The following is a 144,179-nucleotide window of genomic DNA, read 5'->3' on the forward strand; positions in this document are numbered from 1 at the left end:
GAGAGAATGCGATGGTTACTAATCTCCCAGTTGGTGCAAAACTTACAACCACAAACTAACCAACAAGTGCACCGCGTCGTACCAAGTAATACCTCAGTTGAGTGAGGGTCGATCCCACGAGGATTGATGGATCAAGCAACAATAATTGAGTGATTGCTTAGTCAGACAAATAGAAAATAATGTTTGAGTGTTCAAAAGTATTAAACTGTAATTTAGAGAATTAGAAAGCAAGCAATAAATTAAGGTGAAAACAATATGAAGAAGGCAGTTAAGGCTTCAGAGTTATCTATTTTCCGGATTGACTTTTCTTATTAATTTATTTTAATCATGCAAGATTTAATTCATGGCAAACTATATGTGATAAGACCCTAATTCCATAGACCTTTCTAGTCTCCTCTAATTCTCATCAACTGCCAATTCTTTGGTCAATTAATTTCAATGAGAGGGTGAAATTCAATTCTAGTTTATATGCCACAGGAATCCTAATTATCAAAATATAAGAGGATTATATGTCACGTATCCCGTTAAATCCAGATAATTAGAAGTTAGGAGAAATTGTTTTCAAGCTGTTGTACAAGTAAAGAGCTTTTCCAAGTTATACAAGAATTCAATTAAAAAGAGGGTCATACTTCCGTTCCACCCAAATTCATAAGATAAAGAACGAAAATAAGTCTTGAAATATAAATCAAAACATGAATTAAAATAGAAAAATAATAGTATCAATCCATACAATAGATAGAGCTCCTAACCTTAATAGTGTAGGTTTAGTTGCTCATGATTCAGAGAGAAAATAAAGATTCAGGTAAACTGTAAAGTGCGGAATGTAAATAGAATAGAATAATATTATCTTTTATATCTAATCCTAATTAATTTAAAATCTAATTTCTAAAATTAAAATAATACCTTTTCCTATTTTAAAATTTAAATTTAAATCAGAATTAATTAAATAATTCGCGCCTTGTAACGTGGGGACCATTTGGCTTCACTGGATCCGTGCCTAACTTGGCAGGGAGCTATGCCTTACTTGAGTGCCAAAATGGGCCCAGAAATCGCCCCCAGTGTTTTCTGTGTTTTCTGCATGTGGTGCATGTCACGCGTACACGTCAGTCACGCGTACGCGTCGATGGTCTTCTTCGGGGGTCACGCGTACGCTCAGGTATGCACATGCATCGTTGTGCAAATCTCCAAATCACGCGTGCGCGTTAGGTATGCGCATGCGTCACTATGCAACTTTCCAAATTACACGCACGCGCCAGGTACGCGCATGCGTCGCTCCTCGCTGGTCATCTCCTTTAATTCTTGTGCTCCAAATCCAGCCAAATGCTACCTAAAATAAACAGAATTGCACAAGACTCAAAGTAGCATCCGTAGTGGCTAAAAGATAATTAATTCTTGATTAAACTCAAATATTTAAATGAAAACTCACTTGGAAAAGATAGGAAAGATGCTCACTGGTGGACGAAATTGTGATACAAGAGTTCCAGGCACTGTTAGAGAAGCTCACAACTCCATTCAACTTAACCAGTAAGTGTACTGGGTCATCCAAGTAATACCATATGTGAGTAAGGGTCGATCCCACAGAGATTGTTGGTATGAAGCAAGCTATGGTCACCTTGTAAATCTCAGTTAGGCAGATTAAATGTTTATGGATTTCGAAAATTAATAATAAATAAAAAATAAAAAAGAGATAGAAATACTTATGTAAATCAATAGTGGGAATTTCAGATAGGCGTATGGAGATGATGTGCTCCTCTCGAATCTCTACCTTCTTCTTACATTCATCCAATCATTCTTATTCCTTTCCATGGCAAGCTGTATGTAGGGCATCACCATCATCAATGGCTACTTTTAATCCTCTTGGAAAAATGGTCCTATGCGCTGTCACTGCATGGCTAATCGTCTGGAGGCATCACCCATGTTGATAGCTACATCCCATCCTCTTAGTGAAAATGGTCCAAATGCTCTGTCACAGCACGGCTAATCATCTGTCGGTTCTCAATCAGGTTAGAGTAGAATCCCTTGATTCTTTTGCGTTTGTCATCACGCCCAGCCTTCAGGAGTTTGAAGCTCGTCACAGTCATTCAATACCGGAATCCTACTCGGAATACCACAGACAAGGTTAGACTTTCCGGATTCCCAAGATCCTACTCAGAATACCACAGACAAGGTTAGACTTTCCGGATTCCCATGAATGCCGCCATCTATCTAGCTTATACCACGAAGATTCTGTTGGGGAATCTAAGAGATATGCGCCCGACCTAAAGTAGAACGGAAGTGGTTGTCAGTCACGCGCGTTCATAGGTGAGAATGATGATGAGTGTCACGGATCATCACATTCATCAAAGTGTTGTGCAACGTATATCTTGGAATAAGAATAAAAGAGAATTGAATATAAAGTAATGGGAATTGTATTGAAACTTGAGGTACAGCAGAGCTCCACACCCTTAATCTATGGTGTGCAGAAACTCCACCGTTGAAAATACATAAGTGAAAGGTTCAGGCATGGCCGAATGGCCAGCCCCCTAAAACGTGCTCAATGGCCTCCTAAGATGATGAATAAAACAAGACTGAGACCAAAGATGAAACGTGGTCAAAAAAGACGACTAATACACTAGTAAAAAGTTTAATTTATACTAAACTAGCTTCTAGGGTTTACATGAGTAAGTAATTGATGCATAAATTCACTTCCGGGGCCCACTTGGTGTATGTTTGGGCTGAGCTTGATCTATCCACGAGCTGAGGCTTCTCTTGGAGTTGAACTCCAAGTTATGACGTGTTTTGGGCGTTCAACTCCGGATCATGACGTGTTTCTGGCGTTTAACTCCAGACAGCAGCATGTACTTGGCGTTCAACGCCAGGTTACGTCATCAATTTCCGAATAAAGTATGGACTATTATATATTACTGGAAAGCTCTGGATGTCTACTTTCCAAAGCCGTTGAGAGCGCGCCAATTGAAGTTTTGTAGCTCCAGAAAATCCATTTTGAGTGCAGGGAGGTCAGATTCCAACAGCATCAGCAGTCCTTTTGTCAGCCTTTTTTAGAATTTTGCTCAAGTCTCTCAATTTCAGCCAGAAATTACCTAAAATCACAGAAAAACACACAAACTCATAGTAAAGTCCAGAAATGTGAATTTAACATAAAAACTAATGAAAACATCCCTAAAAGTAGCTTGAACTTACTAAAAACTACCTAAAAACAATGCCAAAAAGCGTATAAATTATCCACTCATCACAACACCAAACTTAAATTGTTGCTTGTCCCCAAGCAACTGAAAATCAAATAGGATAAAAAGAAGAGAATATACTAGAAATTCTGAATATCAATGAATATTAATTCTAATTAGATGAGCGGGACTTGTAGCTTTTTGCTTCTAAACAGTTTTGGCATCTCACTTTTTCCTTTGAAGTTTAGAATGATTGGCTTCTCTAGGAACTTAGAATGTCAGATAGTGTTATTGACTTTCCTAGTTAAGCATGTTGAATCTTGAACACAGCTACTTATGAGTCTTGGCCGTGGCCCTAAGCATTTTGTTTTCCAGTATTACCACCGGATACACAAATGCCACAGACACATGACTGGGTGAACCTTTTCAGATTGTGACTCAGCTTTGCTAGAGTCCCCAGTTAGAGGTGTCCAGAGCTCTTAAGCACACTCTTTTGCTTTGGATCACAACTTTAACCACTCAGTCTCAAGCTTTTCACTTGGACCTTCATGACACAAGCACATGGTTAGGGACAGCTTGATTTAGCCGCTTAGGCCTGGATTTTATTTCCTTGGGCCCTCCTATCCATTGATGCTCAAAGCCTTGGATCTTTTTTACCCTTGCCTTTTGGTTTTAAGGGCTATTGGCTTTTTCTGCTTGCTTTTTCTTTTTCTTTCTATTTTTTCGCCATTTTTTTTCGCAAGCCTTTGCTTTTTTCACTGCTTTTTCTTGCTTCAAGAATCAATTTCATGATTTTTCAGATCATCAATAACATTTCTCTTTGTTCATCATTCTTTCAAGAGCCAACAATTTTAACATTCATAAACAACAAGATCAAAAATATGCACTGTTCAAGCATTTATTCAGAAAACAAAAAGTATTGTCACCACATCAATATAATTAAATTAAATTCAATGATAAATTCGAAATTCATGTACTTCTTGTTCTTTTGAATTAAAACATTTTTCATTTAAGAGAGGTGAAGGGTTAATGGATTTTATTCATAGCTTTAAGACATGGTTACTACATACTAATGATCATGAAGTAGAGACACAAAATATAGATAGACATGAAGGATAAAAACCGAAAAATCAGAGAAATAAGAACAAGGAATGAGTCCACCTTAGTGAGGGTGGCGCCTTTTGAAGGTCCAATGGTGCTTTTTGAGCTCCTCTATGTCTCTTCCTTGCTTCTGTTGAATGATTCCTAGTAATTTTGGTGCTCCTATCGTTAGTTGCTCCCAATAATTGTGTGGAGGACAATTTATTCCCTGAGGTATCTCAAGGATCTCTTGATTTGCAGTCAAATGTTCTACGACTGAGCTATAAACCCTTTACATGAGTCTTTCCATCTCCCATGACTCAGAGGTGGAAGCTTTTGTCTTCCCTTTTTTTCTTTTCTTCTTTTTCTTTTTTTTCTTTTTTTTTGAATGTCTTTGGCCTTAGGTGCCATCAATGGTTATGGAAAAACAAAAAGATATGCTTTTACCACACCAAACTTAGAAAATTGCTCACCCTCGAGCAAGAGAAGAAAGAAAAGATGAAGAATAAGAAGAAGATATGGAAAAGATGGAGGGATATGTGTATTCGGCTATATGGGTGGGATTGGGTGGGAAAGAGATTTTGAATGTTGAAGGTAGGTGGGGTGTTTGGGAAAGAGTGGATGGATGTGAGTGGTGAATGGAAAACAGAAGGGATGACCATGAATGGAGAGAGATAGGGCGAGGTAGGTGGGGATCCTGTGAGGTCCACAGATCCTGAGGTGTCAAGGAATTCCATCCCTACACCAAATAGGCATGTAAAATGCCTTTGCACACCATTCTGGTGTTTAAACGCCGAGTGGTGCACATTCTGGGCGTTCAACACCCATATGTAACATGTTTCTGGCGTTGAACGCCAGTTTCATGCTTGTTACTGGCGTTCAGCGCCATCTTTTCCTCTAGGCACATTCCTGGCGTTCAAACGTCAGAATGTTGCTTGGTTCGGGCGTTCAGCGCCAGATTCATGCTCTGTTCTGGCGTTGAACGCCAGCCAGATGCACCTTACTGGCGTTGAACGCCAGCCTGTGCTTCCTCCAGGGTATGATTTTTTTCTTTTACTGTTTTTGATTCTGTTTTTAATTTTTATTATTTTTTCGTGACTCCTCATGATCATGTACCTAATAAAACACAAAATAACAATAAAATAAAATAAAATGAAAATTAGATAAATAAAATTGGGTTGCCTCCCAACAAGCGCTTCTTTAATGTCAATAGCTTGACAGTGGCTCTCATGGAGCCTCAGAGGTGATCAGGTCAATGTTGTATAGTCCCAACACCAAACTTAGAGTCTGGATATGGGGTCTTAACATTAAACTTAGAGTTTGGTTGTGGCCTCACAACACCAAACTTAGAGTTTGACTGTGGGGGCTCTTCTTGACTCTGAACTGAGAGAAGCTCTTCATGCTTACTCTCTTTTGTCACAGAGGGATGGCCATGTGCCTTAAACACAAGGTAGTTCCTATTCAATTGAAGGACTAATTCTCCTCTGTTGACATCTATCATAGCTCCTGCTGTAGCTAGGAAAGGTCTTCCAAGGATGATGCATTCATCCTCTTCCTTCCTAGTGTCTAAGATTATGAAATCAGTAGGGATGTAAAGGCCTTCAACCTTTACTAACACGTCCTCTACTATTCCATAAGCTTGTCTCAATGACTTGTCTGCCAATTGTAATGAGAACAAGGCAGGTTGTACCTCAATGATCCCCAGCTTCTCCATTACAGAGAGTGGCATAAGATTTATCCCTGAACCTAGATCACATAGAGCCTTTCCAAAGGTCATGGTGCCTATGGTACAAGGTATTAAGAACTTGCTAGGATCTTGTCTCTTTTGAGGTAAAATTTTCTGAATCCAGGTATCTAGTTCATTAATGAGCAAGAGAGGTTCACTTTTCCAAGTCTCATTACCAAACAACTTGGCATTCAGCTTCATGATAGCTCCTAAATATTGAGCAACTTGCTCTCCAGTCACATCTTCATCCTCTTCAGAGGAAGAATAGTCTTCAGAGCTCATGAATGGCAGAAGGAGATTTAATGGAATCTCTATGGTCTCTGTATGAGCCTCAGATTCCTTTGGATCCTTAATAGGAAACTCCTTCTTGCTTGAGGGACGTCCCAGGAGGTCTTCCTCACTAGGATTTTCGTTCTCCTCCTCCCTTGTGCATTTGGCCATATTGATTATATCAATGGCCTTGCACTCTCTCTTTGGATTCTCTTCTGTATTGCTTGGGAGAATACTGGGAGGAGTTTCACTGACTTTCTTACTCAGCTGGCCCACTTGTGCCTCTAGATTTCTGATAGAGGATCTTGTTTCACTCATGAAACTGAAAGTGGTTTTTGACAGATCAGAGACTAGATTGGCTAAATTAGAAGTGTTTTGTTCAGAATTCTCTGTCTGTTGCTGAGAAGATGATGGAAAAGGCTTGCTATTGTTTAGCCTATTGCGTCCACCATTGTTAAAGCCTTGTTGAGGATTTTGTTGATCCCTCCATGAGAAATTTGGATGATTTCTCCATGATGGATTATAGGTGTTTCCATAAGGTTCACCCATGTAATTAACCTCTGCCATGGCAGGGTTCTCAGGATCATAGGCTTCTTCAGAAGCTGCCTCTTTAGTACTGTTAGATGCATGTTGCCATCCATTCAGACTTTGAGAGATCATGTTGACCTGTTGAGTCAACACTTTGTTCTGAGCCAATATAGCATTCAGAGCATCAATTTCAAGAACTCCTTCCTTCTGAGGTATCCCATTATTCACGGAAATCCTCTCAGAAGTGTACATGAATTGGTTGTTTGCAACCATGTCAATGAGTTCTTGAGCCTCTTCAGGCGTTTTCTTTAGGTGAATAGATCCACCTGCAGAATGATCCAATGACATTTTCGAAAATTCAGATAGACCATAATAGAATATATCTAATATGGTCCATTCTGAAAACATGTCAGATGGACATCTTTTGGTCAGCTGCTTGTATCTTTCCCAAGCTTCATAGAGGGATTCACCATCTTTTTGTTTGAAGGTTTGAACATCCACTCTCAGCTTGCTCAGCTTTTGAGGAGGAAAGAATTTATCCAAGAAGGCTGTGACCAGCTTATCCTAGGAGTCCAGGCTATCCTTGGGTTGTGAATCCAACCATATTCTAGCTCTGTCTCTTACAGCAAAAGGGAAAAGCATGAGTCTGTAGACTTCAGGATCAACTCCATTCGTCTTTACAGTCTCACAAATCTGCAAGAACTCAGTTAAAAACTGGTAAGGATCTTCAGATGGAAGTCCATAAAACTTGCAGTTTTGTTGCATTAAGGCAACTAGCTGAGGTTTCAGCTCAAAATTGTTGGCTCCAATGGCAGGAATGGAGATGCTTCTTCCATCAAACTTGGACATTGGCTTTGTGAAGTCACTAAGCATTCTCCTTGCATTATTATTATTTTCGGCTGCCATCTCCTTCTCTTGTTCTAATATTTCTGAAAGGTTACCTTTAGATTGTTGTAACTTAGCTTCTCTTAATTTTCTCTTTAGAGTCTTTTCAGGTTCTGGATCAATTTCAACAAGAGTGCCTTTATCCTTGTTCCTGTTCATATGAAAGAGAAGAAAACAAGAAAAGAAAGAGGAATCCTCTATGTCACAGTATAGAGATTCCTTTATGTTAGTAGAAAAAGAAGGGGATAGAAGAAAGAAAAGTGAAGAATCCAAACACAAGGGATAGATTGAGTTCGGATTTTTAGATGAAGAGAGGTGAAGAGAAGTGTTAGTAAATAATTAATTAAATAGAATAAGAAAAGAGATGAAGAATTTTGAAAATAATTTTGAAAAGGTGTTAGTAATTTTTGAAAATTAGAGATAAGATAAGATTAAAATTAAAATTTAAAACAAAAAGAATTTTTGAAAAAGAGATGAGATATTTTCGAAAATTAGAGAGGGAAAAGTAGTTAGGTGGTTTTGAAAAAGATAAGAAACAAACAAAAAGTCAAAGAGTTAGTTGAAAAAGATATTAAAATCAAATTTGAAAAAGATAAGAAGATAAGAAGTTAGATAAGATATTTTGAAATCAAATTTTGAAAAAGATAAAATTTTTGAAAAAGATAAGATAAAAGATAAAAAGATTTAATTTTTAAAATGACTTAACTAACAAGAAACTACAAGATAAGATTCTAGAACTTAAAGATTGAACCTTTCTTAACAAGAAAGTAACAAACTTCAAATTTTTGAACCAATCACATTAATTGTTAGCAAATCTTCAAATCACGCGTGCGCGTTAGGTATGCTCATGCGTCGATATGAAACTTTCCAAATTACGCGCACGCGCCAGGTACGCGCATGCGTCGCTCCTCGCTGGTCATCTCCTTTAATTCTTGTGCTCCAAATCCAGCCAAATGCTACCTAAAATAAACAGAATTGCACAAGACTCAAAGTAGCATCCGTAGTGGCTAAAAGATAATTAATTCTTGATTAAACTCAAATATTTAAATGAAAATTCACTTGGAAAAGATAGGAAAGATGCTCACTGGTGGACGAAATTTTGATACAAGAGTTCCAGGCGCTGTTAGAGAAGCTCACAACTCCGTTCAACTTAACCAGCAAGTGTACTGGGTCATCCAAGTAATACCTTACGTGAGTAAGGGTCGATCCCACAGAGATTGTTGGTATGAAGAAAGCTATGGTCACCTTGTAAATCTCAGTTAGGTAGATTAAATGTTTATGGATTTCGAAAATTAATAATAAATAAAAAATAAAAAGAGATAGAAATACTTATGTAAATCAATAGTGGGAATTTCAGATAGGCGTATGGAGTTGATGTGCTCCTCTCGAATCTCTACTTTCTTCTTACATTCATTCAATCCTTCTTATTCCTTTCCATGGCAAGCTGTATGTAGGGCATCACCATCATCAATGGCTACTTTTAATCCTCTCGGGAAAATGGTCCTATGCGCTGTCACTGCACGGCTAATCGTCTGGAGGCATCACCCTTGTTGATAGCTACATCCCATCCTCTCAGTGAAAATGGTCCAAATGCTCTGTCACAGCACGGGTAATCATCTGTCGGTTCTCAATCAGGTTGGAGTAGAATCCCTTGATTCTTTTGCGTTTGTCATCATGCCCAGCCTTCAGGAGTTTGAAGCTCATCACAGTCATTCAATACCGGAATCCTATTCGGAATACCACAGACAAGGTTAGACTTTCCGGATTCCCAGGATCCTACTCAGAATACCACAGACAAGGTTAGACTTTCCGGATCCCCATGAATGCCGCCATCTATCTAGCTTATACCACGAAGATTCTGTTGGGGAATCTAAGAGATATGCGCCCGGCCTAAAGTAGAACGGAAGTGGTTGTCAGTCACTCGCGTTCATAGGTGAGAATGATGATGAGTGTCATGAATCATCACATTCATCAAAGTGTTGTGCAATGTATATCTTAGAATAAGAATAAAAGAGAATTGAATATAAAGTAATGGGAATTGTATTGAAACTTGAGGTACAGCAGAGCTCCACACCCTTAATCTATGGTGTGCAGAAACTCCACCGTTGAAAATACATAAGTGAAAGGTTCAGGCATGGCCGAATGGCCAGCCCCCTAAAACGTGCTCAATGGCCTCCTAAGATGAAGAATAAAACAAGACTGAGACCAAAGATGAAACGTGGTCAAAAAAGACGACTAATACACTAGTAAAAAGTCTTATTTATACTAAACTAGCTACTAGGGTTTACACGAGTAAGTAATTGATGCATAAATCCACTTCCGGGGCCCACTTGGTGTATGTTTGGGCTGAGATTGATCTATCCACGAGCTGAGGCTTCTCTTGGAGTTGAACTCCAAGTTATGACGTGTTTTGGGCGTTCAACTCCGGATCATGACGTGTTTCTGGCGTTTAACTCCAGACAGCAGCATGTACTTGGCGTTCAACGCCAAGTTACATCGTCAATTTCCGAATAAAATATGGACTATTATATATTGCTGGAAAGCTCTAGATGTCTACTTTCCAAAGCCGTTGAGAGCGCGCCAATTGGAGTTCTGTAGCTCCAGAAAATCCATTTTGAGTGCAAGGAGGTCAGATTCCAACAGCATCAGCAGTCCTTTTGTCAGCCTTTTTCAGAGTTTTGCTCAAGTCCCTCAATTTCAGCCAGAAATTACCTGAAATCACAGAAAAACACACGAACTCATAGTAAAGTCCAGAAATATGAATTTAACATAAAAACTAATGAAAACATCCCTAAAAGTAGCTTGAACTTACTAAAAACTACCTAAAAACAATGCCAAAAAGCGTATAAATTATCCGCTCATCACTCACGCATCACAACACCAAACTTGAATTGTTGCTTGTCCTCAAGCAACCAAAATAAGTGCATGATTAAGATGTGAATTTGCATGAGAAGTGAGAGTTTAGTCATGCTCAAGTCTCTTCTTAAAATGGGGTTTATTCATTGTAATTTTGAACAGTATTGGCATCTCACTCTCTTTTGAATCAGAGGAGCGTCAGTGTCATTCAGAATTAGAATCCAAATCATATTATGATTTCTCTGATCTTTATACTCCAGTTTAATCCTTGAACACAGCAAAATTTTCTTTAATTTATTTTTCTTTGGTGCTTTGCACCTTGAGTCTAGCCGTGACTTTAAATGTTTTGTCTCAAGGGTTACTTGACACAGAAACACCACAAGAACTTAACTGGGAAACTTCCTTTAAGTTCTGATTTTTCTTTTAGTTACTCCCAGACAGTGGTGCTCAAAGCCTTTGGCATACTCTGTTAAACGCACTTGGTCTCGACTCTTAGTGTTCTGTCTCAAGGATTACTTGACACAATCACACCACAAGCATATGACTAAGGAAATAACTCTTTGAGCTTTTAATCATGTCTGACCTCCCTAGTCATTGATGCTCAGAGCCTTGGACCTTACTTCTATAGTTTTTTTTTTTTTTGCTGTTTCTTTTACTTCAAGGATTAAATTTTTGTTTATTTCAGAGAAATGATAATAGTTCTCTAAATTCCTGTTCCTTATACATCAACATCATTTGATTCAAATTCAACTATGCACTGTTCATATCATGCATTCAGAATTACAAATAATACCACCACATTTAAGTAAATAAGACTACTCTTAAAATTAAACTCAGTTTCTCAAGCAATACATCACTTCTTTTTCTTTTGAATTCAAGCTTAGTGAGCAATACAAGAGGCAATTTTTTTTACTAAAAGTACTAAAGATCATGCAAGCAATCAAAGCAACAGAAAACAGAAGACAACAAAATAAGAACGGAAGAGAAATAGAATAAAAGGAACTCAACCACCTCAGTTATGCTGGTGGTCATCTCATTCCTTCATGAAGAACATTTATCTCCCTTTGGTGCTAAATAAAAAAGCCATAAGCAAAGCGTCAACACAAAACTTAAAGGTTTGCTTGTCCTCAAGCAAAGAAGATCTGAAAACAGAGAGGGACATAAAAGCAATTAGTATGATAAAAGAAGAATAAAACGGGAAACGAACAAGAGAAAATTAGGATTTAGGAGGAGAGAGAAGAAAATAGGGTGGCGCGCTGGGTAAGTGATGTGGCGTGATCGACGCGTACGTGTATAGCACGCATACGCGTGGTTCGCATAAAGTTCAAGCGACGCGTAAGCGTCTAGGACGCGTCCGCGTGCTTTCAGTTTGAGCGAATTGTGTGAAGACAGCCCCGCGCACGCACAACTCTCGGGTTGATGCGCATGAGGCCTAGATAGATAGACGACACGTGCGCATCAGGTACGTGCACGCGTAGATGGGGACAAATAAAGAATGATGCGCACGCGTCAGGCACGCATACGCGTGATGGAGATTGTGCGTTTAGAACAATTCCAGCCCCAAGCCATCACAACTCGCTACCCAAACACCTGTTTACGCCGATTTCCAGGGTCACGCGTACGCGTCAGGTACGCTTACGCGTGGTTTGGCAAATGCGCAAGTGACGTGCACGCGTCGTGGATGTGTGCGCATGGTCTTGCTTGTGCGGAAGGCACGCTTCCAGCACCACTCCGGCCTATCTCTCGGGTATGTTTTAATCTCTTTTTTTTTGAAATATTTTTCTATGTGTTCAGTTCCTGTTCTAAAATTGTTGCATGATCAGATAAACTCAATAAAAATTAAATAAATAAGAAAACTACTACTACAAAAATAACTAAGGATACGAAATTATCGGGTTGCCTCCCGACAAGCGCTTCTTTAACGTCACTAGCTTGACGGTCAGTTATGCTAATTCAGCAGATGAGCATACCTCTAGCGATCGATCTCGCCTCCAAGATAGTGCTTCAACATCTGGCCATTCACTATAAATTTCCTGTCAGAATTCTCTTCCTGTATTTCCACATGACCATATGGTGAAGCTCTGGTAACTACAAACGGTCTTGACAACCAAGATTTCAGCTTTCAAGGAAAGAGTTTGAGCCTTGAATTATACAAAAGCACTCTCTGTCCTAGCTCAAAGACTCTGATGGCGATCTTCTTGACATGCAATAACTTGGTTCTCTCCTTATAGAGCTTGGCATTCTCAAAGGCTGAGTATCTGAATTCATCAAGCCCATTCAACTGAATCATTCACTTAATTCATGCAGCTTCTGAATCAAGATTTAGATACCTGATTGCCCAGTAAGCTTTATGCTCCAGCTCAACTGGCAAGTGACAGGCTTTTTGTCATAGACCAACTGGTAAGGGTACATGCCAATGGGAGTCTTGTACGTTGTCCAGTATGCCCAGAGAGCATCATCAAGCTTCCTAGACCAGTCCTTTCTTAAAACATTGACGAACTTCTCTAGAATCCTCTTGAGTTCCCTATTGGAAACTTCAACTTGTCCGCTTATCTGAGGATGATAGGGGGTTGCCACTTTATGATGGACTCCATATCTCTGCAAAAGAGAGTCCAGCTGTCTATTACAGAAGTGGCTTCCTCCATCACTAATGAGTGTCCTTGGGATACCAAACCAGCTAAAGATATATCTCTGAAGAAAACTCATTACCACCTTGGCATCATTGGTAGGTAGAGCCACGGCTTCCACCCACTTAGAGACATAGTCAACCACCACTAGAATATAGTTGTTTGAATGTGAGGGTGGAAAAGGTCCTATGAAATCAATACCCCACACATCAAACAACTCAACCTCAAGAATCCCCTGCTGTGGCATTTCATGGTTGGCAAGGAGATTCGTGGCTTTTTCACATCTGTCACAGTGCTTCACGAATGCTCTTGCATACCTGAACAGAGTTGGCCAGTAAAACCCGCTCTAAAGGACCTTTGTAGCTGTCCTTTCACCACCAAAGTGGCCTCCATAATCAGAACCATGACAATGCCAAAGAATCTGCTGCTTTTCCTCATCTGGAACACATCTCCGGATGATACCATCTGAACACCTTTTAAAAAGGTATGGTTCCTCCCAAATGTAGTACTTTGCATCAGTCAATAGCTTCTTTACTTGTTGCCTACTATACTCCTTTAGAATGAAGTTCATAACTTTGTAGTTTATAATGTCTGCAAACCATGGAGCCTGCTGAATGAGGAACAAATAATCATCTGGAAATGTCTCAATCACAGCTGTGGGTGGTTGTACTCCTGCTTCAGGCTCAATTCTGGAGAGATGGTCAGCTACTTGATTTTCTGACCTTTTCCTGTCTTTTATTTCAGTATCAAACTCTTGAAGGAGCAACACCCATCTGATTAATCTTGGTTTAGAATCCTATTTGGTTAGAAGGTACTTCAAAGCAGCATGATTAGTATAAACAATAACCTTAGAACCAATTAAATAGGACCTAAACTTATCAACAGCATACACAATAGCTAGTAATTCTTTTTCTATAGTTGTGTAGTTCTTTTGGGCATCATTTAACGCATGGCTAGCATAGTAAATGACATGTATAAGCTTACCATGCCTCTGTCCTAAAATAGCTCCTATAGCAAAGTCACTAGCATCACACATTAATTCAAATGGTAGATCCCAGTCAGGGGGAGCTATAATGGGAGCAGAGGTAAGATTTGCTTTCAGAGTTTCAAAAGCATGCAGAGATTCAGAATCAAAGACAAAAGGAACATCAACAACCAACAGGTTGCTCAATGGTTTAGCAATTTTAGAAAAGTTCTTTATAAATCTCCTATAAAATCCTGTATGACCCAAGAAACTCCTGACTACCTTAACATTAGCTGGTGGTGGTAATTTTTCAATTATCTCCACCTTTGCTCTATCAACCTCAATCCCCTTACTTGAAATCTGGAGTCCAAGAACAATGCCTTCTGTAACCATAAAATGGCATTTTTCCCAATTTAAAACAAGGTTTGATTCTTAACACCGTTTCAAGACCAGAGATAAATGCTTAAGACATGACTCAAAAGAATTACCAAAAAAAAAATCATCCATAAATACCTCAATGAATTTTTCAACCATATCAGAAAAAATTGAAAGCATACACCTCTGAAAAGTTGTTGGAGAATTACAGAGTCCAAATGGCATTCTACTATAGGCAAACACTCCAAAGGGGCATGTGAATGCTGTCTACTCTTGATCTTAAGGGTCCACTGCAATTTGATTATATCCAAAATACCCATCTACAAAATGATAAAAAGCATGACCAGCTAACATCTCAAGCATCTAATCAATGAAAGGCAGGGGGAAGTGATCCTTCCTTGTAGCAGTGTTGAGCCTCCTGTAGTCTATACACATTCTCCAACCTGTGACTGTCCTTGTAGGAATAAGCTCATTCTTTTCATTTTTGATCACTGTCATCCCTCCTTTCTTGGGAACTACCTGCACAGGACTTACCCAAGGACTCTCAAAAATAGGATAAATAATACATGCTTCCCATAATTTTATTATCTCTTTTTGGACCACCTCTTTCATAGTTGGATTGAGTCTCCTTTGTGGTTGCACAACTGGTTTAGCATCATCTTTCAGAAGGATCTTGTGCATACACTTGGTTGCACTAATCCCCTTCAAATCACCAATGGTCTACCCAAGAGCTGTTTTATGGCTCCTGAGCACTGAAATAAACCCTTTTCTTGAAAATAAAAGGTTTCATATGTCGAAATAGAATCCTCAAGCGAGGAATCTGATTTTGAATTTCCTGAAGTTGATTTGGATGAATTAAAGAAAGATCCACCTTATGTTTGTTCTTTGCTTAGGAAAATCACAAGTGTTGACAAATCTAATGATACAAAATATAAGAGTGGAAAGAAGTACAGCTTCGATATTTCAAAATCAGATAAGATATTTGATGTGTTGCTTAGAGATAAACAATTGGTTTTGCCGGAAGGCAAGAAATTACTTTCGATAAAAGATTTAAAGGGAAAACCTTATTGTAAATTTCATCAAGCAACTAGCCATTTGACTAATAATTGTGTCTATTTCAGAGACTTGATTCAAGAAGCGATTATGAAGGAGAGATTGAAGTTCGACGATGGCAAATAAAGATATGAAGGTTGATTCTGATCCTTTCAATGCTAGTGCAAATTTTGCAGAGCCTTACTTAGGTATCAACATGGTTGGTTTTACTTATGAATTTGATACTACCTTGGGGGATTTCGAAACCTATGTTTGAGCAATGTATCCAGGAGTTGGTGAAAGACTGTTAGAGCTTCTGATGCAGTAGAAATTAAAGGATTGAGATGTATCTTTGTCTTTTCGGTGTAATGCTGTGTTTGATGCCAGCGCTACGGCAATATTTGAGAACGAAAGAATGAAAACAAATTAGCTTATAAGGAAGAACAAATTTGTCAGAGACAACCTCCGCAACGACAAGAGGGACAAAGTTTTGGAGTTTTCCAAAGGAATTTTTCCTCTTCGATGAGTTGTTTGCAAGCCTTAGGTGTGTGATGAGCGGATAATTTGTACACTTTTTGGCATTGTTTTTAGTATGTTTTTAGTAGTTTTAGTTGAGTTCTTAGTATATTTTTATTAGTTTTTAGTTAAAATTCACTTTTCTGGACTTTACTATGAGTTTGTGTGTTTTTCTGTGATTTCAGGTATTTTCTGGCTGAAATTGAGGGACCTGAGCAAAAATCTGATTCAGAGACTGAAAAGGACTGCAGATGCTGTTGGATTCTGACCTCCCTGCACTCGAAGTGGATTTTCTGGAGCTACAGAAGCCCAATTGGCGCGCTCTCAACGGCTTTGGAAAGTAGACATCCTGGGCTTTCCAGCAATATATAATAGTCCATACTTTGCCCAAGATTTGATGGCCCAAACTGGCGTTCAAAGTCACCTACAGAAATTCCAGCGTTAAACGCCGGAACTGGCACCAAAATGGGAGTTAAACGCCCAAACTGGCATAAAAGCTGGCGTTTAACTCCAAGAAGAGTCTCTACACGAAAATGCTTCATTGCTCAGCCCAAGCACACACCAAGTGGGCCCGGAAGTGGATTTTTATGTCATTTACTCATCTTTGTACACCTTAGGCTACTAGTTTTCTATAAGTAGGACCTTTTACTATTGTATTTTCATCTTGGTTCTTCTGGTTCCCTCTCTGGGGCCGAAACCAATGATCACTTTTGTTCTTATGTATTTTCAACGGTGGAGTTTCTACACACCATATATTAAGGTGTGGAGCTCTGCTGTACCTCGAGTATTAATGCAATTACTATTGTTCTTCTATTCAATTCCGCTTGTTCTTGTTCTAAGATATCACTTGTTCTTCAACTTGATGAATGTGATGATCCGTGACACTCATCATCATTCTCACCCATGAACAAGGTGACTGACAACCACTTCTGTTCTACAAGCAACCAAGGCTCTAGTGAATATCTCTTGGATTCTTTAATCGGAATCTTCGTGGTATAGGCAAGAATTGATGGCAGCATTCAAGAGAATCCGGAAGGTCTAACCTTGTCTGTGGTATTCTGAGTAGGATTCAATGACTGAATGACTGTGACGTGCTTCAAACCTGTAACCTACTGGGCGTTAGTGACAGACGCAAAAGAATCACTGGATTCTATTTCGGTAGGGGAGGGAACCACACCGGTGATTGGCAGCACTGTGACAGAGTGTGTGCATTAGCTTTCACTGCGAGGATGGGAGGTAGCTGCTGACAACAGTGAAACCTTACACGAGCTTGCCATGGAAAGGAGTAAGAAGGATTGGATGAAGACAGTAGGAAAGCAGAGAGACGGAAGGGAAGGCATCTTCATTCGCTTATCTGAAGCTCTCACCAATGATATACATAAGTATCTCTATCTTTATCTTTATGTTTTATTCATCATCTATACCCATTTGAGTCTGCCTGACTAAGATTTACAAGGTGACCATAGCTTGCTTCATACCACCAATCTCCGTGGGATCGACCCTTACTCGCGTAAGGTTTATTACTTGGACGACCCAGTGCACTTGCTGGTTAGTTGTGCGAAGTTGTAGTGATCACAATTTCGTGCACCAAGTTTTTGGCGCCGTTGCCGGGGATTGTTCTTGTGTATGGACAACTGACGGTTCATCTTGTTGCTTAGATTAGGTATTTTTCTTCAGAGTTCTTAAGAATGAATTCTAGTGTTTCAAGGTGATGTTCTTATCATCACCAAAGCTGATTGATCATCATCAATTTAGCTCTTGAATGCAATGTCCTGCTGAAGCTTAGCTAGCTATGTCTAATTCCTTTAGACTAAAGCTTTAGACTAACATTGCATGATTCCTGGAATTCTCATTAAGAATTTTGATATCTTTATTTTCTTTTACACTTAATTTTCGAAAAAAGCAAAAAAAAAAAAATTTTACAAAATCATAAAATCCAAAAATATTTCTTGTTTGAGTCTAGTGTCTCATCTTAAATTTAGTGTCAATTGCATGTTTTTGTTACATTTTTCGAATCCATGCATGTGTCTTAAAGATCTTCAAGTAATTCTTGATGATTTCTTACTCTGATCTTTGAATTCTCTTGACTTGAGTGTTTATGTGTCTCATATGCATTCTCATTAGTGTCAGTAGTATACAAACTGCTAAGTTTGGTGTCTTGCATGCATTGTTATTTGATTTTATTTGCATTTTGATTATTCCTTATTATTAAAAATCCAAAAATATTTTTAATTTGTGTCTTTTCAAGTCAATAATACAAAGAATTGAAGATTCAGAACATACTGCAGAGGAATCACACAGAAAAAGCTGGGCATTCAAAAATGCCCAGTGAAGAAGACAGACTGGCGTTTAAACGCCAGCCAGGGTGCCTGGCTGGGCGTTTAACGCCCAAAAGGGTAGTAGTTTGGGCGTTAAACGCCAGAATGTGCACCATTCTGGGCGTTTAACGCCAGGATGGCACAAGGGGGAAGATTTTGTTTTCAAATCAATTTTTTTTCAAGTTTTCAAAGTTTTTCAAAATCAAATCTTTTTCAAATCATATCTTTTCAATCAAATGTTTTCAAAATCAATTTCTTTCCTTTTTCAAAGATACTTACTGACAATTAATGATTTGATTGAACATTTTTTGCCTTTTCTGTTGAGAAAGGTTTTATGTTTGAATCATATCTTTTCTTGTTAGGCAAGTCATTAATTTTTAAAATCATATCTTTTAAAATTGTTTTCAAATCATATCTTTTAAAATTGTTTTCAAATTATATCTTTTCAATCATATCTTCTCAATCACATCTTTTTCAAAATAAGTTTTCAATCAAATCTTTTTAATTTCTAATTTCAAAATCTTTTTCAAAAATCACTTGATTTCTTTTCCATTTTCATTTTCGAAAATTAAGTAATGTTTTTCAAAAATGTTTTCAAAATTTTTCACTTAATTTTCGAAAATTACTTCCCTCCTTCTCACATCTTTCTATTTATGGACTAACACTATCCCTTAAGGCAAAATTCGAACTCTATCTTCTTTGTTAAGTTCGAATTTTCCACTTCTGTCTTCTACTCTTCTTTTCCTCTGACACCTAAAGGAATCTCTATACTGTGACATAGAGGATTCCACATTTTCTTGTTCTCTTCTCTATCTTATGAGCAGGAGCAAGGACAAAGGCATTCTTGTTGAGGCTGATCCGGAACCTGAAAGGACCTTGAAGAGAAAGCTAAGAGAAGCCAAAGCACAACTCTCTTTAGAGCACCTGACCGAATTCTTCAAGGAAGAAGAACACATGGCAGCCGAAAACAACAACAACGCCAACAATGCAAGGAAGGTGCTGGGTGACTCTACTGCACCTACTCCCGACTTCTATGGGAGAAGCATCTCTATCCCTGCCATTGGAGCAAACAACTTTGAGCTTAAGCCTCAATTAGTTTCTCTAATGCAACAGAATTGCAAGTTCCATGGACTTCCATTGGAAGATCCTCATCAGTTTTTAGCTGAGTTCTTGCAAATCTGTGACACAGTCAAGACTAATGGGGTTGACCCTGAGGTCTACAGACTGATGCTATTCCCTTTTGTTGTAAAAGACAGAGCTAGGACATGGTTGGACTCACAACCTAAAGAAAGCCTGGACTCTTGGGAAAAGCTAGTCAATGCCTTCTTGGCAAAGTTCTTTCCACCTCAAAAATTGAGTAAGCTTAGAGTGGAAGTCCAAACCTTCAGACAGAAGGATGGAGAATCCCTCTATGAAGCTTGGGAAAGATACAAACAATTAATCAAAAAATGTCCTTCAGACATGCTTTCTGAATGGAGCATCATAGGTATTTTCTATGATGGTCTCTCTGAACTGTCCAAGATGTCCTTGGATAGCTCTGCTGGAGGCTCTCTTCATTTGAAGAAGACGCCTACTGAAGCTCAAGAGCTGATTGAAATGGTTGCAAATAACCAATTCATGTACACTTCTGAAAGGAATCCTGTGAACAATGGGACTAGTCAGAAGAAAGGAGTTCTTGAGATTGACACTCTGAATGCCATTTTGGCTCAGAACAAAATATTGACTCAACAAGTCAATATGATTTCTCAAAGTCTGTCTGGAATGCAAAATGCACCAAGCAGTACTAAGGAAGCTTCATCTGAGGAAGAAGCTTATGATCCTGAGAACCCTTCAATAGAAGAGGTGAATTACATGGGAGAACCCTATGGAAACACCTATAATTCTTCATGGAGAAATCACCCAAATTTCTCATGGAAGAATCAAGATAGACCTCAACAAGGTTTCAACAACAATAATGGTGGAAGAAACAGGTTTGGCAATAGCAAGCCTTTCCCATCATCTTCTCAGCAACAGACAGAGAGTTCTAAGCAGAATACCTCTGACTTAGCAACTATGGTCTCTGATCTAATTAAGACCACTCAAAGTTTCATGACTGAAACTAGATCGTCCATTAGGAATTTGGAAGGACAAGTGGGTCAGCTGAGCAAGAAAATTACTGAACTTCCTCCAAGCACTCTCCCAAGCAATACTGAAGAAAATCCAAAAGGGGAGTGCAAGGCCATCAATATGGCCGAATTCTGGGAGGAAGAAGAGGCAGTGAACGCCACTGAGGAAGACCTCAATGGACGTCCACTGACCTCCACTGAGTTCCCCAATGAGGAACCTTGGGAATCTGAGGCTCAAACTGAGACCATAGAGATCCCATTAGACTTACTTCTGCCATTCATGAGCTCTGATGAGTATTCCTCCTCTGAAGAGGACGAGTATGTCACTGAGGAGCAAGTTGCTAAATACCTTGGAGCAATCATGAAGCTGAATGACAAGTTATTTGGAAATGAGACTTGGGAGGATGAACCCCCTCTGCTCACCAAAGAACTGGATGACTTGTCTAGGCAGCAATTGCCTCAAAAGAGGCAGGATCCTGGGAAGTTTTCTATACCTTGTACCATTGGCACCATGACCTTCAAGAAGGCCTTGTGTGACTTAGGGTCAAGTGTGAACCTCATGCCCCTCTCTGTAATGGAGAAATTAGGGATCTTTGAGGTGCAAGCTGCAAAAATCTCACTAGAGATGGCAGACAACTCAAGAAAACAAGCCTATGGACTTGTAGAGGATGTTCTGGTTAAAGTTGAAGACCATTACATTCCTACTGATTTCATAGTCCTAGAGACTGGGAAATGCATGGATGAATCCATCATCCTTGGCAGACCCTTCCTAGCCACAGCAAAGGCTGTGATTGATGTTGATAGAGGAGAGTTGATCATTCAAGTGAATGAAGAATCCTTGGTGTTTAAGGCCCAAGGATATCCCTCTGTCACCATGGAGAGGAAGCATGAAGAGCTTCTCTTAAAACAGAGCCAGACAGTGCCCCCACAGTCAAACTCTAAGTTTGGTGTTGGGAGGCCACAACCAAACTCTAAGTTTGGTGTTGAACCCCCACATTCAAACTCTAAGTTTGGTGTTGGGAGGGTCCAACACGGTTCTGAGCACTTCTGAGGCTCCATGAGAGTCCTCTGTCAAGCTAATGACATTAAAGAAGCGCTTGTTGGGAGGCAACCCAATGTTTTATAATTAATTATTTTCTTTTGTTATTTTATCTTTTTTTTGTAGGTTGATGATCATAAGAAGTCACAAAAACAATGAAAAAAGCAAAAACAGAATGAAAAACAGGAAGAAAAACAGCACACCCTGGAGGAAGATGCTGCTGGCGTTTAAACGCCAGTCAGCCTAGCAGTTGGGCGTTTAACGCCCAGTCTGGCACCCATCTGGGCGTTTAACGCCAGAAAGGGGCACCAGACTGGCGTTAAACGCCAGTAAAGGGCAAGAACCTGGCGTTAAACGCCAGGAATGGGCACCAGCCCGGCGTTTAACGCCAGAAATGGCTCAAAACGTGATTTTGAGTGCCATTTGGTGCAGGGATGACTTTTCCTTGACACCTAAGGATCTGTGGACCCCACAGGATCCCCACCAAACCCTACCACTCTCTCTTCTTCTTCACCCATTCACCAATCACCTCTACCAATCTCCCTCTCCTCCATTTCTTCTTCTTCTACTCTCTTTTTTCTTCTTTTGCTCGAGGACGAGCAAACCTTTTAAGTTTGGTGTGGTAAAAGCATTACTTTTTGTTTTTCCATAACCATTTATGGCATCCAAAGCCGGTTCAACTGAGAAGGCATGACCTCAAGCCCATCACTAAGAAAAAAAAAAAAGAAAAAAAAGATGGAGCAAAGAAGAGACCCCTCTCATCATGAGATCCCTGAGATACCTCAAGGGATGCACTTTCCTCCACAAGACTATTGGGAGCAACTAAACACCTCCCTAGGAGAATTGAGTTCCAACATGGGACAACTAAGGGTGGAGCATCAAGAACACTCCATCATCCTTCATGAGATTAGAGAAGATCAAAGAATCATGAGGGAGGAGCAACAAAAACAAGGAAGAGACATTGAGGAGCTCAAGCACTCCATAGGATCTTCAAGAGCAAGAAAGAGCCGCCATCACTAAGGTGGACCCGTTCCTTGATTTCCTTGTTATTTATTCTTCTGTTTTTCGAATTTTATGCTTATGTTTATCCATGTTTGTGTCTTGTGATCATTAGTGTCTTAGTGTCTATGCCAAAAAGTTATATGAATCCATCACCTTTCTTAAATGAAAACTGTTTTTATCACAAAAGAACAAGAAGTACAGGATTTCGAATTCATCTTTAAAACTAGCTTAATTAGTTTGATGTGGTGGCAATACTTTTTGTTTTCTGAATGTATGCTTGAACAGTGCATATGTCTTTTGAATTTGTTGTTCATGAATGTTAAAATTGTTGGCTCTTGAAAGAATGATGAAAAAGGAGACATGTTACTGAGGATCTGAAAAATCATAAAAATGATTCTTGAAGCAAGAAAAAGCAGTGAATACAAAAAAAAGGGGAAGGAAACGAAAAAAAAAAAAAGAGAGAAGGAAATAGAGTTGTGATCCAAGGCAAATAAGAGTGTGCTTAAGAACCCTGGACACCTCTAATTGGGGACTTTAGCAAAGCTGAGTCACAATCTGAAAAGGTTCACCCAATTATGTGTCTGTGGCATGTATGTATCCGGTGGTAATACTGGAAGACAGAGTGCTTTGGGCCACGGCCAAGACTTAATAAGTAGCTATGTTCAAAAATCATCATACTTAACTAGGAGAATCAATAACACTATCTGGATTCTGAGTTCCTAAAGAAGCCAATCATTCTGAATTTCAAAGGATAAAGTGAGATGCCAAAACTGTTCGGAGGCAAAAAGCTACTAGTCCCGCTCATCTAATTTGGAGCTTAGTTTCATTGATAATTTGGAGTCTATAGTATATTCTCTTCTTTTTATCTTATTTGATTTTCAGTTGCTTGAGGACAAGCAACGATTTAAGTTTGGTGTTGTGATGAGCGGATAATTTGTACACTTTTTGGCATTGTTTTTAGTATGTTTTTAGTAGTTTTAGTTGAGTTCTTAGTATATTTTTATTAGTTTTTAGTTAAAATTCACTTTTCTGGACTTTACTATGAGTTTGTGTGTTTTTCTGTGATTTCAGGTATTTTCTGGCTGAAATTGAGGGACCTGAGCAAAAATCTGATTCAGAGACTGAAAAGGACTGCAGATGCTGTTGGATTCTGACCTCCCTGCACTCGAAGTGGATTTTCTGGAGCTACAGAAGCCCAATTGGCGCGCTCTCAACGGCTTTGGAAAGTAGACATCCTGGGCTTTCCAGCAATATATAATAGTCCATACTTTGCCCAAGATTTGATGGCCCAAACCGGCGTTCAAAGTCACCTACAGAAATTCCAGCGTTAAACGCCGGAACTGGCACCAAAATGGGAGTTAAACGCCCAAACTGGCATAAAAGCTGGCGTTTAACTCCAAGAAGAGTCTCTACACGAAAATGCTTCATTGCTCAGCCCAAGCACACACCAAGTGGGCCCGGAAGTGGATTTTTATGTCATTTACTCATCTTTGTACACCTTAGGCTACTAGTTTTCTATAAGTAGGACCTTTTACTATTGTATTTTCATCTTGGTTCTTCTGGTTCCCTCTCTGGGGCCGAAACCAATGATCACTTTTGTTCTTATGTATTTTCAACGGTGGAGTTTCTACACACCATATATTAAGGTGTGGAGCTCTGCTGTACCTCGAGTATTAATGCAATTACTATTGTTCTTCTATTCAATTCCGCTTGTTCTTGTTCTAAGATATCACTTGTTCTTCAACTTGATGAATATGATGATCCGTGACACTCATCATCATTCTCACCCATGAACAAGGTGACTGACAACCACTTCTGTTCTACAAGCAACCAAGGCTCTAGTGAATATCTCTTGGATTCTTTAATCGGAATCTTCGTGGTATAGGCAAGAATTGATGGCAGCATTCAAGAGAATCCGGAAGGTCTAACCTTGTCTGTGGTATTCTGAGTAGGATTCAATGACTGAATGACTGTGACGTGCTTCAAACCTGTAACCTACTGGGCGTTAGTGACAGACGCAAAAGAATCACTGGATTCTATTCCGGTAGGGGAGGGAACCACATCGGTGATTGGCAGCACTGTGACAGAGTGTGTGCATTAGCTTTCACTGCGAGGATGGGAGGTAGCTGCTGACAACAGTGAAACCCTACACGAGCTTGCCATGGAAAGGAGTAAGAAGGATTGGATGAAGACAGTAGGAAAGCAGAGAGACGGAAGGGAAGGCATCTTCATTCGCTTATCTGAAGCTCTCACCAATGATATACATAAGTATCTCTATCTTTATCTTTATGTTTTATTCATCATCTATACCCATTTGAGTCTGCCTGACTAAGATTTACAAGGTGACCATAGCTTGCTTCATACCACCAATCTCCGTGGGATCGACCCTTACTCGCGTAAGGTTTATTACTTGGACGACCCAGTGCACTTGCTGGTTAGTTGTGCGAAGTTGTAGTGATCACAATTTCGTGCACCAGTGTGCAATGGATAAGAAATTGTCAAGAGTTTTGCAATCGAGATGCACAGTATAGGCGTAATCCTCAAAAGGGTCATCGAGGTTTCAATCGAGGTCTTTATCCATATCCTCGAGGAAGAGCTAGAGAAAATTAAGGTAGTAGATATGGACGACAGATAGTGCAAAAGGAACCATTGAATTCCAAAGACAAGGGAGCAACCCCTTCCGTTCATTCTCGAATAGTTTTTCCGTCTGATGCAGAAACTATTCCCAAAAGGATTCCTTTACCAGCTAAATTCATAAAATGCAAGGTTGTTGCTGTAGCCCCAGTAGATGACAAAGAAAAGGACGCTGACTTGGATGATGAATACTTTGATGAAGGAGATGAGAAAATGGTGAGCACTATCTTGATTATACTGATTGAGTACTTGGGGAATATGAAGGGAATCCAAATGAGGATTATGATGTGGAAGATGAAGAGGCTTTTCCTTTTATTCATTCAGAGGACAAATTGGGATGCTTTAAAAGGCCAATTGAAAAGCAAAATTCACACCTTTGACCTTTGCACATTACTACTTATATGAGTGGTATTTGTGTTAACAAAGTTTTGGTCGATAGAGGGGCAACAATTAGTTTGTCACTAGAATAGATGTTGATCAAATTAGGAAAGCATTCTGATGACTTGATCCCTAGTAATATTTCAATGACTGATTACAGCAGTATGTCGACCCCTGCAAAAGGGTTGGTGACTCTCCAAGTACAAGTGGGGTTTTCATGTCGAAACATTATCTTTGTGGTGGTATCTTCAAAAGCTAGTTATAATGCGTTGCTTGGAAGAGATTGGATCCATGGCGTTGGGGCTGTACCTTCGACCGTGCATCAGAGCATTCTTCTTTGGACTGATGAAGGAAAATCTGAAGTGATAAAAGAAGAGTCGAGCCTTTATGTGGAGCAGATGCATGCCAATTTTAAGGTGTATAATGAAAAATTGAAACCTCTTAATGTCGACAGAGTGCTTAATCCTTATAAATGTAAAGGCTATTTTCTGACTTCAGAAGGACTTAATGTGATGCTTCGTCAGCCAAAGCTTAATTTCCCTCCTATTGGGTGGGAATAGTTGTTCTTGAAAGACAATAATTCGAGAATATTTTGTCATGGCCAAAGAACAAGATGTCTCGAATTATTTAGTTTCTTTAGAAAATTATTTCAGTAATTTTAATTCTGTAGAAAGATTTTCTTTTGCTAGAAGTGAGTCTTCTGATGAAGTTGAATTACATAGGAATTTCAATTTAGTTTTTTCAATTCCTAGTACAAATTCGATTTCGCAAGTCAAATTTTGGCGCAACTTACGTACTACATGTATTTTCATTCCCAGTATTAGTGTTATTAACCAGTCTTGTGTCGATGTATCTCAAAGTTTTTGTATTGAAAAGGATTCGATTGCTGATTTGGTTGATAATAAAGTTTATTTTTTCTCACCTGACTCAATAGACTTTTCTCTCGATTGTATTTATGATTTGGAGCCTTTGGGTTTCGAAAAATATTCAGTTAATGTTGATAATATCGAAAGAGATTTTGAGTCTCAAGACCTTCTTGAGGAAATCAGCTTAGGATCTGATGATGATGTTAGACCCACTTATATTTGCAATAATATCGACGAGCAATTTCGAGCAAATTTGATCAATCTTTTAGCTAAGTACAAAAATTGTTTCGTTTGGGATTATGAGGAGATACCTGGGCTGGATCTCTCTCTGGTAGAACATCAATTGGCATTAAAACCACTTTCTCAACCAGTTAAACAAGCACCTTGACGTTTTGCTCCTGAGTTCAATCTTAAGATTAAAGAAGAAATTGAAAGATTGATTAAAGCAAAATTTATTCAAACAATATGTTATGTTGGCTGGGTATCGAATATTGTGTCAGTGATAAAAAGAATGGAAAGTTACATGTTTGTATTGATTTTTGGGATCTAAATAATGCTACTCCTAAATATGAGTATTTTATGCATGTAGCAGACATGTTAGTCGATTCTGCAGTAGGCAACGAAATTTTGAGTTTCATGGATGATTATTTTAGGTATAAACAAATTTTTATAGCAAAGGATGATGTGTCAAATACTGTTTTTCAATGTCTTGGGGCTTTGGGAACTTATGAATGGGTGATGATGCCTTTTGGTTTGAAGAATGCCGGGGCGACGTATTAACGTGCGATGAATACTATCTTCCATGAATTTATTTGAAATTTTATGGAAGTATATATCAATTATGTGATGGCTAAATCAAACTCGATAGACCAGCATCTCGATCATTTATGTCAAGCATGCGAAACAATGCGCCAGGATGGATTAAAGATGAATCCTTTGAATGTGCACTCAGAGTACCTGTAGGAAATTTTTTGGAATTCGTAGTTCAAAAGAAAGGAATTGCTATTGATCAAAATAAAGCTAGGACAATCTTGGAGTTACCACCACCAACGTCGAAGAAAGAGGTGCAGTCTTTCTTGGGAAAGATTAATTTTCTACGATGCTTTATTTCTAATCTTTTTGGTCATACGCATGTTTTTTTATCTTTAATCAAGCTCAAAGATGAGTCCCAATATGTGTAGATAGAGGAACAAAGGTGTTTGAATCAATCAAATACTACTTGTCGAAAGCACCAATAATGGCAACTGTTCATCCTCATGAGCCATTAAAATTATACGTTGCAGCATCGACAAATATTATTAGGTGCATGTTAGCTCAAGACGATGAGGAAGAACATGAAAGGGCAATTTATTATTTGAGTCGAGTATCGAGACAAGATATTCTCCGATTGAAAAGTTATGTATGTCTCTTTATTATGTTTGCACAAAGTTGAAATGTTGTATGGTTGCAAAAACTACGAAGATGATTGCTCAGACGGATTTGATAAAGTATATGTTATCTTATCCCATATTACAAGGTCGATTAGGCAAGTGGATGCTTGCTTTAACAGAATTTGATTTGCAGTATATGCTAACTAAGGCTGTTAAAGATCAGGTCATTGCGAATTTTCTAGTTGATGAATTGAATAATCCCAATGACCAGGTGGAAAACATTATCGAGGTGAATTCTAAATTTTAGAAATTTTACTTTGATGGTTTGAAGCATAAAGATGGTGCTGGAGTTGGTATTTTGATTATATCCTCAGAAGGTGTCCCATCAGAATTTTCGTTTGAATTAAAATACCCATCCTCAAATAATATAGCTGGAAGCTTTGATATTGGGATTAGAGATTTTGATTGATAAAGGGACATTAGATGTCCAGATTTTAAGAGATTCTCAGTTGGTTTTAAAACAATCATCAAAAGAATTGAAATGTAATAATGAAAAGTTACAAAAGTATTTATCGATAGCATGGGAGTTATTAGTATCCTTTCAAAGAGTATCATTGATTCATATCCCAAGAATTCGAAATGAAGTTGCCAATGAGTTAGCTCATATTGCATCAAAATATAAGATTATTCTTGAGACTTTAGAAAAATTGGCAAAGGTACAACAAATCTTTGTGCCTACTGAAGAAAGGGAAGTTTTAGTTATAGACAACTGGGATGATGATGATTGGAGAAAGCCATTTGCAGAATATTTGAAAAACCTTAATATTCAAGTCGATCGAAAGAATAAGTTAAAAGAAATGAATTTTGTATTGATGAGTGACGAGTTATATAAAAAAGCCATTGAAGGAAATCTCATGAGATGTTTAAGTCAATCTAAAAAAATTATTGCTTTAGGGGAAGCTCATATGGACATATGTGGTGCTCACCAAGCTAGAGAAAGAATGAAATGGATACTTCGGCACGATCAAGTGTATTGGCCATCTACGGTCAAAGATTGCATTGACTATGCAAAAGCAAGTTAAGAATGTTAGAACCATGGAGTAGTACAACAAATTCCCACATTTGAGTTGTATTCGATTATAAAACCTTAGCTGTTTAGAGGATGGGATTTGGATTTGATTGGAATGATTCGCCCTCCTTTGTCAAAGAATCATAAATTTATTCTAGTGGCCATCGATTATTTTACAAAATGGGTTGAAGCTGTTCCTTTAGTGGAAGTAGGCCAAAATGAAATTATTGATTTTATAGAACATATAATTCATCGATTTGAAATTTCTCAAACATTGAGTTCTGATCAAAGTACCATGTTTACTGGCCAATGTGTTAGAAATTTTGCCATATCAATAAATATAACCATGGTGACTTCGACCCCATATTATGCACAAGCAAATAATTAAGTTGAGGCTGCAAATGAAATTTTAATTAATTTGATTAAAAAATAAATTGGTCAGAGACCTTGAACTTGGCATGAAACTTTAAGCGAAGTATTATGGGCTTATCAAAATTCACCTAGAGGATCGACGGATACATCTCCTTATAATTGGTCTATGGCCATGATATAGTTTTACTTTTAGAAATTAATCTCAATACCATGAGAGTAATGAGACAGGGTGAATTGTTAATTGATTAGTTGAATAATTTGGACAATGAACGTATTTTGGCACTCGAAAATCTGATTCATCAAAAGGAGAATGTTGCTTGTATTTATAATCGACGAGTAAAATAAAAGTGCTTCCAAGTAGGTGAATTAGTTCATAAAGTTATATTATCAATTGAAAGAAAGTCAAGATTCTACGGTAATTGGGAAGGCCCTTTCCAGGTAATTGACTTATATTCTGGGAATGCATACTGCATTAAGAATACCGATTTCGACGTCAAAGTTAAATCAATAAATGGGAAATATTTAAAACGATATCGATGTTCGGAGAATAATGTTTAATATATGGAAAGAAACAGAAATAATCTAAGGAAAGCTTTAGAAGTACTATTTTTTTTTAAACAACATTTTAAATCTTCAAAGATAAGGCTCTAATAATTCTTCTAGCTTGAATCAAAAACGCACTCTTTCTTCGTCATAAGAAAAATAAACCATGATCTCATCGTGCTCTTTGATTTTCAATCTCTCATATTTTCTCCTGATTTTAGCTTGTCTGTTTTCTATTCCACAATGGTCTCGAAAGAGATCTTGCTTCTTCTTTTGTACTTTAAAATAGGGCCTGTCCAACAAAGCTTCTTCCTCACAAATTTGGGCAAATTCTTTTTCGAGCTCTTCCCTGTGTTGTGCTAAACGATCTCGAGTGTTGGCAGTGTGGGCAACATTAACTTCATATTCCTTAAAATCTTTTTGTATTGAGTTGTAGAAAGTATCAAGCTTAGTGGATTCTTCTTCGATGGCGGCTATCCCTTTCTTCACTTCATCCATCTTGTTTTGAGAGATGGAGAGATTTTTGGTAATCTTTTTGAATTATTTCATCACTCTGAAAAAATTGAGTGAGACTTGATATTCGAGGGTGCACATAAAATGTTAGAGAGGATAGCGTTCAAGTCATCTCGATTTACCCACTCGTTGATGGTGTGTGTTAGAAGGCTAAGAAGGGAAAACAATCTTTTGATAGCTTGAGGAGTCAATTTTTTTTGGGATATTTTGTTTTGATAATTCTTCCATGGTTGGAATCAAAGTCTGCATCTCCATTTTATGAGTAATTTTGGACATGACAACAAGGAGCTCAGTTAAATCAGCATCTGTGGACTGAAAACAGTAGCTGAAGGCCCTTTTTTGATCTCAAGATCATGTTGTGAAGATTGCCCAGGTTGATTGATTAAATATGATGAGATTTTGATCCCTAAAATAAGTTGATGAGAAAGAGATGCTTTCTTTTTAGTATCTTTTGCAAATGGGCTAGTTTCTTTCGAAGGAGAAGGTTGATGGTAAGATCGACATCAATTGAAGGAGAAGAAGGGGAATCATTCAAAAGTTACATTGGTGGAGATTTTTCTGTAATCAAATTCGTCGGGATGTGTTCCTCGATGATTGGCGGATCGATGTTTTCAACAGGAGCAGTGGCCTCTTTAGTTATTTGTTGATTGGGTTGCTGAAACTCTTGATTGGTTGATAGGTAATTGGTGCACAAAATTGTGATCATCAACAATAGCGCCAATAGACTTGGTGCTCTCAAACGTGAATCACACTTTGTCACAACTTCGCACAACTAACCAGCAAGTGCACTGGGTCGTCCAAGTAATACCTTACGTGAGTAAGGGTCGATCCCACGGAGATTGTTGGTATGAAGCAAGCTATGGTCATCTTGTAAATCTCAGTTAGGCGGATTCAAATAGTTATAATGGTTTTTGAAAACAAATACTAAATAAAGCATAAAGTAAAGATAGAGATACTTATGTAAATCATTGGTGAGAATTTCAGATAAGTGTATGGAGATGCTTGTCCCTTCTGAATCTCTCCTTTCCTACTGCTTTCATCCAATCCTTCTTACTCCTTTCCATGGCAAGCTGTATGTAGGGCATCACCGTTGTCAATGGCTACATCCCATCCTCTCAGTGAAAATGCTCCAAATGCTCTGTCACATCACAGCTAATCATCTGTTGGTTCTCGATCATGTCGGAATAGAATCCATTGATTCTTTTGCATTTGTCATCACGCCCAACAATCACGAGTTTGAAGCTCGTCACAGCCATTCAATCCCTGAATCCTACTTGGAATACCACAGACAAGGTTTAGACTTTCCAGATCCTCAAGAGTGGCCGCCAAAGGGTTCTAGCTTATACCACGAAGATTCTGGTTAGGGAATCCAAGAGATACTCGCTCGTTCAAAGGTAGAACGGAAGTGGTTGTCAATCACGCATTCATAGGTGAGAATCATGATGAGAGTCACGGATCATCACATTCATCATGTTGAAGTGCAGCGAATATCTTAGAATAAGAATAAGCCAAATTGAATAAAAGATAGTAGTACTTTTCATTAAAACTCGAGGTACAGCAGAGCTCCACACCTTAATCTATGGTGTGTAGAAACTCTACCGTTGAAAATACATAAGTGATCAAGGTTCAGGCATGGCCGAATGGCCATCCCCCAAAGTCTAAGAACTAAACGTCCAAAGATAGATGCTAAGATAAAAGACGAAACCAAGATGTCTAATACAATAGTAAAGTGTCCTATTTATACTAGACTAGCTACTACGGTTTACAAAAATAAGTAATTGATGCAGAAATCCACTTCTGGGGCCCACTTGGTGTGTATTTGGGCTGAGCTTGAGCTTTGTACGTGCAGAGGCTTCTTTTGGAGTTAAACGCCAAGTTGTAACGTGTTTTTGGCGTATAACTCTGGTTTGTGACGTGTTTCTGGCGTTTGACTCTAGAATGCAGCATGGAACTGGCATTGAACGCCAGTTTACATCATCTAATCTCGAATAAAGTATAGACTATTATATATTTCTGGAAAGCTCTAGATGTCTACTTTCCAACGCCGTTGAGAGTGCGCCATTTGGAGTTCTGTAGCTCCAGAAAATTCATTTCGAGTGTAGAGAGGTCAGAATCCAACAACATCAGTAGTCCTTTGTCAGCCTTCTATCAAAGTTTTGCTCAGGTCCCTCAATTTCAACCAGAAAATACCTGAAATCACAGAAAAACACACAAACTCATAGTAAAGTCCAGAAATGTGAATTTAGCATAAAAACCAATGAAAACATCCCTAAAAGTAGCTAGATCCTACTAAAAATACCTAAAAATAATGCCAAAAAGCGTATAAATTATCTGCTCATCACAACACCAAATTTAAATTGTTGCTTGTCCCCAAGCAACTGAAAATAAAATAGGATAAAAAGAAGAGAATATACTATAAATCCCAAAATATCAATGAATATTAGTTATAATTAGATGAGCGGAACTTGTAGCTTTTTGCTTCTGAACAGTTTTGGCATCTCACTTTTTCCTTTGAAGTTTAGAATGATTGGCATCTATAGGAACTCAGACTTTTGGATAGTGTTATTGATTCTCCTAGTTAATTATGTTGATTCTTGAACACAGCTACTTTTATGAGTCTTTACCGTGGCCCTAAGCACTTTGTTTGCCAGTATTACCATCGGATACATAAATGCCACAGACACATGACTGGGTGAAACTTTTCAGATTGTGACTCAGCTTTGCTAAAGTCCCCAGTTAGAGGTGTCCAAAGCTCTTAAGCACACTCTTTTTGCTTTGGATCACAACTTTAACCACTCAGTCTCAAGCTTTTCACTTGGACCTGCATGCCACAAGCACATGGTTAGGGACAGCTTGATATAGCCGCTTAGGCCTGGATTTTATTTCCTTGGGCCCTCCTATCCATTGATGCTCAAAGCCTTGTATCCTTTTTACCCTTGCCTTTTGGTTTTAAGGGCTATTTTTTTTCTGCTTGCTTTTTTTTCTTTCTATTTTTTTCGCAAGCTTTTGCTATTCACTGCTTTTTCTTGCTTCAAGAATCAAATTTATGATTTTTCAGATTATCAATAACATTTCTCTTTGTTCATCATTCTTTCAAGAGCCAACAATTTTAACATTCATAAACAACAAGATCAAAAATATGCACTGTTCAAGCATTCATTCAGAAAACAAAAAGTATTGTCACCATATAAATATAATTAAACTAAGTTCAAGGATAAATTCGAAACTCATGTACTTCTTGTTCTTTTGTATTAAAAACATTTTTCATTTAAGAAAGGTGAAGGATTCATGGAATTATTCATAGCCTTAAGACATAGACACTAGACACTAATGATCATGTAGTAAAGACTCAAAACATAGACAAACATAGAGCATAAAAATGAAAAACAGAGATATAAGAACAAGGAAGTTAAGGAATGAGTCCACTTTAGTGATGGTGGCGCCTTTTTCTTGAAGGACCAATGGTGTCCTTGAGCTCCTCTATGTCTTTTCCTTGCCACTGTTGCTTGATCCTTAGTGATTTTGGTGCTCCTATCCTTAGTTGCTCCAAATAATTGTGTGGAGGAAAATGTATCCCCTGAGGTACCTCAGGGATATCTTGATGACGGGATTCCTCATGCTCTTGTTGAGGTCCATGAGTGGGCTCTCTTGATGTGCAGTCAAATGCTCTATTACTGAGCTATGGACCCTTGAGATGAATCTCTCCATCTCCCATGACTCGGAGGTGGAAGCTTTTGTCTTCCCTTTCCTCTTTCTAGAGGTTTCTTTGGCCTTAGGTGCCATAAATGGTTACGAAAAAATAAAAAAGCTATGCTTTTACCACACCAAACTTAGAATGTTGCTTGTCCTCGAGCAAAAGAAGAAAGAATAGATGAAGAAGAAGAAGATATGGAGGAGAGGGAGAGAGATGTATATTCAGCCAAGGGGGATAAGAGAGGGTTGTGTTGTGTGAAAATGAAGGATGGAGGGGTTTATAAAGTGGAGGGAGAGGGAATGGGGTTCGGTCATTTAGGGTGGGTTTGGGTGGGAAAGAGATTTTGAATTTGAAGGTTGGTGGGGTTTATGGGGAAGAGTGGATGAATGTGAAGGTGAGTTGAGGTAGGTGGGGATCCTGTGGGGTCTACAGATCCTGAGGTGTTAAGGATTTATCATCCCTACACCAATTAGGCATGTAAAACGCCCTCTGCATGCAATCCTAGCGTTTCACGCCAGATTGATGCTTGTTTCTGGTGTTAAACGCCAGCTCTATGCTTGTTTTGGGCATTCAACGCCAGTCTTCATCATGTTTCTGGCGTTTAATGCCAGCTTTCCTGAGGGTGTAATCTTGGCGTGTAAACGCTAGACTACTGCTTGTTTCTGGCGTTCAACGCCAGATTCATGCTCTGTTCTGGCGTTGAACGTCAGCCAGATGCTCCTTACTGGCGTTTAAACGCCAGTAAGCTCTTCCTCCAAGATTTGATATTTCTTCTGCTGTTTTTTATTCTATTTTTAATTTTAGTATTTGTTTTGTGACTCCACATGATCATGAACCTAATAAAACATAAAAGAACAATAAAAATATAGATAAATAAAAATTGGGTTGCCTCCCAATAAACGCTTCTTTAATGTCAATAGCTTGACAGTGAGCTCTTATGGAGCTTCACAGGTGATCAGGTCAATGTTGTAGACTCCCAACACCAGACTTAGAGTTTGGATGTGGGGGTTTCTCAACACCAAACTTAGAGTTTGGTACACCAAACTTAGGGTTTGGGTGTGGCCTCCCAACACCAAACTTAGAGTTTGATTGTGGGGGCTCTGTTTGACTTTGTATTGAGAGAAGCTTTTCATGCTTCTTCTCCATGGTTGCAGAGGAAGATCCTTGAGCTTTAAATACCAGGTAGTCCGTTTTCAATTGAAGGACTAGCTCTCCTCTGTCAACATCAATCACATCTCCTGCTGTGGCTAAGAAGGATCTTCCAAGAATGATGGATTCATTCTCATCCTTCCTAGTGTCTAAGATTATGAAATTAGCAGGGATGTAAAGGCCTTTAACCTTTACTATCACGTCCTCTACCAATCCATAAGCTTCTCTTATTGACTTGTCTGCCATCTCTAATGAGAAAATAGCAGCTTGTACCTCAAAGATTCCCCGTTTCTCCATTACAGAGAGTGGCATAAGATTTATACCTGACCCCAGGTCACACAGAGCCTTTTCAAAGATCATGGTGCCTATGGTACAGGGTATTAAGAATTTACCAAGATCTTGTTTCTTTTGAGGTAAAGTTTGCTGAACCCATGTATCTAGTTCACTAGTGAGCACGGGAGGTTCATCTTCCCAAGTCTCAGGACCAAACAACTTGGCATTCAGCTTCATAATAGCTCCTAGATATTGAGCAACTTGCTCTCTAGTTATATCTTCATCCAAGAATAGTTCTCAGAGCTCATGAATGGCAGAAGGAAGTTCAATGGAATCTTTATGGTCTCTATATGAGCCTCAGATTCCTTTAGGTCCTTAATAGGGAAGTCCTTCTTGTCTGGGAGATGTCCCATGAGGTCTTCCTCATTGGGATTCACGTCATCTCCTTCCTCTCTAGGTTCGACCATGTTGATTATGTCAATGGCCTTGCACTCTCTTTTTGGATTCTCTTCAGTATTGCCTGGGAGAGTACTAGGAGGAGTTTCAGTGACTTTCTTACTCAGCTGGCCCACTTGTGCCTCCAAATTTCTGATAGATGACCTTGTTTCAGTCATGAAACTTAAAGTGGCCTTAGACAGATCAGAGACTTTGTTTGCTAAGTTAGAGGTGCTCTGCTCAGAATTCTCTGTCTGTTGCTGAGAAGATGATGGAAAAGGCTTGCTATTGCTGAACCTATTTCTTCCACCATTATTAAAGCCTTGTTGAGGCTTTTATTGATCCTTCCATGAGAAATTTGGATGATTTCTCCATGATGAATTATAGCTGTTTTCATCAGGTTCACCCATGTAATTTACCTCTGCCATTGCAGGGTTCTCAGGATCATAGGCGTCTTCTTCAAAAGATGCCTCTTTAGTACTGTTGGATGCATTTTGCCATCCATTCAGACTTTGAGAAATCATGTTGACTTGCTGAGTTAACATTTTATTCTGAGCCAATATGGCATTCAGAGCATCTATTTCAAGAACTCCCTTCTTCTGAGGCGTCCCATTATTCACGGAATTCCTCTCAGAAGTGTACATGAACTGGTTATTTGCAACCATGTCAATAAGTTCTTGAGCTTCTACAGGCGTTTTCTTAAGGTAAATGGATCCACCTACAGAATGGTCCAAGCTTCATAGAGGGATTCACCATCTTTTTGTTTGAAGGTTTGAACATCCACTCTAAGCTTGCTCAGCTTTTGAGGAGGAAAGAACTTAGCCAAAAAGGCCGTGACCAGCTTATCCCAAGAGTCCAGGCTATCTTTAGGTTGAGAGTCCAACCATGTTCTAGCTCTGTCTCTTACAGCAAAAGGGAAAAGCATGAGCCTGTAGACTTTAGGATCTACTCCATTAGTCTTAATAGTCTCACAGATCTACAATAATTCAGTTAAAAACTGATAGGGATCTTCTGATGGAAGTCCATGGAACTTGTAGTTCTGTTGCATTAGAGCAACTAGTTGAGGTTTCAGCTCAAAATTGTTTGCTCCAATGGCAGGGATTGAGATGCTTCTTCCATAAAACTTGGAAGTAGGTGTAGTATAATCACCAAGCATCCTCCTTGCATTATTATTTTCGGCTGCCATTTCCTCTTCCTTTTCGAAAATTTATGTAAGGTTGTCTCTGGATTGTTGTAATTTAGCTTCTCTTAGTTTTCTCTTCAGAGTCCTTTCAGGTTCAGGATCTGCTTCAACAAGAATATTCTTGTCTTTGCTCCTGCTCATATGAAAAAGAAGGGAACAAAAAATAATAATAGGGATCCTCTTTACCACAGTAGAGAGATTCCTTTATGTTAGTAGAAGAAGAAGAGAGTAGAAGAAGGAAAAGAGGAAAATTCGAACTCAGAGAGGAAGAGGGAGTTCGAATTTTAAGATGAAGAGAAGTGTTAGTAAATGAATAAATAAATAGAAAGAGATGAGAGAGAGATAATTTCAAAAATTAATTTGAAAAAAGGGTTAGTGATTTTTGAAAATTAAGATAAGAAATAAAATTAAAATTAAAATTTGAAACAATTAGCTAATTAAGAAAATTTTGAAAAAGAGGGAGGTAATTTTTGAAAATGAGAAAGAGAAGTAGTTAGATGGTTTTGAAAAAGATAAGAAATAGTAAAACAAACAACAAGTTAGTTAGTTAGTTGAAAAAGATTTAAAAATCAATTTTGAAAAGATAAGAAGTTAGAAAAGATTTTGAAATCAAAATTTTTTTGAAAAAGATATTATTTGAAAAGATATGATTAAAAAGATATAGTTGAAATTTATTTTGAAAAATATTTTATTTTTAAAATTAAAATTGATTACTTAACTAACAAGAAACTAAAAGATATGATTCTAGAATTTAAAGATTGAACCTTTCTTAACAAGAAAGTAACAAACTTCAAATTTTTGAATCAATCACATTAATTGATAGTAAAGTCTTTGAAAATCATGAAATAAAGATAAGAAAAATATTTTGAAAATCAAAATTGAAAATTTTCAAAAATAAATAAAAAATGAAAAAGATTTGATTTTTGAAAAAGTTTTGAAAAGATAAGATTTTTTTTAAATTGAAAATTTGACTTGACTTATGAGAAATAGCTAAGCTTTAAAAAGTTTTGACTGAGTCAACTCAAATTTTTGAATTTTTTGAGAGAAATAAGGAAAATATATTTTTTATTTTTTTGAATTTTTAATGATGAGAGAGAAAAACACAAATATGACCCAAAACATGAAAATTTGACTTGACTTATGAGAAATAGCTAAGCTTTAAAAAGTTTTGACTAAGTCAACTCAAATTTTTGAATTTTTTGAGAGAAATAAGGAAAAGATATTTTTTATTTTTTTGAATTTTTAATGATGAGAGAGAAAAACACAAATATGACCCAAAACATGAAAATTTTGGATCAAAACACATGATGCATGCAAAAACACTATGAATGTCAAAATGAACACCAAGAACACTTTGAATGTCAAGATGAACATCAAGACTTATTTTTAAAAAATATTCAAGAAAGAAAACATGCAAGACACCAAACTTATAAATTTTTAATGCTTAGACACTATGAATGCAAAAATGCATATGAAAAACAACAAAAGACACAAAACAAGAAAACATAAAGATCAAACAAGAGGACTTATCAAGAACAACTTGAAGATCATGAAGAACACCATGCATGAAATTTTTGAAAAAAATGCAAAAATTTTTAAAACATGCAATTGACACCAAACTTAAAAATTGACACTAGACTCAAACAAGAAACACAACATATTTTTTTATTTTTATGATTTTATTATTTTTTTGTATTTTTATTATTTTTTTCGAAAATAATTTTTGGAAAAACGAAAACAAATAAAAAATTTTTGAAAGATTTTTGAAAACTTTTTCAAAAGAAAATTACCTAATCTGAGCAACAAGATGAACCGTCAGTTGTCCAAACTCGAACAATCCCTGGCAACGGTGCCAAAAACTTGGTGCACGAAATTGTGATCATCAACAATGGCGCCAATAGACTTGGTGCTCTCAAACGTGGATCACACTTTGTCATAACTTTGCACAACTAACCAGCAAGTACACCGGATCGTCCAAGTAATACCTTACGTGAGTAAGGGTCGATCCCACGGAGATTGTTGGTATGAAGCAAGCTATGGTCATCTTGTAAATCTCAGTTAGGCGGATTCAAATAGTTATAATGGTTTTCAAAAATAAATACTAAATAAAGCATAAAGTAAAGATAGAGATACTTATGTAAATCATTGGTGAGAATTTCAGATAAGTGTATGGAGATGCTTATCCCTTCTGAATCTTTGCTTTCCTACTGCTTTCATCCAATCCTTCTTACTCCTTTCCATGGCAAGCTGTATGTAGGGCATCACCGTTATCAATGGCTACATCCCATCCTCTCAGTGAAAATGGTCCAAATGCTCTGTCACAGCACGGCTAATCATCTGTCGGTTCTCGATCATGTCGGAATAGAATCCATTGATTCTTTTGCGTTTGTCATCATGCCCAACAATCGTGAGTTTGAAGCTCGTCACAGCCATTCAATCCCTAAATCCTACTCGAAATACCACAAACAAGGTTTAGACTTTTCGGATCCTCAAGAGTGGCCGCCAAAGGGTTCTAGCTTATACCACGAAGATTCTGGTTAGGGAATCCAAGAGATACTCGCTCGTTATAAGGTAGAACGAAAGTGGTTGTCAATCACGCGTTCATAGGTGAGAATGATAATGAGTGTCACGGATCATCACATTCATCATGTTGAAGTGCAGCGAATATTTTAGAATAAGAATAAGCTGAATTGAATAAAAGATAGTAGTACTTTGCATTAAAACTCGAGGTACAGTAGAGCTCCACACTTAATTTATGGTGTGTAGAAACTCCACCGTTGAAAATACATAAGTGATCAAGGTTCAGGCATGGCCGAATGGCCAGCCCCCAAAGTCTAAGAATTAAACGTCCAAAGATGGATGCTAAGATAAAAGACAAAACCAAGATGTCTAATACAATAGTAAAATGTCCTATTTATACTAGACTAGCTACTAGAGTTTACAGAAAGAAGTAATTGATGCAGAAATCCACTTCCAGGGCCCACTTGGTGTGTGCTTGGGCTGAGCTTGATCTTTGCACGTGCAGAGGCTTCTTTTGGAGTTAAACGCCAAGTTGTAACGTGTTTTTGGCGTTTAACTCTGGTTTGTGACGTGTTTCTGGCGTTTGACTCCAGAATGCAGCATGGAACTGGCGTTAAACGCCAGTTTGTGTCATCTAATCTCAAATAAAGTATGGACTATTATATATTGCTGGAAAGCTCTGAATGTCTACTTTCCAACGCCATTGAGAGCGCGCCATTTAGAATTCTGAAGCTCCAAAAAATCGATTTCGAGTTTAGGAAGGTCAGAATCCAACAACATCAGCAGTCTTTTGTCAGCCTTCTATCAGAGTTTTGCTCAGGTCCCTCAATTTCAACCAGAAAATACCTGAAATCATAGAAAAACACACAAACTCATAGTAAAGTCCAGCAATGTGAATTTAGCATAAAAACCAATGAAAACATCCCTAAAAGTAGCTAGCTCCTACTAAAAACTACCTAAAAACAATGCCAAAAAGCGTATAAATTATCCGCTCATCAGTAATGCGAGATCACATTATCACTGGAGGATGAACTTGAATAATGCTTTCTTTTCTTGTCAAAAACTGCTTTTGCCACAGAGGTGGAAGGATGTTGTTGAAGGGGTGCATCTACCTTCTCCTATTATAGTAATAATAAGTAAAATAAAAGATTCAAAGAACTAATCTATAATATTGATGTCATGTTAGTTATGAATGTACCTCAATAGTTGTATCAGGTTTAGAATTTTGGGAGTGAGTAGATTTTTTTGATAAGCTACTCGATTCAGAACTGCTGGAAACAGAAGAAGAGTCACTCGAATAAGAATATGCTTGCTTTGGTGAAGGTTTAGCCCTTCTATAAGAAGATTCTTCACTGGAAGACTATTTCTATAATAAAGGAAAAGGGGTGTAAAATAAGAATTTTTTAAAAAAATAAAAAAGGTGAGAAACTTAACAAAGTTTTACCCTTTTTGCCGTCACAGTCTTGGTGGAAGTTTTTTGCACCTTTCATTTATGTTGTCTCATTGTCTCCACTTTTCTTTTTGAAGATTTTTGAGGAAGTACCTCAGAGGGATCAGGAAAGGTTTTTATTCCTTTCTTCATGATATGATCCAAAGAACAATCATATCGAGAGTAATAGTTATTCCACCATTTGATGAAGAACTTGGTAACAAAGTCACTATGAAGAAAAGTTAGGGGAGAATAATGAATTCGATTTTTATCACTGAGATCGAGACATTTTTTGATATCTTCTTTCAATTTGAGGGTAACATGACAAAGACCTAGGAGTTTTCTTGGAAAAGGAGCTAAAAGAGCTTGTGAAAAATTCAGTTGTCCAGTCATATAGTGAGGAGCATGAAAGGTTACTTTGAATTGTTCCTTTTTGTATTGAGGTATGCCTATTGGGAAGATCTGGATAGTAAGAACGTTAGACCCAGTCACGTTATTCGAAATATGGCAAGTCCCAATTTCGAAAATCTTTGCACGAGTGAAATTGCGAGAATGCTTCCTAAAAAAGTTCGTCAATCGAATGTGCATTTTCGAAATCTGGTTGCAGGGTGACTAGTTGAAACCCCTCAATCAAATGTGTTTTTCGAAGATGGTATTGAGCCAAAGCTGAAGTAGCCAAAGGGCCCCTTACACTAATCGAGGTTCTTTTCCAAAGACTCTCGATCATTTGCCCCAGTTTGTCATACAGATTACACATGAGTAATTTTGCTATGTTAAATTTTTGTCCCTCATGGAGCAAAGCAGCCAAGGGGAAGAACAATTTCTGCATCGAGACACTTCTCGAACAATAAACAATCGCATTTTGCCAGTAGTACAAAAATGCTACACACTCATCATCTTCAGTGACATGAGTATTTTCTTTCCTCTTATTGTGTTTAATAAACTCCCCATGAGAGTTTTTTTCGATGATAATGTATTGTCGATTAGGCTTCATTTCGAATGTGGCAACAGGGTTGTCCATCGGTAGTCCAATAATGGCGGCCACATCGAAGAGTGTAGGGCCAACCATACGACACGGAAGGTAAAAGTTGTTGGTAGTTCTATTCCAGAAACAAAGTGCAGCGCCGATCTTCCAATGATACGTAGTTGGTGTGAATGAGAATGTCGAAGGAGATTGTGAATATTTTGTAACCTCTGGGTTTCACCTTTTGCAGATATAACCCTTTATACTAAGAGAGAAAGTTGGCATTTTTGAAAGAGATTTTAGGGTTGTTTCAAAAAGGTTTTTTACCATCAATAAAAGGTGCTATGAAAAGGTCTTTTGTTTAATGAGTAGATTTTCTCCTTCAGCACTAGGAAAATGATGGGCAGTTTTTTCGGCTTGTTCCAGAGAGTGCAAAGGGCTAACGAAAGCAGTAAGTGCCGCCTTCTACAGTAAACAGGAAGAGAATTTTCTTGTTATTTGCTGTGTTACCTTGGTTTTCAATAACAATGTTTCCTGTTTGGGATAACACCTTTAAATCATATTGTACAAAAGTATCAATCATGATTTATTTGCCTTTATCTTTGGTTGATGAGGTTTCTGTAGCTTTGGATGAGGCCGTTGATCACAAAGGAATATAATAAAAAAAAGATAGATGAGGCTGAAGACAGAACAATTACTAGAAAGAATAAGGAGAAGAGTAAAAAGAAGAACTAGAAAGTAGAAAGTTAATATTACTGCTTGTTGAGAAGGTGTTGCCAAAGAGAATAGTAGGAGGTAAGTAGAGTCTTTTCTTTTGTGGTTTCTTTTTTTAAATTTGAAAAAAGGAATCTTTTTTGAGAAGGTGAAATTGAAGGAGAGAAGTGATAATTAATGGGAAACGTGCTATAGTGGGCGTAATTATTGAATTTCTGGAGACATGAGTAGTTAATGAGCCTCGCATGATTTAATTAATTAATTATGGTATTTAAAGGATATTTTAAGATAGGATTAAGCATTTCATCTCCAGTTTGATTTCGAATAGACGCGTTAATTTTAAGGGGCCAATTTGTTAGTCAAGATAAAATAAGCTTTGAGGTATTAAGGCCAGGGCTTGACTAGTATATTCGAAGGACATAGGGCTTATCGATAAAAGGACTTATCGATGAGAGAGATAGGTTCGATCTACAAGACTTATCAAAAGAAGAGAGGTTATCAAAAGGGAAGAAATTTGACAAGTGAATAGATTGATGGCCGTTATTAACATAATTCAAAGCGCGGAAAGGTTATCTAAGAATTAATGCACACGGAAAATACATTAGGATTTGATTAGTCAATGAGTCTTATAAATAGTTGAAGATTGGAAGGAACAAAGGTTGGAATTCAGTTTTCAAAAAATACTCTCACACACTCATATCCCAATGAATTTCTGAGTTTGCCAAGAGTTTTATTTTCTGTAGAATTTCATCCATGTCCTTTACTTTTCTTTTAAATTTTTTGTAAACTTTTTCTTCTTGTAAATTTATCTTTTCAGCAAAGTTGTTCTTTTCATTTTCTTTAGAGTTTTTGAACTCTATATTTGATTTCAAAGTCCTTCGATCTTGTCGAAGATAGTTTATCATTTTCTTTAAGTCAAAAGTCATTTTTTCAGCCATTTTAAAATTTGAAGTTATCTTTCTTTATATTTCAGATTTTCTTTTGTCATTTTAATAAAGTAAAAAAGGATCTTTGATGTATTTTCGAAAATTAGTACCGATAAGAGTAGGTTTTGTTCCCAAATCATTAAATATCGAACCAACTCAAATTTGTGAAAAATCTACATAACAATAGTATTGGTGGATTCATGAGGATAAAAAGGAGAAGGCTTTTTAGTATCAAAATGGGTAATATCAATAAGAAGTCGTGTTATGCTATTGACATTTTGATTAATTCTATGGAAATATACCCTCTTGAAATCAATTCATTAATAATTAAGTACTAAGCAACTCATTGCTTCGTAATTTCTGGATTTAAAGAATTAATCTAAAATTTGAAATAAAATCAAGATATCATATTTTGATAGTAGAATTATAACAACTGAGATATTGGACAAAAAAAAAATTAAATCTGATTATAAGTTGTAAAGCAATAAAAATATATATAGATAAAAATAAAGGATAAAAAAAAGATATATCAATAATATAAAATTTAAATATGTAAAGATCTCGGAAATTATTTTTTATATGGAGAAGTGGTTGGTGTTTTGGGAGATTATTGGGAAGTGGGGTGATTTACCGTGGGGTGGAGGTAGCAGCCACCACGCAGGGGGCGTGCTGGCCAAGCAGCCAAGCCGCGTGTCATCACCGGAGAACCACGCAGGGGGCGTGCTGAGGCCGCGTGTCATCGCCCAAGCACCACGCAGGGGGCGTGGTGAGGCCGCGTGTCATCGCCCAAGCACCACGCCGGGGGCGTGGTGACTTGGCAGCCATGCAAAAAGCTGACACCACGGGGGGCGTGGTGGAGGTGGCAGCGCAGATTTCCAAGGCGGTCTTCCATGCAGGAGACAATCTCCACTCCGGGAACCAACAAGCAAAGAAAGGGGGCTCTATATAAGGAGCCTCTTGGTCATTGTATAGGTAATATTGTTTGAGTGTAGGAGAAGGTTGCTGAAGAGAGAGTGTGTTAAAGACTACAAGAGAGATTAAGGATCAAGAAAGAGAAGAAGGAAGGTTGTAGTGGAAAAAAGAGGAACATTGGAAAATAGGAGGAAAAAATTTTTTTGTCTTTATTTTAAAAGATGGTTCGTAATTACTGTGCTCCGAAAGAACATATTATAAATTATTTGGATCATCCAATTTATGTAAGTTGGTACATTATATCTTTATTGTATTATAGTTTTCTGTTTTTTTTATTTAATATAGTAACGTATATATATATTTTTTTTATTTTGAGATTAATTTTATGTTATAAAAAAACTATAATATAATAAACTGTATATTATGTAATGTAATAAAAATTTTATAATAAAATATATATTTTTTACAATAAAATATTAAAATGCTATAGTAAAATAAATATATGTTCTGTTAATAAACAAAAAAATGTATGTTGCAAAAAAGTAGAAAAATATTAGTTTTTCATGCATGAGTAAAAAAAAATCGCTCATTTATATCAATTTAAAAATATAATAATAATAATAATAATAATAATAATAATAATATACAAATAGTAACAATATAATATAATATATACATATATATTTACGGTTTGCATACTAATAAATATATGCATAAATTTTTTAAGTAGTAAAAATTTTGAATTTTTTAACATAAATATGCGTATGTTAATTAATAAATAATATTATAAAAAATTAAAAAATAAATATTATAATAAATAAAGAATTTAAATTTTTAAAAAATAAATAAATAAATGGATAAGCTATGTTGAATATTTTAATAAATAAGATATTAAAATAAATATGTGAATGTTTATTAATATATTTATAAGGATTATTATTTAAATAATATAACAGATATCTTTGTTGATGCAGCCTAACCGGAATTTGTTGGTGCGTAAACTGGATCCGCCATAGACGTGGAATCCGACAGTGAAGAACTACTTACGCGCCACGGGATTCTACCATGTGTCTAGAATTGGAGTCATAAGAGGATTTCACCCCATGTTAGCGGCTCTGGTTGAAAGGTGGAGGCCTGAAACTCACACCTTTGTATTGCCGATCGGTGAGGTTACAGTGACATTAGAGGATGTGGCTCATATATTCGGACTACCCATTGATGGAGAGGCTGTCAATGGATAGACAGATAGTAGTGGCGAGTTCGTTCAAAGTCAGGGCATAGAGATATTCGGTCGTGAGCCATCAGTCAGTGGTAATGCGAAGTCTTATATAAAGCTTGGATGGGTTCGACGTATTAGAGACGCAGAGCAGTTGGACACTGACGAGTCTATCAGGAGATCCGTCAGATGTCATATCTTCTGTTTGTTAGGGTCGACCTTATTCACAGACAAGTCGACTGCATATGCCCATGCGAAATATCTACCGTTGCTTCTGATTTCGAGCGGATCCATACTTATAGTTAGGTGTCAGCTTGTCTCGCACATCTTTATAGAGCACTATGCCGTGCATCACGATATGATACAAAGGAGATGGATGGCCCTCTAAATCTCTTGTTTGTTTGGGCATGGGAGCGAATGCCGTGTCTTGCTCCCGTACCGAGACAAACGCTTCCACCGGCCGAGATACCAGTTGCCATGAGGTAATAAGACTTATTTTAGTTATGTGTTATATTCATGATGCATATATGACATATGATGACTTATTTAATTTTTTTCCATTAACAATGTTTCAGGTGGAGTCATTCGAAACGGACCACAGCATGGTCATCGAAGACCGTGGAGACATTCAGGCATGATATAGATTACATGCAAGAGGTAAGTAGTTATGGCTCTTCTAATCCGTTTTTTGAACCATTATTATTAGGGTTCTAATACACCAGTAATACTGTGGCAGTTTGAGTGGTGGCCGTATGACGGGTTGATCGTCCCCAACGACTTGCATCCCCATCTTGAGGTGTGTGACATCGTTGCTCCGTTGTTGTCGTTCGAGTGTGTTGAGTGGCACCCTGCGAACCGAGTGATGCGTCAGTTTGGATATGTACAACCTCCTCCGGGGATACCAAGGGATATTCCAGTTGACCATCATTGCATCGTTCTACGCGGAGTGCAGCTTCATGACTGGACAGTTTTGCGTGGGCCATAGATAGTGGAGTGGGCCAACAGGCGACAGAGCCGACTACGAGACCTGCACCCCCTACCGACCTGGGATTTTTTACCGACGGTTGAGTACCGGGATTGGTACATGCGCTCCTACGGACATCTGTTGAGATTGACAGGGTACATTCCTCATCATCCACAGCCACCTGCCCCACAGCCACCTCCCCCTCAGCCACCTCAGCATGCAGTGTTTGAGCCGTTTCCTTATTATATACCACAGCCACTGGCCTACAGTCATGGTAGCCATCACACTCAGCAGTCCCAGCACAGCCACCACTCTCAGCAGTCCCAGCACAGCCACCACTCTCAGCAGTCCCAGCATAGCCACCACTCTCAGCATCCTGATCCCATACTTACCATTCCTTCCGGTCATGATTGGTTTGACTTCTCCAGGGATGAACCCGGAGATCAGCTACAACAGGATTGGATTGACGCTGGTTTAGGTGGCTGGTCAGATTTTAGTAGTATCCCTTCACTATCAGTGCCGGCTGATCCACGTAGGGCATCAGTAGATATGGGACATGCTTTGCGGGTTCGTACTTCTGACCACACGTTAGAGAGTGCGTCATGTGATAGTAGTTTTAGTTAGCGTCAGCGGGGATACGCAGTTGTTGACACGTTCATCCCCGGTCCATCTGCTCCAGCTGAGGCAGGCGGGTCGGCCGCTCCGACAGAGGCAGGCGGGTCGGCTGCTGACGAACGGCTTTTTGACGGTTTAGAATTTCACTAAGGAAATCTCGTTGTAAAGTATAGTTTCTAAACCAAGCAATAATCCTTTCATACAAAAATTTGTTTGTCACAAGTACAAACCCCTAAAATCTATAAACCGAAGTATTTAAACCTCGGGTCGTTCTCCCTAGGATTTACAATAAAGTGTCTTGTTATTGGTTGTGAGTTATAATTGGGGTTTTTAAGATTTTAGACAAGAAATATAAATGGCAAAGAAAATAAACTAACAACTAGCAAAGCTCTTGGCAAGATATGAGAACTAGAAGTCCTATCCTAGTTATCCTCCTCAATTGTGATGGCAAATTGTCCATTGCTCCTACTTAGTCAACCTCTAACCATGGAGGAAAGTCAAGTGGATGAATCAATTTGATTCCTCAAGTCCTAATCAACTCCTAAAGGAATGACTAGCTTTAGAGGCATTCAAATCAATTAGCAACTTCTAATTCTCAATCAACAAAAGGATTAGATAACTCAAGAGTCACTAATTACTCTACCTAGGCCAAGAGAAACAAAACCTACACTAAAACCCATCCAAGCATTTCATCAAACACTTGGAAGGCATAAAAGAAAAGCATAGTAGATTGATAACAAGAATAGAATATAACTACAATTATTGCAAAGCATTAACAACAAGCAAGGAAATCACAACTATCATGAATTATCTCAAATTGCATTATTGGAAGAAAACAAAGGAACAACAATATATCCAAAAACAAAGTGAAGAACTACAATTATCAAAGCACATAACTAGGAAGAGAGAGATGAGAAGATTAAGAATTGATAAAAGAAAATTGAATCAAAGCATGAATTAAATCTAGATCTAAGAAGAAAGATTATCCTAAACCTAATCCTAATCCTAGAGAGAAGTGAGAGTTTCTCTCTCTAGAAACTACTCCTAAAACTAACTATCTATCTAATGGTCCCCCTAATTAGTCTATGGGTGTGAATGTGTATCAATCCCCTTCAATCCTTGGCTCTTATATGCATTTTGGCGCCAAAGTTGGTTGCTGAAACCTTCCAAAATCGCCAGGCACGTGTTACATTAATGAAGTCATGTGCCATCATCGGCGCGTGGGCGCACGGTACGCGTGCGCGTCCTTGTCCTGTTTCGCAATGTGCGCGCGAGCGCCTTGTGCGCGCGAGCGCCTTGTGCGCGTGCGCGTGCTTGGCCTGGATCAATTCTTTGGCTTTTTGTGCTTCTCTCCACTTGTATGCTTCCTTTCTTGCTTCCTTTGAACCATGCCTAGCCTATTTCAATCCTGAAATTACTAGCAAACACATCAAGGCATCTTATGGAATCAAGGAGAAACTAGAATTCATCAAAATAAGGTTTAAAAGCATGTTTTTACACTTAAGCACAAATATGGGAGAGACAACAAAACCATGCTAATTCATAGGCTAAATGTGACAAGAGGCTATCAAGATGCTCTAAATTCAATACAAAACAAACCGTCAAATTGGGGTTTGTCAACCTCCCCACACTTAAACCTTAGCATGTCCTCATGCTAAAATAGGAAGGAACTAAGGGTTATGACATTTATTGAATGCAACTAAACTATATGAGTCCTATCTAAATGCAACTACCTAAAGTAAATGCAAATGCTTAATTCAAACATATCAAATTGTCAATAGAGCATGTGTAAGCACAAGGCTAGGTAATAGGAATTAATTCCAAACCACAATTGTATTGAATTGTCAAAAAAGAATTTAAACTTGCAAGGATATAGATAATATGGGTGAATACATGTGATTGAACTTTTGAACCCTCACCGGATATGTGTATCCGCTCTATTCACTCAAGTGTTTAAGGGTCAATTCACTCAATTCTCTTCTAATCAAGCTTTCCAAAATTTGATTTTCTTCTAGCAATCAACACTTATTCAATGCATGCATACATTCATCATGAGGTCTTTCTTTTAGGTTGTAATGGGGTTAGGGTCAAGGTAGGATCATTTATGGTTAAGTGTACTAGGATTTGAATCTTTGATTAGCATAGACTTCCCCACCTAACTATATAATGACCTATACAAGTTCGAACTATTCTAACTACCCATTCTTCACTTTTTCTTACATATTCATGCATCCTTATTTGATTCATAACACTTATGCATTGATTCTCTTTTATTGAACTCACTTTGGGGCATTTTATCCCCTCTTTATTATTTTTTTCCTTTTCTTCTTTTTTCTCTTCTTTTTTTTTCTTTCTTTTTCTATTCTCTCTTTTTTTTTTCTTTTTGTTTCTTTTTTTCTTTTGTCAAACTATATACAAGAACATCAATGCATAAGGTCTATTCATTTGATCAATACATGAGTATGTACCCAATTCCTAAACATGAAAGTGTACTACCCCTTTTATCCCATCCAATGTTCCCACGCCTCACCAACTTTGAATAATAAACACTCTCACTAGCCTAGGCTAATTAAAGATCCAAACAAGGACTTTTATTGGTTTTTCGCCTTGGCTTGTAATGTGCTAAATTGAGAATAAGTTGGTTAAACATAGGCTCAAAATTGGTTAACAATGGAGAGTAAAAGGTTGGCTATTTGGGTAAGTGGCTAATGAAACAATGGCCTCAATCATATAAATGCATGAATACAAGAAATAATTGGATATATAGAATCAAACAAATCAAGGATTACAATCATAGAAAGAGAACAATTTCACACAAGAATGGAAAATAAGTGGTTATAAAATGTAACCACATCAATAGGCTCAAGTCTCACAACCTTGTGTTCTTAGTTCAATACATGCTTCACAAAGTATGAAATTCAAGAAAGTTTACCAAAATTTTCTTTCAATCAATTGGGTTGATGCCCTATATTTAAACTTCTTGGAAACTTTCAATGTTTGACTAGGCATTGTTGTGATTGAAAAATTCAAAAATTTTCTTAGTTCACCCTTTCCTTTTTCACTTAAAACCAATATATTATGCAAAAAGGGTAACTAAATATTTGCAATCCAAAGTATGATTTCTAATCACAACTACAAACTAAAAACAAAGACAAACAAAATGTATAACGAAAAATAAAAATCCAACTAAAAGTACGGAATCTATCATCCAAAACATCTAAAAATATCCAAAAGCATCAAAATATCTAAAATCCAAAATAAGCAATAAAAGTGTCTAAAGCGAACTAGAAATGCATCAAAATATATACAAAAATGTGCAAAATAGGATAACTAGGCTGAAAAGTTCACCGGTTCCCAAATAATGCTACCGGTGCCCTCCCCACACTTAAAACCAAGCATCGTCCTCGATGCTAAACCGGAGGATCAGTGGGAGGTACAACGATAGGCTCTGGCTCGGGCTGTGGGACCGGCTCCTCCTGAGTCTGCGGTGGCTCTGTAATGTCAGGGGCATCCTGCTGAATCGGTGCCTCCGCCCCCTCCTCCTGATGATCCTGCTCATCGGAGGCTGGAGAATCGGGAAGCGGAGGTAGCTCAGCACCCAAAGAGATCAGTGCCTGGTCCATCCGATCCAAACGGCGTCTGACATGGCGTCTCTCACGCTCTAAGAACCGGAAAAGACGCTGGACCAGGAGATAAGTAGGCTCAGGTGCTGCTGGCGGCTCTGTAGATGATGAAAGAGCTGCAGCGGTAGAGGATGATGGGGCAGCTGTAGGGGCTGATGGTGAAGGTGTCCCCATGACAGCTCTAGCCCGAGAGCGGCGTCTAGCAGGTGGCCTCTCATGCACCCAACCACCCCAGGGGATAGTAACCTCCCTGTCATCAGCATCAGGGGGCGGTGGTCGCACATCATCGTCCAGCCATGGGACCTCAGCTAGGGCCGCCATACTCGTGACCAATGTAGGAAATGGGAGTAGGCCACGAATATGCGCCCGCCACATACACTGTCGGATAAGTCTAGGGAAAGAGATCTCCTTCCCCTCCATAACACACCCAATCAGCAAAAGCATCTCTATAGGAATCTCAGAGAAGTGGGTGGTGGGTAGGACGTAGCAAGCGAATATCATCTGCCAAGTCTTGGCCTCCCGAGTCAGATGAGTAAAGAGCATCCCTTTCGGCTTGGTATTGTTCGCATCCATAACCCATGTGGCATCTGGTAACCCAATAACACTCCTGAGTGCCTCATAATCAAAAGTCATGCTGTGTATGGCTAACTCAGCCTGCTGATGGGCACACAGCTCATCTGGGACATGCCGGCACTGTAGCGCCTCCTCAATCGTAGTCTCAGTAATCATAATCTCTCTACCCCTCACCTGAACCGAATCCAATGTCGGACGGAAGAAGTTGCAGTAGAATTCCTTCACCCAAGATACATTGATATCCCCCAAATCCCGGTCAACAAAGTCAATACCCAACTCAAGGATCCGCCCGGTAATAGACCGTCTCACATCATTAGGTAGAAGTAACTTCTTCTCAATGTTTAGCTTTGTAGTTCGATATCTAGAAAACCGGAGCTCACAGTATAGGTTGGGGAATTTGTCCGGGTTGGTGGAAGGCAATAACTGGTTTTCTTTTTCCTCATCATTCAATGGGTTCTTGGCATAATGCTTGTATATGGAAGGAATGGAGGGGGTAGAGTGTTTTCTCTTCTTGGAGGCAGTGGCTATGGCTTTGCCTTTATCCGACATCCTGAAAAATATGATAGAATATATAAGACATTTAGCATGTAACAAAGAAGGCATGTTCAGGATACAATTATCAAAGAACAATCATGATGTTGCAGTGAATATGCAAAAGTGAACAAGTAAACCAAGAAAGCAAGCTTCATTAAAATTCGCAACTCATATTCAAAAGGCAATAATATCATCATATTTTTGAAAGAATTGTTAAAGGTGAACGGAAGTTAGACGGTTAAAGAAATTAGTGAGTTAGAAAAGTGGATTAGTGATATGATGATATTTATGCGCAATGAAAAGAAAAGATATGGTTCATGTTCACAATGATTGTGCAAATCCGGGAAGTCAAAAGGAAATAGAAAGGTGCCCAAATTTGAAATAAAGCTCAAAATGAAACAAATTTCCTTGAAAATTGGGCAGCATTCCGGCTTAAAATTAGACGTTCCCGGATAGCAAATTAGCACAATTAGCATAGAAGACAACATCAATTAGGCAAAGTGACAGTGGTATAGCATTCAGGCAACATGAAATGCACAAAATCATTCCAAAAATCAGCATACACCATCCAAATAAGCAAACAGCAGTTATGCACGAACGGAGCACTTATCAGGCCTAGAATCCTCTATCCAGCCCTAGCTACCTAACCGCAATTATTTCTATCTAACCTAACATACAAAGTTCTAAGTCTAACTAACTAACATGCAATTATAATGATTAACAGAAACGAATAATAAAGAAAAGAAAAAAAACAGAAAAAGATAACAGAAATGGAGCAGGAACCTGGGAGCAGAGAAGAACTAAGAATGGAAAGGAAACTGGGGGGAAATAGGGGCAGCAGTCGCGCCGCCGTGAACGGCGGCGGTTATGGCAGAATAGAGGCGGCGGTAGTTGCCAGTGCTGTGAAGGTGAGAGACGGGGCAGAGAGCGGATGAGAGAGTGAGTGGAGGAGAGAGAGGAGATGAGGTGAGTGAAGAAAGGAGAGGGAGAGTCGCCGACGGTGATGAAGGTGTGGCGGCGGAGATGGTGGCGCGGTGGTGGGGGTTTGGCCGAGAGGAGTGACTGTGGTGGTTGGTGTTTGAGCGAGGGTGGGTGGCGAGAGAGAGAGAATGTGGGCGATTGGAGTGATGGCAAGGGAAGGGGTTGGCCGTGCGGTGGTGGGCGGCGGAGCAGCGGCGGTTATGGAGATTGAGAGGAGGAAGAAGAAGATGGAGGTTGGGGGAAAAGGGTTGCGCGACTGCGCAGTGTGCTACGCGTGCTATGGTTATCCCTTATTTTGAATCTACGCGCCTGCGCCACTTGCGCGTCCGCGTCGCTTGAGGAAACTTGGGACCTACGCGTGCGCGTACGGCGCGCTTAAACGTGGATGAGCAAAATGGGAAAGGACGCGTGCGCGTACGGTGCGCGCACGCGTGCAAGGAGTTGGGCTGGGGGCTTAGAGTTGGCCCAACTCAGGCCTAACTCTCTGGAGTTTGGCCTGGAAGTCGCGCAATCAGATCGGCGCGCACGCAGAGTGTACGCGTCCGCGCGCAGTGAGAGAAATTGGAGGTCCACGCGTGAGCGTGCAGTGCGCTCTAGCGTGGGTGGCAGAATAGGTATGGGTGCGTGCGCGTACAGTGCGCGCACGCGTACATTATATTGGGCCTGAGGCTTAGAATGGGCTTGAGGCACGCCCAACTCTCAGGTCCGTGGCCTAGATTGGTGGCAGCACGCACAGGACGCGCGCGCAGCAGGTGCGCGTCCGCGTGGATTGTGTTGGGCTCAAGGCATGATGTTTGCCCAAGGGAGGCCCAACTCTCGGAAGTGTGGCTCGTGATGCATCCACACAGGGACGCGTGCGCGTACATGGTGCGCGCGCGTCCACCCCCTTTTTTTTTTTTTGATGTCAGAAAATAAATTGCTGGATGCTCCCCTTAGGCTTCACAACTCTTATTCACTCAACTATCATACAATTCACAAAAATACAATTTTTGATATTATTCATCTACTACTAAATACAACATGCATGTGACTAAGCTAACAATTAAGTTGTACAAACAAATTGTATGGAACATCTACCTACAATGGTAACTCAAATCACTTATTAAGTAAATGTAAAAGATTGGAAAGAGTTTACCATGGTGGGGTGTCTCCCACCTAGCACTTTTAGTTTAAGTCCTTAAGTTGGACATTTTGAGATGCTTGTTGTCATGGTGGCTTATGTTTGTATTCCTCCTTGAATCTCCAAGGATCCATGCTCCTCAATTGGTTGACAAAATTTCCAACCATTTTTATTAAGCTTGGGCCGAGTTCTACCCAAAATACGAGTTCCCATATTTGGTCTTCACATCGCGAACCGGGATCCCATATCTTATTTTCGCATCCATCCGTTAGTTGAGTTCCATGATTTTGTCGGATGGGTGGTTGACATAAATGTGGTGGGCACACAAAATTCTCCTTACTCCACCAATGCTTCCTTCTAGATCCATATAAGGTGATCTTTGTCCCAACATCATCCCTATACCTTGAGGTCTTGACCTTAATGAGCTTAACACCTACTTTCCAACCACTACACAACTCATTCTTACTTTTAATTCCACAAAGAGTTCTAAGTTGACCATCATTTTCAATCAAACCATATTTAAGTGAGAAATTAAAGCTTAGGGATAAGAATTTTACCCACTTGAATGTTGTTTTGGATGGTAACTTGGGAAGGGAGGCTTCCCCACACTTAGACAATGCAAGGTCCACTTCCTTGTGCTCTTCGTTGATTGTTTCCACCTCTTCACAAGCTTCTTCAATTTCAACCTTTTTCCCTTTGTTACATGGCGTGGCGTTGACATATTGTTTAATGGGAGGTGATTCAACTTTAGATAGGAATTCATTGATGAATGAGTTCATCTCTTGATCAACCTCTTCATATTCTTCAATTTCAATATAGACCATGCCATTTTCGTTATCCTTGGGAGGTTGTGCACACTCTTTTATAGTTTCAACTTCGTGTCCAATGGGAGAGGATTCCATTGTAGAGAGGAATTCATCCATGATTGAATCCATCTCTTGATAAGCTTCTTCCAAGTCTTCAATGATGATATGCCTTGGAGGTTGCGCACCCTCCTCAACATCAATATTAAGCTTCTTGGGAAAATGCTCCATGATGCTACATTCCCATGGACTTTCAACGTCTCCTAAATCTTCAACCACTTCTTCCTTTTCTTCAATAACCATAGGCTCCTCCAATTGCTCTAATACAAAATAGCCTCCCTCATTTTCCACCGGGTTTTTCAATCTCTCCTTCATGCTATGATCTTCAATGGATTCTTCACATGTGGCCACGGAAGCACCTTGAGTGTTCAAAAATTTGTAGGATAAGGTGGACACTACCTTGGTCAAGTTAGTCATAAACTCTAGGGTGTTCCTTTGCATATCCGCTTGTCCTTGAAGTAGCAAGGTAAGAGAGTCATCTATTGGGGCTTGGGGTGGATAAGAGGGTTCATTATTTTGGAGAGAGGGTTTATAGTAGGAAGGTGGTTCTTCTTGGTAAGGGTATGGAGATGGTGTGCATTGAGGTGGTTCTTGGGAGTAATCTTGATAAGGTTGTGGTGGTTCTAAGGGTTCTCGCTCATAATGGTCATAAGAATATGGCATGAATGATTGGTCATATGGTGGATATGGATCATAGGAGGGTGCTTGATGTGGAAAGGCTTGTGAGTATGGTTGAGGTTCATGTTGAGGATGAGATTCATAGGCACATGATGGTGGTTGTTGAGTGTCACAAGAAGAGTCATCATAGCCATTAAATTGACATGCATTAGGATGGAAATTATACCTATAAGTATCCGGAGGTTGTTGCCAATAGGGGTGATCAATTCCTTGAGGCTCCTCTCATCTTTGATGGTTCCATCCATAATGAGTGTCATTATTGAGGTGCACATTTCCTACAACAAAATTAGAACCAAACTCAAAGCCAAAGTGAGAATTCATAGTGAGAGAACAAAATAAAACTAACAAAAATTAAGAAACAAACAAAAGATAAACCTATTCACAATATTCACATATGTACAATAACCAATAACATAACACCATTGCAATTCCCCGGCAACGGCGCCATTTTGACGAACGGATTTTTGACGGTTTAGAATTTCACTAAGGAAATCTCGTTGTAAAGTATAGTTTCTAAACCAAGCAATAATCCTTTCATACAAAAATTTGTTTGTCACAAGTACAAACCCCTAAAATCTATAAACCGAAGTATTTAAACCTCGGGTCGTTCTCCCTAGGATTTACAATAAAGTGTCTTGTTATTGGTTGTGAGTTATAATTGGGGTTTTTAAGATTTTAGACAAGAAATATAAATGGCAAAGAAAATAAACTAACAACTAGCAAAGCTCTTGGCAAGATATGAGAACTAGAAGTCCTATCCTAGTTATCCTCCTCAATTGTGATGGCAAATTGTCCATTGCTCCCACTTAGTCAACCTCTAACCATGGAGGAAAGTCAAGTGGATGAATCAATTTGATTCCTCAAGTCCTAATCAACTCCTAAAGGAATGACTAGCTTTAGAGGCATTCAAATCAATTAGCAACTTCTAATTCTCAATCAACAAAAGGATTAGATAACTCAAGAGTCACTAATTACTCTACCTAGGCCAAGAGAAACAAAACCTACACTAAAACCCATCCAAGCATTTCATCAAACACTTGGAAGGCATAAAAGAAAAGCATAGTAGATTGATAACAAGAATAGAATATAACTACAATTATTGCAAAGCATTAACAACAACAAGCAAGGAAATCACAACTATCATGAATTACCTCAAATTGCATTATTGGAAGAAAACAAAGGAACAACAATATATCCAAAAACAAAGTGAAGAACTACAATTATCAAAGCACATAACTAGGAAGAGAGAGATGAGAAGATTAAGAATTGATAAAAGAAAATTGAATCAAAGCATGAATTAAATCTAGATCTAAGAAGAAAGATTATCCTAAACCTAATCCTAATCCTAGAGAGAAGTGAGAGTTTCTCTCTCTAGAAACTACTCCTAAAACTAACTATCTATCTAATGGTCCCCCTAATTAGTCTATGGGTGTGAATGTGTATCAATCCCCTTCAATCCTTGGCTCTTATATGCATTTTGGCGCCAAAGTTGGTTGCTGAAACCTTCCAAAATCGCCAGGCACGTGTTACATTAATGAAGTCATGTGCCATCATCGGCGCGTGGGCGCACGGTACGCGTGCGCGTCCTTGTCCTGTTTCGCAATGTGCGCGCGAGCGCCTTGTGCGCGTGCGCGTGCTTGGCCTGGATCAATTCTTTGGCTTTTTGTGCTTCTCTCCACTTGTATACTTCCTTTCTTGCTTCCTTTGAACCATGCCTAGCCTATTTCAATCCTGAAATTACTAGCAAACACATCAAGGCATCTTATGGAATCAAGGAGAAACTAGAATTCATCAAAATAAGGTTTAAAAGCATGTTTTTACACTTAAGCACAAATATGGGAGAGACAACAAAACCATGCTAATTCATAGACTAAATGTGACAAGAGGCTATCAAGATGCTCTAAATTCAATACAAAACAAACCGTCAAATTGGGGTTTGTCAGCTGCTCCGACAGAGGCAGGCGGGTCGGCCGTTCCGACAGATGCAGGAGGGTCAGTTCGAGGTCACCCATATGACCTACGGACGGAGCGAAATCCACCTGATAGGTATACTCCATCGCGGTTAGGGACGGGCATTATGCGTAAGGGACTGCACTGGTTCGTTGGAAAGAAGTGAGCTTTGGTCGTTAACTTAATGTAAATCGTGTTTAATGTTTGTTTAATTAACTTATGTAATCAGTTGATGTTTGTTTGTTTAACATATGTAATCAGTTAATGTTTATTTTGTGTACATATGTAAATCGGGTTTAATGTTTGTTCAATTAACTTATGTAATTCGTTGATGTTTGTTTTGTTAACATATGTAGGTCGTGTTTAATGTTTGTTTTGTTAACTTATGTAATCAGTTAATGACACTGTTAAGCGACGATTTTTATATCAATGGATAGACTTCAATGAAAAATACAAACACGTCTTATTTTAAAATCATCGACTAACAAAATACAAATAAAAAATACAACCATGACAATATTAAACTACGAAGCAGCACCACTCGGTCCAGCACGCTGAGGACACCTACTCCGACTATGACCCTGAGCACCACAGAGACGGCATATCTGAGGACCACGCATGTCACGTGAGTCCGTTTCATTCAATTATCGGGTCAGTTTGGGCCTGCCTTTAGACGTTCGCCTCTGCGCGGGATTAGCGACCAATGTGGGTCCCTCATAAGGGGGCCATGTATCAGGATCACCTAATGGTGTGAACTCAAACTTATATACTTTACGAACCTCTGTCATCTTGTACACATCATGCACATACAACTGCCAATCGAGACGCTGGTTAGCACAGCAAGCAATAACATGGCGACATGGTATTCGTTCAACCTGAAAGTGCCCACAATCACACGTCCGTCGTGCAAGATCAACAACTAGCACCTTTCCAGTAGTCATTTTGCGCACCTCAAACACCTCATTTCGTCTATCAAAGCGGTGCACAACTATATTCCCAGCCTGTTGCATTCTTGCTTCTATCCGCTGTTGCGCAAATGCGGAGTACGTATATCCAGCACGCTTGCGTTCGTGAGTCTCGACACTCTTCCGCGTAAAAAGTTCATTTAACCTATAATATGTTGCTCGGACCAGCGCCAACACAGGTAGATTACGGGCACCCTTCAAGACTGGGTTAATGCACTCGACAAGGTTCGTTGTCATATGGCCCCATCGATGTCCTTTGTCGAATGCCAATACCCAATGTCCGAGTCCAATGGCATCGCACCACCTGGCATATGCCTCACCTCGCTCTTCCAACCTCTTATAGTTGATATTGTACTCCTCCACCGTTCTTGAATACCCTATGTTGACAACAACCTTTTGCAAGTGAGGGACTTTGAATGCCCTTAAGAAGTTACTGCCGATGTGTCTTATACAAAACATCCACCATGCTCTTGGAGGTTGCCAGTCGCCACCGGAACGATTTACTGCTGCCCGTATTGACTCATGTCGGTCTGAGATCATACCCACGCCATCTTTTCTAACAACATACATTCGCAGATTCCTGAGAAAGAAGTGCCACGCATCAGCTGTCTCCCCTTCCACCAAGGCAAAGGCGATAGGCACAATATTATGGTTCCCATCTTGTGCAACAGCGACTAGAAGTGTACATTTGTATTTTCCGTATAGGTGTGTGCCGTCAACCTGAACCAGGGGCTTGTAATGCCTGAATGCCCTAATGCATGGATTGAAACTCCAAAATACACGATGAAGTATTTTTACACCTTGCGCCTCCTCAATCCCGTTGTACAGTGGTCGTGTTTCTATTTGGACAACTGAACCAGGCATCTTCTGCACCATGATCGGTAGCCACCATGGCAAGGCTTGGTAAGAATCCTCCCAACCACCGAAAACGTTGGCTATGGACTTCTGCTTTGCCAACCAAGCCTTTCGGTAACTAATGGTATAGTTGAACCTTGACTGGACTTCCGCAATTATAGATTTCACCTTGATGGACGGGTCCGTCTCTACCAATGGCCTTATAGCATCAGCAACTGTATCTGAGTCCAACTTCGAATGATCTTGTGAAATTGTTCCGATCGTGCACGTGTGGCTACCGTTGTATCTTCGTATCTCCCAACAACCTTTTTTCCGCATCAAGCTAGCTCGGATAAGCCAGTCACATCCGCGCCCGTACATCTTGCATTTTGCATAGAACGTCTGTGGCTCAGACTCATACAGCTCATAGTCAACTCCTTTACCAATAGTGAAACTTCTAATTGCTGCGACGACCGACTTTCTAGAACTGTATTCCATTCCAATCCGGAACTCCCCGTCCTCACCATTGGCAACGCCTATGTCAACAAAATTAAAAAATAGTAAAAAAAATTCAAGTTAAAATATAAAATACTATCTTTACTAACATTTTAAGAATATTCAACTATTTTACCGAGATTGACCGGTTTTCATCGGTTCATTTCCGATTTCACCAATTCATACTGGTTCGTTTCCTTATTCGGTTTTAATATTTGGTTCACCAATTTTCCGGTCGAACCGGCCGATTCAGTCTGGTCCGGTCTGGTTAAGACAACACTGTTTTTTACTCAATCGAACGTATAAACTAACAAAAAATTATTATTTAGTGACCACGTACCTATGTTTGTATATTCTGGAAACTCGTGGGCATGCATGGCCTCGAGATCCAACTCACGCATAAAAGGTGGAACGTCCATCGGTTGACTGCTCGACGGACCCACCACTACATTATCTGCTGCTGCCTCAACTCCCACATTACCATCCTCATCTTCGTCGCCGGCCTCATAAGTGGCTTCGAAATCATCTTCGCTGTCACTATTCATTCCTTGGTACACTGCATCTCTATCATCATGTATATCTATATCATTCTGAACCGCCACTGCCTCTACAGTTTCAAAATCAACGTACACCTCAATCTGTGGGTGTCGCATCTGAGTCTGCTGGTGAATTTGAAACATCTTCTGCATACTCGCTTCATCAGTGATCGGCATGGCATCAAACTGTATTAGACCACCAAAAACCACAACCGGATTTCGGTACAGAATTCTGCTCACTCTCATTAACGTACCATTCTCCATGCTTTGACAGAGGCCGTTCTGCAGCTCCATTAATGTCATCGTGCAGGGAACCACAAACGAAAACGGATTCTGGCACACAAACCTCACTCCCTCATGAGTATTACGTATTATCTCCCCGTTGCGATACACCACCAAATTTGCAGTTCCCTCCATTACACCACCTCAAAGAATCCTCACAACACACTCAAATCTCACTCACTATGGAAAACACTCTCGAGCTCTTCTTTATATAGAGCAGTGCTGCCTGTCTCAACCAATCACGCTTTGACACGTGTCAGAACGCCCCTGCGTGCTGACTCATCACGCCCCCCACGTGCTGCACTTCCTGGCCAATCACTCGTCGCCACGTCAGCACGCCCCCCACGTGCTGACTCACCACGCCCCTTGCGTGCTGCCACGTGCTGCAACGACATTCCGCCACGTCAGCACGCCCCCTGCGTGCTGACTCAGCACGCCCCCTGCGTGCTGCTTACGTGGCTCAACCAGAGCGTGCCACCTAGCCTCCACGCCCCCTGCGTGTTGAAGGCACCACGCCCCCTGCGTGTTGAAGGCACCACGCCCCCTGCGTGTTACCCTTTCATCTGACACGTCCATCTATTTGTAATACACACAATAAGTCTATTTTCTCCCAATACACCAAAATATTTCCCATATTTTAATTAATGAATCTAAAGATCTTATGGTTATCTCATAAAAAGAGGAAGTGTAATAAAAAATCAACATTAACTAAGTTATATATATATATATATATATATATATATATATATATATATATATATATATATAATTTGAAATTGTATTTGTGAGGCTTCATTGTAGAATTTCAGGACTAATCATCAATCAGAAGCGTACCTAAGATTTATTTGATGGAAAATTCTTTAGATTTCTTTTACCAAAAAAATTTGACTTTGGACAATAATTAGCTGAATACAAATAAAAAATTCCTAAAGAATATCGAAAATTTTGGTTACATATTTGTTTCAAACATCAACCCTTCTCTCTAGCTTAATCGATATTGAATTAATTGAACGAACTTCTAATACGTTAATTGTTAATCGATATTGAATCAATTGAATGAACTTTTAATACGATAAATATTGAAGAATCTTGCTACAACTTTCTTATGTAAGCTTTTAACACTAAGATTACAAAGTTAAGGACGATTGTTTTTTTAAAAAATAGCATGCATCCTATGAAGTCACCACAACCACATTGTCATCAGTTTATGGATTAGAAAGAATTTCTGTATCAATTGCATCTGGACATCCTAATTGACCTTCAAATAAATACACAAGAAAAATCAGACAAACACTGTTTTTTTGGGCCATGTGACTAGTTGGTAATAAATAAGTGTTAAGCACGCCATGCCTTAGGTTCATTTTTGCCGTACGTCATAATAGACTATGTCGTCATGAACCTAATGCTCCAACCTCCAAAATCCCGCATGCATGGACTGCGATTTAGATCTTGGCAGGATTCGTTGCCATCAGAGAGTGGTTGAGTAGGGTATATACAGTAAAGAGTATAGGAAGGAAAAGTCACTATAAGAAGAACTGAAGGATAAGATTATAGGTGAATACTATGCTATCTAACACATTGTATCTAAATTATTAAAAAAATAATATTTAATAAATTTTAAATAATTTATTTTTTATTTTAAATATTTTATTTTTTATTTTAAAAAATAAATTAAACAATTTACGCACCACAACAAAAATACTATAAAATTTACCAAAATTATAATAGTGCATTTTGTCTCTCCTACTTTTTTCGACAATACGCAAGGTCCACTGGCAGATTTATCTAATTTTAATCCCGCTAATCAACTAATTTCCTAGTCTATTGACTTGGCTCGAATGAGTTAAGCGTTTCAGCATTTTTCTTTTTTCAAATTCGAATCCAAATTCTTTATACTAAATGCGTTCTCATTAAAAAAAATAACTTTTTTATACTAACTTCTCATATAAAGACTTTTTTTTTCCTCCAAGATGATAATTAAAATATGAGTAATATTATAGGTCAAGCACAATTTATTTTGTTTAGACAGTAGTTAACCAATTAAAAATATAGTATTGTAATGCACTAATGCTGAACTACATGTGTTAGGTTGCTGACAAAAAATACTAACTAATAATATCAATTAAGATTGCTGGTACTCAAACTTCCTTCTTAAAATATTATACTTATTAGTTATTATGTTAAGCATTCAAATTATTTAATAATTTTTAATTATTATTTTTACATAAAAATATTTTAACGTGTATAGTCGGTTCATTTTTTTTGATATAGCAGTAGTGTGTGTTGTGCATGGATGTAGAGAGTATGAATGTTAGATATGAGTGTGGGACATAATATATTCTGAAACAATGAAAAAAAAATCAGACTATCTGATTTTTTTGTTAAAAAAATTTTACCTTTTATTCCGACAGTCCAATTTGTATATTCTAAATTTTTTTAATTATTTAAACACAAATCGGAGGGTCCAATTTTTGTAAAAAAAATCGGACGGTCTGATTTTTGCTTCTAACATTATAATTACGTAAAATATTCATACACTCCAAACTTGCATCCTACACCATTTTTCTCTCCATAACTAGAATAAAAAGTGTGTATAGTCAGTATATATATTGTAATAATTTTTTTTCATTGGTGAACATATATTGTAATAATTTAAATCTTTTGTAATAATATTTTTGTTACTTTAAGGACAGATTAATTCGCATTTTGTCAAGCTAAAAAGCTCACTACAATATTTTGGGGGTGACCATAGAGTACTTATGGTCACGGTTTTTTTAAAAAAAGTGGCCTAAAAGGGTCTATGGTTACGGTTTTGAGGGGTGACCTAAAGGGGTCTATGGTCACGGTTTTTTGGAGTGACCAAAAAGGGTCTATGGTCATGATTTTTTAAAAAAGGGTGACCTAAAGGGTCTATGGTCACGGTTTTTTGGGTGACCTAAAGGGGTCTATGGTCACGGTTTTGGGGGTGACCTAAAATGGTCTATAGTCACGGTTTTTCGCAGTGACCAAAAGACATCTATGGTCACGGTTTTTTGGGGTGACCAAAAAGGGTTTATGGTCACGGTTTTTTAAAAAAGGATGACCTAAAGGAGTCTATGGTCACGGTTTTTTTGGGGTGACCTAAAGGGGGTGACCTAAAGGGGTCTATGGTCACGGTTTTAGAGGTGACCTAAAATGGTTTATGGTCACAGTTTTTCACTGTGACCAAAAGACATCTATGGTCACGGTTTTTTAAAGAAGGGTGACCTAAATGGGTCTATGGTCACGGTTATTTGGAGTGACCTAAAGGGGTCTATGGTCACAGTTTTGGGAGTGACCTAAAATGGTCTATGGTCACGGTTTTTCACCGTGACCAAAAGACATCTATGGTCACAGTTTTATGGGGTGACCAAAAAGAGTCTATGGTCACGGTTTTACGAAAGGGTGATGGGTCTATTGTCACGGTTTTTCACTGTGACCAAAAGATATCTATGGTCACGGTTTTTTGGGGTGACCAAAAAGATTCTATGGTCACGGTTTTACGAAAGAATGACCTAAAGGGGTCTATGGTCACGGTTTTAGAGAGTAACCTTAAATGGTCTATAGTCACGGTTTTTTGGAGTGACCATAGAATATGGTTTTTGAAAATATTTTGTTTAAAGACCCCCTCCCCCAATGACTTAGGTCTTGACTACGAAAATATTGATGCATGTCCTAATGACTGCATGCTATATCGAAATGAGTACATAAATGACTCAGTTTGCCATATCTGTGGAGAGTCTCGATATAATCAGGCTCCTACTACGGACGGCAACGAAGATGACTTTGCGCTTCCGAATAAAGTTCATAAGGTTGCTGCAAAAACCTTAAGATACTTTCCCTTAATACCAAGGCTTAAAAAGCTTTTTATGTGCCCAAATACAACAGAGGCGTTGAGGTGGCATGATGACCAGCGTTTGAAAGACGATTGCATAAGGCACCCTGCTGATGGCGAAGCATGGAAGAAGTTGGACAGTCGGTACCCAAACTTTTCAAAAGAACTTCGCAATTTGAGGTTTGGTTTGGCAAGTGACAGTTTTAATCCTTTTCGAACTATGAATGTGTCACATAGCACATGGCCAGTTGTCTTAATGGTGTACAACTTTCTCCCTTGGATGTCCATGAAGTCAGAATATTGCATGCTTTCTTTACTCATACCTGGACCTTGTTCACCAGGAAATAATATTGATGTTTTTTTGCAACCATTGATCGAAGAGCTAAGGGAGCTATGGGTGTCAGGGATAGATACATATGATTCTTTTAAAAATGAAACTTTTCAAATGCATGCCGCACTTCGTTGGACAATCAATGATTTTCCAGCATATGCGATGCTATCCGGTTGGAGTACCAAAGGGAAGTTGGCTTGCCCTTATTGTAAAAATGACACTTCTTTTTGTTATTTGAAATATAGCCAAAAGACAGTTTACATGGACCATAGAAGATTTTTGCCAGTTGATCATGCATGGAGGTCTAACAAGAGATCTTTTAATGGAAAAAACAGAATTCAGTGATCCACCACGAATGTTAACAGGTGAAGAGGTTCTAGATATGCTAAAGTCAGTAGATAATGTTTTTGGCAAGACGCAAAACAAAAGTAAAGGCCAATGAAAAAAATGATCAATCTTTTTTGAGTTACCATATTGGCATCATTGTATGATCAGGCACAACATTGATTTTATGCATATCAAAAAAAACATAGTCGATAGTATAGTTGGTACCTTATTGGATATTCCTGGAAATACAAAGGATCATGCAAAGGCTCGTTATGATCTTAAGGAGATGGGCATTCGAAAGAATCTTCACCCAATAAATACGAAAGATGGCAAAAGAACTAAACTTGCTAGAGCATACTACTCCATGACCAAAGGGGAAAAATCCATTTTTTGTGGTGTTTGAAGAAAACAAAATTGCCTGATGGAAGTGCTTCAAACATTTCTCGTTGTGTACAACAAGAAGAGAGAAAGCTTTATGGTTATAAGACTCACGATGCTCACTTCATGTTGCATTACCTGTTGCAAATACCAATCAAGAGCATTCTTCCAGATCATGTTGCTGTTCCTCTAGTTCACTTGTGTTCATTTTTTCGTCGATTGTGTCAAAAGGAAATCTCTTTAGAAGAGATTAATGGTTTGGAGTCAGAAATTGTAGAGACTTTGTGCCAGTTGGAGAGGATTTTTCCCCCTACCTTTTTTGATATAATGGTTCATTTGCCAATTCATTTAGCTAATGAAGTCAGGTTAGGTGGTCCCGTCCAGTTTCGATGGATGTATCCGATTGAGAGATACATGTGCACACTAAAAGGGTATGTTCGTAATAGAAGTCGTCCAGAAGGATCAATTGCAGAGGGTTATTTGGCTGAAGAGTGTTTAACTTTTTGTTCAAGATATTTGCATGAGGGAGTGAAAACAAGATTCAACAAAATATCTTGGAATAATGATGAAGGTATTTCAACCAAAGATCCTGATTCAAATTTGTTCACAAACAAGGGTAGTCTGTTGGGTGAAAAAAAAGGGCAGCTAATCATTTTGGACGAGAAGTCACTCCGTCAAGCTAATGCATATGTATTGAACAATTGCATTAATGTTGAGCCTTACATTAGGTAAATTTTCACCTCTAATTTGTTCTATTCCTTAGACTAATTTTGGTAGCATTATACAATAATATGCATCCCTTATAGAGAACATGGTGATCAACAAAAGCAAGACAAGCAGAAGCGAAAGTGGAACGTTATTAAAGATCAGAATGAAGACTTTATAGAATGGTTCACAGGACATGCCATGAAAGATGATGTTCCTAGTTGGATACGACAGTTGTCTAAGGGTCCAAATAAAGTTTCAAAATCATTTTCTGCTTATGTTGTCAATGGGTACAGATTTCATACTAAGCGGCGAGAAGTGATGCGAAAAATGCAAAATAGTGGTGTCACTATGGTGGCTGAAACTACAAGCTTTGCTAGTGTTGAAGACAAAAAACCAATCAAGGCCAATATAAGATATTATGGTAGAATCATGGATATTGTTGAGCTAGACTATTATAGTCAATTTAAAGTTGTGTTATTTAAGTGTGAGTGGTTTATAGTTGAGGAAGATAATTATGGTTTGACATATGTCCATTTTAACAAAAGATGTTACCAAGACGAACCATTTGTGTTGGCAAGCGAAGCACACTAGTACTTTTATGTGAAAGATCCATATATTCCCTAAAAGCATTATGTGATGAAAACTATTCCAAGAGACTTGTTTAATAATGGTGTCCAATTATAGTTTGACCCTAACATAATAGAGCCACATGAATCTGTAAATAGTCCGATACCCTTAAGTGATATTGGTGAGGTAGACTTGGTTAGACCGGGTGTGCAACCTACTATTGTTGATGTGACACCGAACAAGATCAAATTTAAAGACAAAGAAATAGAGTCTGATGAGTTTGACAGTGATGCTGAAATCTAGTAACTATAATGTGTTGGATTAACTCGATGCTTTATTTGACCTCTATTGTTGTTGCAATTGAAATATGTTGATATCTTATTTTTCTTTCCTTTTGCATTGATGTATGTTGACTCTTTATTTTGACCTCCCTTATTGTAATTGGATTATGTTGAAACTCTCTTTGAGATCTTTTTTTTTTTTGCAATTGGATTAACTCGATGCTTTATTTGACCTCTCTTGTTGCAATTGAAATATGTTGATATTTTATTTTCCTTTCCTTTTGCACTGATGTATGTTGACTCTTTATTTTGACCCCCCTTGTTGTAATTGGATTATGTTGAAACTCTCTTTGAGATCTTTTTTTTTGCAATTGGATTAACTCGATGCTTTATTTGACCTCTCTTGTTGCAATTGAAATATGTTGATATTTTATTTTCCTTTCCTTTTGCATTGATGTATGTTGACTCTTTATTTTGACCTCCCTTGTTGTAATTGGATTATGTTGAAACTCTCTTTGAGAGCTTTTTTTTGCAATTGAATTAAGTCGATGCATTATTTGACCTCTCTTTTTTGGATACAGGATGAATAATGAAAGAAATCCTAAAAAAAGGTTAAGGACCCCATCACAAATAGAGTCACAAAGAAGTCCCTTGAAGATGAGGAGTCCAGTCAAAAATTCAGGAAAAATTCAATTCACGAGTGCTTATGCACTACTAAAACAATTTCAAATTAAAAGAGAACATATTTTAGCTGTATATGGGGATAGTAGCAAACATGAGACAAGGAAAAAGGACAACATGTCAACAAAGAAGGTGACAAGAGTTGACGATGAAGGGCAAAGCAAAATGCCAAACAAGAAGATAACAAACAACAAAGACAAGTCAATCAATGAAGGTGAGGGTCAAATTAAGATGCCAACGGAGAAATCCAATGTACATGAAGGTCAAAGTGGGAAAAAGCCAACTAGAAAGAAGGTGCCAATGAAGAAATCAAAGGTGGAAGATGAAAAAGCGATGATGAACACCAATGGCGGTGATGGTCAAAGCAAGAAGCCGACTGATAAGAAATTACCAATGAAGAAATCAAATGAAGAGGATGCCAACGAAGAAGAACACAAGCTTGAGTCTCTTATCCCAGCTATGACTTTAAATGAATTCTTCGAAAAATATGGGATATCATTGGATGAAAATGATGAAGAATATAAATATAATTATGATGATCAAAATCTAAGTGTTGGGGATAGTAGTGACAGTCAACACGGTAATGCTTTTATCCATAGTTTTAATAGCAAATAGTGAAAGACACCAACCTAGCTCTTTTATTTAGTCTACTCTTTTATTCATTAGATTAGTATTCTTGTTAATATTCTCTAGTAATGACATTGGAAATAGGTACCAAAAAGAAAAGAGTTCGTGGTCCCACCCAACTGAAGCATATTCATGCTATGGAGACACAGATAGAGTTAACATGGTACAACGGCAAACCCATAGGCCCAACAAAGACACAGGTTCAATTGTTTAGTCGGTTCTTGGGTACACTTGCAAGAAACTCTAATTTGGTCACGTTATTATATACTAATTGGCAAGCTGTGTCCAATGAGACTAAAACTTCAATGTTAGATTATGCAAAGGTGAGTAGATCATTCCTCTTTTTAAATTGTTTACAAAATAGGCTTAGCACGTATGGTAAAATAACTTAATTCGTTGTTTCTTCATAGTCTAAATATAACATTCCTAGTGATGCTGAGCCTTGGGTGATAGATACCATTGGAGAGTCATGGAAGCAATTTAAGAAACGGATAAAAAAATATCATTATACACCGTATAGCTCATTCAGAGAGATGATGAAAAATCGTCCAATGACTGTACCTGCACTGCACTTTTGAAAATTAGTTCAGTTTTGGAGTCTTGATATCAGCAAAGTAAGTTATTTTCATAACTTTGTTGGCTTTAATGATGGTATCATGTATTTAACTAACTCTATGTATTTTTACATTGCAACAAAATATAGGTTATTTCTGACAAAAATCGTGAAAACAGATCCAAGCAAAAATGGAATCATTGAATGGGTCCAGTTAGTTTTGAATTAGTATACGCTGAATTGGTATTTTCTTGTCCTTCACATTTAAGTATTTTTGCATCTTTCCACTTATATGTGTTAACTTAGTCACATGTTGGTGGTTTCTTTGTAGCGTACAAAGAAGGAGGACAATGAAGATCCATCACAAGTTGAGATATTTGTTGTAACTCGTACGAATAAAAAAGGAGAGACTGATTCGGGAACACAAGAGACAATTGTGAGTTGTCTAGTTTCTTAGAAAAGTACACCAAACAAGAAATGTGTTAGCTATTTTTTATTTTGAATCATTTGGGTGCATGAACTTATTTCTTTCCCATTTTTGTGTAATAGGATCATCTTCAAAATTTGAAACAAGCAGGATACAGTGATGATGAAGCAGTTCAAACAGTTTTTGGAAAGGAGAAAAGTGGTAGAGTTCGTTTCTATGGTCGATCAGTCACAAAATTCTCTCTTAAAAAGGATAAGCAAATCTGACAAATGCAAAAACAACATACTATAGTTATTTCAACTATGGAGAAAAATCAAAATAACTTAACTTCCAAGTTGGATGGTTTAACAAACTTGATTAAAACATTGTTGCAATAAGTCAATCCTTGTATGAGTGCAGAACAAGTGCAAGTAATGATAGAAGCTGCCCAACAATCTCCGCTTGACGCGAGTAGTGCACCAAATGATGCGCGGCGAAGCATTCCTCCTTCACTTGGATCGAACCATGTATCAAAGGATATGGAAGTAAGTACTGTTCATAATTAGCAGTTAAATTAATAGTATGCTTTTGATAAATGATATATCATGGATTTGAGTTATATTTAAGATTTTAGGATTGTGAATCATGTATACTTATATGTGGAAATTGGCTGTAAAACTGAAATACATATTCAAGACAAGACTAGGCCTTTCATAGTGAAAACAATTGCTTGGCCTTTCAATTTGTGATGTATGTGGATGTCTCACTGATCATGTGTTTTTTTTATCTTCCCCCTGTATTAACAATAGAAATGAGTTATTTTCTATTATTTATTTATTTTGATCAATGAAGAAACTCAATGAGTTACTGCAGCAAGTATAACTTGCAAAGTTCCAAAAGCAAGCAACTAAATAAACATAGTTTATCTTATAGCTTTATTTTGTTGTATATGTACTACATCATCACAAGCATTTTTGCTCTGTTCTAACATGTTTATTTTTTTTGCTAGCAGGAAGACATGATGTGATGAAGAAAATATATTCCAAATTAAATATGACATAGGATGGGGCTTACAATGACCTTTGTTATCTAAATACAATATTTTGATGTGTTTTAGCTATTTTTTGAAAAGAGACTTTACTCCGTATTATATGTAATTGGATAAATTACACTCTATTTTGATTTGTGTTGTTTAGATTAGAAATTAAACATATCTAGCTTATAATGAAATTTTTTATGATTTAGATTTCTTGAATTTCTTACTTTTAGATTTATTTTGTGATTACCATCTTTCGTGATGTGATTATACTTTAAAAAAAATTAAATCTCATAAAATATGCAGGTTATAATCACCATTTTAAAATACATTTTAAAATAGGGTGACCATAGATAATCTATGGTCACGGCCAAAATCGTGACCATAGATAAGGCTATGGTCACGGTTTTAAAGAAGGGTGACCATAGAGGCTATGGTTACGGTGAAAACCATGATCATAGATTAGGCTATGGTCACGGTTTTTAGGAGGGGTGACCATAGAGGCTATAGTCACAGCCAAAACCGTGACCATAGATAAGGCTATGATAATAATTTTAAGGAAGGGTGACCATAGAGGCTATGGTCACGGTTTTAAGGTGGGGGTGACCATAGAGGCTATGGTCACGGCAAAAACCGTGACCATAGATAAGGCTATGGTCACGGTTTTAAGGTGGGGTGACCATAGATAAAGCTATGGTCACGATTTTAAGGAAGGGTGACCATAGAGGCTATGGTCACGGTGAAAAACTGTGACCATAGATAAGGCTATGGTCACGGTTTTAAGGAGGGGTGACTATAGAGGCTATGGTCACGGTAAAAACTGTGATCATAGAGGCTATGGTCACGATTTTTGCCGTGACCATAGATTAACCTATGGTCACGGTTAAAAACTATGGCCTAAAGTGTCAGAATTTAAAAATTGTAACCGTGACCATAGATAAAAAAAACCGTGATCATAGACCTATGGCCATGCCAGAATAGGCCACAGTAAAAAACTGTGACCATAGGTCCAAAATCGTGACCATAGATATATGGTCACTCTTTTCACTAGCTATGGTCACGGTTTTTTACCGTGACCATAGGCCTTTTTTTTGTAGTGGCTGTCAAGTTGGTAGCATTAAACTAATAATAGCACTTGCTGCTTTGTTGGGTTCTTAAAAAGTTAACTACTTTTCAATGATTATAAACATGATGGAATACTTTTTTATTTTAAAAGTTTGTGTTTTTCACATTTAATAAATAATTCTAAAAATAAAGACACTTTTACTTAGGTTCTCAAAAAATCAATTAGTATAGTTAGGTTATGACATTTAATTTGGTGCAGGTTTATTAGGTTATGACTATGGATTATATATTCTCATAACATTACTTATATTAAAAGTAGTAGATGAAATGTAAGAATTTTTTAGAATTACTTATATTTCAACAACTTATCCTTATGTAAGGTTTTTTTTCTTTTAGTTTAAAATGTGAGTACACATATTTTTTATTTTTTATCTATTTTTTAATTTGACTTGTATTAAATTTACTTTTTTTTGGGTAATAAGAATTAGAGTCTAAATATTTTTTTATAAAATTATTCATCTAAAAAAGTTATTAAACCAATAATGGGCTTGCTTGGGTAAATGATACGTGGTCAAGAGGATACTTTGGTCATTTTAGAGCTAAGGAGTAGAATGGTAATCTCGTTATGTTCAAAGATTTGAATACTAGAAGAATTATACCATGCTGGTATTGGACATCAAGAAGACCAAGAGTCCGTCACAAAAACAATGGTGCTGAAATAGCGACAATTCATAAGACTTATTGGGCTAACAGTCTTTTTTAAGTCTAGTGGAAGACACAAATTTAATTTAATTTTTGAAATTATTAGACCTATATTTTAGTTTTCTTTGTTGTTTAGTTTGTTAAAAGATTTCTTTAGTTCTGATTTACTTAGTAGTTTTTTAAAAATTTTAAATTTAAATCAGATCTAATCTAATATAATAAGATCAAATCTGATTTAAATTAGTTGTCATATCTTTAGGATTTTAAATTTAAATCAAATCTGATCTAATCTAATAAGATCAAATCTAATTTAAATTAGTTATCTTATCTTTAGAAGATTTAAGTTAAGCTATCTTATTTTATCTTTTAGTTAGTTTGTTAGGGGCCTATTTAAACATCTTTTGTGAGACCATTTACACAACTTTTGATGAATACAATTTTCAGTTGCTTTATGCATTTTTAGTGTGATTAAGTGAGATGAGTGATTTGCTTCACTTGTTGGATAAAGAAGATTGAAGGATCCAACACTAAAGTAATTCTGTGTGCTAGTCTCTTCAATTTTCAGTCCTTTGATCTAGGTTGTCAATTCATTAACAATCGTCAAGTTCTCATTACCTTGTCCAAAGTATGCAATTAGTTATATTTCATCCTTTTCATCCATATTAATGCGTCCATAATTGATCAGTGAATCTGCAAAATCTTAAAAAATTGACATAAAAACACTAGGAATTTTATAGTTAAATATATGAGAAATTAAAGACTCATTAGAATTCAATGATACTAAGCACTCTTTTCTAAACTAGAACTTTTTAGATCTCTCTCACAAGTGTGTTTATTGCTCTCAATTTCTTTGTCGCACATTGACTCCTTTATCTCACTATTCTTATCTTTTCTCTCAAAATTCTCGCTTTCAATTAAACATTAATCATTTTCACTGAAACACGCACTCACTCTCTTTCTCTATTTCTTTTCTCTCTTGATTTGTAAATTCCTCACATTCCAAGGACCCACTTGATAAATTTTGTACTTTTGGATTCTCCAAGTACACATCAGCTTCTACAGCATACTCAACAAATTCTTCTGTCACTAGCTTGGAAGAAGAATGAGAAATAGGCTTAAAAAAATATTCTTCTTATGTCGATCTATAATAGTCTTTCTTATCTACTCCAACTCAATGGCAACATTGACTAAATTGTCCATGGTTGTGCAATGGTAAAGTTTGAAATTATATGCAATGTCTTTATTTAGTCCAATAAGAAAGCGTCTCATAAGAACATCAGGACACTTTGTAATATTAGCCTTAGTTCCCAAAGATATCAACTCCTTGTGGTACTTCATTACTGATTTTGAACCTTGTTTCAACTGACAAAACTGTCCAAGAAACTTATTATGGTATGATGATGGCAAAAATTGATTCCTCATGATTTTCTTCATCTTCTCTTAAGATTGAATTGGTAATTTTTTAATCCATCTTCTATTTTGTCTAACTCAGCCCATTAGACAAGGGCATAATTTGGAAATTCTACAGCTGCTAGTCTTACCTTTTTTACCTCAGAGTAGTTGTGATACTGAAATAGGAGCTCCACCTTCCGTTCCCATTTTAGGTAAGCCTCAGGGTCACTTCGGCCTTTAAATTCTGGGATATGCATTTTGATAGCATTGGGGTTATTATCAATATTTTCCGATTGTCTATGATTGCATTGACGTAAAAAGTCAGTTGTAGATCGGGGGTCTTTTCATCATTAACCATCACTTAAGAACCTGTGAAAGAAAAGACCTCACAGCACTCTTCTCACGTGTATCGCTTAGAATAGTACACTCGTGTTTACACTCAATATCTGGCTTTTACCCTTTGTTGAGCTCACCACTCTTGCCTTTTTCTACTCATGTATTGTTTTAACAAGTTACAATTTAGAATATAAGAAATTGAGACATTAAATTAAGGTAATTTGAATGCTAGAGATGTTCAACTTGACAAGAAGATAACCAAAGTATGTGATAAAGGAAGGAAAATAATAAGTGATACTAAGATAGCAGAAACTAAAAAAATTGAACCCTAATTAGAACCCAAAGAAAATTTGGAAAACTAAAACAAAGTTGAAAAAAATGATTGATCCTTTTTTTGTGTAGCAAATGCTCAGACACAAAAATTTAAAGATGAATTTTTATTTTTTTTTATGTTTTTTCAGACCTTGACTTTAAGATATAATAATTGCAGAAATAAAACTAAATAAAAAATTTTGTTTTTTTTTACTCTAAAGTAAATTTACAGAAATTGAAGAGAAAAATAAAGAGACTAAGCAAGAACACTAAAACGTGCAGATAAATAAAAATTTACCTATGACCTGTAACTGATAACAGATGATAAGAAGTTATTAAGGGTTTAGGAAGTTTAATAAAGACGAAGCATTAAAGTCCCAACAGAAGGGTTGGAGGGGGATAAGAATAAGAATGACATAAAAAGACACGGCAAAAATATAAAATGATAGATAAGGAGTTTTCCTACTAGACCTCTAAGAAACCTGTTCTTAGCAACCTAGGTCACCAAAAGGGATTTTCTACTAGACCTTCAAAGAACATGTCCTTGACAACCAAGATCAAAGGGCTGAAAATTGAAAAGACTATAACACATAATTATCTTAGTGATAGATCCTTCAATCTTCTTCATGCAACAAGAGAAGCAAATCACTCACCTCACTTAATCACACTAAAAAAACGTGCATAAAGCAACTGAAAATTTTACTCATCTAAAGTTGTGTAAATTGTCTCACGAAAGGTGTTTAGATAGGCCCTTAACAAACTAACTAAAAGATAAGATAATATAACTTAATTTAAATATTCTAAAGATAAGATAACTAATTTAAATTAGATTTGATCTTATTGGATTAGATCATATTTAATTTAAAATTCTAAAGATATGATAACTAACTTAAATCAGATTTGATCTCATTAGATTAGATCAGATTTGATTTAAATTTAAAATTTCTAAAAATACTACTAAACAAATCAGAACTAAATGAAATTTTTTAACAAATCTAAACAACAAAGAAAACTAAAATATAGGCCTAATAATTTTAAAAATTAAATTAAATTTGTGTCTTCCACTAGACTTAACTCAATGGGCCTTATGATTTGTCACGATTTCAGCACCACTATTTTTTAGATGGACTCTTGGTCTTCTTGATGTCAAGATTGGGATGGTATAAATTTTCTAGTATTCAAATCTTTGAATATGACGAGATTACCATTCTGCCCCTTAACTCTAAAATGAAGAAAATACCCTCTGAAATTTCTAAGAAAAAATATTTTTTGAGTTATCTTTTTTTAAAATATCTTATAGAAAAGTAAAAATATTTTATGTTTGGATATTTCATGCAAAAAGATCTTTTTAGTTATTAGTTATGTTTGAATATAACAATATAAAATAATTTTTTTGTTTATTTATTATGTAAAAAATATTTTTTTTAAGAAAAAAATATGTTTTAAAAAAGATGTAAATTGTAGCTTTTCAATTTTTTATTTTTTTAATATTTTTACTTTTACTACTAGAAATTTTTAATTATGCTAAAAAAAATTTTTAATCAACTTAATGGTTTCAAACAAGCACATAAAGAAGAACATACATAACTAGGCCACGTCTCTGGTGGCTAGTGGTGGTCATCTGTTGACCGTCGAATGAGAAGATGACAAGTGGTATTATTGTTAGTTAGATTAATCTTTATTTAAGTGATTAACCACTGTAATTCTTATCTCTTTTACCGGGAGATATTAGTGGAAATAGCTATCTATTAGCAAAGGTATGAATGTCAACGGGTGCAATGGGTATCGGCTGGCGGCCGTAGAAAATGTGCTAGGTTCACGGCAGATGCCATTCGAGAAAATGAGCTCAAAAGTTGATAAGCATTGGTTAATTTTGTATTGATGGTGTTGGCATTGTTCGCCAGAGGTATGGTAAAACGCGAAGCGCTGATTTTGAAGTTATTAGTGTGTTTAACGGTGCAGATGGGACTAAGGCCGCGCTGGTACTTGCGGCAAGGATGTTTAATAGTGTCATTCATTGTAGGACCGACGTGTTGTAGTTAGCCAAGTGTGCTTCAACCTCCGGAATAAAAGGTGGAAACTTGGATGTGGCGCTCCTCCCTTGCCGATTGCCGATGTATGAATAGAACACCATTTGCTCTTACTAGAACGCTCCACCCACACTTTCGAAGACACTCTCAACAAACACTATTGGTATCATCTTCTCCTCCACACTGCCACCAAGTTGCTACTAGAAAAGAAGGTCCCCCTGCTGCAATAGGCTTATGAACAACACAAAAGAAGCATAATTCATTTTTCCAAATCAAATACTAAACAAAAAATTAATTTCTTTTAAACTTTTTTTGGTGAAAATTTTGTTAATTCAATTTTAACCATGAAAACATATATTTATCATGTTTCATTAACAATTTTATCTTTATTGACATTGTTAGATTGAGGGTTAACTGACCTCTAACTCTCCAGATGTCAGGCACCTATTGGTTCAGGGAGCTTAGCCATTGTAGCCACTATACCTTAATGGCCACTGAGGGGTGGTAGCATGTATTCTATCCATTGGTACCCAACCCTATCCAAACTGATCAGGTGTGGTTGTCAACCCGATCTACTGCGGGTAGAGTTAAGTGCGTTGCGGATTTGAGTGAGGGTTGAGTCTCAATGCTACCTGAACAACCCGCACCCTATATATGTATATATTATAAAAATATGTTATACATAGATATTGAATCAAGGATCTCTCTCGTAGTGCAAAAAGTCTTTATCATTGAGCCAATAAGATCATCAATTGATAATTTAACAATTTTGTTTATGTATAAACTATTTCTATTTTAGTGATATATTAATACAACATTATATCACAATATTTTATTTGTGTTTGTGTAATTAATTTAAGTAATGACTTTTTTGTAGAACTGAACATTTGATTATTATATTGTTTATGGGACGATTGTGTTGTTTGTGAGATGATTGTGTTATTTGTATTGAATTTTTACTTTGTATGCTCATTAGGTTATATAATAATATTGCATATTTGTGAAAATTCACGAGTAGAGTTAGGTTGTTATCAATCCGCGGATATGGTAGAGTTGAGTTTTAGTAAAAAATTAAACGCACAAATAGGTTTAGAATTGAGTTTAAACCATACCTTACTTATTGCACCCCTACTACCACAGTAGACGACACCAATTAATTATATATAAATATGTATTAGTACTGTCCTATATCAAACTAAATCACCTAACTCTAAAACAAGAAAAAACAAGCACCAATGACATGCTCAATGTGACTGTGTGAAATACCCTTTCATTAATGTGAATCATTCTAGAAATCAATTGTTTCTACATTTTGATGAATCAAGAACATCTTTTCCCTTAAATTTTTTTGCAAAAAATTTAGAAAACAAAAGTTTTAATTGAAAAAATTTATTATTTTTTATTTTGTTTAATGCATCCTACAATAAATAAATACTAAATAAAACAAATTTAGACTTTTTAGACTAAATTTTTAAATATTTTTTGTCACCCTCATCAAAGAAGATTTTCATCTCTAACAATATAATTACCACCATTCATCTTCTTTTTTAACTTTATCCTTTGTATAAGTACTATTTTTTGCCCCTATTTTACGCCTTTTTGTAAAATATTTTTTGTGCATATTAAAAAAATTCAAAAGACTTGATCTTACTAAAGACAAACCCATTTTATTTATTGTACATTTGTTATATATAATAGCACAAATTTATTTATTGATACTTTAAAACTTACATAGAAAGACAAATTTAAAAACGAATAGAATCAAATATGAAATAAGTAAAAATATACGTTAATTTAATTTATTGAAAATAAAATATATAATAAAAAAATATATTATTCAACATTTTTATTATTGATCAGATAACCAATATTCCTTCAATTTTTTCAAAGAAATCAAATACATCATAATGAGTTGTTATAGGAATATGTATTGAGTTAAGTATATAACTAACTTATATGATGATGACAAACATTATGTAATTGGGTTGAACACCCAATTGGGTTCTAATTGTTTAATCTAAGTGATACAGGCCTAAATTGATTAGAGCAGCCCAATTCCAATGGAACAAAGAAATAGAAGTTGCTGAAGTATACAAAATGCACAAACAAAGCCCAAATGGTAAATGACAAAGAAATCATATGGGCTGAAAGGTAAGTGAAGCAAATCCAAGCCCAAGATCCATTATCCAAGTGGAAGCCTTCTAAAGGAATCATTTACAATGTTCTCTTCGGTCAGACTCATGAAGAAAGAGAGAGAGCTTCTTCTTGGTTCATTCACTAGAGAAGAAAGAAAGAGAAAGGTAAATCACAAAAACAAATGTCTAATCACCCAAATCAAAATGAGCTAAACTTTGTTAGAAGTTAAAGGTGATTTATTTTCTTCACTCCTTCTCCAACTTTCTATGATACCATTTTGGGATAAATGGAGAAAAAAATCTCTAATCTATGCTGCTGTAAATCAATGGCCCACAAAGTTATTTGGAGGCAAAGCACATTCTTAATGGTGTGGATTTAGGGCTTATCACTGAACAATAATCCTTTGCTGCTCAGTTGACCTCGGTCAAGCAAGAAAATCAGAATTGAAATTCCTAATTTAAGGGTTGATTGAAAAAAGTGAAGGAATGTATTTTCAAAGCTCAAAGTCTGAGAAGTTGACCTGGGGAGAAACCCTATCTGTGATCCTGCATAAGGTACAAAAAGAAAAACTTTCTGGTTGGCAAGGCAAGGAGAGAGAACTAGATTTTGAGTTTGTTCTGAAGAGCTTCTCTGTAGAGTTCATCAACTTTGGATAGTGGTTTCTAGTGAAAGAAGCATTCCACCAAGATGAAGAACTTAATCAGAGCCAGCTGAATTCAATTCAACTTATAGCAACAGAGACTGTTAATGCATCAATCTCCTTCATGTTTTTACAGTTTGTATTTCATTTTCAATGTATATCTTTCTGTAATTTCTTGAGAGGTAAAAGGCTGAAAGTGAGAATCCAAGAAAAAGCCTATGAGTGACAAAAGGCAGAGTGACACACTAGAATGAAAAGCCTAGAGTGAAAAGAAATTTCTTTTGGTTGTTTCATGTATCTTGTATCTTGTACCTGTGAGGTAACCCTTTCTAAGTTGGGTTAGCACTTAGAGTGAAAAGTTAGGTATTAGCATAACCAAGTCAAGTTAGTTGAGAACTTGAGAGAAAAGGATTAGGTGAATCCTATGAATTGGTGTATGTAATACTTTAACTATAGTGAAAATTTCACCATTGTTGTGGTGGAGACTGGATGTAGGTTGCATTGCACAAGGCAACTGAACCAGAATACATACCTGTGTTATTTCTCTTCTCTTTCTCTGAGTTCTGTTTTCTGATATTTATGAGACAAAATAGAATTGTCCCATAAAGTTTCTGTTGCACAGTACAAACAGATTCTAAGTGAAAGTTTGTAATTAAAGGCTTAATTTATTAAAGCAAAAGAGGGCCATAGATTCAACTCCCCTTCTCTGAGCCTTCTATAACCTTCAACATCTCTTGTGATAAAGTTAGTTTCATTCTTTTTCTCATTTTTTTTGTAAAAATACTTGGTAAATTAAAGTTCAACTAGGTGCTTTGGCGTACAATAACTGCATGCTCAATGTTCTCCACCACCACAACGATGACATCTGCTTTTTATTTTTTTATTGTGTCCATTTTTCTTTTCTTTATTATCCCACCTTTTGTAGGATATTTTTTTATTGAAGAAATTTTTCTTCTTGTCATATTTATTACCAAAATCAAAACCTTTATCATTTTCGGGATTATTACAAACGATCACATTTACTTCTAGAATGAAGTAGAGTCAAATGGCCAAGCTTTATGATTTTTTATGAACAATTCATTATTCTGTTCTACCACAAGTAGGTATACAATTACATTAGAATATTTTTTAAATTTCTTCTCTCAATATTGCTACTACAAGAGCATATTTGAAGCATGAAATTAAAGGTCAAAATTATTTTCTCCAACATATCTTTATCAATAATAATTTTTTTCACACAATTTTAATTGTAAGGTTATTTTGGACATTGTGAAATTATATTCAACGATGTATTTAAAATCATGTAACCACAAATGTGACCGTTCATATTTGGCATTTAGAAGAATCACAGATTTTTTGTGATAATAGCTTTCTTCTAAGCTCTTCTATAGTAAGATAATCATTTTTTAATCTTTCGTCAAGATAGTAACAAAAAAAATTATTGTCGTAGCGCAATCCACTACAACAATATAGATTATTTTTTAGGGTTATAATGTGTAAAAGAAAATTAAAATTTGTCAAAAAAATAAATTTTGACACTATTTTAACTATAAAAATATGTTAATAAAAGTTTGTCAAAAATAGTATTTTTAACATATAAGCAATTGTGAAAAAAATTTAAATCTTATTTTGATAAATATTGGCTGTCAAAAATAATTTGTTAGAAAACTTTGAGAACATATTTTCTGTGATACTTATTAATTGTCAAAAATACTATTTATTTTGACACTTATTGACTATAAAATATTCTCAACAAAAAATTTTAACAAAGAATGAGATGTGATCTTGAAACTAAAGAATAAATTGAGATTTTGAAGATAAAGAATGAGTAGTATAATCCTAAACTAAGAGTAGTGTGATGTCAAAATTAACAGAGCCCAAAGAAGAAAAAAATAGTAGAGTAGATTGAAAACAATGAGTGTCAAAATTGAGGAGTAATTTTCTACAGTCAAATTTTTTGTCAAGAAAATATAGAAAATTTGGTATTTATGATATTTGTCAAAAATATATATTAATTTTGACATTTAATTATGGTATTAAAAAATAAAGTGTCAAAATAACTCTATTTTCTTGTAGTGATCTTTTATTGATGTATTATTATTTGTCTTAATGACATCATTGAGACCCATTGAATTAAAATGAATTTCAGCATCCACAATTCATGACAAATAATTTTTTTATAAATATAAAGTGGTAAAAATTTTAATATAAAAAGATTTGATATAACTAAAATTTTTTATCTTAAAAATTTTTATGTTGATAACGTAAAAATATGCGATTATAAAACTAAAATAGTTAACACTCTCAATATATCATATATCACAATAATATACATATATATTGTTTGCACGACCTTATGAAGCTTTTGGTTATGCTTTTAATGTTTTTTTCTGTATTGTGTTTTATGATGGAGTTTTACATACACACACAACCTTATGTAGCGTAGCTTTTGGTTATGCTTTTAATGTTTTTTGCGAATTGTGTTTTATGAAGGAGTTTCACAGCAGATTTATTTATAGAATTTTTATGGGTGCCTATATTGACATTTTGGTCATGATTTGGTAATAAGTTGAACATAATTTTCAATATCTATTTTGGTGGTTTTGGGCATATGTTATATCAATTTCAGGACATCTATTGATCTATATATATTTTATAACAATGCTGTTTTTATCAAGAGAGGAGAGGGTCAAAGAGATGAGTATACTTGGCAAAGAAAATATTAGTCTAAATTTTTAACAAATATGAATAATAAATATAAAATTAAAATAATAGAAAATACTAAGGATAAAATTGATAAAAATTAAATATTAGAATATTTTAAATTTTTTAAAAAAATATTAAAAATAAAAAATATGTTTTATTTGAATTGTTATACGAAACAACAAATCATATATGAGATAATTAATACAAAGAATAAATATAAAAAGTTAACTTTTAAATAGATAATTCTAGTCAATATTTTTGTTGGGAAATTATTTTTTTAAATATCATTTTGTAGAAGAATTAAAATTAGAATTAACATTTATAATTTATAATTTAAAATTTAGTGTTTTAAGATTTAGATCGGTCATCCAGAATTAAAAATAAAGTTTGGTATCAGAGAAGCAGGGGAGGGGGGAGGGGGAAAGAAATTTAGATCGGTCATGAAGAATTAAAAATAAATATTGGTATCAGAGAAGGAGGGGAGGGGGAAGAAATATGATAATATAAAATTAAAATAGTGACTTTAAAAAAGTTGACAACACAAAAAAAGATTAGATCGTAATTAAACAGTTATTTTAGTTCCAAATGAAGTCAACAAGAAGTGACGACACCAACACCTTGGTGTGCTATTGTGCCGCAAAGTTACAATGCTTGATCCCAAAAATGAAAACTCTTATCACCAAGTAAATAATCCAGGAATAACCAAAGAGAAAGTAATACAACAACGACACCAACAACAACTAACAATAATAAAATACAAAATGCGAAGAGATACTGTTGTATCCAACATTTAGTTACCAACATTCATACAAGTTCATATCAACCCTTAGCCTGAAGTAAACCTCACCCTCAAATGCATCGGTTGAGAGAGTGGCCACTCCCCTAGTCATGAAGAAGTCACCAGTGCCACCAATGACGGAAATGTCCCTGGTCTTGTTCATCAAAGGGTCAGCACCAGCAAAGTTTATGCTACCCTTATGTTGTGTTGAGTTGAACACAAAGGAGAAAGCAAGCCAAGAGGTGAAAATCTCTTTCTTGTCGTAAATGTAAAACCCTTGCGCTCGTCCCACAGGAGGCGAGTGCAAGTTGTTGTCAAGTGTGATGGGGTCGTCAAAGACGACCACATCACCAAAGTGGTTCTGGCCGGCTAGTATAGTCTTGTTGCCCCACGAGGGCGCACCCACAATGGCTGATGTGGCATTCTTAGCATTATGGCCGTTGTAAATGATGTCATGAAAATAAAGCACCAACTTCTTGCAAGGCTCTCGAACCCTCTTTCGCCAATGTGTTGGAGAGGCAGAGGATCCCACCGTGATTAGGAGCAAGAGGAACAGTGCTGAAATGAGTCTCCTCATGGTGGATTCCATGTTACTCGTCTTACTTGCTTAGTTGCTTAGGCTCAATTGTTCGATGAACATGTTGTTTCATATGGAGTTGAAATTTATAGGTGTTATGTGAAGGGGATCCATAAAGCAAATTGATGGTTATATATTAATTAAATTACAACTATACATCTTTTTGTGGCAATGTTCCACATGTGATTGTTTATATATACTTCATCAATATTAGGTGTTGAAATTGAGGCTAAGCTTGGCTTTGAAGATATGATTACAATTTTATATCAAACAAAGGGGAATCGAGAAAAAACAAATTGTACGCAAGTCTTTATATTGCATGTGCTTCCTCTTATTATGTATATATTATTTTCTTATGAACAAAAAGATATAAAAAATCCAAACTTTTTTTATTTAGAATAATAAATGGTTCAAGTTTTTTAAGAGACATCTTAAAAGATTCCAACTCCTATTATTATAGGTACGAAAATATTTGAGGCTACTTGTTTTTTTTTTTAGTTTTTGTTTATATTTATTAATTATTGTTGAAATAAATTCATAATATAAAAAGAACAATGTTATATAACTAATAAAATTTATTATTTTTGTTTTAGAATTAATTAGTAATATTTAAAAATATTGATTAAAAAAATATGGAGTGTTAAACTAAATATTGTCTGCATGCTGATTAAAAGAGCCGGCCAATATTACTAGTCATTAAATTTTTTTATATTAAATATAATAAATATATAACTATAAACATTATATAAATAAATATATAAATATTAAATTAAATAAATAATTTTATATTTTTTTTCTTAGATTACTCTTTTAGGTAAACTTGTTTAAAACTTAACTCACTTTCATTAAACTGACTCCGCTATCTCCATTAGGTTTATTGTTTATGTTATTTAATTTGGTGTTAGCTTTATGTCTACGACTAGTGAAATGATTGGCGGTGCACTAGATGGACAGGATGACTATTGGGATTTGGGGCAGATCGATGTGGATATGGGTTAAAGAGTGTTTTTGGTGCAATTACCTACCAAACTCGGAGCTTGACCTTATCGGTTGGTGCTGTATCAAAAGCAACATGCAGCAAACATATCAACCATATCAACTCACATTCATATATCAGATCAATCCAAATGGGAATACGCGATATAATTAAAGAATAATTACACAGATAATACATGTGTCACTTTTTAATTTAGATAAGAAAGGTGGAATGGTATAGAATGTAGATATCGAGTGATACTTTACGCAGTTGTGGTGTTAAGATGAAAGAAATCGAACGGTCTGATAGCCACGTGTCGCGTATGCGTTGAGTCCTGATACGGTAATTCTTTTATACCAACATATCCCCTCTTTCCTAGTTAGTCCCTTTCTTTAACCTTTCGTTAGCTACCATTTTCTTTCTTCTTTACTATAATCCTTTTTCATAAAGATTTAGAGAAAGTAAGAAAGAACAGTAAGCTTAGCTCTATGAAAAAGAGTAGTCGTGATAGGTTTGAACAGAAAGAAAAAATTAAAACAGAGACAAAGACTTGTAATGAGAGTAATCAAGCATCATTTCATTTCAGAATTACATCTATTTACTAAGCCAAGTTATATATACACACACACAAACACGACTAGTGACTATTGAAACTCAAGACTTATCAAGAAAGACACTAGTAACTAATAAAAAAAGACAGCAATGCAGTTTTGTACACTGTTATTATAAACTATTGCTCTTTATCCTTAATACCCTCCCCCTCAAACTAAGGTATGGGTTTTGAAATACTCTCAGTAGCTTATATCTATCAAATAGGTGTTGTGACAGTGGTTTTATTAAACAAACTGCAATCTGATTAGAATAGGAAATATGCACAATATAAAGACATTTCTGGTTAACCAGGTCCTTTAGAAAATGCAGATCCCGCTCCAAATGCTTACATCTGCTATGAAGTATAGGATTTACTGCAAGAAGATACGCACTTTGATTATCAAAGTAGATAATAGGCACCACGGTTTGAGGTATCTGAAGCTCTTGTAGAAACTGCTGTAAGGACATAATTTCTATTTGAACTGTACACATAGCCCTGTATTCTCCCTCCGTGCTACTTCAACTCACTTTAGTTTGTTTGTTGCTCTTCCAAGATATAAGGTTGTTCACAAGATGTACACAGAATCCAAAGATAGACTTTCTATCCTCCAAATCCCCTCCCCAATCTGTATCTGCAAAAGAGAAAATTCAAAAATCAGCAGCTTTTGTAAACACAATCCCATGATCCAACGTACCTTGCAAGTATCTGAGGATCATTTTTACACTGTTCCAATGAAGCAAAGTTAGGCCGTGCACAAATTGAAACACATGATTAATAGCAAATGTGATAGCAGGCCTTGTCATAGTTAGATACTGCAGTGCATCCACTATATACCGATATTGTGTTGGATTTTCAAACGGTTCTAAAGCATTAGAGAAGAGTTTGACATCTATAGCCATTGGTGTAGGTAATGGTTTAGAATTATGCATTCTCGCCTTTAGAAGCAACTCTCTTGTGTATCTGGCCATAGAGAGCATCACGTCACCATGAGGGAGATAAGTTGCCTCTAAGCCTAAGAAGTGGTTAAACCTGCCAAGTGATAAACCCCAATTTTGTAGTTTATCTTGTGTTGATTTTAGGGGATTTTGTTGATACTTTCTGCAATTATCCGTATGAAATGCATGGTTTTGTGTTTCCTTCCTTATTTTTGCTTCATGGTTGAAACATGCTTATTTGACCCTAAAAATGCTATATTTTAATCTCTTCTATCACCATCTGATGCCGTGATGCATCTATTAAGTGATTTCAGAGTTTACAGGGCAAGATTGGTCTAGAAGATGGAAAGGGAGCATGCACAAGTGGAAGGAATATGAAAAATGGATCTTTGGAGAATTAGCACCGACGTGCACGCTTGGGAGCATAGTTCAGCTTGGCACGCGAGAGTTGGCGCATTCGCGTACGTTGGCAAAAACTCCATCGACACACACACGCGCATGACGCGTACGCGTGGATTGTAAATTCATCGGCGCGCATGCGTGACCGACGCGCACGCGTAATGCGCAGCACGTGACCTCATTAATGAACTCGTGGCTGGCGATTTTTGAGGCTCTCCAGGCCCAAATTCAAGCTGATTCTGCATAGAAAAGACCCAAGGAACCAAGGGAAAAAGGGGGGATCATTCATTACACACTTAGACACAATTCTAGCTAGTTTTTGGTTCATGTTCTTCTAGAGAGAGAAACCTTCATTCTCCTATAGATCTAGTTTGATTTGATCTTTCCTTGTTAAAATTCTGAATTGGGTTTTGTTAATTTCTAGTTTTGATTACTTAATTTGGATTCTCTAGTATAATTTTGTTTAGATCTTGTGTTGGATTTATATTTTCTTGTTAATTCCCATTTTCTTCTCATTTTATGAGCTTTGTAGATCTTGAATTTCTATTAATGTATTGATGTCTCCCATGATTAATAGTGTTGTTTGAGTTGTTTTCAATTGATAATTGTTAGTGGGTATCTTTAATTTCCAATTTAATTACAATTCAAATATGTTTTTTACTAATGCATGCTATGTGTTTGATGAAATGTTTCCTTTAATTATGGAGTATAGTTTTTCTTACTCTTGGCCTAGGCTAAAGGAATTGGGTAAACTTGAGTCATTGGGTCTAATTGATTTGGTGATTTGAGAATCCTTAGTGGTCAAGGTGATACCCATTGATACTAATCTACTACTAAGTCAATTGGTAGTTGGATTGGGACTTATGAGTTGAGATTGATCAAGCCACTTGATGTACCTTAAGCTTAGGAGTAGACATTACATACTTAAAGCTTTTAGATGTAGATTTAGTGAGTTTGGTTCCTCATAATTGTCAAGATATGGTTATTAGACAAGGATGGTGATCTCAATTCCTATGCTTAGCCAAGAGTCTCCTTTTATTATTCATATTTGAAAACCAAAAATCTCAATTGCTTGATTCTTGTCTTAGTTCTAGAGTAGAATTAGATAGATTATATGTTCTCTTGTTAGATTGAAATGGCTCACATCTTGCTTTAGTTATTTGATTTAGTTTCTTGCACTTTAAAATTCATTGCATATTAAGTATAGTAGTTAAATTTTGATCATGACTTTCAACCCCAGATTTCTAACCAATGTTGATGCACATGTTTTACCATTCCTTGTGAGATGACTCGAAGTTTGAATACTTCGATTTACTTTTATTGGGGTTGAACTTTGTGACAACCAATTCTTTAAAAATTTGATGGAGAGTTGTTTGTTGGTTGAGAGCTATACTAGCAACGAAAATATTTGGTGAAATTCTTGACCGACGATAGTTCTCCTATCACCAAGATCTTTCAGCGAAAAAAATCTGTTCAATTGAGATGTCAATAGTTCAATTTTCTTTGAATTATTGCCTGTTAAAATAATGTCATTCACATATACTAATAAATAGATTACATGAGACTGATTATGTTTGATGAACAATGAAATGTCTAATTTTGTATTGCTAAAATCAAACAGGAACAAGGTATCTTCTAATGTCTTGAACCAAGCTCTAGGAGCTTGTTTCAAGCTATAAGTTGCTTTATTTAGTTTGCAAACTAAAAGACTATTAGTACTAACATATCTTTGTGGTTGGGTCGTAAAGACATTCTCTTCCAATCTTTCATTCAAGAAGACATTATCAAAGTCAAATTATCTTAATGGCCAACCTAAGAAAACTGCAATAGTTAAAATGAATCTCACTGTGGTTGGTCTAATAACTGGGGAATAGATTTGCTCATAGTCTATCCCCTCCTTTTGATGAAAATCTTTACGTACCAACCTTGCCTTATACCTGAGTATCTCACGATTTTGATTATTTTTTATAGCAAAGACCCATTTGCTTCCTATAATGGTTAAGTTTTGTGGTGGTTCAGTGAGAATTCAGGTCTGACACTGCTATAATGCTTGTATCTCTACATCCATTGCCTTTTTTCAATGTGAACAGTTAAGGGCTTGATTGATAGTAGTTGGGGTATGATGTATAAGGTCAGTGGTTTGTGTGAAAAATGACTTAGACTTACGGATGCCTGCCTTTGATTTGGTGATCATAGAATGAGTATTTAAAGGTATAATGGGAGGTAAATTTGTCTCAAGGTCAGTGATAGAAATGAGTGTGGGATAGTGTGATCGAGTTTGAGGTGGTACGGGTTGAGGGGTAGGCTGAGCAAGAGTAGTGGAAGGATTAGCTGATGCCAATGTAAGAGGGGAAGTTGGCGAACAAGGTTACTGTGTAGAGAGCGAAGGTGGTGAAGGATGATCAATTACAAATTTAGTCAATTCTGCAGTATCTGCAACAGTCTCTATAGCAGATTGGATTGAGATATCACAAAACATAGATTGATAAGGAAACAAATTCTCAATAAAAATTATATGTGTTGCAATATATATCTTACCATTCTTATTCATACATTTGTAACTTTTGTGCGTAGAATCATATCCAAGAAAGAGGCATAAATCAGACTTATAATCAAATTTATGTCTATTATAGGGTCTTAAATAAAGAAAGCAAGCACATCCAAAAACTTTAAAGAAGGCAAAGTTTGGTTTATGATGGAATAGAATTTTATAAGGACTCTTATTGTTTAAAACCTGTGTAGGCAATCTATTTATGATATAGACAGAGGTAACAAATGAATTTTTGCCAAAATTGGAAGGGAAGAGATGCAAAAGCAAGAAGGGATAGCCCTATTTTTGTTATATGTCTGTGTTTTCTTTTCACACTTCCTTGTTGGTGATGTGTGTAGGGACACGACTGTCTATGGTGAATGCCCTGAGTGTTAAGAAAATGATGAGCGGATAATTTATACGCTTTTTGGCATTGTTTTTAGGTAGCTTTTATTATATTTTTATTAGTTTTTATGCAAAAATAAAATTTCTAGACTTTACTATGAGTGTGTATTTTTTTCTGTAATTTCAGGTATTTTTTTGCTGATGTTGAGGGACCTGAGCAAAAATCTGATTCAGAGGCTGAGAAAGGACTGCAGATGCTGTTGGATTCTGACCTCCCTACACTCAAACACGTTTTTCTGGAGCTATAGAATTCCAATTGGCACGTTTTCAATTGGTATGGAAAGCTAACATCTTGGGCTTTCCAGTAATGATTAATAGTTTATATTTTGCTTGAGATTTGATGGCCCAAACTGGCGTTCAAATGCCAGCCAGAGACCCTTTTCTGGTGTAAAATGCCAGAACTGGCACCAGATTGGAGTTAAATGCCCAAAATGGCATCCAAGCTGGCATTTGATTCTAGAAAAGGCCTATGCACATGTAAAGCTCAATGATCAGCCCAAGCACACACCAAGTGAGCCTCGGAAGTGAATTTCTGTACTATCTGCACTTAGTTACTTATTTTCTGTAATCCTTAGTAACTAGTTTAATATAAATAGAACTTTTTACTATTATATTCGGGGCTTATGACATTTTTCACATTTAGGGAGGATGGCCATTCGGCCATGCCTAGACCTTTTTCTCTTATGTATTTTTCAACGGTGGAGTTTCTACACCTCATAGATTAAGGTGCGGAGCTCTGCTGTTCTTCATGAATTAATGCAAGTACTATTGTTTCTCTTTCAAGTCACACTTACTTCTTCTCCAAGATATACTCTCGTAGTTAATTCAGTTAAGTCAAAATGAAGGGATGATCCGTGACAATCACCCACTATCTTCGTTACTAGCTTAGCCAAGATTAGATCTGCGTGCCTGACAATCACAAGCGATCTACATGATGTTCAACGTAGTCATTGGATGACAGCCGGAGTATAGTCTCTTGGGTCTCTGATCCACGGATTTGACTTGCCTCTCCTCACAACAGAGTATTCGAATCCGTGAGATTAGAACCTTTGTGGCAGAGGCTAGAACCAATTGACAGCATTCTCGAGATTCGAAAAGTCTAAACCTTGTCTGTGGTATTCTGAGTAGGATCTGGGACGGGATGACTGTGACGAGTTTCAAACTCGCGAATGTTGGGAGCAGTGACAGTGTGCAAAAGGATAGAGAGATCCTATTCTGATACAAGTGAGAACCGACAGATGATTAGCCGTGTGGTAGCTGTGCCTGGTATTTTTCGTTCGAGACGAGAGATCCGATAGTTGATTATCCATACAGAAATCATACCTGGACCATTTTCACTGAGAGGACAGATGGTAGCCATTGACAACGGTGATCCACCAACATACAGCTTGCCATGGAAGGGAGCACGCACGACTGGATGAAGACAATAGGAAAGCAGAGTTTCAGAAGCAACAAAGCATCTCCAAACGCTTATCTAAAATTTCCACCAGTGAATTACATAAGTATCTTTATTTTAATTTAAATTTTATTTATCTTTCAATTATCAAAACTCATAACCAATTGAATCCGCCTGACTAAGATTTACAAGATGACCATAGCTTGCTTTAAGCCAGAAATCTCCGTGGGATCGACCCTTACTCGCGTAAGGCTTTATTACTTGGACAACCCAGTGCACTTGCTGGTTAGTTGTACCGGAGTTGTGAAAAGTGTGATCACAATTCCATGCACCAGAAAATCAACAAATGTTGTAGATAGAAATTCACCTCCTTTATCAATTTGTAAAGCCTTAATCTGGTGTCCTTTCTGTTTTTCCATAAGTTTTTTATAGTTTTGAAAAGCTAGTAAAGATTGAGATTTATTTTCAAGCAAGAAGATAACTGTAAATTTAGAAAAACCATCAACAAAGCATGCATAGTATCTAAATCCATTTCTAGAATTAACTGGGGCAGGTCTCCAAATATCAGCAAAAATACATTCTAATGGTTGATGATATGTAGTTTGTGTTTTATTAAAGTAAAGTCTATGTATTTTAGCCAATGGACAAATTTCACACGTACATTGTAAAGATGATCCAAAATTAGAGATAGGAATAGAACATTGGTTCATTACTATATGAATTATTTTTATTACACAGTGGCCAAGTTTTTTATGCCACAAGATTGTATTATTACTATTCTTATTACAAGAACTATTAAAAGTACAAAAATTAGGGGGATTGATTTCTTGATTGCTAATCCTATCTGAGTTACATTGTACTGAACTAGAAGAATGATTATTACTAAAAGGTTTATGAGAATAGGTAGAGTTATAAGACAAAGTAGGTTTCTCAGAAGCATGCCTAGGAACTATGAGATTGTGAAAGAAATAGATCCCATTTCTAGCTATGCCCTGTAAGAGAAAATTCCTAGTAGCCTGATCACAAATAAAGCAGAAATCAGGCCAAAATTCAAAAAAGACACCATTATCAGTTGCAAACGTGAAAACGCTATGTAGATTTTGGGAAATTTGAGGCACATGGAGTAAATTTTGTAATTGAAAAGTAACATTAGCATATGGATCATGAAAAATTGAAGAACCATAGTTTGAAATTGCAATACCTGAACAATTACCTACATACACTTGATCGAAGTCATTGTTGCTCGCAGTGGAAGTTGGCAAATTGGATGGATCTGGGGTCAAGTGATGGCTCGCACCAAAATTTACAAGCCATGCAGCATCACTTATAGAGGAGAAAAAGCCTGTGAGATATGCAGTTGGTTGATGAAAACTTGAAGGGGGTGGTGGAGGTTGAGCATTAAGGTAGGGAGGATGAGAAGATGAGGTAGGGTTTCCAAAATTAGGGTTGAAAGACTGATCAAACCTATGACAGTAGTTCAATACCACATGACCCATCATTCCACACAGTTGACACTTTATTCTTATGTTATTGTTGTTGTATCCAAATCTACCTCATTCCCTACTATTTCTGCCTCCACGTCCTCTTTTAAAAGCATTACCTTAGTTGGGATCAAAATTCTGAGAAGGGTTCTGCACATAATGGGCTACAAGCATGCCAGAGGTTGGTTTCTTGAAGCGTTCAAGCATTTCTTCATGGAAAAGCAAAAATGCTTCAGCCTCTACATTCCTAAAAAATCCTCTCTTGCTATTACGAAAGAAATATGTACTGTATATTCTTCAGAAAGACCTTCAATAATAGCCTAAAGATGATCATCTTCTGCCACTTCATATCTCACAGCAAATAGAGAGTCAACAATTCTTCTAGTTTTAGACAAGTAATCAGTAGCGGAACCTATTTTCTTGCATGATCTCAATTGGCTCTTGAGACTTTGAACACGAGCAGAGGAGACTGCCTGAAAGTAATCATCAATCTTCGCCCATACTTCAGAAAATCTTGAGAGATGATTTAATTTGTTCTTGAAGAAATTAGTTATGGAAGCAACGAGCCATGTTGTGAGGGTTCTATTTCTCTGGCGCCAGATTTTGTATTCTTCGGATTCTATAACCGTTTTCTTGGTAGCATCAGTTGTAAACTACTCAGGAATCTTGGAGGGGTCAAGATGACTTTCAAGACCAAGACTCTCAATAGTGAGAATTGCAACATACCTTCATGTAGAATATTTATCTTTATTTAGTTTTTTAACAATTAGGGAGAAGATCTTCTTTATTGAATCAAAAAGGATGGTTTTCATTGTGGAGCTGAAACTAAGCAATAGGCTCTTGATACTATAAAAGATTCAGAGAAGGTAAGAAAGAACAGTAAGTCAGCTCTATGAGAAAGAATAGTGATAGGTTTGAATAGAAAGGAAAAATTAAAATAAAGACAAAGACTTATAATGAGAGTAATCAAGCATAATATCATTTTAGAATTACACCCTATATATATATACACACACACGGCTAGTGACTATTGAAGTTCAAGACTTATCAAGAAAGACACTAGTAACTAATCAAAAAAGACAGCATGTAGTTTTGCATATTGTTATTGTACACTTTTACTCTTTATCCATAATACTTCAAACTTTCAATAAAAATTAATTACAATGCCAAGGAAGCAAAAATGTAAAGATGTTAATCGTCTTGAATTTTATATTATCAATTATCTCTGCCATTTTGATTATGTAAGTTTATTTTTAAATTTTTTTATGTAACATAAATATTATAAATAATGTTAAAAAATAAGATTGTTAATAATAGTTAGTGTAATAGTTAGAAATATATATTTAAATCTGGTTACTAAATATTTTAATCAATGATAATATTTATATTAGACTAATGTAGTAGATTAGTAAAAAATATATGTTTAGAATTGTTTGTAATAATTTTGATAATTATAATTAATTATTATTAGAGTTACGCTATTGGTATTATTGTATAATTTTTGTAAAGTAGATTTTATAGAATATTATATTTTTGCTTCGGTAATAATTATTTATTTATTGTTCGATATTTAATTAACATAAATATATTATAATAATATTATTTTCGTATCTTCATTTTCGTTTTCGAATGATTTTTTTTAATTAAATTAGTCCCTAAAAGATAAAATGTTAGTCAAATTAGTCCTTCCGTCAATTGGATGATGACGTGTCATGTTAAGTGCCACGTGGCATGCTGACGTGACACGCCACGTGGCAGGTCAGTAATACGTGGCACGCCACGTGACAGGTCAGTGATACGTGGCATGCCACGTGTCACTTGACATATAAAAAAATTTTCTACTAGTAAAAATAGTTGTTGAAAGTCCAGACATAAGTTATTTTCATCCCTCAAATTTTAAAAATTAGTAAATCTAATCCTTATATAATTTTTTTATAATATTAAATTTATAATATTTTTTTATACTACTAATTTTAATATTATTTTTTAAATCTTAATAAACAAAATTTTCTTTACATAAAATAATAAAAATAATTAAATTTTTATAAAGTTATTTTGTCATTTGTATTTTAAAATTTTATATTTTCAAATTGTAATTTTTTATGTGAAATTTTTTTTATTTAAATGAGTTTATCAAATTATTGTTGTTGATTATATATTTAAAAATTTAATATTTTAAATTTTACTAAATAATATAGTAATTATTTTAAATTTTAAATCTTTTAAATTTTTTAAAATTATAATTTTTATTATTATTTAATTTATATAGTAAAACTCAATAATTGAAAAACTGGTTTATGGAATCACTTTTTGAATATTTCATTTAAAATAAAAGGAATTTTATTTTAATACGAAGCATATCTATTTATATAATGTACTAGTGTGGAGTAGCCTGTGTTATGCATAGGTATAATGTTTCCTATTTCATTTTATCTCATTGATTTGTGAAATTAAAAGAAAAATTATATAATCTATCACAAACATATGAAACACACAAAAATTTATTATTATGTTTGCATGTATTACGCTTAAGAAGCAATTCATTTATAATAATAATAATTAACCAACAAATTTTCAATATTTTGTAAAGTTTGGAATTGAAGTAAAATTTGAGGATCTTCTTGGATTTTGACTCTAAGTATCACTACCATTACCTCCTATATATAAGTAATACCGTAATGGAAAAAAAATGTAATAGAAAAAAATAGTGGTATAACTTTGTTTAGGTTAACATACATAAATTTTGATTTTGAGCATATAACTTTGTTTAGGTTAATAAATACATACATTTCAAATTTGAGTATATATATATTCCAGTAAAATGTAGTAATGTAATAAAAAAGGTTTTAGAATAGAAAAGAATAAGAGAGATTTTGAGAAGAATTAAAAGAGTTAATTTTATGAAGAAAAAATAAAAAAATTATATAAGGACTAGTTTGACTAATTTTTAAAATTGAAGGATAAAAATGACTTACGTCTGGACTTTCAAGGACTATTTTGATTAATAGAAAATTTTTTTATACATCAAGTGACACGTGGCATGCCACGTATCACTGACCTGTCACGTGGCACGCCACGTGTTACTAACTTGCCACGTGGCGTGTCACGTCATCATGCCACATCTAATTGACTGAAGGACTAATTTGACTAACAGTTTATCTTTTAGGGACTAATTTGATTAAAAAAAAATAATTCGAGGACGAAAATAAAGATTGCGTGATCTTTCAGGGACGAATTTGAACATTAACCTTAAATTTGCCATACGGTTTAGAATTTATTTATTAGTTATTATTATTAGTAAGTTAGTATTTATTATTAGTGAAATAAGAGTTATTACTCGGTAAATTATTTATGAATAAATAAATAATTATGTAGATAATAATTTAATAAAAATTTAGGAAACAATTTATTAAAATATTTAATATGAAAAATATTATCATAATGTTTTCAAAATAAAAACTATTCGAAATAACTTTTAGTTTTATTAATTAAATTTAGAATTTAAATTATTATTATTCTGAAGTTTAGTAAACTGGATTTAGTAAAATCAATTTTTTTGGTATTTTTAATAATTAATGGTTATTGTTAAATATTTAATTAATATGTTTTGTATAGTTAACTTTACAAATTTTTTAATAATGATAGTTAAATAATTTTTTTGGTATTTATGCATACATGCTAGTTACTAAGTTAACTAATTAATAGTAAGTTTAGTATTAGTTTAATAAATTAGTTATTATTATTAAAATATTATTAATTTTTAGTAGTAAATTAGTAATTATTAATTATTTGACTAATAGTTTACTATGTTTTTGTAGAGTTCATAGAATTTGACATGTAACCACCTACTACTTCTGGATTGGTACAATCATAATGTGGAGGAGCATTTACGGTTTACTAATTTTTATCACGTTTCTCATATTGGAATAATTCAATGTCAAAAAGCAATGGTAAATGCTCTAGTCGAGAGGTGGCACTCAGACACACACACATTTCACCTTCCGGTTAGTGAGTGTGCTGTGACACTGGAAGATATGGCTGTTATTCTTGGTCTTTCGACAAACGATCTTTTAGTGACAAGAGTGACTATGAGTACTCACGAAGCCTTAGAGGCTGAGTGTTTGCTCCAATTTGGGGTTGCACCGAGAAAGTCAGACTGTAGAGAAAACTTCATAAAATTGATGTGGCTTTGGGATTTAAAAAATTGTTTATAGTCGATTGACGAAAATAGCATTTAGAGGTACGTGAAGTGCCACATTATGTTGTTATTTGGTACGATCTTGTTTGGAGACAAGTTTGGGGCAGCTGTGAACTGGAAATTTCTACCTTTGCTTTATGATTTTGGAAGTATCGGCTTGTATAGCACACCTATACAGAGCGTTATGTAGGGTATCTCGTTATGACTGCAACGAAATTGATGGTTTACTAACACTTCTGCTAGCTTAGACTTGGATCCGTCTACCATTCTTGCGTCGATTCTTAGGGAACCCCGCAGTTTTCCGCTTGCAAACAGGTAATATTATCGACTAACATCGTATCTTCATATTTAGAATCAAATTGTATTAATGAAATAAATCATATTAGGTGGCATAACTGGGAGTGTGAAGACCAATGCTATAGATTTCTTAGTCTTGCTCACTTTAGAAAGTCGTTGGATGATCTTCAGGAAGGCCAGGTATGTTGTTATTAAAGAAGTATTTGTTTCGGGTTTAGTCTTATTATTATTTGGCTTGTAATCATCTGTTTCTTTTATTGAGTGGAGTTTGTGTTGGAGGCCTATGGTGTTGATCGCATTGAGCTAAATATAATTCTTGCAGACATCTACATGGACTCAGTTATGTGGAGTGTTACGGTGCCATTGATATCATTTGAATGCATTGAGTAGCATGCAACCAATAGGTTTATGTGATAGTTTGGTTTCATCCAGGAAGTTCCTCATCAGGAGCGGAGTCTATACAAGGCACACGGGGAAGTCTTGATTGGTCCTAAGAATCTTGACTGGTTCACAGGCACGAATCATTTATTTTGAGTGATGTAGTGGACAAACAGGTATAATCACGTTCTTACTGAGCTTCCTGTGCCTCAATAGCATCCCTTAGAGATTTACATGTATTGGTACCGTGCAAAGGATTGCAACAACTTAAATTTGTCGGATCTTGTAGTTAATATTTGGAGACTCTAGTAGGAGTGATGGTGGTCGAGGGATTCTTAATAGCTGAAATTCACGACGTGTTTCAATGGGTCTAATTGAAGAAAATACTAAGACAATTGAGCAAGAGACTGATGACTGATGAGCGGATATTTTATACGCTTTTTGATAGTATTTTCATATACTTTTTAGTATGTTTTAGTTATTTTTTATTATATTTTTATTAATTTTTATTCCAAAATTATATTTCTAGACTTTACTATGAGTTTGCATATTTTTCTTTAATTGTAGGTATTTTCTGACTGAAATTAAGAGACCTGAACAAACATCTAATTCAGAGGCTGAGAAAGGACTGCAGATGCTGTTGGATTCTAACCCTCCTGCAGTCGAAATGAATTATTTGGAGCTACAGAAGCCCAACTAGCACGCTTTCAATTGAGTTGAAAAGTAGACATCTTGGGCTTTCCAGAAATGTATAATAGTCCATACTTTGTTCGAGATATGATGGCCCAAACTGGCATTAAACGTCAGCTAGAAACCCTTTTCTACCGTAAAACGCCAGAACTGGCATACTTCTTGTCGTTAAACACACATTTTGGCACCCAGGGTGGCGTTTAACTCCAATTGGAGGCATATGCACGTGGAAGCTTGGAAGCTCAGCCCAAACACGCACCAAGTGGGCCCCGGAAGTGGATTTCTGCACTATCTGCACTTAGTTACTCATTTTCTGTAACCCTAGGTTACTAGTCTAGTATAAAAATTACTTTTAGAGATTCATTAAGGATCTTATGACATTTTTACATTTCATATTGTATCTTCAACGACATGAGTCTCTAAAACCCCATAAGTGGGGGTGAGGAGCTCTGCTGTGTTTCAATAGATTAATGCAATTACTACTGTTTTCTATTCAATCACGCTTCCTTTTGTTCTAAGATACTCACTCGTACTTCAATATGAATAATGTGATGATCTGTGACACTCATCATTATTCTCAAATCTATGAATTTGTGCTTGACAACCACTTCCATTCTCTCTGAGCTCAACGTAGTCATTAGGCGACAGCTTGAGTGCGTATCTCTTGGGTCTCTGATCCACATATTTGACTTGCCTCACCTGACAACAGAGCATTTGAATCTGTGAGATCAGATCCTTCGTGGTAAAGGCCAGAACAAATTGGTAGCATTCCTGACATATAGAAAGTCTAAACCATGTTTGTGGTATTCCGAGTAAGATCTGGGAAGAAATGACTGTGACGAGCTTCAAACTCACGAATGTTGGGCGCAGTGATAGTGTGCAAAAGGATAAATGTATCCTATTCCGACACAAGTGAGAACCGACAGATAATTAGCCATACAGAAATTGTACATGGACCATTTTCACTGAGAGGACGGATGGTAGCCATTGACAACGGTGATCCACCAAAATAAAGCTTGCCATAGAAAGAGCCATGCGCGTTTGAAGAAGAAAGCAGTAGAAAAGCAGAGATTCAGAAGACAGAGCATCTCTGAAACCTCAACCTGTTCCCCATTACTGAATAACAAGTATTATTTATTTCATGCTCTTTTATTTATTTTCAAATAAAACTCTGTTTATTATTAATCTCCTGACTAAGAATAATAAGATAACCATAGCTTGCTTCAAGCCGGCAATCTCCGTGGGATCGATCCTTATTCACGTGAGGTATGACTTGGACGACCCAGTGCACTTGCTGGTTAGTTTTGTGGAGTTGCAAAAGTGTGATTTCAATTTCGTGCACCAAGTTTTTGGCGCCGTTGTCGGGGATTGTTCGAGTTTGCACAAACTAACGGATTATCTTGTTCCTTAGATCAGGTATTGTCTTTAATTTTGTTAGAGTCTTTTATTTTATTTTATTCTTCTTTTTTCAAAAATTTTTTTTAAAAACCTTTTTTCAAAAATATTTTTTTTCTTTGTTTAATCTTGGTTCTTGGTTTGAGTCTTTGAGTCTCTTATCTTTATTTTCCCTCTCTATTTTTTCGAAAATTTCAAAAAAAAGGTTTTTCAAGAAAATATTTTTTCTTTCATAACTTAATTGGTTAGGGCGTTGTGCTTATGTTCTTGGTAAATTTTTGCTTCTTTGAGTTTCATTATTTATTAATTACAGTAATTTTCAAATTTTTTGGTATCTTCGTTTCAAAACTTTTCAAAAATAATTTTGCTTTGATTAAATCTTGTGTCAAATTTTTAAGTTGGTGTTCTCTTGTTATTTTCCTTTAATTTTCGAAAATTTATTTTTAGTTTTCTAAAAAATTTAAGTTTGGTGTCTTTTGTATGTTCTTGTGTTCTTTGAATATATTGAGTTTTGTTCTTTGTGTTCTTCTTGATCTTCAAGTTGTTCTTGTGTTTTCTTTTTGTTTGATCTTAAAATTTTAAGTTTGGTGTCTTTTAGTTGTTTGTCTTCAAATTTTTGAAAACTTAGGGTCCTAGATCTAAAAATTTTAAGTTTGGTATCATTTTATTGTTTTTCTCTTTCCCAATTAAATTAAAAAAATATCTTTTCCTTTATTTACTCATCATTTTCGAATTTCTTAGGTTGATTTAGTCAAAATTTTTAAAATTTGGTAGTTTCTTGTTAGTCAAGTCAAAATTTCAATTTTAAAATTTATTTTTTTAAATCCTTTTTCAAAACAAATTCTTTTTTAATTTTCTTTTTTTTAATTTATTTTTCGAAAATCCACACCCACAATTTTTCAAATATTTTTAATTAATTAATTTTTTTAGTTTTTAATTTTCTTTTATTTATTTTTCTTCTAATTTTTTTTGAATTTATATTTAATTTTTCATTTATTTTATTTTATTTTAATTTCTTTTAATTTCGGTTTTCAAAAAAAAAAAAGAAAAAAATAAAAATATTTTATTTACAATCCACATCATCTCCCTTTCTCTTTCATGGACCTAAGTGAAAATGAACAATCCAGAAGGACTCTAGGGTCATATGCCAACCCCACTACTGTTTCATATGAGAGTAGTATCTGTATACCTCCCATCAGAGCCAATAATTTTGAGTTAAATCCTCATCTCATTATCATGGTGCAGTAAAGTTGCCAGTATTCTAGTCTTCCACAGGAAGAATCTACTGAATTTCTGGCACAGTTTTTACAAATTACTGATACAGTACGTGATAAAGAAGTGGATCAGGATGTCTACAGATTACTGCTGTTTCTATTTGCTGTAAAAGACCAAGCTAAGAGGTGGTTAAACAACTAACCCAAAGCCAGCATAAGAACATGAAAACAGTTGTCAGACAAATTCCTGAATCAATATTTCCCTCCAAAAAGGACGACATAGCTAAGGCTAGACATCCAAGGCTTTAAACAAGAGGATAATGAATCTCTTTATAATGCCTGGGAGACGTACAGAGAGATGCTAAGGAAATGCCCCTCTGAAATATTTTCAGAATGGGTGCAGTTAGACATCTTTTACTACGGACTTACAGAAAAAGCCCAGATATCTCTAGACCACTCAGCTAGTAGATCTATACACATGAGAAAGACAATTGAAGAGGCTCAAGAGCTCATTGATACAGTTGCTAGAAATCAGCATCTGTACTTAAGTAGTGAGTCCTCCATGAAAGAAGAGGCTAAAGCAGTATCCACTGAACTTAGTCTTCCAGAACAAGCTGCTGAACTCAATCAGCAATTGCTTTTTCTAACAAAACAGTTAGCAGAATTTAAAAAGATGTTACAAGACACCAAAAATGCTAATAAGAATATGGAAGCGCAATTGAAGCAGACAAGACAGCAGTTATCTAAACAGATAACAGAAGAATGCCAAGCTATTCAATTAAGGAGTAGAAAGACATTGAATGTCTCAACTCAAAGTAGCAGAAAGCCAAGAAAGGAACAACTGCCAGAAGATGACCAAACTACTACTCAAAATCTCTCTGAGGATAGTAAGAGCCCAGAGAGGAATGATTCTGGCGTTCAAACGCCAGAAAAGGGCCAGAAGTCGGCGTTAAATGCCCATACAGCAGCCAATTCAGGCATTCAAACGCCAGAAAAGGGTGGCAACCTGGCGTTAAACGCCCACACAATACCCAATTTTGGCGTTCAAATGCCAATGAGGGATTAGACACCTGCAAGTGCTGATAACAACACCCTTAAGCATGCGTCTCCAACCACTTTTGTAGGAAATAAACCTGCAGCAACTAAGGTTGAAGAATATAAAGACAAGATGCCTTATCCTCAGAAACTCCGTCAAGCGGAACAGGATAAACAATTTGCCTGCTTTGCAGACTATCTCAGGACTCTTGAAATAAAGATTCCGTTTGCAGAGACACTTGAGCAAATACCCTCATATGCTAAGTTCATGAAAGAGATCATAAGTCATAAGAAGGATTAGAGTGAGACTGAAAAAGTTTTTCTCACTGAAGAATGTAGTGCAGTCATATTAAAAAGCTTACTAGAGAAGCTTAAAGATCCCGGAAGCTTCATGATACCATGCACATTAGAGGATGCTTGTACCAAGACAGCTTTATGTGATCTTGGGGCAAGTATCAACCTGATACCTGCATATACTATCAGAAAGCGTGGTTTGACTGATGAAGTCAAACCAACCCAAATATGTCTCTAACTTGCTGATGGCTCCATTAAATTTCCATTAGGCATAATTGAGGATATGATTATCCAAGGTTGGGCCATTCGCCTTTCCCACTGACTTTGTAGTGCTGGAAATAGAGGAGCACAAGAGTGCAACTCTCATTCTAGGAAGACCTTTCCTAGCAACTGGGTGAACTCTCATTGACGTCCAAAAAGGGGAAGTGACCTTGAGAGTCAATGAGGATGAGTTTAAGTTGAATGCTGTCAAATTTATGCAGCATTCAGACACATCTAAAGACTGCATGAGCGTTGATATTATTGACTCCCTGGTGGAAGAGATCAATATGACTGAGAGTCTCGAATCAGAGCTAGAGGACATTTTTAAGGATGTCCAGCCTGATCTGAAGGAACCAGAGAAAATAGAAGAATCTCTAGAAACTTCTCAGGTAGAGGAGAAGCCTCCTAAACCCAAGCTCAAACCATTACCACCATCCTTGAAATATGTATTTCTGGGAGAATATGACACTTTTCCGGTAATCATAAGCTCTGCTTTAGAACCACAGGAAGAGAAAGCACTAATTCAAGTGCTAAGGACGCACAAGACAACTCTTGGGTGGTCCATCAGTGATCTTAAGGGCATTAGCCTAGCCAGATGCATGCACAAAATCCTATTGGAGGATGATGCTAACCCAGTGGTTCAACCACAAAGGCGGCTGAATCCAGCCGTGAAGGAGGTGGTGCAGAAAGAGGTCACTAAGTTACTAGAGGCTGAGATTATTTATCCTATTTCTGATAGCCCCTGGGTGAGCCCTGTCCAAGTTATACCTAAAAAAGGAGGCATGACAGTGGTTCATAATGAAAAGAATGAACTGGTTCCTACAAGAACAGTTACAGGATGGCAAATGTGTATTGACTACAAAAGGCTCAATACAGCCACCAGAAAGGATCATTTTCCATTACCATTCATAGACCAGATGCTAAGAGACTAGCATGTCATGAATACTACTGCTTTTTAGATGGCTATTCAGGTTACAACTAAATCGCAGTAGATCCTCAAGACCAAGAGAAAACAGCATTCACATGTCCCTCTGGAGTATTTGCCTACAAAAGAATGTCATTTGGTCTGTGCAATGCGCCTGCAACCTTTCAAAGGTGCATGCTCTCTATCTTTTCTGATATGGTAGAGAAATTTCTGGAAGTCTTCATGGATGACTTCTCAGTATTTGGAGACTCATTCAGCTCCTGTCTTGACCATCTAACACTTGTTCTAAAAAGGTGTCAAGAGACTAACCTGGTTTTAAACTGGGAGAAATGTCACTTTATGGTGACTGAAGGAATTGTCCTTGGCACAAAATTTCGAACAAGGGAATAGAGGTGGATCAAGCTAAGGTAGAGGTAATTAAAAAATTACCATCACCTGTCAATGTTAAGACAATCAGAAGCTTTATAGGGCATGCAGGATTCTATAGGAGGTTTATAAAGGATTTTTCAAAAATTGTAAAACCTCCGAGCAATCTGCTAGCCGCTGATACACCATTTGTCTTTGACACAGAGTGTCTGTAGGTCTTTGAGACTCTGAAAGCTAAGCTGGTTACATCACCAGTCATTTCTGCACCTGACTGAAAATTACCATTCGAACTAATGTGTTATGTTAGTGACCATTCCATTGGTGTAGTATTGGGACAGAGGCATGACAAGCTTCTGCATGTCATTTATTATGCTAGCCATGTTTTAAATGACGCACAGAAGAATTACATAACCATAGAAAAGGAGTTGCTTGTAGTGGTTTATGCCATTGACAAGTTCAGATCTTATTTAGTGGGATCAAAAGTGATTATGTACACTGACCATGCTGCTCTAAAATATCTCCTCACAAAGCAGGATTCAAAACCCAGACTCATAAGATGGGTGTTGCTTCTGCAAGAGTTTGATATAGAAATAAGAGATAGAAAAGGGACAGAGAACCAAGTAGCTGATCACCTGTCCCGGATAGAACCAGTAGCAGGAGCATCCTTCCCTCCTATTGAGATCTCTGAAACATTTCTAGATGAGCAACTCTTTACCATTCGGGAAGTACCGTGGTTTACAGACACTACAAATAATAAAGCTGTGAGATTCATACACAAAGAGTACAGTAGGCATCAAACGAAAAAATTAGTTTCTGATGCAAAGTACTACTCATGGGATGAACCATATCTCTTTAAGAGATGTGCAGACGGAATAATCCGTAGATGTGTACCTAAAAAAGAGGTGCAGAAGATCCTATGGCATTGCCATGGATCACAGAAGTGAGCGAACAGCCACAAGTGTCCTCCAATATGGCTTCTACTTGCCTACTCTCTATAGAGGCTCCCGAGAGTTTGTACGTAACTATGACAGTTGTCAGAGAGCTGGTAATCTACCTCACGGTTATGCCATGCCTCAGCAAGGGATCTTAGAGATTGAGTTGTTTGATGTTTGGGCTATTTACTTCATGGGGCCTTTCCCTCCATCATATTCAAACACTTATATTCTAGTGGCAGTAGACTATGTATCTAAATGGGTAGAGGCAATTGCACACCCACTAATGATACTAAGACAGTGATAAAGTTCCTCCAAAAGCACATCTTCAACAGGTTTGGTGTCCCTAGGATAATGATCAGTGATGGAGGCACTCATTTATGTAATAAACAGCTTGACTCTGCTTTGGCTCGATATGGAATTAACCACAAAGTGGCAACTCCATATCATCCATAGACAAATGGGCAGGCTGAAGTTTCAAATAGAGATCTAAAACGAATCCTAGAACAGACTATAAGTACCCGTAGAAGGGATTGGGCAAGAAGTCTAGATGATGCTCTGTGGGCATACAAAATCGCATTCAAGACTCCTATAGGGACCTCTCCATACCAGCTTGTGTATGGAAAATCCTGTCATCTACCAGTGGAACTGGAACATAAAGCTTACTGGGCAACCAGGTTCCTAAACATTGATGCTAAGGTAGCTGGAGAGAAAAGATTACTCCAATTGAATGAGCTAGAGGAGTTCAGACTCAATGCTTTCGAAAATGCTAAAATTTACAAGGAGAAAGCAAAAAAGTGGCATGACAGAAAGCTGTCATCTAGAGTCTTTGAGCCAGGAAAAAAGGTTCTGCTATTTAACTCTAGGCTCAAACTGTTTCCTGGGAAATTGAAATCCCGGTGGAAGGGACCATATGTGATCACAAGCGTGACACCATATGGATATGTAGAGCTTTAGGATATTGACTCTAACAAAAAGTTCATTGTTAATGGACAAAGAGTCAAGCACTATCTTGAAGATAATGTTGAGCAAGAATGCTCAAGACTGAGACTAGATTAAAGCTCAGTAAAAGTCCAGCTAAAGACAGTAAAGAAGCGCTTGCTGGGAGGCAACCTACCCATTAGCAAAGGTTTTGTTATTTAAATAATAATTATACGAGTTTAATATAATTTATTTTTAAGGATTATGGTCAATTGCAGAGGTTTACAGAGTAACATAAGAGTTCAAAACAAGAAAATAGAGAAAAAGAGCTCACTGGCGTTAAAATTCCAGTAATGGTATCATTCTGGACGTTAAACGCAAGAATGGGCAGCATTCTGAGCGTTTAACGCCAGAAAAGGCAGCATCCTGGAAGTTCAGAAAAACGCCTAGTGACAAAGGATTTCTGGCATTTAACGCCAACCAAGGTACCTGGCTGGGCATTAAATGCCCAAATTGGCCACCAGATGGACGTTAAACGCCAGAATGGCTATCATTCTGGGCGTTTAATGCCAGAACTGCAAGGGGGAGGTAATTTTATTTTCAATTCAATTTTTTTCGAATTTTCATGTTTTAATTCATAATTTTCTGCATAAACATGTTACAAATATTCATCTTTCAATTTCAAATTTTCAAAATATTAATAATCTTATAAATTCTTCTTAATTCTTTTTCAATTCTTTTCAATTCTTTTTCAACACTTTTTTAAAACTCATTTATCTTTCCAATTTCTTTCCAAAAATTATTTTCTCATCCATAGTATCTTTTAATTCTTAGAGGCATCAACAAAAATTCAGATTTTAATCCCTCATATCTTTTTCATATCTTTTAAATTTTAAAATCTAATCTTTTTCACATCATGTTTATCTTTTATCAATCATATCTTTCTATCTTTCTTTTTTTTAACATGCGAACCACACCCCCTCCCTTTTAAATACACATTCGGCCATCCTCCTTCACCCATCATTCGAATCTTTCTCTCCCTCTATTCTTCTTGTTTCTTTTCTTTTGCTTGAGGGCAAGCAAACCTCTAAGTTTGGTATGATTTTTCATGATCCCTGAGCTAAAACAAACCGAGATCATAGCCCCTAAAGAAAAACAAACCACTCAAAGAGGCAAGAAAGAAAATAATCCAAAACCTTGGATACATGAGAGATTTTGCACCAAAGAACATGCAGACCATTTTCTCAAAATTGTGTGCAGAAGATCAGTGATCCCAAAAGTTAAGTTCGATCTGAAAGAAGACGAATATCCGGAGATCCAAGAGCAGATTCGAAACAGAGGCTAGGAAGTCCTGGCTAATCCTGAGATACATGTTGGAAGAAACATGGTCTAGGAATCCTATGCAAATCTGTGGATGACAGATAAGCAAAGAATGGAGAGAACTGCCTTCCACACCTTTCAGACTATGGTCAGAGGGAAGGTTATTTACTTCCACCTTGATAAAGTGAGAGAAGTCCTCAAACTTCCTCAACTACAAGATGATCCAGAATCTTTTAATAGGAGAATGGCTAAAGATAAAAAGCTGGATCAAGTTTTAGAGGATATATGCCTCCCTGGAACCAAGTGGATAACTAACACAAAAGGTGTCCCAAACCAACTGAAGAGAGGAGATCTCAAACCAGTTGTTAGGGGTTGGCTAGATTTCATTGGACGTTCTATACTTCCCACCAGTAACCACCCTGAAGTCACTGTCAAAAGGGCAGTGATGATTCACTGTATTATGTTGGGAAAAGAAGTGGAGGTTCATCAGCTGATTCCTTGTAAAATCTACATACTTACAAACAAGGAATCCACTGAAGCCAAATTGGCTTACCCAAGTTTGATTAGTTTGTTATGTAAAGATGCGCGGGTGAAGATAGATGTGGATGAGTATATCTCTATTGAATACCCAATCACCAAAAAGGTAATGGATGGACCTCAAATTCAAGACAACCCCATCAAGAGGAGGGCGCATGAGCTCCTCCCATAAATTTCTCAATTTGACTATTGGGCCTGCTTAGAAACATCTGTCACCAAGCTGCAAGAAGCTATGGATCAACTCAAAGAAGAGCAGCAGAATCAAAACAGCATGCTATGCAAACTGCTCAAAGAACAAGAGGAGCAAGAGCGTGAGCTACAGAAGCTAAAGCGCCCGAAGTTGTCCCTTGAAGAGCCAGGCATCCCACAGATTGAAGGAGCACCCCTCTCTCAAAATAAAGGTTGTTGAGTTCTAACTCTATGATAACTTCTGTTATTAGGGACCTATTTTAAAGAGTTACATGAGCATTAGTATTAGAGTAGTTTATTTTTATTATTATCCCATAAGTATTAGTAGCATTTCAATTTCCATTTTAATTTTCTACTATAAAATTTAAATTGCATGAGTAGTACTTTATTTTTATCAATTCAGCTATAATTTACTCTTCTTCTTATCATCATCAAACATGAATAAAATAGTAGATTTTTTTAGAAGAACAAAAGGTACATAAATTTTGAATTCTATCTTGAAATTAGTTTAATTATTTTGATGTGGTGGCAATACCTTTTGTTTTCTGAGTGTAGGCTTGAACAGTGCATATTTTTGATAGTGAAGTTTATTAATGTTAAAATTATTGGCTTTTGAAAGAATAATGAAAGAAGAGAAATGTTATTGATAATCTGAAAAATCAGAAAATTGATTCTTGAAGCAAGAAAAAGCAGTGAAAAACATAAAGCTTGTGGAAAAAAATAAAAAAATAAAAAATAAAGGAAAAGAAAGAAAGAAAAGAAAAAAAACAAGCAGAAAAAACCAATAGCCCTTTAAACTAAAAGGCAAGGGTAAAAAGGATCCAAGGCTTTGAGCATTAATGGATATGAGGGCCCAAAGGAATAAAATCCTGGCCTAAGCGGCTAAATCAAGCTATCCCTAACCATGTGCTTGTGTCATAAAGGTCCAAGTGAAAAGCTTGAGACTGAGTGGTTAAAGTCGTGATCCAAAGCAAAAAGAGTGTGCTTAAGAACTTTGGGAACCTCTAATTGGGGACTCTAGCAAAGCTGAATCACAATCTGAAAAGGTTCACCCAGTTATGTGTCTGTGGCATTTATGTATCCGGTGGTAATACTGGAAAACAAGATGCTTAGGGTCACGGCCAAGACTCATAAAGTAGTTCTGTTCAAGAATCAACATACTAAACTAGGAGAATCAATAACACTATCTGAATTTTGAGTTCCTATGGATGCCAATCATTCTGAACTTCAAAGGATAAAGTGATATGCCAAAACTGTTCAGAAGCAAAAAGCCACTAGTCCCGCTCATCTAATTGAGCCTAAGCTTCATTGATATTTTGAGATATATTGTATATTATCTTCTTTTTATCTTATTTTATTTGTCTAGTTGCTTGGAGACAAGTGGTGGACGAAATTGTGATCACATCAATGTAGTATTCTTTGTTGTTGTATGGAATCCTTATTATGGCACTTATGTGTGGACACAATTCCGTTCAACTAACCAGCAAGTATACTGGGTCGTCCAAGTAATACCTTACGTGAGTAAGGGTCGATCCCACAGAGATTGTTGGTATGAAGCAAGCTATGGTCATCTTGTAAATCCCAGTCAGGAGGATAAAATTATGGAATTTAGAAAATCAAATATGATTAATAAAAATAAACAAAAAATAAAATGGATAGAGATACTTATGTAAATCAATAGTGGAAATTTCAGATAGGCGTATGGAGATGTTGTGCTCCTCTTGAATCTCTACTTTCTTATTACATTCATCCTATCCTTCTTACTCCTTTCCATGGCAAGCTGTATGTAGGGAATCACCGTTGTCAATGGCTACATCCCATCCTCTCAGTGAAAACGTTCCTATGCTCTGTCACAGCACGGCTAATCATCTGTCGGTTCTCAATCAGGTTGGAATAGAATCCCTTGATTCTTTTGCGCTTGTCATCACGCCCAGCCTTCAGGAGTTTGAAGCTCGTCACAGTCATTCAATCCCAGAATCCTACTCGGAATACCACAGACAAGGTTTAGACTTTCCGGATCCTCATGAATGCCGCCATCTATCTAGCTTATACCACGAAGATTCTGTTAGGGAATCTAAGAGATATGCGCCCGGCCTAAGGTAGAACGGAAGTGGTTGTCAGTCACGCGCGTTCATGGGTGAGAATGATGATGAGTGTCACGGATCATCACATTCATCAAGTTGAAGTGCAACGTATATCTTGGAATAAGAATAAAAGAGAATTGAATAGAAAGTAATAGTAATTGTATTGAAACTTGAGGTACAGCAGAGCTCCACACCCTTAATCTATGGTGTGCAGAAACTCCACCGTTGAAAATACATAAGTGAAAGGTTCAGGCATGGCCGAATGGCCAGCCCACAAAACGTGATCACAGGATTCAAAATACAATCCAGGATGATAATATGATAGTAAAAAGTTCTATTTATAATAAACTAGCTCCTAGGGTTTACATGAGTAAGTAATTGATGTATAAATCCACTTCCGGGGCCCACTTGGTGTATGTTTGGGCTGAGCTTGATCTATCCACGAGCTGAGGCTTCTCTTGGAGTTGAACTCCAAGTTATAACGTGTTTTGGGCGTTCAACTCCGGATCATGACGTTTTTTTGGCGTTTAACTCCAGACAGCAGCATGTACTTGGCGTTCAACGCCAAGTTACGTCATCAATTTCCGAATAAAGTATGGACTATTATATATTTCTGGAAAGCTCTGGATGTCTACTTTCCAACGTCGTTGAGAGCACGCCAATTGGAGTTTGGTAGCTCCAGAAAATCTATTTCGAGTGCAGGAAGGTCAGATTCCAACAGCATCAGCAGTCCTTTTGTTAGCCTTTTTCAGAGTTTTGCTCAAGTTCCTCAATTTCAGCCAGAAATTACCTGAAATCACAGAAAAACACACAAACTCATAGTAAAGTCCAGAAATGTGAATTTAACATAAAAACTAATGAAAACATCCCTAAAAGTAGCTTGAACTTACTAAAAACTACCTAAAAACAATGCCAAAAAGCGTATAAATTATCCGCTCATCACAACACCAAACTTAAATTGTTGCTTGTCCCCAAGAAACTGAAAATCAATTAGGATAAAAAGAAGAGAATATACTATAAATTCCAGAATATCAATGAATATTAATTATAATTAGATGAGCGGGACTTGTAGCTTTTTGCTTCTGAACAGTTTTGGCATCTCACTTTTTCCTTTGAAGTTCAGAGTGATTGGCGTCTCTGGGAACTTAGAATTTTGGATAGTGTTATTGACTTTCCTAGTTAAGCATGTTGATTCTTGAACACAGCTACTTATGAGTCTTGGCCGTGGCCCTAAGCACTTTGTTTTCCAGTGTTACCACCGGATACATAAATGCCACAGACACATAACTGGGTGAACCTTTTCAGATTGAGACTTAGCTTTGCTAAAGTCCCCAGTTAGTGGTGTCCAGAGCTCTTAAGCACACTCTTTTTGCTTAGGATCATGACTTTAACCACTCAGTCTCAAGCTTTTCACTTGGACCTTCGTGACACAAGCACATGGTTAGGGACAGCTTGATTTAGCCGCTCAGGCCTGGATTTAATTTTCCTTGGGCCCTCCTATCCATTGATGCTCAAAGCCTTGGATCCTTTTTACCCTTGCCTTTTGGTTTTTAAGGGCTATTGGCTTTTTCTGCTTGCTTTTTTTTCTTTTTTTTTTCTATATTTTTTTTCTAAGCTTTTGCTTTTTCACTGCTTTTTCTTGCTTCAAGAATCAATTTCATGATTTTTCAGATTATCAATAACATTTCTCTTTGTTCATCATTCTTTCAAGAGCCAACAATTTTAACACTCATAAACAACAATATCAAAAGACATATGCACTGTTCAATCATTCATTCAGAAAACAAAAAGTATTGTCACCACTTCAATATAATTAAATTAAATTCAATGATAAATTCGAAATTCATGTACTTCTTGTTCTTTTGAATTAAAACATTTTTCATTTAAGAGAGGTGAAGGATTTATGGAATTATTCATAGCTTTAAGACATAGTTACTAACTACTAATGATCATAAAGTAGAGACAGAAAACATAAATAAACATATAAAAAAACGAAAAGCAGAAAAAAATGACAAGGAATGAGTCCACCTTATTGAGGGTGGCGCCTTCTTGAAGGACCAATGGTGCTTTTTGAGCTCCTATATGTCTCTTCCTTGCCTCTGTTGCTTGATCCTCAGTGATTTTGGTGCTCCTATCCTTAGTTGCTCCCAATAATTGTGTGGAGGAAAATGTATCCCCTGAGGTATCTCAGGGATCTCTTGATTTGCAGTCAAATATTCTACCACTGAGCTATAGACCCTTTACATGAATCTTTCCATCTCCCATGACTCAGAGGTGGAAGCTTTTGTCTTTTTCCTTGTTCCTGCTCATATAGGGAAGAAGAGAACAAGAAAAGAAAGATGAATCCTCTATGTCACAGTATAGAGATTCCTTTATGTTAGTAGAAGAAGAAAGGGAAGAAGATTGAAGAAGACTGGGTAAGGATAGAGGTGGTGATTTGAGATGAAGAGAAGTGAAGAGAAGTGTTAGTAAATAAATAAATAAATAGAAGAAGAGGAGAGATAGAAAATTTTCGAAAATAATTTTGAAAAAGTGGTTAGTGATTTTCGAAAATTAAAGATAATATATAATTAAAATTAAAATTTAAAACAATTAAAAAGAATTTTTGAAAAAGAGATGAGATATTTTCAAAAATTAGAGAGGGATAGGTAGTTAGTTGGTTTTGAAAAAGATAAGAAACAAACAAAAAGTTAAATAGTTAGTTGAAAAAGATATTAAAATCAAATTTGAAAAGATAAGAAGATAAGAAGTTAGATAAGATATTTTAAAATCAAATTTTTTGAAAAAGATAAAATTTTGAAAAAGATAAGATAAAAAGATAAGATAATTAGATAAAAAGATATGAAAAGATAAGATTAAAAAGATATTTTTTTGAAAAGATATGATTTTAAAAGATATGGTTTTAAAAAGATATGATTGAAATTAGTTTTGAAAAGATTTAATTTTTAAAATTAAAATTAATTACTTAACTAACAAGAAACTAAAAGATAAGATTCTAGAATTTAAAGATTGAACCTTTCTTAACAAGAAAGTAACAAACTTCAAAATTTTGAATCAATCACATTTACTTGTTAGCTAATTTTCGAAAATATGATGTAAAAGATAAGAAAAAGATTTTGAAAAATATTTTAAAAAAATTTCGAAAATTAATAAGAAAAAAGGAAAAGATTTAATTTTTGAAAAAGTTTGAAAAGATAAGACTTTTAAAATTGAAAATTTGACTTGACTTGTAAGAAACAACTAATTTTTAAAATTTTTGACTAAATCAACTCAAATTTTCGAAATTTAGGAGATAAAAAAGGAAAATATATTTTTTTTATTTTTGAAATTTTTTTTTATGATAAGAGAGAAAAACACAAAAATGACCCAAAACATGAAAATTTTGGATCAAAACACAAGATACATGCAAGAACACTATGAATGTCAAGATGAACACCAAGAACACTTTGAAGATCATGATGAACATCAAGAACATAATTTTGAAAAATTTTTGATGCAAAGAAAACATGCAAGACACCAAACTTAGAAATCTTTAATGCATGGACTCTAACAAACGAAAAATGCATATGAAAAACAACAAACAACACAAAACAAGAAATCATCAAGATCAAACAAGAAGACTTGTCAAGAACAACTTGAAGATCATGAAGAACACCATGAATGCATGAATTTTCAAAAAAATGCAAGAAAAAAATTTTTAAAGCATGCAATTGACACCAAACTTAAAAATTGACTCAAGACTCAAACAAGAAACACAAAATATTTTTGATTTTTATGATTTTATGAATTTTTTGGATTTTATTAATTTTTTTTCAGAAAAAATTTTAGAAAAACGAAAAAGAAAAGAAAAATTTGAAAAAGATTTTTGAAAAGAGAATTACCTAATCTGAGCAACAAGATGAACCGTCAGTTGTCCATACTCGAACAATCCCCGGCAACGGCGCCAAAAACTTGGTGGACGAAATTGTGATCACATCAATGTAGTAATCTTTGTTGTTGTATGGAATCCTTATTATGGCACTTATGTGTGGACACAATTCCGTTCAACTAACCAGCAAGTGTACTGGGTCGTCCAAGTAATACCTTACGTGAGTAAGGGTCGATCCCACAGAGATTGTTGGTATGAAGCAAGCTATGGTCATCTTGTAAATCCCAGTCAGGAGGATAAAATTATGGAATTTAGAAAATCAAATATGATTAATAAAAATAAACAAAAAATAAAATGGATAGAGATACTTATGTAAATCAATAGTGGAAATTTCAGATAGGCGTATGGAGATGTTGTGCTCCTCTTGAATCTCTACTTTCTTATTACATTCATCCTATCCTTCTTACTCCTTTCCATGGCAAGCTGTATGTAGGGCATCACCGTTGTCAATGGCTACATCCCATCCTCTCAGTGAAAACGTTCCTATGCTCTGTCACAGCACGGCTAATCATCTGTCGGTTCTCAATCAGGTTGGAATAGAATCCCTTGATTCTTTTGCGCTTGTCATCACGCCCAGCCTTCAGGAGTTTGAAGCTCGTCACAGTCATTCAATCCCAGAATCCTACTCGGAATACCACAGACAAGGTTTAGACTTTCCGGATCCTCATGAATGCCGCCATCTATCTAGCTTATACCACGAAGATTCTGTTAGGGAATCTAAGAGATATGCGCCCGGCCTAAGGTAGAACGGAAGTGGTTGTCAGTCACGCGCGTTCATGGGTGAGAATGATGATGAGTGTCATGGATCATCACATTCATCAAGTTGAAGTGCAACGTATATCTTGGAATAAGAATAAAAGAGAATTGAATAGAAAGTAATAGTAATTGTATTGAAACTTGAGGTACAGCAGAGCTCCACACCCTTAATCTATGGTGTGCAGAAACTCCACCGTTGAAAATACATAAGTGAAAGGTTCAGGCATGGCCGAATGGCCAGCCCACAAAACGTGATCACAGGATTCAAAATACAATCCAGGATGATAATATGATAGTAAAAAGTTCTATTTATAATAAACTAGCTCCTAGGGTTTACATGAGTAAGTAATTGATGTATAAATCCACTTCCGGGGCCCACTTGGTGTATGTTTGGGCTGAGCTTGATCTATCCACGAGCTGAGGCTTCTCTTGGAGTTGAACTCCAAGTTATAACGTGTTTTGGGCATTCAACTCCGGATCATGACGTTTTTTTGGCGTTTAACTCCAGACAGCAGCATGTACTTGGCGTTCAACGCCAAGTTACGTCATCAATTTCCGAATAAAGTATGGACTATTATATATTTCTGGAAAGCTCTGGATGTCTACTTTCCAACGTCGTTGAGAGCGCGCCAATTGGAGTTTGGTAGCTCCAGAAAATCTATTTCGAGTGCAGGAAGGTCAGATTCCAACAGCATCAGCAGTCCTTTTGTCAGCCTTTTTCAGAGTTTTGCTCAAGTTCCTCAATTTCAGCCAGAAATTACCTGAAATCACAGAAAAATACACAAACTCATAGTAAAGTCCAGAAATGTGAATTTAACATAAAAACTAATGAAAACATCCCTAAAAGTAGCTTGAACTTACTAAAAACTACCTAAAAACAATGCCAAAAAGCGTATAAATTATCCGCTCATCAACAAGCAACAATTTAAGTTTGGTGTTGTGATGACGGATATTTTATACGCTTGTTGATAGTATTTTCATATAGTTTTTAGCATGTTTTAGTTACTTTTTATTATATTTTTATTAATTTTTATTCCAAAATCACTTTTCTGGACTTCACTATGAGTTTGCGTGTTTTTCTGTAATTGCAGGTATTTTCTGTCTGAAATTGAGGGGTCTGAGCAAAAATCTGATTCAGAGGCTGAGAAAGGACTACATATGTTGTTGGATTCTGACCCTCCTGCACTCGAAATAGATTTTTTCGAGCTACAGAAATCCAATTGGCGCGCTCTTAATTGCGTTCGAAAGTAGACATCTTGGGCTTTCCAGCAACGTGTAATAGTCAATACTTTGCTCGAGATATGATGGCCCAAACTGGCGTTAAACGCCAGCCAAAAACCCTTTTCTGGCGTAAAACGCCAGAACTGGCATACTTCTTGGCGTTAAACGCCCATTTTAGCACCCAGGGTGGCGTTTAACTCCAATTGGAGGCATATGCACGTGGAAGCTTGGAAGCTCAGCCCAAACACACACCAAGTGGGCCCCAGAAGTAGATTTCTGCACTATATGCACTTAGTTACTCATTTTTTGTAACCCTAGGTTACTAGTCTAGTATAAAAACTACTTTTAGAGATTCATTAAGGATCTTATGAAATTTTTACATTTCATATTGTATCTTCCATGGCATGAGTCTCTAAACCCCATAGGTGGGGGTGAGGAGCTCTGCTGTGTTTTAATGGATTAATGCAATTACTACGGTTTTCTATTCAATCACGCTTGCTTCTGTTCTAAGAAACTCACTCGTACTTCAATATGAAGAATGTGATGATCCGTGACACTCATCATCATTCTCAAATCTATGAATGCAAGAATGTCAGTTTCCAGTTTAAAACAGGGGAGGGGACGTTGGCTTCAGCGTTGGACCCCCAATGTTCCCTCCAATGTTGGCGTTCTTGCGTGTACGCGGACTGTGCGCTTAGGCACCCATTGCTATTTTTGTATTCGTGCGTACGCGGCATTGACGCATATGCGTGGATTCAAATTTCTCAACTCCAACTTCTGAGCTTGGCATCGCAGAAGTTGGAGGCAGCGTTTGAGGTAACTGGTGCACGAAATTGTGATACACAATGGCGCCAACAACTTGGTCGCACAATTGTAATCTCAACTCTTTTTCACAACTTTGCACAATTAACCAGCAAGTGCACTGGGATGTCCAAGTAATACTTTACGTGAGTAAGGGTCGATCCCACGGAGATTGTCGGCTAGAAGCAAGCTATGGTCACATTGTAAATCTCAGTCAGGCGGATTCAAATGAGTGATAGAGTTTTCATAATTGAAAGATAAATAAACATAAAATAAAGATATAAATACTTATGTAGTTCATTGGGGGGAATTTTAGATAAGCGTATGGAGATACTTCATCCCTCTTGAATCTCTGCTTTCCTACTGCATTCATCTAATTCTTCATACTCCTTTCTCTGGCACACTGTATGTTCGAGTTTCACCGGCGTCAATGGCTACCTCCCGTCCAAATGTGCTGTCACCGCACGGCTAATTATCTGTCGGTTCTTGATCATGTTGGAATAGAATCCAGTGATCCTTTTGCGTCTATCATTACGCTCAACACTCGCGAGTTTGAAGCTCGTCACAGTCATCCCTTCCCAGATCCTACTCGGAATACCACAGACAAGGTTTAGACTTTCCGGATCTCAGGAATGGCCGCCAATAATTCTAGCTTATACCACGAAGACTCCGATCCTTTGGAATGGAGGCTAAGAGATACACGCTCAATCTTAAGTAGAACAGAAGTGGTTGTCAGTCACGTGTTCATAGGTGAGAATGATGATGAGTGTCACAGATCATCATATTCATCCAGTTAAAGAGCGAGTGAATATCTTAGAACAAGAATAAGCATGAATTGAATAGAAAACAGTAGTAATTGCATTAATACTCGAGAAACAGCAGAGCTCCACACCTTTAATCTATGGTGTGTAGAAACTCCACCGTTGAAAATACATAAGTGAAAATAGGGTAGGCATGGCTGAATGGCCAGCCTCCTAAGTCTAAGGAAACGTTCCAAAGATGTCAAATTCCAAAGATGAAAATACACTAGTAAAAGGTCCTATTTATAATGAAACTAGCTACTAGGGTTTACAAAAATAGCTAAATGATGCAGAAATCCACTTCTGGGCCCACTTGGTGTGTGTTTGGGCTGAGCATTGAGCTTTCCACGTGTAGAGGCTTCTCTTGGAGTTAAACGCCAGCTTTTATGCCAGTTTGGGCGTTTAAATCCAACTTTTATGCCAGTTCTGGCGTTTTGACTTCAGAATAGGGCAGAGAAGGGGCGTTTGAACGCCCGTTTGCATCGTTAAAACTCGAGCAAAGTATGGACTATTATATATTTCTGGAAAGATTTGAATGTCTACCTTCCATCGCAATTGAGAGTGCGCCATTTGGAGTTCTGTAGCTCCAGAAAATCCACTTCGAGTTCAGGGAGGTCAGAATCCAATAGCATTTGCAGTCCTTTTTCAGCCTCTGAATCAGATTTGTGCTCAGGTCCCTCAATTTCAGCCAGAAAATACCTAAAATCATAGAAAAACACACAAACTCATAGTAAAGACCAGAAATATGAATTTTGCATAAAAACTAATAAAAATATCCCAAAAAGTAGCTAGATCCTACTAAAAACTACCTAAAAATAATGCAAAAAAGCGTATAAATTATCCGCTCATCAATAACGTTGGACCTCCAACGTTTGGTTGTGGGGCGTACGCGTACGCGTGCTGCACGCTTCCTCGCAGATGCCAAAATTTGCTTTTTTTACGCATACGCGTCATAGACGCGTACACACCACTCAAATTTGGATGCAGCTCCAGAATTGAAGTCCTTCTTACCACGTTGGGGTTAATGTTGGACTCCCAACGCTCCCTCAAACATGAGCTTTAGCATTAGTTACAAAGGAGTGTCTGTTTCTCTTCCAAGTTTGAGTCAACGTTGGTGGTCCAACTTGGCCACCAACGTTGCTTGTTCTCCATCTTTACATGCTCATTCTTCAACCTTCCTTCATGCTTTCCTTCACCTATCATCAACCAATGCATGCATCAAAGCTTTGCTAAAATCATGAGAATTCTTATCATTCTTAGCATACAAGTAATCATAGGATAAATCCTCATGAAATTGCATCAAATTACTCATGGTTGAATGAATATAGGCATACATGAATTTCTACCCAAATGGATTACTTATGACTTAAGAAAATGCATAAAACCTATCAAAAACAAAGAGAAAGGCTAGTAAAACTAGCCTAAGATGTGATGACAAGTCATCATATACCCATTTTTCAAGCTAATTTCATTTGTTTTATTAGTCTTTATGCACTTTCTTGCTTCTTAAGTAAGTGATTTGGAGTGAAAATGCACAACTTCTTTAAATCAAGCAACCACCATGAAATTAATGTTAATCCATGAGGTTTAAGCTAATTTTAATTGAATTTTAATTGATTTATAAGCCTCTTGAATTTAGTGATACTTTGAGTGGCTGTTTTGGTTTATTGTAGGTGAAGAAAAGGAAAAAAGGAAAAAGCGTAGCCTAAGGAAGTGTGGCCCAAGGAAAAGAAAGTGTGGTCAAAGAGAGAAGAAGTGTGGCACATAACATGAGGAGAGGCAAGCATTGCCCTCCACAAGGGCACACTGCCCTCTAGGAGGGCAACATAAGGGAACTAAGCTAAGAAGGCAACTCTGCCCTACCCACTACAAGGGCAGAGCACAAATTGGTGCCTTGGAATCAAGAGGAATAAAATGTTGCCCTGCCCTCCACAAGGGCAGTATCGGGCTCACCAAGGGAGAAATTCAAAGGAAATTGTCTCCAAATGCTTGCCACAAGAGTTGAACACGGGACCATGAGGAAGCTAGGACTTAAGACCCATTACCGTGCCAAGAAACCAAGGAAAATGATGTAGCGTGTGCGTCCGCCCAGGTTCGAACACGGGACTGCATTTTGGAAACACTGCCCTGCCCTCCGCGAGGGCAGGGCAGCATTTGGTTGGTGCACAACTCTGGCGCACCAAGAAGTGAATCTGGCGCACCGTGGCACATTCCTGGCAGCACCAGCGCGCACCAAACACGATCCTGGCAGCACCAAATTTTCCTGCCCTGCCCTCCGCGAGGGCAGGGCAGCATTCTGCGCATCACAGCTCGATCCTGGCGCATCACAGCTCGATCCTGGCAGCACCAAGCACGCACCGTGGCACATTCTGGCGCACCAATTTTTCCTGCCTTGCCCTCGGCGCGGGCAGGGCAGCGTTTTGCGCACCAACATGCACCAAAGCCGCACCAACATGCACCAAAGCCGCACCAACATGCACCAAATCCTGCCCTGCCCTCCACAAGGGCAGGGCAGCCTCCTGGGAGCTACCATTTGGGCCGAAAAATTCAATTAAAAATCCAATTCAATTCATTTCTTCACCAAATCAAAAGCCCATCCAAATCCCAAAATCCAAGAATAGAAAGTGTTTAAATAGGAGCTAGTTTGATGTAATTAGGACCTTTTTCCTGAACCTTTTTCTTAGCTTTTGAATTTTGCACTTTCTTTGAGCTTTGAATTTTATTTTGCCCTTTGGAACTTCTCTTGGTGTCTTCACCGAGATTTCAGAGAATTAGGGAGGAGAATTGATCTCTCTTCTTCCTCGTTCTTTCTTGGGTCTTTTTAATTTCCTTGTTTTGATTCTTGGGTGTTAAGAATTGAGGAAATTCTGTCTCAATCTCCACTCAAGAACTCTTTAGTGTCTTTTCTGCATAATTGAATCAATTTACATTCTCTTTACTGTTTCTTCTTCAATTGCTTGTCAATTGCTTTGAGAACTTGGATCTAGGAAGGTAATTGAGATCTAGGCTCTGCTACCTAGTCTCTTGAACCCTAAGATCCCAATTTACTTTTGGTTCTTCTGTGAACCCTGCTGCAATTTACTTTCAATTTCTGTTTGAATTATCATTGCTTCCAATTCAATTTCTGCTCTACTAATTGTGGCAATTCAATTTATCTTTGTTTAGATTCTGCAATCCCAGTCCTCAAAGCCCTTTTACATTCAAGCACTTTACATTCCTTGCCATTTAAGTTACTGTAATTTACATTTCTTGCACTTTAAGTTTCAGTTATTTAATTTCTTGTCCTTTAAGATTCAGTCTATTTTACTTTCCTGTTCTTTAATTTACTGCAATTTCTCTTCTCCCTTTACATTTCAAGCAATTTATATTCTGTTAAAAACAACCCACTCAACCAAAACTTGATTCGCTTGACTAAACCAACCACTAAACTAAAATTGCTCAATCCTTCAATCCCTGTGGGATCGACCTCACTCATGTGAGTTATTATTACTTGATGCGACCCGGTACACTTGCCGGTGAGTTTTGTGTTGGATCATTTTCCACACATCAAGATGCACTGGCATCACAACACCAAACTTAAATCTTGCTTGTCCCTAAGCAAATACTGAATTTATTAAGAAGAAAGAATGAAACAGAAGGGAGCATTCATATCAGCAAAGCATCATTTCCTAGTTGATGGGGTTTTATGCAGACAATGCAACAACTCACTTCTTATTGATCTCTAGGCATAAAATGTCTCCTTCAAGCATCAATTAACACACTGCTATGACCTCTTATTATTTACTTATCCTTGGTAATTACTTTTCTTTATTTTCTTTTCCTGTAAGCTTTAGCTCAGTGTCATGTGTGTAGCAGTTTCTCAATTTATTTGTGCTCAACACATTATTCACTACAAATACTTGGCTCACATTTCTTCTTAGAACATTAATACCCATCACATCTTTGGGTTACTAAATATCTTGCAACTAGGTTGCTCTTGATAATGGACTTTCGGTTGATAATCCCGGGTTAGTTAACCCAAGTTACCAAGTGTTAAAGCACTCCATAGAACCTAATCATCCAAGCAGATCTTGGTACAAAGGCACCACATGCATATGTCCTAAGGTTTAAGTCATTGGTGTCTAGCCTTATTCATTACACCTCTTGTTTTTGCTGCTACTTTTGACTCTTCTTTTTCTTTCTTTTTGTTTGTTTTTCTTTCTACCAAGGACTTTTATTTGCTAAGATTCAAAGACAATAAGCTAATTTTCACTTAGAAAGAGAACAATCTATCCTTTTATTCATTTTGAGTGAGCTACCAGACAATCAAACATTTATGCCACCACTTGCTATGATGTTGCTTTGCTAAAAAGGAACTAATCCAATTCATGTTCAAACATTCCGTTTATTGAAATTGAAAAGACTCGGGGGACAAGACAAGCATTTAATCAAGTGAAAATGAAAGCACACACACCTAGGCTAGCATACTTATTGCAAAATTAAACACACAAGATGCAAAATGACTTAAACTAAAAGTTACTATCAACTAAACAAACATGTTCTTTCTTTACCCTTTTTGTCTTTCTTCTTCTTCTTCTCGCTTGCTTGCTTGCTAGTTTCTCCCTTGCCTTTTCCTTTTAGCTTTTGCCAGAATCCAGCTTTCTTCATTGTCTCTTCTACTCTATTTTCAAGGCATATTGCTTTGTCTATTTCTGTCTCACTCTTTTCCTAGAAGTATTCATCATAAATTGGAAATGCTGGCTCCATATTTTGTAAATTTTTCGCAATGTAGCTTAACTTGGCTTGGCTATTTATGTTATAGTCAGCTTGAACTCCATACCTTGCATCCTGAAAGGTCGTGGATTCCTTGAGAGCTCTCATGTTATCAACTTGAAGTTGGGACAGCTGGTTGAAAGATTCCTGAAATTGTGACGCTTTTTCTCTTTGCATAACTAGAGATCTTGACTCAAAATCTCTCTGGTGGCTCATCATTCTCGACTGAAGCTCCTCTTGTCTTTGTTGAGCTCTCATGTACTGTGATAGGAATTCTTCCTGCTTCTTTTGAATCCCCATGTACTGTTCTGATAATCTTTCAATTGCTTCTTGCATTTGAACCATATCCATATTGTTTTGTTGTTGGAATTGTTGCTCTTCTACTTGTTCTTCTTATGGTTCTTCTTATTGTTCTTCTTCCTCCCTTGGTTCTTCTCTCCTTTTCCTTCTTTGTGGCCTTCGACTTTATTGTGCTTCTGTGACAATCATCATCCTTTCAAGGGTCATATGCATGCCTGGACACAACCATGTTGGGTTTGTATCCTCCAGTGGCACTCTGGCCTTCATACATAACCGCATAATGGTACTTGGGTAATATAGCCAAGCTTCTGCCGAAGGTTTCTCTACAATCTTTTAAATATCACTTGCAATGATCTCATGAACCTTTACCTCTCCTCCCACCATTATACAGTGTAGCATGACAGCCCTTTGCTTGTTAACTTCTGAAGTGTTCACTGTGCCCAAAATTGATCTCTTTATAAGCTCATACCACCCTTTTGCTTCCCTTTTCAAGAATTTATGCCTTCGGTGATCATCTCTCTCCCAGTCAGCATTCACCACACAGATATCACTAGAGATTTCATCATAATCTAGGTTTCTATTTACTCTTTCGTGGTACCCTGGCTCATCAAAATGGGATGCCCTCAAACTATTTCTATTTACACTTTCTATTTACTCTTTCATGATAGCCTTCAAACTAAAGTCCACTTCTACTCCCCACACATAGCTCTTGTAAGTTGGAGCTTTATTCATATCAAACCTTGGGGTGTTAGCATAAAACTCCCTTATAATGTTTGCATTGATCCTGGTGATTGGTGAGGTGAGCTCTTCCCATTTTCTCTTTCTGATCTTGGCTTTTATTCCTAGGCACCCTTCATCAGGTAGCTGAAGCAGAACTTCTGGATATATCTTTTTGTCATTCATCCACCCAAGTTGCATTTGATGGTACCATGATTTGAACTTCCATTGATTGTATTCTCTTTCACTTTCTTCAACCATGGGTTCCTTTCCTCTTCTTCTTTTGGCACTTGAAGAAGAAGCCATACTTCCCTTGATTGGTTAACCGAGTTGAGGTTAAAGGTTTATGAAGAAGATTGGTTAATGTGATGTACTCATGGAGGAAAAGTGTTTGAAGTTAAGATGGTATGATGGATGCAAGTGAACAAAGGTGCTTTGTTGCACAGGGGGCACAATTTCTAGGATTTTGATTTTAGAGAATACAATATTTGAATATCTGGAGTGCAAGATATGTGAAATTTTGGTTCGTATGCAAGGTTCAAGTGAGGCTATTTATAGTAGGCTTTAATGAAGCATGGATGGTTAGGATTCATTGGGTCAAGTGGTAGATGAAGGGTATGCATCCAAGGTTGAATAAAGACAAAAGTTGCCTCTTCATGAAGCATATCTCTTCGGTCTTCCAAGTGCTTCTTCCAAGGGTGTGCAGATTCACCCTTCAAGCCATGTGATCCATTTTGTCTTCATGCTAGTCTTAACCTTCCTTGTCTTGTACCTTTCATTAAATAGTTTTCTGCTCACCTAACCATAATAACAAGACAAAAGGAGTAAATACTAATAAGTGGTAGCAAGAGAACACTTCATGTTTAAAACTAAAAATTGACTCCCATTCCTTATTCTTGTTTAACCAACCGTGACTCTCTTGGGTGCTCTTTCATATAGTCTTAGAGGATACCAAACTTAGTGTTTGGTTATATGGTCCAAAGTTTTACTTCCTCCAAGTGTTGCTATTAAGATTTCAACAAGATTATTGTCAGTTTTGGTTAAACCATCATGGGAGAAATGCTTTACTTCTTTCTATTTTTTTATGAACTAAAAATTATAAACATGGTCGTACTTTTCATGAGTTTCAAAATTCCAAAGACCCTTGACTTTCATGACTTGTTCTTGCAATATGTACAACATCCCAACTTAATGTTTGTCTACATATTCCAATAAACATATGACAATATAGCATTATGATCACCTTTTTTTTGGAAAGTGTTTTAGTGTGCCTGTGGGCACACCAAACTTAGAATTAGATCATATGATCTCCAGTGTCATGAATAATTTTCAAAATTGTCTAAGAGAAATGGAATTCATGTTAAAGCAACAATTATTATTCATACTAAAATATTAAAAACAAGAAAACAAAATCATGGGCTGCCTCCCATGCAGCACTTCTTTAGCATCACTAGCTTAAGATTGTAGTGCTTGAGATCTTCCCCTCTTGCAGTGAGACTTTCTCCACTTGATTCCGTGAAGATTTCTACATGTTCCAAGGAAAAGATCTTTCTGATTGTGAACACTTGAGGTAACTGAGATGGAATGGTTGGAAGATGGGGTGGGATTTATGGATGGTGGATTGATATAACCTTGTCTCCAGGGAAAAAACCTTCTGTAGGAACCTTCTTGTTTCTCTATCCCCTTGGCAGTTTCTTCACAATTATTTTCTCTTATTCCATTAGTGCTTCCTTGACTCTTGTGTCAGTTAGATCCTTATTGGCTGCTCTTCCTGATTCTTGTGGCTTCGGCCCTCCCTTGAACTTCATTGGTTGCTTCATCTCTTGAGCTTCTTATTTATCTATCAAGGAAAGCTCCAGATGCTAGTCCCGTGGTTCATTGCTGTTTTCCTTCAGAAAGCTCTCCTTGTATCTTTCCTTTAATTCAGTGCTCTCTTGCTCAGGTTCATGCACGGGTTTGAAATCCTGGAAAGTAAGCTTCTCATCATGTATTCTCAGTATCAACTCTCCTTGTTCTACATCAATGAGTGCCCGACCAGTAGCTAGGAATGGTCTCCTCAGAATAATTGGATAGAGGTAGCTTTCCTCCATATCTAGAATAACAAAATCTGTGGGGATAAAGTAGTTTCCTACTTTTACCAACACATTTTCCACCATTCCTTCAGCATGCTTCTGAGTTTTATCAGCCAATTGTATGATTACATTAGTGGATTTCACCTCATTGATATGCAACTTCTTCATAAGAAATAGAGGCATCACATTTATGCTAGCTTCTAGATCACACAAGCCTCTTTTGATTTTTGTTTCTCCTATGATACAAGGAATATGAAAGCTTCCGGGATCCTTTTCTTCGTGAGTATATCCTTCTGGATAAGAGCACTGCATTTCTTGTTCATCACCACTGTTTGGCCACCCTTCAGGTTGCTCTTTTTGGCTAGTAGTTCCTTCATCTATTTGATACAAGCAGGCATCTGTTTGAGGATGTCGGGGTAGGGAATATTGACACTAAGAGATACAAACATATCTAGGAACTTTGAATATGATCTTTCCCTTTCATCCGCCTTGAATTTCTGGGGAAATGGTGCTTTTGGCTTATAAGGCTTCACAGTTTCCTCTCTTGTTGAGTCCTTTCCTTGTTCTTTTTTTTCATGTTGCTCTCGGAGCTTTCCTGGTGGTGCTCTGTTAGTTTGCTTGTATCTTCTTTCAGGATTTTTTCATTTGCAAGGGTCACTGCCTAACACTCTTCCCATCTCACCTTCTTTATTTCCCCTTTTGGATTTTTCTCTGTGTCACTTGGAAAACTATCAGTGGACTTAGGAATTTGCTGTGAGAGCTATCCCACTTAAGATTCAAGGTTTTTAATAACCTCTCCTCAATTTTTCATACTCCCTCTTACTTCTTCTTTGAATTTCTTTATGTCTTCAACTTTTTTATATAGGCTAGCAAGCATTGCTTCCATCCTGGCCATTCTGTCATCATCCTGTGGTGATGGTTCATTGAAATTGGGGTGTTGAGAGTGGTTGTTGTGGCTTTGGTATGGTGCATGTGAATGAGTATTTTGTGTGGTATGGTATGATTTTTTGTTGGAGTTTTGGTGTGTGGAGTTATTGTACTGGTTAGGATTGTGTGGTCTGTGGTCTTGGCCTTGGTTTTGTTGGTTCCTCCAACCAGAGTTATAGGTTTTAGAGTATGGATCATTAGCTTGCCTAGATGAATTGCCAAGGTAATTAACCTCCTCACAGTTAACTCCTTCTTCGTTCTCCAACTCTCCTTGAGGTGATGGTTAGTGTGGATAGCTGCAACCTGATTTTTTTCTATTTGCTTGGTCAACTCAGCCAGTTGCTTGATAATCATCTTGTTCTGGGCCAAGATTGCATCCATATGGTTCAATTCCAAGACTCCCCTGTTATTGCTCCTGTCTGAGGCATAAAAATACTCATTGTCTACCACTGTTTCTATCACATCAATGGTTTCCTCAATGGTCTTCTTCTTGTTAAGTGAGCCTCCAGATGAGTGATCTACTGCCTATTTTGATTTATGATTCAATCCTTCATAGAAGATATGAATTTGTACCCACTCATTAAACATGTCAGGGGGCATCTCCTTATCAAATCCTTGAATGTCTCCTAAGCTTCGTAAATGGTCTCCCCATCTAGCTGTCTGAACATTTGCACTTCAGTTCTCAACCTGTTGACTTTTTGTGGAGGGTAGAACCTTGTCAAGAATCTGTTCATTACATCTTCCCATGTTGTCAAGCTTTTCTTGGGGAATGATTCCAACCATTTTGAGGCTTTGTCCCTCAAAGAAAATGGAAACAATAACAATCTATAGGTGTTAGGATGAACACCATTAGACTTAACCGTGTCGCATATCCTTTGGAGTTTAGTAAGATGCTCATTAGGATCCTCTTGTACACTTCCTCCATAAAAACAGTTGTTTTGCACAAGAGTTATGAGCTGAGGCTTTAATTCGAAATTGTTCGCATGGATAGTTGGCCTCTAAATGCTGCTGCCACAATTTCCTGGGTTTGGATTGATGTATGATCCCAAAACTCTCCTCTCTTGCCCAGCAGGGTTAGCTCCACCTCTTCTGACATTGTTGTTCACCTCTTCTTCATGATGGTTCTCCATATTATCCTCCATGGTTATGTCAAAGTATTCCTCTTCTTCTTCTGCACCAACAACCCTTTTTCTTCTTCTTTCCCTCCTTAGTCTTAGGAAAGTTCTTTCTGGTTCACTATCAAAGGAAGTTAAAATTTCCTTTCTCCTACCTATCATACAATGAACAAGTAAAAAAAAAAACAAGTGTAGAGGTTACTAAAATAGAGTATAGTTAGCTTGGTTAGAGCAATTTATCAAATAGTTAGTAGGTTTGTGAGTTAGTTTGCTGGAAAGTAAAGCAACAAAGAGAAATTCAAAAGAAATGACTAAAAATTGCAGAAAATTAAATGAACAACTAAAATTGAAATTCTGTAACAAAAGAAAAGAAAAATGCTCAATCTAGTTATCCTTCAATTTTGTAATTGTCAATACAAAACCAATCCCTGGCAACGGCGCCATAAACTTAATTCACCCAAAAACCGTCTCTCAATAATTTTCTTGCCGGCAAGTGCACCGAATTGTCATAAAGTAAAAACTCACTGTAGAGTGAGGTCAAATCTCACAGGGATTGGTAGATTGAGCAATTATAATGGAAGAATTATGCTAGTTGAGCGAAATCAGAATTGAGATTGAAATTGCAGAAGTAAAATGGCGGGAAACTTAAATAGCAAGAAATTAAAGAATCAGAAACTTAAATTGCAGGGAATTAAAGTGCAGAAGCTTAAATTGCAAGAAATTAAATGGAAATGGGGAATTAACATGAAATTAAAGAGCAGAGAGTAACTAGAAGGGGGTAAGATCAGAGATGTGAGAATCATTGGGTTCAGGAGATGTATAATTCTCCAGATCAAATTCATTTTCATCTCTTCTGCAATCAATGCATTCATTGATCTCCTTGACAATCTTAAGTGATCGAATCCCAATTTCTTAGCTCACCAATCTCTCTAAGCATGAACAATTGCCCAATTCCTTGATTTAAGTGCTCATGGGAAGAGATGAAGTTTGGTCACTGATTATACCACACAAATTCATAGATCAAAGTGTTAGTAGGATTACATGTCACTATATCCATCCAAACCCCAATCTAATTCAATGTGAGAAAGTAATTCTAGCATGATCTCCTCATTCCTCTCCCAAGGTTTCGAGGAGATCCAATTATGAATAGCTTCTTTCCCAAGATAACTATCCAATTAAATGAAGAACAAAAGCTTTCTAGTAAAATCAAGAGAAAAGAAAGAAGAAGATGAATGAAAACTAATATTGATCTATTGAATTACACAGAGCTCCCTAACCCAATGAAAGGGGTTTAGTTGTTCATAGCTCTCAAAATACCAATCGGAATTGAAAGATACATCTCAAATCAAAAGTGTAGTCCGTAAGAAAAGCTACAAAGATGAAAATAAATAAAAAATAACCCTCCCTCCAGTCCTTTCTAACTTAAATTCTAATCTATTTATACACTCTCTTTCATTAATCTTCAAGCCTTGAATTAGGCTTTTGGCCTTGAATGAATTGGGTTGAGGATGGCTCCAATTGGTTGCCCTTGGTGTTGAGAAGATATCTGTGCAAAGTTTGAATATTGATGCTTCAAGTTTGAGTCAATGTTTGAGGGGCGATGTTGACTCAAACGCCACTTTTGAACAGACAAGCAAAAACCAGAAGATGTTGCTGTCATTGGCGTTTGATTTAACGTTGGAGGGCCAACGTCAGTCAACCCGCGCGTACGTGTACCGTGCGCTTCCGCGCAAAAGGCCAAAAATGCTCATCCACGCGTACGCGCATTGTGCACTTGCGCACGGATGCAAGAATGTCATTTTCCAGTTTAAAACAGGGAAGCGGACGTTGGCTTCAGCGTTGGACCCCCAACGTTCCCTCCAACATTGGCGTTCTTGCACGTACGCAGACTATGCGCTTAGGTTCCCACTGCTATTTTTGTATCCGCACGTACGCGGCATTGACGCGTACGCGTGGATTCAAATTTCTCAACTCCATCTTCTAAGCTTGGCATCGTGGGCATTGGAAGCAACGTTTGAGGTAACGTTCGACCTCCAACATTCGGTTGTGGCATGTACGCGTACCGTGCGCTTCCGTGCAAATGAGTCAAAAACACTCATTTACGCATACGCGTGCTGTACACTCCGCGCGGATGCCAAAATTTGCTTTTTTTACGCGTACGCATCATAGATGCGTACGTGCCACTCAAATTGCATGCAGCTCCAGAATTGAAGTCCTTCTTACCACGTTGGGGTTAACGTTTGACCCCCAACGCTCCCTCAAATGTGAGTTTCAGCATTAGTTACAAAGGAGTGTCTGTTTCTCTTCCAAGTTTGAGTCAACGTTGGTGGTCCAACTTGGCCACCAACGTTGCTTGTTCTCCATCTTTACATGCTCATTCTTCAGCCTTTCTTCATGCTTTCCTTCACCTATCATCAACCAATGCATGCATCAAAGCTTTGCTAAAATCATGAGAATTCTTATCATTCTTAGCATACAAGTAATCATAGGATAAATTCTCATGAATTGCATCAAATTACTCATGGTTGAATGAATATAGGCATACATGAATTTCTACCTAAATGGGTTACTTATGACTCAAGAAAATGCATAAAACCTATCAAAAACAAATAGAAAGGCTAGTAAAACTAGGCTAAGATGCCCTGGCATCAGAGATCAGTCCCACATTATCCCGAGTTACCACATGTTGTCGCAGGTTGCTAAGGAAAAAGTGCCACACATCAAAAGTGTCTCCCTCTACAATGAAAAATGCAATTGGGATGAAATGTTACCATCTTGTGAAACTGCAACCAACAACCAACCGTTGTACTTTTCATACAAGTGAGTCCTATCCATCTAGACAACTAGTTTATAATATCTGAATGCTCTAATGCAAGGGTAATAACTCCAGAAGACTCGATGTAATACCCAGATATTAGTTACCAAGTTATCACCTTGATATGCAGGCATAATTTCAAAAAAGAACGACTGTTGTTGGCTTATTATGACACATGGCCTCAAACCATATGGGCAAAGCATCGTGCGATGCTTCCCAATCTCCGAATATTTTTTTCCACTAACTTTTGCTTAGCCAACCATACTTTGCAATAGCTGATGGTGTAATTGAACTTCAACTGCACTTCTGCAATAATTGATTTCACCTTTATAGAGGGGTCCGCCTTTACCAACGGCTTTATTGCTTCTGCAATTGTGTTCGAATCCAACTTCGAATGATCCTGAGAAATGGTGACTCTAGTACAAGTGTGACTTCCATTATACCTCGTTATAACCCAACAGTACTTTCTACGGACCATGCTAACCCTAATTAGCCAATCACAACCTGACATATACTCTGTACACTTGACATAAAATTTCAACGGTTCTGACTCATACACACGGTAATCTGCACCTCTTCGGATGGTATAATCTTTCATCCCATAATGACAGTTTCCCTGGAACTGAATTCCATTCCCACGACAAATTCACCATCTGCCACAATAGGAATTTCTACCACAATGATGGGTGAAAATTAGATTTTCACACACAAACTCAACAGCAAGTGTACCGGGTTGCATCAAGTAGTTATAACTCACAAGAGTGAGGTCGATCCCACAGAGATTGATGGATCAAGCAACTTTAGTGAGGTGATTAGTTTAGTTAAGCTAACAGTGATGAATTGGGTGAAATTTATCAACAAAATGTAAATTGCAGGGAGTTTAGATTGCAGAAAATAAATTGACAGAATCTTAAAGAGTAAGAAATGTAAATTACAGCAAATGTAAAGGGCATTGAGTGCTGGAAAATTAAATGAAGCAGTAAATCAAATCTCAAAACAATTGCAGAAGATTTAAATTACATGAAAGTAAATTGGAAGCAATGGGAACAGAAAATAAAAATCAAACTCAATGTAAATTGAATTGTAGAATTGCAGAAAGGAAATTGTAGCAGAGGATTGTCGAAATTGAAATTGCATAAACTGAATTCAAGATTAAAATGTAGAAGGTGCAGAAAAATAAAAGTGTATCAAAGAGAGCTTTCTATTCTACTCCTACTCCTATTCCTACTGCTTTCTAGCAGAGCCAGCCTAACCTCTTCAATGAAATGAGACTAATGCCTTTATATAGGCTTTACAAAGTGAAAATGAAATTGAAATTGAAAACAAATTACAATTCAAATAAAATTCCTAATCAAATTATTTTTTGTGCTTTTGAATAATGTCAATGGACTTTACTTGCTTTGGGGCTTCAATAAAATGGGTTGAATTGAATTTGGCCTTAAATAAGTGAGTCAGTGGTAGCTTGGTGATGCTCCAGTGGAGCGCTCAGTTTACTTAGTGAACGCCCCGTTCACTTTGCCAACCATGCTCCTCGTGTGCTACCTTGGTGGGCATATTTTCCTTCCTAGCGTTCATTTAGTGAACGCTGAGTTCACTTATTGAGCGCTACTCCCTATGTTGGGCCCTGCCTTGCTTTGTTGGGCGCTCTTAGTGCGTAGGATGGCACAAGGCTTATAAAGCCCGAAAACGCTCAATTTATTGAGCGTAGCGTTCACTTTAATGAACGCTTGATGTATTGCATGCTTTCATTTTATTTAATTAGTAATGCCAATTACCTAACGTTAGCGTTCATTCATTTAACGCTTTGGATCATTCATTCATTGGCATTTAATAATTAAATGTTTCATGCATGCATTCATTGGCCTTATTAATTCCTAATGCCAATTACGTAGCATTCATTCTCAATTAGCATTAGTAATTAAATGTTTCATGCTGCATGCTTTCATTGGCTTCATTAATTAATAATGCCAATTACTTTAACGTTCATTCATATCATTCATTCTTAATTGGCATTATTAATTAAATGCATGCATGCTTTAATTCATGATAATGCATGCATAAGACATTAATGCATATACATCATGCTACGGCTTCATGGTCATGGGCCACACTTTAAAAATCTTGGCCTACGATTCTAAAGCGTGCTCGAATTTTAAAGTGTGGCTCAAAATTCTTCTTTTCTTTTTTTTTTTGAATTTAATTTGTGCTTTTTTGGTTTTCTTTTTTCACTTATTTCCTACAAAGTTTATAAAATCAAAAGATCAAAGAAATATTCCATTTAAGCACAAAAACATTCAATATTTAAGCACTAATAATCAATTTTTTGTATGAAAAAGTATAAAAAAAATGATATGATAACATGTCATCACACGACAATAACCATACCATAAATATTTAATAAAGAAATATTTAATAAGTGAAATTAAAAGTAAAATCTATCTATAACTTATAAATCAATCATATTAAGAAATTAATACTAACATAAATCAATATTCCTATGTCAAAACAATATTCACAATATTAATATTTATTTTAATATTAATATAAAAAATTAATACTCACTACATCAATATTAATATAAATAAACTTCACATAAAGTAATTATCTCAATTTTAACCAAATAAAAATAAACACATAAATAAATACTAATTAATATTTAACTAAATCAATAACTAACTAAAAATATTATTATCTTAAATTTAACTAAATAAACACATAAACAAATGCTAATTAATTATATCTTCACATGTTAGGTAACTATTTAATTCATCGATCAATATAAATTATAACAAAATTATATTCCTTCCTATAAATATAGGCAATTATGTATCTTTATTCATATATTTAGGAAACTCCGAATCATGCATGACCTCCAAATCTAAAACTCGCATGAAAGATAGCTCCTCAAACGGATGTTGGTTTGCCAGTGCATTTGCCACGTCTGTCACATTTGCCTCTATAGGGCCGTCACCTTGATCTTTGTCTTCATCTGGACTAGCAACCCGTAAATTGCTTTCAAACTCTTTCTTATTGTCACTATTGTAATCTTTCCGTTCAATATGTTGGTCGGCTTCAGATTATTCGAACTCAATATACAACTCAATGAATGACATCTGAGCGCGACTTTCATTATACATTGAAAATATCTCTTGGACGCTCGCTTCATCGGATGCATATTTGGTTTGAAATTGAACGAATCCACTAAATACTAATATAAGATACCTGTATAAAATACATGATATTTTTCTTGACATTTCAGAATCTATATTCTCACGAATCACACCTTTTAGTTCTTCGAATGAGATTTTGAATTAAATAACAATATCTAACATATTTTTACAAACAAATTTCACTCCTTCAAATGTTTATAACAAAATCTTACCAAAATAATTTACTTTTAATAGGACTCTATCATCTATTTTTTTCACTCACATGAACAAGAACTTTACTGTAAATTTTTCAAGCACATACAAAACAATGGATCTTGGTGGAAGAGTTGAGGGAAGAAGAAGAAGAAGATCTACCAACTCGTATACGAGTTGCACACACACACATAACAAATCGGTTGGTCCGATTTGTATTGATGCATTAAAAAATATGTATAATAATCAAATCGGACTGTTCAATTTAATCTTTCCCAAAATAAAAAAAATAAAACTATATTCAATTTGGACGGTTCGATTACATACACCAAATTTTAAATTTTTTCTCCCACACAAATTAGACTGTCCAATATGTGTACTTACTTTATCTAACAAAAAATCGAACGGTCCAATTTTTTCACTCTATAATTCAAAAAAAACTGTCACCACATTCATGTCTAATACTACTAGTTTTTATAACTACGCACAACATATACAGTGTGCATATAAAAAAATGAGTCTGCATGTGTTCTCATTGGAAAACCATGCTTTTGTTAAGAACTTAAACAATCTTTAATATGTCTGCACTTAATTTAGTATTCCGTTAATTATATCAGTTTCTTATATGTACAAGTAAAACGCTAATTAACCAAACATTTAATAATAATAATAATAATAATAATAATAATAATAATAATAATAATAATAATAATAATAATAATAATAATAATAATAATAATAATAATCAGGCCAATGTTACGGTGCTGAGTTAATATTATTTCACCAGATGCTAAAATGAAGTGGATGATAAGAAAAGCTTATGTGTGTTGTAAATGTTATGAAAACCGGATCGGTCATCGAATCAGTTAAGTAATTGGTTCAATGGTTCAATGGTTCAATAGTTCAACCGTCGTTGAATTGTAGTTGAACCGGTTTAATTAAATATAGAGTGAAATTAAAAAAAATTCAATACATAATCATAGTTCATAGAATTCATATGGCATTCAAGTATTCAATAGAGTAGAATTAAAGAAATAAAAAAATTGAACATTGCAGAATTGAAAAACCCAGAATCCAGACCAATATATCAACTCATAGTTCATAGTTCATAGAATTCATATGGCATTCAAGTATTCAACAGAGCAAAATTGAACATTGGAGAATTAAACTAATGGAGATTGAAAAACACAGAATTAAAAAACCCAGAATTGAAGAACCCAGAATTGAAAAACCCAGAATTGAAGAACCCAGAATTGAACAGATTCAAATTTTTTAACATTGCAGAATTGAAAAACCCAGAATCCAGACCAATATATTTCATCATATGGCATTCAAGTATTCAACAGAGTAGAATTGAAGAAATCAAAAAATGAAAAACAAAATTATTCAAGTATTCATTATTGAACAAAGCAGAATTCAAGTATTCAAGTATTCAAATTCAAGCTACAACAAATTTATTCACATTTGATTAATCATATAAAAAATAAAATAAAAAAAATAAAAAAAATAAAAAAAACAAGAAGAACAGAAGAACTGAAGTCTGAGGAAGTGAGGAACACAAAGCCAGAACCAAAAATGAAAAGTTGAAAACAATGCCAGAAAGTAAAAACCCAGAACTTACCCGCGACGTGAGTGACCCGCGACGTGAGTGAGCAGCGACGGTGAGTTAGCAGTGACGGTGAGTGGCCCACGACGGTAACTGACCCGCGACGGAGAGTGCCCGCGACGGTGAGTGACCCGCGACAGTGACTGGCCTGCGATGGTGACTGGCCCTAGCCCTGGCGTCGGTTTGGATTCACGGAGGTTGTTCTTCGACGGGGAGTGGGAGTGTTCTTGCCTCTTGGCTTCTTAGTTCTTGCTTCTTTCTTGGATTACCAGATTAGGGATTAGGGTATGGTGAATTCACCAATTCAACACGTGTTTTTCAGTTTTCAGTTTCACCCTTTTTTTTAAAAAAAAAATTCAAAACGGGATGCGGTGGCGATGGCGATGGCAGTGGGCTTCACTGATGGCTGTGGGTAGCGATGGTGATTGGTTGCGATGGTGATTTCTAGAGCTTGGGTGAATGGTGGTGATTTCTGGAATCTGGAGAGGGGAAGGGAAACTGATTAGGGTTTCCGACGCTGCGTTCCTTTTTTACGCGTTTTTTTTTATAGCCAAAACGACGTCGTTTAGCATTTTAGTTTTCAAACCAAAAACCATTAAAAAATCGAACGGTTCTCCTGGTTCACCGATTAACTTCCGATTCGACCGATTTTTTTATCGATTTTTTGTTAGACGGTTTTTTATGTTACCCGGACCGATTAGGTGATCGATTTCCGATTATTCCAGTTGAACCAATCGGTTCGGTCCGGTTTTCAGAACCATGGTTGTAATTAGTTTTGTTGGTGACAGTAAAGTTGTTAAGTTCTGATGCCGTAATTAGTGCGACATTTGTACTGGGTAATGATGATTAAGCATTTGGACTGGGTTTTTTTTTACCGAAAAACAGCGCTCTTATTTGGAAGCGCGGGTTTAGGGACTTTAATTGGGTATTTGGGCCGTGTGTTCCTTCATATAAGAGGCAGCGTTTATGTTGTATATGAATAAGAAGAAATATATAATTGTAATGGTGGAAATTAGGTCTTGGAATAAAAAAAAAGAAAAAAAGAATAAGAAAAGAAAATGTATAATAAGAAGAATTGTAAATGTGTGTATAAGTGTGTGATGTAATGCTTAGAATTAAAAGTGCGTTCAATCTATCTGAATAAAAAAATAATAATTAGGCCAAATTTGTGAAAATAGAATTATAGTAAATTTAATTTTCAAGTATAAACTAATAGCGCAATGTAAACTCAGAAAAAAATGTTACTATCGCAGAAAAAAATGTTACTATCTTTGAAAAATGACAATGACTGTACGGTTAAAAAAAATAATTTGTTAAAAAAACTTAATTTGTCTATCGTCACTCCACCGCCAGTTTTTCATGCTACAACAATAAAGTAACACAGAGATGTACCTACTCCTCCTTCCTTAGTACCCTAACTCTTCAATGTTGACAATATTTTTCAACTCTTACATTTATTGTTGTTGTTGTATATTTTATAGTTTGTGGTTTAGATTTAAAAAGTTAAGGATTTGAATTTTAGAATTAGGGACTAAGGTTTATAAGTAAGTTGAAAGGTTTAGGGTTAAATTTTAAGATTTAGTGTTTAAGAGTTATTTATTTAGTATTTTTTATTTAGTATTTAGTGTTTAGGATTTGTAGTTTAAAATTTATAGTTTAGGTCTTTAGGATTAGGTTTTAGATTTGTGGTTAGGTTTTAGGGTATATTCTTGAGGGGTTTAGGGTTGAGGAGTTATGTGTTTGGGTTTAGAGTTTAAGATCTAGGTTTACGGTTTATGATTTAGAATTTATATTTAAGGATTTAAGATTTAGGGTTTAGTGATATGTATTTATTTTTTTAAAAAAATTTAGTTTATAAACTTTAAATTAATGAATATTAATTTAAAATTAACAAAAATTTAGTATAAATTAAATTATTTGAAAATAAATAATCTAAAAAGTTTGATATTGTAATTTAAAAATACAATAAATTAGATTCTGTTTAGTTAATTAAAGATATCACAATTTTTATTCAATTGATGTTGGTTTAGAGTTTAAAATTTTTCAAAGTTGATGTTAGTTTGTAATTTTTTAAGCTAAAATATAAGCCTAATAGTATTATTACTGTGAAATTATAAAATTCGAAATAAACAGAAGTAGTAGAATAAAATTTAGAATTTAAAATTATTAAAAAATTAAAAAAATTTAAAATTTAAAATTTAATTTTTTTAAATTTGAAACTATTGGTAAATTAACGTTGTCGTGATAAAAGAGTTTGTGATCGAAGGTAATTAAAAAAAAAGCATTATGTGACATAATAAAAGTATATTTAAAATTTAGGATTTAGGATCATTTTTCTTTTTCACTAGAGTCTAGAAACAAAATGATAGTTCTCCTGAAAGCAACGGTCAATTATTATTATTATTATTATTATTATTATTATTATTATTATTATTATTATTATTATTATTATTATTATTATTATTATTGGAGAAATACTAGATGACCATTAGAATTTATTATTTTTGGTTATCAATTAGCTATTAATGTTTAAAAGTATGGTAGTGGCAGAGCCACGTTAGAGGAAAGAGGGGCAATGGCCCCCCAAAATTAATAATTTGTACGTATAAGTCTCTAATTTTTCAGTTTGTCCCCTTTTAATTTTTAATTTTTCTCTCTTTTTAACTTATATTTTTCATGTTGGCCGCTCCCAAAAAAATTTCTAGCTCTGCTTCTAAAGTATGGGATAAAATATGTTATGAAATTACTAAACTAGAATAACTAAACTAAAAGAATTGAGTTGATAACTAAATAATGGCAAAAGATAATAAATTTTGATGACCTTCTATTATTATTGTTGTTGTTGTTGTTGTTGTTGGATCAATTCTTTACATTACCAGTCCTCTTTACATACCAGTCCTATTTATCTAATGTCTGGGTATCTTGGCTAGTTTCACAAGCCATTTTTAATAAGTTTTAGCCTAGTTTCATGCATTACCTTCATCCATAAGCAAGCAATTGGATGAATTATCTTTGCATGTCTTGATTTATTAAAGATTAGTGAATTACAATCATTTTCATGAAATTAATACAAGAACTAAGTGATATAATGAATGATGAAATATCTTGTGATTATTCATGAAATAACAAGTTTTGATGCACTTGTTTGATTGATGATACGCAAGACAAGAAGAAGCAGAGTGAAGGCATTACCAACGCTGGTAAGGCTGGCAATAACACCAGCATCAACGTTGTCAACGTTGGTAATGCCAGCAACAACGCCAGCTCAAGAAGGGACCAAGGGCGTTGCCAACGTTGGCAACGCTGGCATCAACGCTAGCATCAACATTGCCAACGCTGGTAACGCCAACAACACTAGCACTAACACCACTTCCAAGGGCGTCACCAGCGTTATCAATGCCAATAACGCCAGAATGGGAGTACTATAGCATTGGTAACACTAACCTTACCCTAATAACGTCTTCGATCATGCATAAAGTAGAAATTGGAAGATTTGGGGAGGCATGCGTACGCACGACCTAGTGTGCGTACGCACATGTAGAAGACAGTGTTAGCAACGTTGGCAACGCTAAAAAGGGCCTGGCATTTTCCTAACTTGCTTCGCTAACGCTAAGGGCCCACATCTAGAGACTTGAATAGTATAAATAAGTGAAGTTTTGAACTTCGAAGGAGGGCTTATAGAGTAGGAATTAGATTACTACACTTTACATTTCTATACTTGCTTGTACTTAGCGTAGTTTATTTTTTCTCGCAAGTTTACATTCATGCAATTTTACTTGCATGTACTTTCAATTTTTGTTGAGTTTTCTTAGAGCGATGATCAACTAAACCCCCACTCATTAAGGGAAGGAGCTCTATTGTAATTCCAATGGATTAATGCAATTCGTCTTCTTCTCAATCCGCTTGTTGTTAGCTAAAGGAAAGCTTTTGTGCTTCATAGATCCAATCACTACCGAGAAGGGGGTTGGATCTACTTGAATCCCTATGGGAGCCTTAAGAAAGGGATCATAGGATTCAGTTTAAGGCTTCTCCCTCATAACTTTTTTGATAAAAACATTCTTAGTTGGTACGTGACATATAACCTCTTTGAATTGAGATTCTAAGGGTTGTGTGGCTTATGGATTAGAAACTGAACTTCACCTCTTCTCATGAACAATTAGATCAAGAGATTGGCGATTGATTGTGTTAAGAGAAATTGAGTTGCCAAGAGATTGGAATTCAATTATTTATAATCCGCCATAGATCTACTTCATATGATTGAGAAGGAAGTTGAGACCCATTGATTCATAAAGGATCATAACATCTACAATCCCTAATGAATCTCACCCATTGCTTTTCTTCACTTCATTGCTTTTAGACTTCTAGTTTTCTTTGATTCCCAATACCTAGAACCCATTTACATTTATGTAATTTACATTTCCTTGTCATTTACAATTTTGCCTTTACTTTCTTATCATTCATGTTTCTTCTCTTTTCTATTTTGCCATTTACTTTCAGCCTTTTATTATTCAGTTATTTAGATTCAGCACTTTTATTTTCTATGTCATTTACTTATTTGTTAATTCAATCACACAAAATCATCAAATATTTGTTTGACTATAGAAACCATTTAAATAAAGTTGCTTGATCCATCAATCCCTGTGGGATCCTCACTCAAAAGTGAGTTATTACTTGACTGCGACCCAGTATACTTGGCAGAAGAATTTATATTATTTAAATTCTACTCATCAAGTTTTTGGTGCCGTTGTTGGGGATTGACTTAGATTGACAATGATTAAGTTGGTGGTACTCTAGATTAAACACTTTTCTCTTGATTAAGTACACTAACTGTTTGACACTTTGTGTCACCTAACTCTAACAATACTCTAGCACTAGAGTGTTCATTTTGCATTTGGTTTGTTTTTGTTTTGTGTATGCCTGGAGGAAGGAAATCAATATCAACTTCCTTTGATTCGGAGCCAGAGAGAACTTTCTTGAGACTAAAAAGAGAAACAATAAGGAAGAGAGTAGTTGGTAAAGAGGAATTGGAAGAAGATCAAGTCATGGAGGATGATATGCACAACCAACCTGAGGAAGTTGCCAACAATAATGGCTAACCTTCTCGGAGGGTGTTGGCCTCTTACACCATTCCTAACCCCCAAAAATGTGAAAGCAGCATACTCACACCTAATGTTCATGCAAATAACTTTGAGCTGAAACCTCAACTCATCACTCTTATTCAGAATAATTTCCAGTATGGAGGAAGTCCTTCGGAAGACCATAATCAACACTTGTCTATTTTCTTGAGAATTTGTGAAACATTCAAGACAAATAGGGCGCATCCTGACATATACAAGTTGCTTTTATTCCCATTCTCTCTAAGGGACAAGGCATTCTAATGGCTGAAAACCTTTCCCAAAGAGAGCATCACTAATTGGGATGAGTTGGTGAGCAAGTTCTTCGCTAAATTTTTCCCCCTAACATGTTCAATGATTGGGTGAGACTCCAAAACTTCTATGAGGGCTTGAATTTGGAAGCAAGGAGGGCACTAGATTACTCTTCAAGAGGCTCACTCCAAATGATGAAAACCCTTGAAGAAGCACAAGATCTCATTGATGTTGTTGCAAAAAATCAATACTTCTATTCTTCTGAGAGGCATCACAACTCAACTCCGAAGAGAGGGGTGTTAGAGCTTGAAGGTGTGGATGCAATCTTGGCACAAAACAAACTCATGCACCAACAAATCCGGCAGCAAATGGAGATTATGGCTAAGAGAATGGATGGATTGCAACTAGCTACAGTGAGCACACAAAGCTAAGCTCAAGTTTCACATTGATGGAATCAACCCGAAGAAGGCTTTAAGACATTCAACTATGAGCAACAAGGCCTTGAGCAAGTCCAATACATGAACAACACCTCAGGTTTTTTCCAACATAACTTCCATGGTGATACATACAACCCATCTTGGAGGAATCATCCTAACTTGAGATGGGGTGACAATCAGAATCAAGGACAAAGAAACCTCAACTCTAACAACTTTCGCAACACAAACAACCATAACCACCCACCCACTAACACTAACCAATATACAAAACCAAAAAACACATACCTCCAACCCCATAATACTTCACAAGTTTCCTAGAGCAACTTCTCCACACCTTCATTTAACTCACAAAATACCTTCTTCAATACCTCAAACAATTTCCATCAACAACCATCACATCCCATGCACGTACAACCACATCCAGAGTCTCAAAAGATCCCTAATCTAGAAGCAATGATGGAGAAATATATATATATATATATAACTTATCTAAAATTAAGAGATGGCAAGAAAAGGCCAAGAAATGGCTAGAAAGGATCATGCCATGACACTCAAAAACCAGGAGGCCTCAATAAGAAATCTTGAAAGGCAAATGGGACAAATGGCTAAACAAATTACAGAGATGGGTGAGAAGCAAGCAAATGCCTTTCCCAGTGACACTGAAAACAACCCAAGAGACAAATGAAAAGCTATAAAATGGGAAGAGTGTAAGGCAATCACATTGAGAAGTGGGAAAAGCTTGGAGAAAGAAGCCACCATCCAAGAAGATCACAACAAAGAAGGATCAAAAAAAGAAGTGGAGAAGCAAAAACAAGGACAAGAAACCCCATACAAAGTGACAATTCAACTAAGAAGGAGGCAGTGAAAGCATACCAACCAAAGCTACCATATCCTCAAAGGTTCAAGAGGAAAAACAAAGAGAAGCAATAGTCCGAATCCTTGGAAATATTCAAGACACTCCACATCAATATTCCCTTTATAGAAGCACTTGAACAAATGCCAATAGATGCTAAGTTTATGAAGGAAGTGCTAACAAAGAAAAGATCCTTGAAAGAAGGACAAACTGTTGAGATGACAATGGAGTGTAGTGCTATCTTCCAAAGAGATTTGTCAAGAAAGAGGAATGATCTAGGGCGCTTTCACATCCCCTGCACCATTGGCAACATGACAATTGAGAGAGCATTTTGTGACCTTGGTGCAAGCATAAATCTTATGCCTCTGCCTCTCATGAAGAAACTTCAAATTCATGAATTGAAATCCACATAGATAGCTCTCTAAATGGCTGATAAATCTATCAATCAAGCACTTGGGTGGTGGAGAATGTACTGGTTAAAGTAGGAAAGTTTTTCCTTCTAGCTGACTTCGTGATCCTTGACATGGAGGAGGATTGCAACACCCCTATCATCTTGGGAAGACCCTTCCTAATTATGATGACAAGTCATCTTATGCTAGTTTTTCAAGCATTTTTCACTTGTTTTATTAGGTTTTATGCACTTTCTTGCATTATAAGTAAGTGATTTGGAGTGAAATTGCATGGTTTTGTTGAATCAATCAACCATCCTTTATTTGACAATAAATCATGAGGTTTAAGCTAAAATTAATTGGTTTTTGAATGATTTATAAACCTTGTGAATTTGGCGATACTTTGATTGGTTGTTTTGATTACTTGTAGGTGAAGAAAAGAAAGAAACAAGGAAAGCGTAGCCTAAGGAAGAAGAAAAGCATGGCGCATCAAGAAACCAAGGAGCAGCACTCTCTTAGTGAGCCCAGCGCTCTCTATTTGAGCGCTACTCAAATCCAAGAAAGCAAAGGAAAAGGAATGCTGCGCTCTCTCACTTAACCGAGTGCTACAAGGAACCAAGGAAACAAGGCAACAAACATAGCGCTCGGTTAACTCACTTAACTTTATCGGGCTCCACTTCAAATAAATTCAAGGTGCAATGTTTGCTAGTGAAGCCACAAAGTTTCGAACCCATGAACCAAGAGAAGGAAGGAGCGCTACTTGCAAGGAAAATAAACCATCACGGCTTCACTAGGAATCGAACTTGGGAGCTTACACTCAAGGAAGGAGTGCTTGGGCAAAGAAGAGAAGCCAAAATGGCTTTGCTGTGATTCGAACTTGAGGCCTTCCACTCAAGGCTAGGCGCTACCTCTCTTTGCTTCACAAAAGAAATTGGCTCCACAAGTGCTTCTCTCATGGTTCGAAGCTGGGGGCTCATAAACAAGGCAAGGGGGCTCAGTTTACTCAATTAACTGAGCGCTACTCCTCCCTGCACCCTTCAAGAAATTGGCACGCTAGGAGGCAGCACCAAGGAGCTTGTCACGCACCAAATTTGCATGCCAAGAGCAAGGTGGAGCGCTGCTCTCTCTTTGTCAACCTAGCGCTTTGAGGCTGATGATGAGCGGATAATTTATACGCTTTTTGGCATTATTTTTTAGGTAGTTTTTAGTAGAATCTAGCTACTTTTAGGGATGTTTTTATTAGTTTTTATGCAAAATTCACATTTCTAGACTTTAGTATGAGTTTATGTGTTTTTCTATGATTTCAAGTATTTTCTAGCTGAAATTGAGGGACCTGAGCAAAAATCTGATAGGAGGCTGACAAAGGACTGCTGATGCTGTTGGATTCTGACCTCCCTGCACTCGAAATGGATTTTCTGGAGCTACAGAACTCAAAATGGCGCGCTCTCAATTGCGTTGGAAATTAGACATCCAGGGATTTCCAGCAATAAATAATAGTCCATACTTTGTTTGAGTTTAGATGACGCAAACTGGCGTTCAACGCCAGTTCCATGCTCAATTCTGGAGTAAAACGCCAGAAACACATCACAAACCAGAGTTAAACGCCAAAAACACATTACAACTTGGCGTTTAACCCCAAGAGAAGCCTCTGCACATGTAAAGCTCAAGCTCAGCCCAAGCACACACCAAAGTGGGCCCCGGAAGTGGATTTCTGCACTAAGACTTATTTCTGTAAACCCTAGTAACTAGTTTAATATAAATAGAACTTTTTACTATTGTATTAGACATCTTGTAATTAATCTTGGAATTAGTCTTTGATTAATCTCTTGATCACGTATGGAGGCTGGCCATTCGGCCATGCCTGGACCTTTATTACTTATGTATTTTCAACGGTGTAGTTTCTACACACCATAGATTAAGGTATGGAGCTCTGTTGTACCTCGAGTATTAATGCAATTACTACTGTTCTTCTATTCAATTCACGCTTATTCTTATTCTAAGATATTCATTCGCACTTCAACCTGATGAATGTGATGATCTGTGACACTCATCACCATTCTCAACCTATGAGCGCGTGCTTGACAACAACCTCCGTTCTACTTTCGATTGAATGAGTATCTCTTGGATTCCTTAATCAGAGTCTTCGTGGTATAAGCTAGAATTCATTAGCAGCATTCCTGAGAATCTGGAAAGTCTAAACCTTGTCTGTGTTATTTCGAGTAGGATTCAAGGGTTGAATGATTGTGACAAGCTTCAAACTCGCGAGTGTTGGGCGTAGTGATAGACGCAAAAGGATCAATGGATCTTATTCCGACATGATCGAGAACCGACAGATGATTAGCTATGCTGTGACAGAGCATTTGGACCATTTTCACTGAGAGGATGGGAAGTAGCCATTGACAACGGTGACGCCCTACATATAGCTTGCCATAGAAAGGAGTAAGAATGACTGGATGAAGCAGTAAGAAAGCAGTGATTCAGAAGAAACACAGCATCTTCATGCACTTATCTGAAATTCCCACCAATGAATTACATAAGTATCTCTATCTTTATTTTATGCTTTATTTATTCTTATATTTGAAAACCATTATAACCATTTGAATCCGCCTAACTGAGATTTACAAGATGACCATAGCTTGTTTCATACCAACAATCTCCGTGGGATCGACCCTTACTCATGTAAGGTATTACTTGGACGACCCAGTGCACTTGCTGGTTAGTTGTGCGAAGTTGTGACAAAATGTGATTCACGTTTGAGAGCTCCAAGTTTATTGGCGCCATTGTTAATGATCACAATTTTGTGCACCAAGTTTTTGTCGCCGTTGCCGGGGATTGTTCGAGTTTGGGCAACTGACGGTTCATCTTGTTGCTCAGATTAGGTAATTTTATTTTCAAAAAGTTTTCAAAAATCTTTCAAAAATTTTTTTTCTCTTTTTCATTTTTCTAAAGATTATTTTCAAAAAATCCAGAAAAAATCATAAAATCATAAAAATAAAAAATATTATTGTGTTTCTTGTTTGAGTCTAGTATCAATTTTTAAGTTTGGTGTCAATTGCATGTTTTAAAAACTTTTGCATTTTTCGAAAATTCATGCATGTGTTCTTCATGATCTTCAAGTTGTTCTTGATAA

General features: G+C 36.6%; 3 protein-coding genes and 1 non-coding gene across 4 annotated transcripts; 2 read left to right on the plus strand and 2 right to left on the minus strand.

Moving 5' to 3' along the window:
- Window positions 1-19,700: 19,700 nt before the first annotated feature.
- Window positions 19,701-19,808, minus strand: LOC112793728 (small nucleolar RNA R71). The gene has a single exon (XR_003198426.1). It is a non-coding gene; the product is annotated as a small nucleolar RNA R71 (small nucleolar RNA).
- A 26,211-nt stretch (window positions 19,809-46,019) lies between these two features.
- On the plus strand, window positions 46,020-46,632 carry LOC140183537 (serine/threonine-protein phosphatase 7 long form homolog). The gene is made up of 3 exons (XM_072231983.1): window positions 46,020-46,129; window positions 46,223-46,304; window positions 46,354-46,632. The coding sequence occupies exons 1-3, from the start codon at window positions 46,020-46,022 to the stop codon at window positions 46,630-46,632; spliced, it is 471 nt and encodes a 156-aa protein (XP_072088084.1).
- Window positions 46,633-64,205: 17,573 nt separating this feature from the next.
- Window positions 64,206-67,127, plus strand: LOC140183538 (uncharacterized). Its single transcript, XM_072231984.1, has 4 exons — window positions 64,206-64,703; window positions 65,577-66,277; window positions 66,356-66,830; window positions 66,942-67,127. Exons 1-4 carry the CDS (start codon window positions 64,206-64,208, stop codon window positions 67,125-67,127), a joined length of 1,860 nt encoding a protein of 619 aa, XP_072088085.1.
- A 15,151-nt stretch (window positions 67,128-82,278) lies between these two features.
- Window positions 82,279-83,247, minus strand: LOC112790832 (dirigent protein). Its single transcript, XM_025833414.2, has one exon. The coding sequence runs from the start codon at window positions 83,092-83,094 to the stop codon at window positions 82,522-82,524; it is 573 nt and encodes a 190-aa protein (XP_025689199.1). The 5' UTR covers window positions 83,095-83,247; the 3' UTR covers window positions 82,279-82,521.
- Window positions 83,248-144,179: the final 60,932 nt, after the last annotated feature.

Source organism: Arachis hypogaea, chromosome 3 (assembly GCF_003086295.3).
Source record: "Arachis hypogaea cultivar Tifrunner chromosome 3, arahy.Tifrunner.gnm2.J5K5, whole genome shotgun sequence".
In the NCBI taxonomy this organism is placed as follows: domain Eukaryota; kingdom Viridiplantae; phylum Streptophyta; class Magnoliopsida; order Fabales; family Fabaceae; genus Arachis; species Arachis hypogaea.

What these genes read in the sequence shown, in the direction of transcription:
- LOC112790832 (XM_025833414.2), bottom strand. Translation starts at nt 83,094, where the DNA reads ATGGAATCCACCATGAGGAGACTCATTTCAGCACTGTTCCTCTTGCTC.
- LOC140183538 (XM_072231984.1), top strand. Translation starts at nt 64,206, where the DNA reads ATGGTCACGGTTTTAGAGAGTAACCTTAAATGGTCTATAGTCACGGTT. An exon ending in AATGTTGAGCCTTACATTAG is followed by an intron (nt 66,278 to 66,355) that starts GTAAATTTTCAC and finishes CATCCCTTATAG; the next exon opens with AGAACATGGTGATCAACAAA. An exon ending in AAGACGAACCATTTGTGTTG is followed by an intron (nt 66,831 to 66,941) that starts GCAAGCGAAGCA and finishes GTCCAATTATAG; the next exon opens with TTTGACCCTAACATAATAGA.
- LOC140183537 (XM_072231983.1), top strand. Translation starts at nt 46,020, where the DNA reads ATGGATGGCCCTCTAAATCTCTTGTTTGTTTGGGCATGGGAGCGAATG. An exon ending in GAGATACCAGTTGCCATGAG is followed by an intron (nt 46,130 to 46,222) that starts GTAATAAGACTT and finishes ACAATGTTTCAG; the next exon opens with GTGGAGTCATTCGAAACGGA. An exon ending in ATATAGATTACATGCAAGAG is followed by an intron (nt 46,305 to 46,353) that starts GTAAGTAGTTAT and finishes CATTATTATTAG; the next exon opens with GGTTCTAATACACCAGTAAT.